Raw genomic sequence first — 105,227 nt, 5'->3', positions numbered from 1 at the left:
ACCGACTAGACGCCAGATATTAGCGACTGAGGACTCAGACTCAGGCCCTGTACTCAAAGCACACGATTGAGAAAAAGCAGATTGGAAACAGAAAGTGGGACCACAAAAAGTTAGAGTCTTGAGAGTATAAATGCTGACGGAGGAGTCCAAGCTAATCCGAACCTCACAACCAGCCAGAGAATGACGAGCGAGCTGGTTGACCAAGCCCACTGACCAGCTTCTGGCCCCCTGGTACCAGAAGGAATGGTTGCAAAGCACCCTGGGTAATCTGTTGGCCAATGGACTACTTTTGATTTTCAAACCTCACACGTGAACGTTCCGAAATCACGCGAGGATACGAAACAACAGGGCTTATGTGGTGAGTACAAGGAAAAGCGGGTAAATGCCAGGAACATCACATAAGTGATTGTTGAATTAACAATCACATAAGTGATTGTTCAATTAATCCTTGGAATACCTTTGTTGTGAAAGGACCTTTCTCATTTTAGTCAACACCTTGGTTTTTACCCCTATTAAAAAATTTCTTCGGGCAGCACACATAATACCACCCGACGTACAATGATTACCAAGCATGAGGCAAATAGCTTCATGTGCAGACAACTACTCAATGAGACAGGTACTATTATTTTCCCCTTTTGGTAGATGAGAAAACTGAGGTCTTAAGAAGTTACTAGAGTAACTTGGTAATGGCAGAGCTGGGATTCAAATTTGGGTCTGACTCAAGAGCCTAGGCTCTTAACGACCATGCTATACTGATTCAGCTTTAATAATTCCCTTGTTACTTTCAAAAACTTTCTTACTAAAAATAGATAATATAAAAACTATGTGCATGCATTACAAAATTTGAATTCCCTTCCATTTACATCTAAGCAAAGCACTCCCTTCCAGCCAAACAGGCTCATAGCTTAGAATCCCTATTCGGAAGAACTGTACTCTCTCCAATGATGTGAAGTCTATGTCTCCAGTGGGGACCTGGTCTTGTCCCTCACATCCAGGTCACCGAACCTTGTAGAATTTAGGCCCCCTCTGTGAGCAAATCACCCAATTTTTCTACAAGACAGCACTTTTGCCTCCTCAGCCACTGCTACCACCAGCTAATCTCACTGATCACCTAGATAAACCTGTTAAAAAGGAACTTTGTTTTCAAATGACTTTTTTTAAAAGTTCTACAATAGATGAATTTAAAATAGCATTTGTAGCACCATTATAAACACATACCACACTTTTATTTAACACATTTGCTATTTGATTGCTTAGTTTATTTTCAACATTTTTCTAAAACATACAAAAGATCTAATCCTCATTATCAAAGTTGGCTATTTTCCTTTTTAATTACCTTCCATTTGTAGTCTCTATCACACAGACCAGTATTTGATTATACTCTGTCTTGTGTTATGCCTGAATTCTGATATCTCCAAGAGATAAAGTATTGAAGAAGATAGAATACTGGAATCTTCAAGTTGGAAGGAGATTTAGAGGTTGCTTCTATAATATTCATTATGAACAGTTATTCAGTCTCTGTTAGAATACTTCCAGTGTAAGTATACATCACAAGTCAGCCATTATACTATTTTTATTCAATGACACAAGACAGTGAAAAGGCAAGGTACAATCTGGGAAAAGAGATTTTTAATCCATATGTCCTACAAAATCTCACATCCATTATAAATAAAGAACTCCTAAAACTCAGCAATAAAAACAGAGACACCTCAGGGCGATTGGGTGGCTCAGTCTGTTAAGCATCTGACTCTTGATTTCAGCTCAAATCATGATTCCAGGATTGTGGAATCAAGCCCCATGCCAGGCTCTGCACTGAGCGTGGAGCCTGCTTAAGATTCTCTCTCTCCCTCTGACCCTCTCCCCGACTCTTGAACATGTGCTCGGTCGCTCTCTCTCTCTCTAAAAAAAATTTTTTTAATAAAAAGAAACACAGGCAACTCAGTGTGTATATAGAATATCATTCAGTCATAGAAAAGAATGTGATCCTGCCATTTGTGACAATATGGATGTATCTAAAGGGTTTTGTGCTAAAACAAGTCAGACAAAGGCCAATACCATATGATTTCAATTATTTTTTTAAGTTTAGTTATTTATTTTAAGAGAGAGAGAGCAGGGAAGGGGCAGAAAGAGGGAGAGAGAATCACAAGCAGGCTCCGCAGAGACCAATGTGGGGCTCAAAACCACAAACCATGAGATCACGACCTGAGCCAAAATCAAGAGTCAAACGCTTAAACGACTGAGCCACCCAAGTGCCCCTGATTCTACTTATATGTGGAATCTAAAAAACAGGGGAGCATGGGTGGAACAGTCCATTAAGTGTCTGACTTCAGCTCAGGTCATGATCTCATGGTTCATGAATTCCAGCCCCAAGTTGGGCTCTGCGCTGACAGCTCGGAGCCTGGAGCCTGCTTCAGATTCTGTGTCTCCCTATCTCTCTGCCCTTCCTCGGCTTGTGTTCTCTCTCTCTCACACAAAAGCAAATAAGTAAGCATTAAAGAAAAAAAAGGAATCTGAAAAACAAACAAAAAAACCCAAAGAGTCATAAACACGGAGAACAAAACCGGTGGTTGCCAGAGGGGAGGGGGATGAGGGAATGGGCAAAATAGGTGAAAGGGATTAACAGGTACAAACTTCCAGTTATGAAATAAATTACTCACACAGATGAAAAGTACAGCATAGGAAATATAGTCAATAACATTGTAATAATGTTGTATAGTGACAGATGTAAGTACACTTACCATGCTGAGCAATGTGTAAACATATACAATTGTCGAATCACTGTTATACACTTGAAACTAATATAACATTGTATGTCAGTTCTACTCCAATAATTAAAATTTTTTTCAGGGCGCCTGGGTGGCTCAGTCGGCTAAGTGTCCGACTTCGGCTCAGGTCATGATCTCACGGTTCATGAGTTCAAGCCCCATGTGCTGTGCTGACAGCTCGGAACCCAGAGCCTGCTTCAGATTCTGTGTCTCCCTCTCTCTGCCCCTCCCCTGCTCATTCTCTCTCTCTCTGAGTAAACACTAAAAAAATAAATAATCTAAAATTTTTTTTCTTAAGTCTGCATACCCGTGAAAAAAAAGACAGGAAACTCAATTTTTTTAATGGGGAAAATACTTGAAACACACTTCATAAAAGAGTACACCCAAATGATCAATAAGCATATGAATAAGTGTTCAGTATTATTAGGCATATAGAAAATTAAAATTAAAATCACAATACAAACCCACCAACATGGCCAAAGTTAGAAGGACTGACAAGAAGGGGGTTGGTGGAAAGCATCTCAAATTCTTTTACACTGCTGGTGTAAGGTTGTATTAGTTTTCTATTGCTGCATAAAAAATACTGCCACAAATTTAGCAGCTTAAAACACCACACATTTATTGTCTTCTGGTTTCTGCAGATTAGGAATCCAGGCACATCTTAATGGGGTCCTGGGCTCTGGGTCTCACAAGGCTGCAATCAAGATGTTTTTATCTCAAGACTTGATTAGGAAAAAATTCACTTCCAAGCTCACTCAGGTTGTTGTGAAATTCACTTCCTTGCAGCTGTAGCACTGAGGGCTTCAGTTTCTTGCTCGATGTTGGCCAGAGGCCACTCTCTGCTCCTGAGGCTGTCCCAGTTTTCTGCAACATGGCCCTTTCCATGGGCAGTTCACAATATGGCCACTAGCTTCTTTCACATCAGCAGAACGAGAGCCTAAGATGAGGTTTTATCAACACAGAATTTAGCGGGACAATTATTTTCCGTGATGAAGTCTACACCTATTTTTCAAAATTACAATAGCTTCTTTTTCAGATTATAAAAAAGTACATAGTCATCATAAAACATTTAAACTGTACACAGAAGTGGAAAGAACGTAAAAAAATCACCCCAAAACCAAATACCCAAAGACTACTACTCTTAACAGTGTGGAGAGCCTCCTTCTAGCCCTCTCTTGGGACATACACACATACTTATGCTATCATTCTTGTGATGTGCATGTTTCTGTCCCATGCTCCTACAGGTTGGCCTTGTGCTGAAGTCAGTGTCTCTGCTACCTCTTACCTATGGTCCTCCCACATTTCCCCAATTTTAAAAGTTATGTATCTTTATAGAGGGAAAGGGAAAATATAAAAATCATAAACAAGAAGATAAAAATCCAAAAGAAGTAAAATAAAACGTAAACATCACCCCCACTACCCAGATAACACCATTAACATTTCTATGTGTTTCCTTCCAGTCCCCTCAACTACCCAGGTAACACCATTAACATTTCTATGTGTCTCCTTCCAGTCTCTCCATCTTTTACATAATTGTATATATACCTCATAAACCTTGTCTTACCTCCTGGCTTCTCACAAATCTCACTCCCTCACTCCTTCCCTTGCATCCTGGACAGCCAACCTCTCCATCCATTTATCCTTCCTAATAGCTTCATGTTCTTCCCAGGGTACCAAAACAAGAAAATCCTCTTCTAATCCTGTGTCACCCTCCAGATACTGCCCAATCACCTTCCATTCATAGCCCTTTAAAATTTTTAAACAATATTTTACTTAACCCAATATATCCAAAGTATCATTTTGGAACATAATCTGTATAAAAACTATTGAGATATTTCACAGTTTATTTATATACTAAGTTTTTGTGTATTTTACACTCACAGTTCATCTCAGTTCAGACTAACTTTCCAAGTGCTCCATAGCCACATGTGGTGAGTTGGCCACCATACTGAGCAGAAGAAATCTAATTCATTGCTCCATCTGATAGATGATTACATACCTCCCCCAACCAAAAATCATCTAGTGCTCTGCTATTCAAATGTAGCCAATTAGTAGCATCAGCATCACCTGGAACTTGCTAGAAATTCAAAAATCTCAGGCCCCACACAGGATCTATCTAAATTAGAATCTGCATTTTAGCACTATCCCCAAGTGATTCATTTGTATTTGAAACTTAAGAAGTCTGGTCTGCCTTCTATTAAACACTTCCAGTAGCAAGGAACCCCCAATTCCATCCCCAACGAAGCCTGCCCCTTCTTTAAATGGTTGTAATTAGTAGAAAAACATTTCTTCTTTATTGAAGATTCCCCGTAAGCCTGGCATTGTGCTAAGAACTTCACATCAATTATCCATCTCATTTAAGCCCAACACTCTATGAGATAGTTGCCAATTTTGACTCCTTTTGTTGTGGTCACTGTTTATTGTGATAAAATATACATAATCATAAAAATTTACCATTTAACCACTTTTAAGTGTACAATTCAGTGGCGTTAGCTACATACGCAATATTGTGCAACCTTCACCTCTCCATTTCCAGAACTTTCATCATCTCAAACTGAAACCTATTAAACAATCACTTCCAAAAAAAAAAAGAGGTTAGAGTGGGAGAGAGCCAAAGCATAAGAGACTCTTAAAAACTGAGAACAAACTGAGGGCCGATGGGGGGTGGGAGGGAGGGGAGGGTGGGTGATGGGTATTGAGAGGGCACCTGTTGGGATGAGCACTGAGTGTTGTATGGAAACCAATTTGACGATAAATTTCATATATTTTTAAAAAATAAATAAATAAACAATCACTTCCACATCTCCTCTCCCCCCAACCCCTGATAACCATCATTCTTTCAGTCTCTATGAGTTTGACTATTCTAGGTACCTCTTATCAATGAACTCATACAATATTTGTCTTTTTGTGTGATTTATTTTACTTAGCATGTTTTCAACATTCATCCATGTTATACACTGTATCAGAATTTCCTTCCTTCTTACAATAATTATTCCATTGTATGTATGTACCACATTTTGTTTATCCATTCATCTACTGATGGACATTTCGGCTGTTTTCACCTTTAGACTATTGTGAATAATGCTGCTATGAACAGTGGTGTACAAGAATCTGAGTCCTCGCTTTGAACTCTTTGGGGTAAATACCTAGGAATGGAATTGATGGATCATATGGTAATTCTATATATTTAACTTTTTAAGGAACCACCAAACTGTTTTCCACAGCAGCTGCACCATTTTATCATAGCCTTTAAAAAAACAGGAGTTATTGTGGCTATTTTTCAGATCAGAAAAAAATTTTTAACCCTTTTATGAAAACTGGAATACAGAGAGAAAAAAGATTTTTTAAAAAATTATAATAATCCCATTATCCAATGAAACTCTTCACATGTTCATACAGATTCTCCCAGGATTTATCTTTATGACAATTGTTCCTTAAAATAAAGGTTTTGAGGGTGACTGGGTGGCTCAGTCGGTTAAGTGTCTGACTCAATTTCGGCTCAGGTCATGATCCTGCAGTTCATGGGATCAAGCCCCACATCAGACTCTGCCCTGTCTTGGTGGAGCCGGCTTGGGATTCTGCCTCTCTCTCTGCCTCCCCCCGCACCCCCAACCTCTTTCTCAAAAGAAATATATAAACTTTTTAAAAGAGAAAGGTTTTGTTACCATGGAATTCTAACATGCTTTCGAAGGAACATTTCAGAAGTGTACTTCCCTTAAAAATATACCATTTTTTGGGGGGCGCCTGGGTGGCGCAGTCGGTTAAGCGTCCGACTTCAGCCAGGTCACGATCTCGCGGTCCGGGAGTTCGAGCCCCGCGTCAGGCTCTGGGCTGATGGCTCAGAGCCTGGAGCCTGTTTCCGATTCTGTGTCTCCCTCTCTCTCTGCCCCTCCCCCGTTCATGCTCTGTCTCTCTCTGTCCCAAAAATAAATAAACGTTGAAAAAAAATTTTTTAAAAATATATATACCATTTTTCAAATAATATGCAGCCATCAGAAATTATGCTTATGAGAAGTATGCAATCATAATGAACTTTATCTTCTATTGAATGCCTCCTTTTTTCCAGAAAGTCACCCATGCTGACTCTAATCCTCACTACAACCTTGTGTAGGCTTTACCACTGGATGGACCAGGTTTTGCCAGCTGTGTGGTCTTGAATAAGTACCCAACCTTCCCGTCCTTAAGTTTCCTCAGCTGTGAAAACAAAGAACCTACTAGCACCAACCTCTGGGGTTACTGAGCATTCAAATGAGACGATCCACATAAGGCATGTGGAACGGAGCCTGGCTCGTCATAAGCACTCAGGAGATGTCTATGTTCATCAAGTAAATTCTGGTTGCCCTGGCAATTTAAACATGAAAAATGAGGTGCAACCATGACAGTACTCGAAGAACGTGTAGCTGAACACTTTGATAATCCTGGGGGTGGAGGAGACCTTCTAAGCATGCTATCAGAGGCAGAGACATCAAACAAAGAATTATTGGAACCAGGGGCACCTGGGTGGCTCAGTCAGTTACGCATCCGACTTGGGCTCTGGTCATGATCTCGCGGTTTGTGAGTTCAAGCCCCGCATCAGGCTCTGTGCTGACCCACAGAAACCTGCTTCAGATTCTATGTCTCCCTCTCTCTCTACCCCTCCCCTGCTCACGCTCTCCTTCTCTCTCTCTCAAAAATAAAGAAGCATTAAAAAAGAAGAATTATTGGGGGCACCTGGGTGGCTCAGTCGGTTGAGCCTCCGACTTCAGCTCAGGTCACGATCTCACAGTTTGTGGGTTTGAGCCCTGCGTCAGGCTCTGTGCTGACAGCTTGGGGCCTGGAGCCTGCCTCGGATTCTGTGTCTCCCTCTCTCTCTGTCCCTCCCCCGCTCGTACTCTGTCTCTAAAAATAAAATGTTTAAAAAAAATTAAAAAGAATTATTGGGACCAACCACACAATAAAAATCATGGCTGAAAACACCAAGAAGTTAGAAGATAAGCAATAATTTGGGGGGGGGGGATGTAACTAATTTGACAGACAAAAAGGTCTTTAATATACAACAAGCTTTACAAATTAAATAAATACAAACACTTAAAGGTATTTTCGTAGAAAAACAGGCAAAGGATAGAAAGAGTCAAGCAAGGGAGTCCAATGTGGCCAATTTCTGCATGGGGACATTTTGATGAGCCCCACCGGCACAGCTGCTGTGACGCAGCCGCCCCGTTCCAGCTGTCTCCATCACAGTGCACTCCCCCACCCGCCCTCTCTCCCCAGCCTGCAGTCCAGAGGACTCTCACTTTGTATTTTAGTGCTTTCTGCACTATTTACATTTTCTTCTACAAAAGTGTTACTTCCAATCATAAAAAATAAAAATAAAAAATCTTTTGTACAGCGTAAACCTCCAAGGAGAAACTAAAATCATCTTTATAAAAGAAGTTTTATGGTATTAAATATAATGTTTGCATACTCTAATCCTGAGAGAAAAGTTGGGAATTCCGTTGAGCATTTCCTCTACAGTCTGGAACTGAGACTAAGGAATCTTTTGTGCTTTAAATACTTTCCTTCCCCTCCATTCAGTGTCAGATAGATAGGTAGGTAGGTAGACAGACAGACAAACAGTTGCAATTTATTCACCCAGTCACTGGATAGGTATTTATGGAACACCTGTCGGGTGCCACGCATCGTGTTAGGCACGGGGACCTAGCAGTGAACTAGAAACAGTCCCTGCCCCCTTGAAATAGACAGTCTGGTTGGGGGAGGGGTGAACAGAAAGGAAGTCGATATTCAGGTGGATGACATATTGTCAGGTGTGAAGAAAAATGAAGCAGGGAAAGGACACAGAGAATGGCAGGGGCTGCTGTTTTGGATTAGTCAGGAAGGCCACATTATCTAATGTGATATTTGTGGAGAGGTGTGAAGGAGGTGAGCGAGTGAGCTATGAGGATTTCATTCCAGGCAAAGAGAACAGTAACAGCAAAGGCCCCAAAGCAGGACTGAGCCTGGCGTGTTTGATGAACCCTGAGGTCACCAGGGTGGCTGGAGCAGGGGGATGAAGGGGGACAGCGGTAGGAGATGAGGTCAGAGAGGTCATCAGTGGAAGGAGATCAGGTAGGGCTGTGTATATCATGGTAAAAACTTTGGATTTTCTTTTTAAGAGTCTGGGAAGGTTGACATAATCAGGAGAAAGCAAACCTACAAAACATAGAGGTGTCTATCCCTTATATTTTCAAATGAAAAAGAGAGTAATTCCCATTAAAACAAATGACTCCTAGTTATATGTGATTATAGACCAAATGGTGCCCAATCCCTAATCATCCTTTACTCCCCCATCTCTGAGGCCTTAACCTCAGATTGGCAGGGTTTAGCAATAGGGATTTGGGTGTTATGAGGAAAGAGTTAACAGAGCAGGTCTGGTGGCTTACTCCTTGTCTGTCTCCAGGAGAACCATGAGAGACCCTTAGGCAACCCATGAGGATCTAAGTGTTGTTTTTAACAACAACAGATTGATGATTTTGTTGTGTACACCTACAGTAATAGGCCATGGCCATGCTATCTTGTTATGATTACTTTGCACAAACATGAAGATTGATGATGTGAACCTGGTTTCATTGTTGGGGTCCTGAATCTCCTGGTCATGGCCACTCGTCAATAAGATGTACATATGTGACCAGCCTTCCCATCTGTGATCCAAAACCTGAGACTCAAAATGGTCTTTACTGGACACAGATATTTCATGTGTATCCCTGAAATTCACTGCTACAAGACACTGAAGGAGAAATTAGAAAGTATTTTGAACTAAATGAAAATGAAAACACAACCTAACAAAAGCTGTGGGCTACAGCTCAAGCAGTATTTAGAAGGAAATTTATTGCACTGAATTCCTATATAAGAAAAGAAGAAACGGCCTCAAATCAATGACTCCAGCTTTGATCTTCAGGAACTAGAAAAATAAGAAGAAATGAAACTCAAAGTAAGCAGAAGAAAGGAATTATTAAAGCAGAGGCAGAAACCAATGAAATAGAAAACAGGAAAAAATAGAGAAAATCAATGAAACCAAAAGCTGGTTATTTCAAAAGATCAACAAAATTTATAAACCTGTATCCAGACTAACCAGGAAAAAAAAAGGGAAGACACAAATTACCATTATCAGAAATAAGAGCAGGGATATCACCATAGATCTTCCAGGCAACAAAATAAGGGAATATTATAAACAACAAACAATATAGGAAATTTAGATAAATTAGACTGCTTCAAAATTTTTAAATTTTTGTGCCTCAAAAAAAATTAAGGAGTGTCAGGGTGGCTCAGTTGGTTAAGCACCTCTTGATTTTAGTTCAGGTCATGATTTCACGGTTCATGAGTTTAAGTCCCTCATCGGGTACCACGCTAACAGCACAGAGCCTGCTTAGGATTCTCTCTCCCTCCCTGTCTCTCTCTGCCCCTCCCCTGTGCTCACTCTCTCGCTCTCTCTGTCTAATTAAATAAATAAACTTAAAAAAGAAAAAAAACTAAAATAAATTAAAAAATAGAAATTTTTGAGCCTTAGAAGACACTACCAAGAAAGTAGAAAAACAATCCACAGAAAGGGAGAAAATATTTGCAAATCATATATCTGATAATAGTTTTAGTATCTAGAATAAAGAACTCTCATAATTCAACAGAAAGAGAAGCAATCCAATTAAAAATGAGTAGAGAGATGGGGTGCCTGGGTGGCTCAGTTGGTTAAGTGTCCAACTTTAGCTCAGGTCATGATCTCACAGCTTTTGAGTTCTAGGCCCACGACAGGCTCTGTGCTGATAGTTCAGAGCTTGGAGCCTGCTTCAGATTGTGTGTCTCCCTCTCTCTCTGTCTCTCCCCCGATCACGTTCTGTCTCTTTCTCTTTCTCTCAAAAATAAATAAACATTAAAAAAATAGAAAAACATGAGTAGAGAGAGAGAAGGACATTATATGATTATAAAGGGGGCGGGGGGAGTGCTTGGGTGGCTCAGTTGGTTAAGTGTCCAAGTCTTGATTTTGGCTCAGGTCATGATCTCACAGTTCATGAGATAGAGCCCCATGTTGGGCTCTGTGCTGACACCATGGAGCCTGCTTGGGATTCCCTTTCCTTCTCTCTCTCTATCCTTCCCCCACTCACTCTCTCTCTCAAAATAATGAAATATTTTATTTTTTAAACATTTTTAAAAATTAAAAAATAAAAGGGTGGGTAAATATTGCAAGAGGACACACAATTCTAAATATTTATACATCTAATAACAGCTTCAAAATATATGAAACAGAAACTGATAGAATAGAAATGAAAGGTGGCATCTGGGTGGCTCAGTCAGTTAAGTGTCCGACTTTGGCTCAGGTCATGAACTCGCGGTTGGTGAGTTGTGGGGCTCTGTGTTGACAGCTCAGAGCCTGGAGCCTGCTTCAGATTCTTTACCTCCCTCTCTCTTTGTTCCTTCTCTGCTCTCTCTCTCTCTCTCTCTCTCTCTCTCTCTCTCAAAAATAAAGATTTAAAAAATTTTTAAAAAAGAAATGAAAAATAAACAAATACACTCTTAGAGATTTCAACATATCTTTCAATAATTGATAGTAAAAGTAGACAGAAAATCAGTAAGGGTATAGAAAACTTAACACTGTCTACCAACTTGACCTAATTGAAATTTATAAAACACTCCAATGAACAACAGAATATACATTCTTTTCACATGGCTAGAGAACGTTTACCAAAATAGACCATATTCTGGGCCACAAAACAATTCACAACACATTTAAAAGTATTAGAATTATAAAACTGTGTGTTCTCTGAACCCAATGAAATTAAATTAGATTTTACTAGATTAGATTAAATTATATCAATAAAACAAAGATTTCTAGAAAATGCCTAAATATTTGGAACCTGAGAAACAAACTTTTAAATAACACAGGGGTCAAGGAAGAAATCAAAAGAGAAATTATAAAGCATCTGAAACTGAATGAATATGAAAACAGCAAAAATTGTGGGATGGAGATAAAGCCATGGTAAGAAGAAATTTTATGGCAGTAAATACTTATATTAGAAAACATTAAGGATCTTGAAACAGTGACCTCAAATTTCACCTTGAGAAACTAGAAGACAAAGGACAAATTAAACCTAAAGTAAGCAAACTTAAACCTAAAGTAAAGGTAGAAATCAAACACTGAAAATTAAAAACAACAACAACAAAGAAAAGCCGGTTCTTTGAGAATGTCAGTAAAATAGATAAACCTCTAGAAAGATTGACCAGGACCCAACTAACCAATATTAGGATTGAGAGAAAGAACAGAAGTTATAGATCCTATAGATACCACAATTAAAGACGTTATAAGAAAACAAAGACCAATACCGCTCATAAACTTAGATGCAAAAATTCTTGGGGTGCTGGGATGGCTCAGTTGGTTAAGCGTCCAACTCTTGATTTTGGCTCAGGTCATGATCCCATAGTTCATTAGTTCAAGCCCCAAGTTGGGCTCTGCACTGACAGTACAGAACCTGCTTAGGGTTCTCTCTCTCCCTCTCTCTGCCCCTCCCCTGCTCGCTTTCTCTCTCTGTCTCAGAAAACAAACTTAAAAAATTCAAAAATTCTGAGCAAAATTTTAGCTAATTGAGTCTATATGTATAAGAGCTACTTCATCATGACCAAATGAGGTTTATCTGAGGAATGCAAAGTAGGTTGAACAATCAAAATCACTGTAATTCACCATATTAACAAAAGAACAAAGGAAGAACATATCATCATCTCATTAGACATAGAGAAAGCAGTTGAAAAAAATGCAACATCTTAGCATAAAATCTCTTAGCAAAGTAGGAATAAAAGGAATCTTCCTTAATGAGAAGAAAGGTAACTACAAAAGACCTACAGCTAAATCACATTTAATGATGACAGAGTGAATTGAATGCTTTCCCCCTAATATCGGGAACAAGGCAAGGCTATCCACTTTTACCATTTCCATTCAATATTATACTGGAGATTCTAGCCAAGCCAGTAAGTCAAGAAAAAAAAATGCATCTAAACTGGAAAACCTTAAGGAAAGGAAAACATTAACTTCTCATTAGTCATGGATGATAAGTTGTCAAAACATAAAATCTTCCAGAATGCATAAACAAACAACAACGACTAATAAGTGAGTTCCACAAGGTTGCAGGAAGTCAATACACAGGAATCAACTGTATTTTTACACATTAGCCACGAACAACTGGAAATTAAATTTTTTAAAGCATCAAAAACATGAAATACTTCAGGATAATTGGGTTAAAAATGTCCAAGCCTTATACATTGAGAACTACAAAAACATTACTAAGAGAAATTAAATAAGAATTAAATAGAAAGATATACTCTACTCATGGATTGGAAGACTCAATATTAGTAAGTTGTCATTCCTCCACAAATTGATAAATAGATTCAACAAATACCAACCAAAATCCTAGGAGATTTTCTTGTAAAAATTGACAAGCTGATTCTAAAATTCATAATTGGTATGGAAAGAACCTAGAATAATAAGCAAAACATCTTTGAAAAATAATGACAAAGTTAAAAGACATACTACCTGGTTTTAAGATTTATTATAAAGGTACAGTAATCAAGACAGTAGTATTGCCAGGATAGAGACACAGACCAATAGAACGGAATAGAGGGTCCAGAATAGAAGGTACAGGTTGCATATATGGCCACCTGATTTTTGACCAAAGTGACAAGGATATTTTCAACAAATGATGCTGTCAAAATTGGATAACCTTATGCAAAAAAATAAAGTTTGACTCATTTTATGTCATATATAAAAATAAACTAACAATCAACTATAGACCTAAAGGTGTTAAAATATTTCTTGAAACTCTTATGTAGCAGTTAAACTTAATCTGATATAGAGGGATATAGAGGGATTCCATCATGTAAAAAAGATGTGAAGAATTATATTCCTTTCCTAAAGATTTGGAATTTAAAATAACCAATTAAAAACTGATAAATTCAACAATAAACAAATCTCTTTAATTTTGTTTAATCCAGTAACACACAAATGTATTTGATCATGGAACTCTTTATTTGCACATTAGTAATATTCTATGAAACACACTTTGGAAATCATGATTTTGTTCAACACTTTTGCTTTACTTGTGAGGAATCTGCTACCCAGAGACAGTAACTCACTTGACCAAGACCACTTGTCTCCAGGCATAAATTATCTGCTCTTTGCATTATGCAACAGATTATCATTTTCACTAGGTATGGGATATGTCTTGAAGGTTTCATAAACAAGTACTGCTTCTGTTTCTGTGCTTCCACTACTCCAAGGGCTGTTCCTATTATATAGCACTTGTCATCATATAGTACAGTAATCTGTCTTCCCCATTAGACTGAGCACTCCCTCTGCCCAGAGAATGTGGACTGATCATTTTTGGTTTGCCCAGGTGATTCCAGTGAGTAGAATATAGTGGAATCTCAGTAAATGTTCCATGGATGAAAGGACTTGGGATGGTTAAAGGACTTCCATGTGAATAGCCCAAAAACAAGAGTACAGACATCCAAGAGAAGAGTAGAGGACTCCAAGTTGGACAAAAAGATACTGAGGAAAAGTGAAGTATGGGAGAGAGGCAGGACTGGAGAAGTATTAGGAACAGTATTCGAACAACAAGGAATCAAGAAAGTGGACCCAATGAGAGGTAGTGGTATCACCAATGGAGAGAAGGTATTTGGCTCAGGACAATTAGTACATTATTGCATCATCTCTAAATACTTATCTATACTAGATGCCAAGAAAATGCTCTGCTCCATGCAAAAAAAAAAAAAGAGAGAAAAGAAAAGAAAAATAGCACATTATGACATAACCACATTAAAATACTTATTTCAGGGACACTTGCCTGACTCAGTAGAGCATGCAACTCTTAATCTCAGGGTTGTGAATTCAAGCCCCACTTTGGGGTGGAGCCTACTTTAAAAAAATAGTTATTTCAGGGTGCCTGGGTGGCTCAGTCAGTTAAGTGTCCACCTTCGGCTCAGGTCACGATCTCACGGTTTATGAGTATGAGCCCCGTGTCAGGCTCTGTGCTGACAGCTCAGAGCCTGGAGCCTGCTTCAGAGTCTGTGTCTCCCTCTCTATCTGCTCCTCCCCTGTTCCCACTCTGTTTCTCTATCTCTGTCAAAAATAAACATTAAAAAATTATTTCAGTTGGATAGCACTGAACATCTATCATAAGTATCAGTTCAATGTGTAGAGGGAAATCATTTCAAGCTGGTTATTCTCAAAATAAAAATAGTAGAATACATGAAAACAAAATTACATCGCAAAAAGAACTAACATTGATCATGACAAGCTCTTGGTATACATAAGCTCATTTAGGTCTCACAACTACGTTGTGAGGTAAACATCTCCCCACTGGTTTCAAAAATATTTGAGGAACTAAAGCATCTTCTAAGAACCTGCATTCTGTCATCAAAATCTGGGTTGCCCCAATTTTTCCAATAATTTCCAAAACCAAACTTGTTTTAATGCGGCGAACTTCTCCAATGCCCCAATTTTTTAAATGTTTATTTATTTTTGAGAGATAAAGTGCAAGCAGGGGAGGGGCAGAGAGAGAGGGAGGCAGAGGATCTGAAGCGGGCTCTGTGCTGACAGCAGAGAGCTTGATGCAGGGCTTGAACTCATGAACCTTGAGATCATGACCTGAGCTGAAATTGGACGCTTAACTGAGCCACCTAGACACCCCTCCAGTGACCCCAATTTTATAAAAAGAGTTTGATTTCCCTGACTTACATAATTTCTTGTTAAGCAGCTAAAAACGATAACACGTGCATCATCTTATTCAGGGCAAACTGTAGGATTTCAAAACAGCTGCCTCTCTAAGGAGCATCCAAGACTTCTTAAGAGTTACTAATATGGGTTTTTTATCAAAATCAATTTGTAACTTTTCATTGGAAGAGAATAAAAAGAGGAATGAATGTTTATAGAGTGCTTAAGAAATTCCAGATATTGTGCTAAACACTTTAAAGTTTCCTGTATATAATTCTCATACCCTCCTTATGAGATCAAATGGACCTTGCTTCTGGAATGCTTATAAAAAACTATGAGTTTTAAAAGTTAGAAAAACAAAGGACAGGGGCATCTGGGTGGCTCAGCCCGTTAAGCCTCCAACTCTTGGTTTCAGGTCAAGTCGCAATCATATATGGGTTTGATGGTTCGAGCCCCACATTGGGAGATGCTCTAGCAGTGCGGAGCCTGCTTGAGATTCTCTCTCTCTCCCTCTCTCTCTGCCCTCCCCCCACTCGCGATGTCTCTGTCTCTCTCAAAATAAATAAACTTTAAAACAAGAAAAACAAAGTACACAAATAGGATAAAAATTTAATAATGGAAATTAGTCATAAATATGCAGAAAGTAAACTTAAAGACAGCACTACTACAAAAATAAAATCTAACTTTACTTTTTATTTATTTTTATTTTTTTAATGTTTATTTTTACTCTTGAGTGAGAGAGAGACAGAACACGAACAGGGGAGGGGCAGAGAGAGAGGGAGACACAGAATCTGAAGCAGGCTCCAGGCTCTGAGATGTCAGCACAAACTCATTAACCGTGAGATTGTGACCTGAGGCGAAGTCAGACGCTTAACCAACTGAGCCACCAGGCACCCCCTAAAATCTAATTTTAAATCTAAATTTCTACTTATTTGTCTCACTTATTTCCTTAACATTTTAAATAACAGTCCACAAATATAAGGCAAATATATTAAGTGATACTATTACCTAACACCACTTGGAAATAACAGTCCACAAATATATGGCAAATATATTAAGTGATACTATTACCTAACACCACTTGGAAATATTAGTTATGTTCTATTCTAGAAAACCACTTATATGAGAGATTCTAAGATTAAGTTTGAATTGTAAAGTTTTGCTTATGATCTCCACTTTGGAAAAAAGTAAATCTCATTACATTTACATTTACATGGATGCAGTCAAAATCGTGTCCAATAACTCTGCCGCAGGAAAGATTCATTATAACACAGTTCTATAGAGCAGGTATTGGTCCTGCCTCCTACCCAGCAGTCAACAACAAAATCCAACCCATTAAAAGTAAGGGCAGGCCCTCTGGTTTCAGCTGATATATTTTTTGTCATTAGTTATTACCCCCCTCCCCCATAAAATTCCAAAGCAGTTTTAAAATAAAAGTGCCCCGCTCAAATGGCTGGAAATTCTAGCTCTGTACTGGCTTTCCTATAACTGACACCTTTCAGGTTATCATCAACTATATTAATATGATCTTGGGAGGGGAATGGAAAGGGATGTTGAAAAAATATTTTTTTCATATAAGACCCCTTCCCTAAATTCCTAACAAATATCAGGATCAGAGGGTGACATATGATTACACTGTTATCCTTTTAAGTGGTTAAATCGAATGACCCCTCTGGCATTCATATTTTAAATCTGCAAGGCTAGACATTACATCATTTAGATGTCAAACTTGGGGAAGCTGGACTCCAGGCCCCCGAACTACTACCCAAAGTAGATGGAGTTCACGCTACCTAGTCTCCACATCGCCTTTTTTCTTTGTTTTGCTCCTTTTGTAAACTCCAAGATGCCGCGGAAAATTCTCCTGCGGCACTGAAGTCGAGCCTATCCCTATTAGCGGCCTTGCGCTGCTGTTGGGATTCATCTTTGGCCACTTCTGGGAGGTCCTAAAGCTGAGAAGAGGGGCTCCGTGGGAGACAGACCAAAGCCCAAAGTGGAGAGTGGGGAGATGGGGCAGGGCATCAGGAAGAGTTTGAAAGTTTGGGGCGCTGGGCTGGTTTCCAATGTCCCCCATTTGTTACCAAAACAGTGTGAGCAGGAGGGGGGAGAGCCCGGGACTGGGCGGCGAGGAAGGACGAGAAGGGACCGGCTTGCCAGGCAAGGACAGAATTGACAAGTTGCAGGGAACACGCCTTCAGCAGCGCTGAATTCGAGCTGTGGCCGTTAAGTCCCCAACCCAGTCTGGGGTCGGAAAGCTCCCCACTGCAGGTCCAAGGCGCGTTGTTAAAAAGGAAACAGAGACACTGACCCCTAATGTCACTCTCGCCGGGCTTTATCCCGGTTTTGATGCCCGGTCCGCGAGTGACCAGCCCTGGACCTGCTGAGCCCACGAAGCTCGCTACGCGCCAAAGCCACGTGCTCTCCCACTTGCCCCAGAACCCCGGCACCCGCCTCAGCCGACCGCGCCGCCCGCGGGCTCGTGACCGTGAGTCGCCGCCCCACTCAGCTGGTCCTCGTGGAGCCGACAGCGAGTTTGGCACCCTGAAGAGGAGCGCGGGCCAGGGGCGCCCCTCTCCCAGCCTGAAACTGCCTGCAGCCTTGTGGCCGCATCCAATCATCTGGACTAAAATTCGCTTTGGCCAGGAGAGCGCCCAGGCTTACTTTGCCCCAGGGGGCTCTGGGTCCCAGCGAGGATGGGGACCCCCTCCCGGGACGAAATGGCCACCCCTCGCCCGGGAATTGAACTGGTGGGCCTCCTCGGGCGGGCAATTGTTCCCTGGGGTGGTCTCAGCCCTAGGGCTTGGCCTCAGCTCCCGCTCTGGCGCCCGCTGCGCCTGAAAAGCCGCTAGTTAACCCCTTAGTCACCTGCGGAGGAAGTAGGGTGGGTGAGGGAACGCGGAAGAGCCGGCGGGAATCGGGAGCGACCGCGGACCTGCTGGAGGACAAAGCCCTCAGTGGGGGGAGGCGGGGTGGGCGGGAGAGGCGCGCAGGCCCCCCCGGGGGAGCGCAGCGCGGCGGGCGCCCGCACATCCTGCCTCCCGCTCTTCTCACTCCTTCCTCCGCCCTGAAGCGGAGCCACAAGGAGAAGCAGCTGCGGACGCATCTGGATCCATTGCCGGTTCCACGGCTGGCTGCCGTCCCCCAGCGAGCCGTGCTGCATGCTGACGACTGAGGCCGGGCGAGGCTGCGCTGCTCTCGGCGCTGAAGATGCGCGCGTGGGGGAAGGGAGGCCAGGCCCCGTCGGCCCTCTCTTCGGAGTATCGTTTTGATTGTTCAGATTCGGTGCGGAGCCCAATGCAGAATAAAGGGCAAAACCTCCCTCGAATTCTGCAAAGCAGTGTGGGCTTCATGTTTCCAAACACTATAGTCACTCAACCCCTCCCCCTTCATGTTCACAATCATTTCCTCCCACCCGAATCCTGTTCGGGGCCACGGAATTGGGCAGTGGAGCCAGTCCTTGGAAATGGATCAGGACAATGCTTTTCGTTTTACAGAGGAGAACCAGACAGGTTTTGTCACATAGCCACTATCTGGCACAAGTTTTGAGCTTGGCTTGAGGAAGAAGTCTCAAAGGTGTAGAAAGAAAATATTACTAAACCTCTATTACGTTCAATTCAGGGATGGAAGTAAGGACTTCTCTTCTGACATCTTTTTGGATCAGTGAATGCAATAAAACCGGTAAGGCCCAAGCAGAAGAGACAGTGCAGAGAAAGAAGATATATTCAGAGTAATAAATTCAAGGAAATAGTCATAGCTGAGGGCAACAACATGGCAAGAAGGAGCCATAGGTACTCTGAGTTGGATGAAAACAGGGAGGTAGATTCAATGGAAAATATATGGATATAATTCCTTACGAAGGCAGGGAAGGCAATTTTGGGGGTGGGGATTTCCAAGGCATCAGTGGCCAAACCAAGACCCTGTGCCAGACAGACCCTGTGGTACCTTCGCCAATATCCACTCCTCCTTATTTTGGTGGCCACCTCCTGTTCCTTACTGTTACATCCCTGCCCTGACTGCCTTCTGATTCCAATTTTAGCAAATTAACATAATGCAAATCTAAATCAACATAATCCCATTCCCTGGCATTGACTGTCTAAAAACATGACCCAATTGGGGCTAGTGAGTGTAGCAATTTCCTGGGGGCTTTGAGAAAAGTTTTTCTTTCATGTTCTGGAAGAGTTTCAGAGGCAACCCCCTCTTCTGCATGTGCTCAAAGAAACAAGGAGCCCCTGATATTCTGAGCAGCCATATATCAACCATAACAAAGAGCCAAATTTATTTTTTTTTCAACGCTTATTTATTTTTGGGACAGAGAGAGACAGAGCATGAACGGGGGAGGGGCAGAGAGAGAGGGAGACACAGAATCAGAAACAGGCTCCAGGCTCTGAGCCATCAGCCCAGAGTCTGATGCAGGGCTCGAACTCACGGACCGCGAGATCGTGACCTGTCTGAAGTCGGATGCTCAACCGACTGCGCCACCCAGGCGCCCCTTAAAGAGCCAAGTTTAAATAATGCAGACATCAAGAAAGTATAGGCGGAAAGAAATCTGACTTTGGTTCCATTTTTTATCTCCGAATAGTGCAATTTTCCATATCTATTATGGCCGGTGATATTTTATTTTATACTTTCTTTTCCCCATTAGATTGCATATTCCATCAGGGTTGGAGCTGTCAGGCCTCTTTCCACAACATATACCTAATGCAATAGACACTTCAAAAATTGGGGCTGGAATCATATCTATCACTCACTTGACATTATAACAGAAATAATTTTTATGCTGCAATACAGTCTTTTCATGTGTCAATTTTAATGATTTTTAATGACACTTTATTCCCACCAGTGGATTTCCTATAATAGCTCTGTCCACTTGGGAAAAAGGGAACAATGTGATATAAAAATTAATAACAAAATGGGGCACCTGGGTGGCTCAGTTGGTTAAGCATCTGCCTCTTGATTTCAGCTCAGGTCATGATCTCGTGGTTCATGAGTTCGAGCCCTGCATCGGGCTCTGTGCTGACAGCCCAGAGTCTGGAGCCTGCTTTAGATTCTGGGTCTCCCTCGCCCTCTGTCCCTCCCCCATTGCACTGTGTTTCTCTCTCTCTCTCTCTCTCTCTCTCTCTCTCTCTCTCTCTCTCAAAAATAATTAAACATTAAAATAAATTTTAATCATATAATATGTGAGTTTTTGTGTCTGGCTTCTCTCAATTAGCATTATGTTTTAGTTTTTTTTTTAAGTTTATTTATGTAAGTAATCTCTACAGCCAATGTGGGGCTCGATCTCATGACTGAGAGAGCAAGAGTCACATGCTCCTCAGACTGGGCCTGCTAGGTGCCCCAGTTAGCATTATGTTTAAAAGGCCCATCAATGGGGGCACCCGGGTGGCTCAGTCGGTTGAACATCCCGCTCTTGATTTTGGCTCAGGTCACGATCTCACTGCTCATGAGATAGAGCCCTGCACTGGGCCTACAGTGTGGAGCCGGCTTGAGATCCACTCTCTCCCTTTCTCTCTCTGTCCCTACCCCACCCCACCCCACCTTTATCTCAAAATAAATAAATAAACATTTAAATTTTTTTTAAAAAATAAAGGTCCATCAATGTTGTAGCATGCATCATTCCTTTTTAGGGCTGAATAATGTTCCATTTATGATTACACCATATTTTGTTTATCCTTTTACCCGCTGACGGACATTTGGTTTGTTTCCACCTTTTGGCTAATATGAATATTGCTGCTGTAAACATTCCTGTACAAATTTTTGTGTGAACATGTTTTGATTTCTCTTGGGAATATACCTAGAACTACTAGATCCCATAGTAAATCTATGTTTAACTATTTGAGGAACTGCCAAACTGTTTTCCACAGCAGCTGCGACATTTTACGTTCCCACCAGGAATGTATGAGAATTCCTACCTCCGTATATCCTCACCAAGATGTTTATTATCCACTTTTTTTTTTTTTACCCCTTCTAGTGTGTACTAAGTGGTATCACAGCGTGGTTTTGAATTACATTTCCTTACGGACATCTCTTCATGTATTTGTTGGCCTTTTGTAACATATCTTTGGAGAAAATTTTATTCAAGTCCTTTGCCAATTTTTCATTGGGTTGCTTGTCTTTCTGTTGTTGAATTGTGAAAGTCACTTACGTATTATGGATGTTAAAAGCTTATCAGAAATATGATTCACAAATATTTTCTACAATTTTCCAAGTCACCTTTTCACATTCTTTTTTTAATGTTTATTTATTTATTTTGAGACAGAGAGACAGAGTATGTGCATGCACGTGCAAGCAGGGGATGAGCAAAAAGAGAGAGAGAGAGAGAGAGAGAGAATCCCAAGCAGGTTCTGTGCTGATAGGGCTCAATCCCACCAACCTGGAGATCATGACTTGAGCCAAAATCCAGAGTCAGACGTTTAACCAACTGAGCCACCCAGGCCCCTGTCTTTTCACATTCTTGATAATGTACTTAGAAGCACAACAGTTTTTGATTTTCATGAAATCCAACTTATTTATTCTTTGGTTGCTTGTGCTTTTGGTGTCAATCGAAGAAACCATTACCAAACCCTTATATAATGCTTGTAAGAATGTAAAATGGTGCAGCCACTGTGGAAGACATTTTGGCCATACCTTACAAAGTTAAACATAGACTTAATGTATGATCTAGCAATTCCATTCCTAGGTATATACCCAAGAGAATTAAAAATATGTGCTCATAAAAAAACTTATACACCAAAGGTCCTAACAGCATTGTATATAATAGTAAAAAATGGAAACACCGAAATATTCATCAATTGATAGATACATAAACAAAATACTTTATATCCATACTGTGGCATACTATACAGCCATAAGAGAGAATAAAGTACTGATATGTGCTGAACCATGGATGAACCTTAAAACATATGTTAAGTGAAGAAGCCAGGCACAAAAGCCACATTTTGTATGGTTAAATTTTATGAAATGCCAAACATAAGCAAATATAGAGAGATAGCAAGTAGATTAAGGGTTTATTAGTGTTAAGGGGTGTTAGTGTTAATATGGCAATACTCCCCCAGGATGCCTGTGTGGCTCAGTCGGTTGAGCATCAGATTCTTGATTTTGGCTCAGGTCATGATCCTAGGGTTGTGGAATCGAGCCCTGTGTCAGGGTCCAAGCTAAGTGTGGAGCCTGCTTAAGATTTTCTCTCTCTCTCTCTCTCTCTCTCGCTCGCTCGCTCACTCACTCTCTCTCTCCCTCCCTCTATCTTCCCCTCTCCCCCACTCATGCTGTCTCTCTAAAAAAATTGGCAATGCTCCCCGAAATTGTACCTCCAGATTGAATGTAAGACTAGTCAAGACATCACCTCCTTTCTTTTTTATTTTTGCAGAAATGGATGAGCTGGTCATAAAATTCATATGAAATTGAAAAGGATCCCAAATAGCCAAAACAAATTTGAAAAAGAAGAACAATGTAGGATTAGTCCCATTTCTCCATTTCATAACATACTACAAAGCTACAGTAATCAAAAGAGTGTGGTTCTAATGTAAGGATAGAAATATAGAGGGGCGCCTGGGTGGCTCAGTCGGTTAAGCATCTGACTTCGGCTCAGGTCATGATCTCGCGGTTTGAGTTTGAGTCCCGCATCAGGCTCTGTGCTGACAGCTCTGAGCCTGGCGCTTGCTTTGGATTCTGTGTCTCCCTTTCTCTTTGCCCTTCCCCCACTTGTGCTCTGTCTCTCAAAAATAAATAAACATTTTTTTAATTAAAAAAAAGAAATGTAGACAAGTGGAAGAGAATGAGAGTCCTGAAGTAAGCCCATACAACTATGGCCAATTGATTTTGACAAGGGTGCCACAACCATTTAATGAGGAAAATTAGTCTTTTCAATGAATGCTTCTGGGACAAGTGATATCCACATACAAAAGAATGATTTTGTACCATGTTTCATACCATATTACAAAAATTAAAATGGGTCAAAGACCTAAAACTATGATATTCTTAGAGTGAACTATATGTATAAATCTTAACTTTGGATTATCCAACTTTCTTAAATATGATACCGAAAACACAATTAGCAAAAGGAAAAAAATAGATAAAGTGCACTTCATCAGAATTAAAAATGTTTGTGCCTCAAAGGAAACTAAATGAGAAGGCAACCCACAGAATTGGAGAAAATATTTGCAAATCATATATCTCATACAGGTCTAGTTCAGAGTACAGAAATAACTTTCCAAACTCAACAACAAAAAGATAAACAATCAAGTTAAAAATTGGGCAAAGGACTTGAACAGACATTTCTCCCAAATGGCTAACAAACACATGAAAAGATGTTCAACATCATTCCAACGCAAATAAAAATTACAATGAGGGACGCTTGGGTGGCTCAGTCAGTTAAGCATCTGACTTCAGCTCAGTTCATGATCTCATGGTTCATGGATTTGAGCCCTACATTGGGCTCTTGGAGCCTGGAGCCTGCTTTGAAGTCTATGTCTCCCTCTCTCTCTGCCCCTCCCCCACTCGCTCACACACACTCTCTCAAAAAAAGAAAAACTACAGTGAGATACCATTTCAGACCCACCATTATAAGTATTCAAAAAAAGAGAAAGTAACAAATGTTGGTGAGAATATAGAGGAATTGGAACCCTTGTGTATTGCTGGTGGGAAAGTAAAGTGGTGCACCCCATAGAAAACAATTTGGCAGTTCCTCAAAAGGTAGACATATAATTATTGTCTCAGTCTGCATGGGTGGCTTAAACAACAGATAATTATTTTTCATAGTTCTTGAGTCTAGGAAGCCCAAGATCAAGGTGCTGGCCAATTCTATTCCTAGTAAGAGCCCTCTTCCTGGCTTACACATGGCTGCCTTCCTGCTGTATCTTCACATAGCTCTATTTCTCTCCTGTCTCTTCTTTTTTTTTTTTATAATAATACCCACTATTTTTTAAGTTTATTTATCTTGAAGGAGGAGGAGCAGAGAATGAGAGAGAGAGAGAGAGAGAGAGAGAGAGAGAGAGAGAGAGAGAGAATCCCAAGCAGGCTCCACACTCTTAGCACAGAAATTGACAGAGGGGCTCGATCTCACAAACCATGAGATCATGACATGAGCTGAAATCAATAGTAGGACGCTTAACCAACTGAGACACACAGGCGCTTCTCTCTCCTGTCTCTTCTTATAAGGACACCAATCCCATCATGAGGATATACACTTATCACCTCATCTAAACATAATTACCTCTCAAAGGCCCCAACTTCTAATACCATCACATTGGGGGTTAGGACTTCTAAATATGAATTTAAGGGGGACACACAAACATTTAGTCCATAACAATACCATATGACCTATCAATTCCACTTCTAGATATACACACAAAAGAGTTGATAGCAGGGACTCAAATAGGTATTTGTACACCCATGTTCATAACAGCATTATTCACAATAGCTAAAAGGTGGAAGTAACCCTAGTGTCCATTGACAGATAAATAGATAAACAAAATGTGGTATATGTGTATAGTGAAATATTATTTAGCTTTAAAAAGGAATGATTTGTGACACATGCCACAACATGGATGAAACTTGATAACATTATGCCAAGTGAAAGAAGCCAGACACAAAGGAGACATTATATTATTCCAATTATATTAAATGTTCAGAATAGGCAAATATAAAGAGAGAGCAAGTAGATTACTTGTTTATTATGGTAAAGGTTTTGCAAGCTAGGGAAACGATTGCTAAAGACTATGAGATTTTTATTGAGGTGACAAAAATATGTTAATAATAATTGGCTGTGGTGATGTTGCACATATCTATGACTATACTATACTAAAAATCATTGAATTGTACAGTTTAAATGGGTGAATTGTATATTCACAAATTATATGTCAATAAAGCTGTTTTTTAAGATTTTATTTTTTATCCTAAATATTCTCCCTTTCTTTTTTCTTTTTTATTTTTATGAATATAATTTATTGTCAAATTGGCTTACATACAACACCCAGTGCTCATCCCAACAAGTGCCCTCCTCAATGCCCATCACCCATTTTTCCCTCTCCCCCACCCCTCCATCCACCCTCAGTTTGTTCTTTGTATTTAAGAGTCTCTTATGATTTGCCTCCCTCCCTCTCTGTTTGTAACTACTTTTTCCCCTTCCCTTCCCCCATGGCCTTCTGTTAAATTTCTCGAGGTCCACATATGAGTGAAAACATATGATATCTGTCCTTCTCTGACTGACTTATTTCACTCAGCATAATACCTTCCAGTTCTATACACGTTGCTGCAAATGGCAGGATTTCATTCTTTCTCATTTCCAAGTAGATGTGGTTTATATATACAATGGAGTAAAGATTTTATTTTGAAATAATCTCTACACCCAATGTGGAGTTCGAACTCACAACCCTGAGGTCAAACGTCACACACTCCACCAACTGAGCGATCCAGATGCCCCTGGGTTTTTTTAAATTGTATTACTATATACTTGCATGGAACAATTGAAAGCAAATAAGAAAATAATTGCATTTAAAATACAGTCAATACTGATTTAAAAAATACTTAGGAATATTATTAACTAAAGAGGTAAAAGACTTATTATAAACTGAAAACTACAAAATATTGTCAAAATAAACTAAAGAAGACATAGATAATGGGAAAGTCATTCCAGTTTCATGGACTAAAGTACATAATATCGTTAAGATAGCAAATTCCCCAAATTGATTAAAAGATTGAATGAAAAGCCTACCCAAACCTGCCTTTTTGGGGCCCCTGGGTGGTTCAGTCAGTTAAGCATCTGACCTTGGCTCACGTCATGATCTCATAGTACGTGAGTTTAAGCCCCGCATCAGGCTCTGCGCTGACAGCTCGGAGCCTGGAGCCTGCTTCAGATTCTGTGTGTGTCTCTCTCTCTCTACCCTGCCCCCGCTCGCACTCTGCCCGTGTCTCTCAAAAAACGAAAATGTTTTAAAAAAATTTTTTTAAAAACCTGCCTCTTTTTTGCAGTTATGGACAAATAAATCCTAGAATTCATATGGAATTGAAAAGTACCCTGAAGAACAAACATCATATTGAAAACATAGAGGAGTGAAATAAAATGAAAGTACAGAAGTAACCTCACACATCTATAATCAATTGATTTTCAATGAGGATGCCACAACCTTTCAATGAGAAAACAATAATCTTTTCAACCAATTGAAAAGATTAGATTGGAGAATTGGATATCCACATGCAAAAGGATTTTGTCACCTACCTCATACCATAATCCAAAATTATCTCAAAAGAGATCAAGACCTAAATGTAGGAGTTGAAAATCTAAAATTCTTGCAAGGAAACATAGGTGCAGATCCTTGTGTTCCTGGATTAGGCCATTTGCTCCCACTCCTAATTCTATACCTAATGAACTGAAAACATATGTTCATACAATAACTTGTCCATGAATGTTCATAGCAGCCTTACATTTTTAAACTTTTAATTTATACTCTGCTTTTTAGGGTGATGAAAATGTTCTGACATTAGATTGGTGATAATTGCACAATATTTTGAATATACTAAAAACACTGAATCGCACACTTTAAAATGTACATTTTAATTTTAATTTTTATACTTCAATTTTAATTTTATGGTATGTGAACTACAACTCAATTAAAACTCTGCTTTCTATACATGAACAATATAGAAACAAATTAAATTATATTTCACTTCTAATCCCGCCAAACAGCTAATAAGAACTTTTTGGTATGTTTCTTTCTCTTCTAGTCTGTGTGTGTGTGTGTGTGTGTGTGTGTGTGTGTACATATATAACATATATTTCAAAATTAAAAGTGAGATCATATTCAAATATAATTTTACAATCTAACTATATTTTATAAAAAATTCATACCCTTGGGGCGCCTGACTGGCTCAGTCGGGGGAGCACGGGACTCTTGATCTCAGGGTCGTGAGTTGGAGCCCCACATTGGGTGTAGAGATTACTTACATAAATAAAACTTAAACTTTAAAAAAAATTACTTTTTGGGGCGCCTGGGTGGCTCAGTCGGTTGAGCATCCGACTTTGGCTCAGGTCATGATCTGGCGGTCCCATCCGTGAGTTCAAGCCCCGCGTCAGGCTCTGTGCTGACCGCTCAGAGCCTGGAGCCTGTTTCGGATTCTGTGTCTCCCTCTCTCTCTGACCCTCCCCCGTTCATGCTCTGTCTCTCTCTGTCTCAAAAATAAATAAATGTTAAAAAAATTACTTTTTATTTATTTATTTTTACTTAAAACCTTTAAATTAAAAAAAAACCCTAAGTTTATTTATTTATTTTGAGAGAGAGAGAGATTGCACGCATAAGCAGGGGAGGTCCAGAGAGAAGGAGAGACAGAATCCCAAGCAGGCTCTGCACCATCAGCACAGAGCCCAATGCGGGCTCGAACTCACGAATCGTGAGATCATGACCGACTGCACCACCCAGGCACCCCAATAAATAAAACTTAAAAAAAATCATTTCCTTACAATATGAATAGAACAGTATAATTAACCCCCATGAATCCACTACCTGGATCAACAAATATTAAACTCATGGCCAATTTTCCTTCATCCTCACTTCCTGAGTAATTCAAAGCAAATCCCAGACATCAATTCATATTATCCATAAATATTTCAGCATACATATATAAAAGGTAAGGATACTTCTTTTTTTAAATTCTTTTAAAGTTTATTCATTTTTGACAGAGAGAGAGAGAGAGAGAGAGAGAGAGAATGTGAGCAGGGGAGGGGAAGAGAGAGAGAGGGAGACACAGAATCTGAAGGAAGCTCCAGACTCTGAGCTGTCAGCCCAGAGCCTGACGTGGGGCCTGAATTCACAAACCCGTGAGATCATGACCTGAGCTGAAGTCGGACACTTAACCTACTGAGCTACCCAGGCACCCCAAAGGTAAGGATACTTCTTAAAACCGTAACAAGAATGTCAATATTATAATTTTATAATTATTTTATTTTATTTATTTGAGAGAGAGAGAGAGAGAGAGAGAATGAGGCGGGGGGGGGGGGGGGAGGGGAGCGGCAGAGAGAGAGGAAGACAGAGGATCTGAAGCAAGTTTCATGACCTGAGATGAAATCAAGAGTCAGACACTTAGCCACCCAAGGACCCCTGGATTGTCTGTTCTGTACAGTTTTCCATAGTCTGGGTTTTTGCACCATGTCATTTGGTGTGGTTTTTATCCTCCATGTTTTCTGTGAACTATTATTTAGATTTAGAGGCTTAATAGACTTTAGTGTGATTTTTCTTTTTAAAAAATTTTTTTAACACTTTTTCATTTTTGAGAGACAGAGTGCAAACAGAGGAGGAGCAGAGAGAGAGGGAGACACGGAATCTGAAGCAGGCTCCAGGCTCTGAGCTGTCAGCACAGAGCCCGACATGGGGCTTGAATTCAGAAAGGCAAGATCATGACCTGAGCCAAAGTTGGATACTTAACAGACTGAGCCACCAAGGTGCCTAGTGTGATTTTTCACAAAAATACTTCATATGTGGTGCTGTATACATGCCATCAGGAGGCAAATAATGTCTGCTTGTCTGTTCTGGGGGAAGTTAACAGCCACTCAAGATCCTGTCCTAGCTGTAATTTTTCATTAAAGATAATAAAATTATGACATTCTATCATTTCTTCTCCATTTATTAACTGGAATACTTCTGTTAAAAAATATCCCCTTATTAACTCCATGGATACCCTTAGGTACCATATGGAAATGAAAGGCGAGATAAAATACTTCATTCTTTTTTATATTCCAGTTTTTAAAATTATGAGTTGGTTCCCTAGCATTGTTTTTAGAGTATCAGTCAGATCTAATGCATTGAAATAGATTTGATATGTTTCAATCCATTAGAGTTATTCTTCTCATTGCTACTCTAATTGTCCCCTCTTTGAGCAGCAGGAGGATCTTCAAGGTGGCTCCTGAGTCCTTTTTAGCATGAGCCAGCATGAGCCAGCCATACTTCTGATATGACAACATGTTCCAGGATCATCTTGTAATTTTCTGCTCCAATCCTAAAGTCAGCTATATCTCCAAGGATAACTGGACAAGATTGCTTTTAATGCCTGCAAGTTATGGATGTGCTATTATTTATTTAACCAGTCCACTATTTGCAGGGAAAGAGCTTTAGATAGTTTCTAATTGTTCTGCATTATGAATTAAACACTGAGCTATTTTATAGAAATAGTATATATAAGATGACTGATGGCATGCTTATATTTTTCTTTATTATTTAATATTTAATGAAAGCCTAGTCAGTTGACTCATTTATGGCCTGACTCATAAACTAGTGTGCATCATTAACCTATTAAAAACACCTGCCCTCGGGGCGCCTGGGTGGCGCAGTCGGTTGAGCGTCCGACTTCAGCCAGGTCACGATCTCGCGGTCCAGGAGTTCGAGCCCCGTGTCAGGCTCTGGGCTGATGGCTCAGAGCCTGGAGCCTGTTTCCGATTCTGTGTCTCCCTCTCTCTCTGCCCCTCCCCCCGTTCATGCTCTGTCTCTCTGTGTCCCAAAAATAAATAAACGTTGAAAAAAAAAAAAACACCTGCCCTCTAGAGCAGGGCTTGCAAACAATGAATTAAAATGTGGCAGCAAAAAAAATTAATTAAAAAAATAAAAAGTGGCACCAAACATGAAATAAAATCTCCGGAGGGAAAAGTATATATATTTAGTCCCTAATACTCATTAGCCCTTAACGATACTCTGCTTCCTGGAACTATAATCCCTCTGAGAGTTCCTAGACATTTCATCACCAGCCAGGAAGATAAGACTTGGTGGGAATAAGTTAACTGAAAGGTTTTTATTGTTAAGCTTCATTGGAGGTGGCTCACTTCTTGTGCACCTCTCCAAGAAGTTCTTATCTAGAAAACTACTCACTTACTCCTAAGAATTATAAATGGAAAGTCACTGACTCCCAACCACTCAAAATTCCCTATTTGTTTGCTTGGCAATTTTTGTATTGGCTGAAATGTTAGAGTGAATTAAGCCATCTCATACTTTACACACACACACACACACACACACACACACACCAAGGCAATTGGTATATATTTTGGAGTACTAAAAGTTTTCTTCAATTTTTGAACATGATGCCTCTGATTCCTATTGATACATTATAGAATTTCTCTTTTTCTCAGACAGAATGTTTGAAAACTATTTTTCTAAGACTCCCAGACATGGGCAACAACCTTTAAGAAGAAAACAAAAGCATTCTCCAGAGATGCCAGTACATACTTTCACATTTTTTAATTTGTTGCATATTTTATTTTCTTTAAATTTTTAAAAAATGTTTATTTATTTTTGAGAGTGAGAGAGAGTGCAAGCAGAGGAGGGGACAGAGAGAGAGGGAGACACAGAATCCGAAGCAGGCTCCAGGTTTGAGCTGTCAGCATAGAGCCCGCCACAGGGCTTGAACCCACGAACCATGAGGATTAACTGACTGAGCCACTCAGCTTCCCCTACTGTGTATTTTCTTTACTTACTTTAAGACTCATTTCATCTGTATTTTGAAAGAAATGTAAGTCAGTTTCTATGAGATAAAGGTGCTTTCGGTCAAATTTCATTAAGTAAAAGCAGTTGCAACTCATTGTGTACTTTGGCGTGGGGAAGACTTCATTCTATGGGATAGTTAATAGGAGAAGCCACTCTTCCCTCAAATTATAGAGACCCCAGATATGGAATGCTTACAACAGAACCCACTGTTCTTGAGACTGGGTGGAGTGTACATGTCCTGCTGTCATGCCGTCTATAATCTTGCCAAAACAACAACAACAACAAAACTGGTTTGCATGCATTCGTGTAGGCTATGTCAATTTTTATGTTTGTTCATTTTGTTAATTGTGGGGAAAGGGGTATATGGTTAAGTAGAGTCGTCAGATAAAATACAGGCCATACTTACACTAACAATTATTTCTTGTTTATCTTGAAATTCAAATTTAACTGGGAATCTTGTATTTTTATTAGCTAAATCTGACAAGCCTACTTATGAGTAGACAGTAATAGTGATTGATCTTTGGAAATTAAAAAGGACTACATATTGTATAATGCAGAGGGGCACTTCTAAAGTTTAATGTACATACAAAATTATCTGGCGTGCTTGTTAAAAAACCAGATTCTGATTCTGCAGATCTGGAGGCGGGCCAGAGGTTCTGCATTTCTTTTGTTTCTTAATGTTCATTTATTTATCTTTGAGAGAGACACAGAGCAAGCAGGGGAGGGGCAGAGGGACAGAGATCATTACAGATCCTGCAGACACCAAAATGATAAAAAAAGGAATATTACAAACAATTCTACACACATGTATTTTAGAATTTAGAAGAAGTAGACCAATTGCTTGAAAATCACAAACTAATAAATCTCACTAAAGACAAAAGAGATACTTTGCTCCTTCTTATAACTATTAAATAATATTAATTCATAATTTAAAACCTTCTTAAAAAGAAATCTCCAGGCTCATATAGTTTTACTGAATAATTATACCAAATATTTAAATAGAAATAACACAATTCTACCCAACCTCTTACGAAAATAGAATAAGAGGTAACACAGTGCAAAAAAAAAAAAAAAAAAAAAAAAAAAAAAAACCAAAACAACAACTTCAGATCAGTATCTGCCATGAACTTACACACAAAAGTCCTCAGCAAAATACCAGTTAACAGGATCTAGCAGTTTATTAAAAGGAATTATACACAATGACCATGCGGGATTGATTGCAGGTACGGAAAGCTGGTTCAACATTTAAAAATCACTCAAAGCGGAGCAGATTCTAGCTGAGTGGCGGCGGGCGCGCAGCTCACTGCAGCCCCCCCCACCCCCATCCCGGCCTCGGCCAGGCCCCAAAGGCAAGGAAAAAGAGGCTGTCACAGAGGCTCCGCCCGAGCCAGGCTTACCTGCGGTTTCGGGAACCGCCGGCTCCAAGATGGTGTGAGGGGGGCTTCTCGTGTTCCAAGAACTGCTTGTGCGGCGCTCAAGCTGCTGTACACAGGTCAGCTTTTAGAAAAGTTGGTCGGAACAATACAGCAAGTGCTCGAAATGAAATCCAGAGAAATTTAGACTGCTGTGGGTTTCGAACCTTTAACCCACATGACACCTGTCTGGCTAGCTGTGTCAAAAGCAGCCACTCATGCTCACCATACGCTCCAATAATAGGAAAATATGAAAAAAAAAAAAAGGAAATTTGCCGGGGGGAGGTTTTGAGATTTGTCGATGGCATTGGCCTCTTCTTGAGCTTTACAGAGATTCTGGGTGTTTGGCTGACCTACAGATGCAGGAACCAGAAAGATCCTCGTGCTAATCCTAGTTCATTTCTTTGATGCAAAAACAAGGAACATCTTTCATATTCTGATCTTTTTCACTTTCCCTAACTTAAATTTCTGCTAATTTGCCTGTTTAAGAAAGCAGTGTCTGAAAAGTCACATTATTGACAGTGGAATTATATATTTTTACTCTTATGTTTCTCTAAATGTTTTCTTTTTTCCATTGCTAAAAAAAAAAAATTAGAAACTTGTGGTCTCCTCTGAATCTCAGTGGTACCTGTAATCTACTGTATTCTCGGTGTCTGACACTGTCCACTGTGGCCTTTCTTAGCATTTTTACCTGCAGAAAAACTTTTTATGGCACTATTGTGCTGATCATATTGTAAATCTAAATATACGTCTCACTGGAATAGTTGTTTGTAGTACTGTCCTGTGTAGATAGTTCCTACTGGAAAAAAGAGTTGAAGTTTATTAAAGCCAGAAAGTATCAGATTCTATTATGTTAAATTCAGTAAGGGAAATCCAAATTCTCAATTTTTTTTGTCTTTTTAGGAAAGCTGTATTGTGAAAGTTGTTAACGTAAAAGTGATAATTTAGTTCCAGTAGTCTTTTCTGATTAAACTAATATAGCCTAGAAATAGCTATGTCTTTAGGAAAGTGTGGTTTCGTTTTTGATTTTTATAGTTAAGTACAAAAGAGAAATGAATGGTCTCATGAATGTTCTGATATGTAACATTTGCCTTCAGCCTTCGAGATGGAATGAACTTGAGAAATTTAGAAAGTATCACTATATAATATTCATATTCTTTTATAATAATTTGAAGTCCAAAAAACTGCATTTTTAAAAAAGTTACTATTAATGCATTCGCCCACATAGCAAAGAGATACTTGATTATCTTACAAACTGTTAAATACCTTTTTCATGAATTTTCCCAGTATTGTAATCCAAGCATATCTGAATGTGAGCTCCCATAATTTGAAATTGAAATAGTATTGTGGTTCTGTATATTATGTTAAAAAATTAAAGAATGGAAACCTTAAAAAAAGAAAAAAAAAGAAAAATCATTCAACACAACAAACCATATCAACAGCTTAAAGAAGAAAAATCCTCTGATTGTATCAATTGACACTGAAAAGTATTTGTCAAAATCCAAACTCCATTCAGAATAAAATCTCCCAGTAAACTAGAAATAGAGGGGAACATCCTTAACTTGATAATGTACATATATAAAACCCTACAGCTAACATTACACTCAACAATGATTGAGCATCAGACTTAACTATAGAAACTGAATGCTTTGCCCAGGGAAGTACATCCATCCATGTGGCCCCAGGAGTGGAACTGCGGTCCAGTCCACTCACCTCCCTCTGGCCCAGCCTCTGGGCAGTGGAGCAGCCAGAGAGAGAAATTTGTCCTTCTGCAGCAGGGGTCCAAGGATCTGAGGCCCCAGTGCCCTTGTCTGCTCGTCTGGCCAGTTGAGTGGCAGGAGATTAGCCTAAGGCTAATGCAGAATCTCTTCACTCTGGATAGAGCAGCCTCCACCCACAGCCTTGCTCCCCTTCGTCCTGGGCATTCTTTCTTCCACACCCACACCATTTCTCCTTTGAGCCTTCTCCAGGTCGGGACCCTGTCTTCTAAACACCTTGATATTTCTCTCTACAGTGAAAATGAATGATGAGTGAGCAAAGAGAGTGTTTGTTAGAATAGTAATTAGCATTTCTGTCAATGTTTATACCAAACGTTCCACTGCCATCCAGGCTTTCTTAACAGACTACATGTAAAGTTATGCAATGGAGACTTCTCAGTGAGGAGGAGTAAAGAATGCATCCCTTCTGATTCTTTAGTGACTCAGTGATGAACCCTTTCAACATTCTTGAGTGTTCTCTATTAAGAGAATCTTGAACTGGTGAATTTCTCACTTGGTTTTCAGCTGTGGTCCAATCAGAGCATTTGCTATATCTTTTACTCATTACACCTGAGGGGGGAAAACAGCACCACTCCCTCCTGCACACATTTTCAGACTTATGGGCCACAATTGATACGTTTGAAAGAGGAAAATACTAATATTGTACCTTGTTTTCTCTCTTGCATTACATCCTCCTGAGACTGTGGCTTGACCTGTAGCCTATGGTGTTCCTGAATATGATTGGCATGGGTAATTAGCAAGCGACTAAGAAAGAACAAAGAAAGTGATATCAAACAAGTATATGCAGGGACATCGGAACAATGGCTTCAGAGCCTGAGGACTTAGTGGATCACTCTAGCTCTGCACACAACTCCATGTACCTTCACTTCTTCTTGGTAAATTAAATTAAATTAAATTAAACTGTTCTTACCTTCCCTATATCATAAGTATGTTACAAAAATGAACTTAGCTAATTAAGGTGAAAATACTGAAGGTTTTGTTTGAGGAGGGAAGTAGTGGGTGAAAGGAGCTCTCTAAATGGAACATTCAGTAGAATAAAGCCATTTGACCTTTAGTTTAGAAACCATTCATTTAATTAAATTCAATGCACATCTTTTGAGCACTAACTCTGTATATGTGGCATTCTGGGTTGTGTGCTATGTGGTCTTCATAGAAGTTATGACCCAGGGGAGCAATGCTAATTCCTATGTACTCTGACCTTCTCTTATACCTGTGCCAGTTCCCAGCCCTGAGTCTGGTCCATTTTCATCTCTTTCTGTTTGTGCTCAAAGGCAGCACAGCATTCTAGATACAGGCCAAAACAATGGTGTTGAAGTTGGGGCCCCCCACTTGAGCCTAAGTTGTGGGTTGAGATTTAGACATGTCTGATTACCCCAGTGACTGAGGAGCCTCCTGGGAGAGAACGTGTCCTCAAGGAAGAAGAAACCAGACACAATAAGCTTGAACCAAAAACAAAGACTAGGTCATCAGAAGGGAGAGATTCTCTGAGCCCAGTTCTGTGTCTCCTGGCCCTTGTCCAAGTCCAAAGGGCGGTGGGGTGGGATGGAGTGAAGGGAAGAAGAGGGAGTGGGGCTATAGATAAAAGCTGAAATATCTGTTTCAAACCTTTCAAATCCCAAATTTTGTATGTATCACACATGCTCTTATTTCTTACTTTACTCCGAAAGGATGAAGGCATCAATACAAGTGCAAGCAATAGAATACCTGATTGGAGGTGACTTTTTAAAAATAAGAAATGTGTTACCTCATAAAATAAGTTTGGAGGAAGATGATTCCAAGGTTAGTTAATTTAATAGCTCAAGTACGTCATCAAAGGCCCAAGTAGATTTCTTTCTGCTCTGCCATCTCCAGCATGATGGTAATATTTCCTGTCATCTGTCAGGGCTATACCATGGCTTCAGCATTCTTTGGCATCAGATGCAAATAGAGGCATCCAGCAAAGAGGGATGATGCCTCCCAGACCTGTGATTCATTCCCTACACCCTCCCTCTAAACAAAGGAAGGAAAAATCTTTCAGGAGGCCTCTAGCCGAATTTCCCTTGGGTCTCATTAGGCAAAACTGTGTCATGTACCCATCTTAAACTAACTCCTTATAAAGACAATGAGACTAATCATAATCTACTCCTCATACTGAGAAGAGAAATCACCTTTCCAGAACATGCAACAGAGTAGGCTCCAACAACAATCATATTTTTCCAGAAATAAGGATAGGTGGCTATGGCTTGGGCCTCAATGAGTTCCTTCACCTTCCCTCTCCACCACTTCAAAGGTTTGTACATACTCCTATCTACTGTAAAATGTTTCTATATCTATCCCTCTTCATCACCTCTAAATTGTCCTGTCTTTACCTAGATTCTGTACTATCTCAATCTGAGAAGTAATACCCCTCCACTTCAAGACCTGGCCCTCTATCTGTGTACTTGGTGTATCCTTGACATTGCTCTTGTCCTAGAACCTCACTCTATTCCTGAACCACACCTATAGGCTGCTCCAACTGGCACTCCATAACTGAGAATCAGAAGAGATCTGAAGCCCTTTTCTTTGTCCCAGGAGAATACAGATTTAAAGATTTGAGAACACTTTCAAACCCTATGAGATGGGGCAGGAGTGGTGGTGGAGAGGCAAAGACCAAGAACGTGCTTTATTGTGTCCTACCAGAATTCTATACCCAAAGATTCTCCGTCCCACTCTGGTATGGAGGACTGCCATGTGGCATCCACAGCCACTTGACTGGGGTCTTTTGGGGGCCACTTCCATTCCCCACCAGCCACAATCCCTTGGAAATTGAGTTTCACTCTAATTTTCTAATTTATCCTGGAGGAAATCCGAGAATGACTGAGAATGACTTGGTTTGAACTCAAAACTTGTTCCCTTTTCTTACATGCCATTGAGGCATTTATTCATTCAACAAATATTAAACTCTGTTCCAAGAACAATATGCTAGGGAGACATTGGTGAATGAATCAGGGTTCCCAACCTTCATGGATCTTACATTCTGGTGAGAAAAACTATTTTTCCCACAAGACTTGGCTTGAAATTCATGTCTCTCTGGCAGGGACCAGAATGGAAACAAAACCTGGCAGCAATGTAGAGTTATTAACTCTATACAGTACAACCCATGTTTTAATCCTTCACACACAACTACTATTATTAGTATAAAGTATTTTGATCTTTATACAACTCATCACATTTTCCACTGAGGGCATTGTTTCAGTCACTGTTTCCAATGAGATAAACACTGTAGGATATACTTGTGGTACAATATACCTTATTAACAGTATGTTTGTCATCTGAGTGGAATAGGCCAAGGATACAGATTACAGCAAACATGGAGCCAGTATCTGATCCAAATTTATGTACCATCAGCGTTGTTACCCTTTCTCTGCTCATAGTCAGGAATTGATCTGACTATTCAACAGAATAGCTTATAGATGTATTTTCAGGAGATAAAATATTTACTGTTACCTGCCCTCCTTTGGTTCTACTTACTGGGGAATATATGGTAAAATAGAATTTTATTTTCTATTTTAATGTTTCAAAATTCACCCAAGTTAATCATTCCTATATTTTCTCAGAAAAAAACAATTTTTCACAAAAAGTGCTACATTGTATGGGAATACAATACTGCTTTTTTATATGCCTTATAAATGCCCTCTATTCATTTGAGGAAGTCCTTAATTGTTTCTAATTTTCTAAAAATTTTTACCAGGAATAGATACTGGATTTTGTCATATGTGCTCTGAATCTATTGGAATGATTGTATGGGTATTCTCCTTTATCCTGCTATTATAGTGAGTTACATTGATTGATTTTTGGATGTTAAATTAACATTGAATTATCCCAGAGGGTAAATCCTCCTTAGTCTGGAAGCATAATTCTTTTTATATGCTGTTTATTTTATTTGGCAATGTTTTGATAAGGAAATTTGCCTCTATATTCATGAAGGATATTGACCTGCAATTTTTTTAAATGTTTTTTTATTTTTGAGGGAGAGACAGAGCGTGCAAGTGGGGGAGGTCCCCTACTATTATTATATCGCTACTATTATTGTATTATTTTTTTTTAATTTTTTTTCAACGTTTATTTATTTTTGGGACAGAGAGAGACAGAGCATGAACGGGGGAGGGGCAGAGAGAGAGAGGGAGACACAGAATCGGAAACAGGCTCCAGGCTCTGAGCCATCAGCCCAGAGCCTGACGCGGGGCTCGAACTCACAGACCGCGAGATCGTGACCTGGCTGAAGTCGGACACTTAACCGACTGCGCCACCCAGGCGCCCCTACTATTATTGTATTATTATCAATGAGATTCTTTATGTTCATTAGTAATTGATTTATATATTTGTGTGTCTCAAGTTGGGAGCATAAATATTTACAATTGTTAGATATTCTTGATGGATAAATCCCTCTACCAAACACTTAAAGAAAAATTGATACCAATGTTTCACAAATGCTTCCAGAAAATAGGATGAGATGCTTCGCAACGCATTCTATGAGGTCAGTGTTACCCTAATACCGTGACTAGAGAGAGACATGACAAAAAAAGAAGAAAAAGAAATGAAAATTGTAGACCATTATCCCTATGGATATAGACTCAAAAAAATCCCCCAAATTTCCCACTTTCCAAAAGTGGAAACAACCCAAATATCCATCACCTGAATAATGGATAAACAAAAATATGGTATAATCTATATAATGGAATATTATACAGCCATAAAAAGGAATGAACTACTGATACATGCTACCACATAGATGAACCTACCTCAAAAACATCATGATAGGTGAAAGAAGACAGACAAAAAAGCTTTATATTGTATGATTCCATTTATATGCAATGTCCAGAATAGGCATATCTGTACAGACACAAAGGTGATTAAAGGTTTCCAGCGTATGTGGGTAGAAGGGAATTGGGAGTGGCTATTAACAAGTATGAGGTTTCTTTTTTGGGAAGAAGTAAATGTTCTGAAATAAGATAGTGATGGTTACACAGTATTGTGAATATATTAGAAGCTACTTTAAAACGGTGAGTTTTTTTATGCAAGTACCTCAATTTTAAAAATTGCCCCCCCAAAGGCTATATAGGAGTAAATCCTCATTTAATGGCAGTCCTGGGGGAAAAAAAAAACACCAGTGGCCAGTTCATCAAAAGTACTAACAGAATGGTTTTATAGAAGCTCGGGGAGGGGTTTTAAGCAGAGTCAATCATTCACATAATTTCCCATGTGTTAAGTACATTCTCACTTTGTATTATAGTTGGGCTTCTTGAGTACATTTCCTTTTGAGAGAAAATTTGCCAACCAGGTTTCTGGTCTTCTTGGTTGTTATATTTTCCACGAAAACAGAATAACTTGCATTGGAATTTTGATTTGGTTTATAAATGTTTTCTAATCATCCCATTGAGGAGAAATTGACTCTCCCCTCTACTAATTTTAGTTTGGATGTGGAGCCTCATGACACTTTATACACTAGGAGAATTAGAAAGAAATTTTATTACTCAAGGAAACTCCCTGGAGAGCAGGAGGGCCAAACAGGACTGGCGTGGCTTGAGAGAGACAGAGAGAGTGCACTGGACCTTTATAGTGTCTAAGGTATGGAGCTGGGGAAAAGCTTCCCCTCATGGGCTGTAGACTTACAAGTTTTAAATTTCACACCTGTGCCAAAGGATATGGCAGGCAAGCTGCAGTTAGTTGCCAGGTTTTTTTTTTTAATGTTTATTTATTTATTTTGAGAGAGAAAGGGAGGAAGGGAGAAGGGAAGAGAGAGAGAGAGAGGGAGGGAGAGATTCCCAAGCAAGCTCCACACTGTCAGAGCCTGATGCAGGGCTCAATCCCACTAACCATGAGATCATGACCCGAGCTGAAACCAAGAGTCAGACACTTAACTGACTGAACCACCCAGGCGCCCCAGTTGCCAGTTTTAAATGTTCCATCAGCACCAAAGGAAGAGGCTGGCTGGAGAGTTGCAAGTTTTAAATTCCCCACCAGCACCAAGGGCAGGGGTGCCAGGGCTGTAAATTTGCTAGTTTAAATTTCCCACTAACAACAAATGAGAAGGCACTGGGCTTTTCTATCAGCATCTCTAGAAGTGGGGAGCAATCTCTGAATGCCTCAAGATTTTGGAACTTTTAACTTTCCATATTTGTTACTTTATTCTGTCCTTTTCTGTAAAGCTTATTTTCAGTACCAATAGCAAAGGACAGTATAGATGAGAAAGAAGAAACTAATTTAAATAGAAGAATTGGTAGGATTCAGTGACTGACTGAACTTATGTAAGGAACTAGCGAAACAAGATTCTAAGTCTGGGTAACTCTTGAGAACAGTACCACTAGTGCCACAGACTTTCTGAAGTTCTATTGGTAGAGGAAACTTTCTTAACTGTTCAGAACACACATATTTAGAAAATGTTCAAGCAGTATCTTGGCAAATGTTTTTCTTGTAAATGTATCTTTTTCTTAACATTTTAATAACTATTATAGATATCTATATGACAGGAATAACAAAGAGTTGAAAGCAAAGTTATATGGTTTAAAACAAATTTACTGGCAAAATTAACCAATAATTTAAATAATCTAACTTTTATTCCTTTTATACATCTGGTTTATGTCTTTGCCTCTAAGGCACAGTATTTTTTTTTTTTTAATTGGTGTTCCTAACTCTTATACACAAGGAGCACATTTTCAGGGTGTGCAGTCCAAATTTCAAGAATGCAACTCAGGATGAAGAGTAGATTCCCTGAGGACGTTGGCATCAGCCTAGGACCCTCACCCTGTCCCTCTGCCTTCGAGAATGTGTAAGTCCGGGCACATGTCCGTGCCGCCCTCCCCGATCGGTTAGAAAAGAAACCCGGATGTGCATGGGCGGGGAGGAGCTGGCGTCTACCCATGAGTCAGTGCGCGTAGTTATACATTTCTGCCTTGGTCTGAGGCGCTCATTCCGCGCTGGGAGTCGTCGCGGCTGCCGCTGTTTCGGCGGCGGCCGCCTAGTGTTTTCGCGCTCCTCCCTTTCCTCCTCCTCTTTCTCCTCCTCCTTCCAGTCCCAGTCAGGGCGACCTGCACTGCTCGCGGTAAGTGTCCCCCGCCCCCGCCTGCTTAGGCAGCGGCTCTGCCACACGGCTGTGGCCGCATTTCTCCGAGGGTGGCCGCATTGCTCTGAGGGTGGCGGCAGCGGCCCGGCTCTGAGGAGAACAGGTTGAGGGTCCGGTTGCCGGCGTGTGTTGCTGGGATTGCCCAGGAGCGGGGGAGGGGACGAATTTGGCGGCGCGGTGGCGGGTGGGCCACCATCTTGCCGCCAGCCCTGGCGGGGGAGGGATCGCGGAAAGGTAGCTGCTCGGCGGCCGGCCGGGTTCAGAGGCCCGCTCACGCCATGGCCGGCCGGCCGGCCGGGCCGCCGCCGCTGCCTCCTCACCACCCAGGGCCTGTGCGTCTGTCAGCGCTCAGCCTGGTTTTCGCTTTTCTTTCTGGTGGCAACTCCCTTTGGTCTTTTGTATATTTGATACAAATGTTTGGCGAAACCACAGAAGGTTCCGAACTTTCTGGCTTCAGGGCCCCTCGGGCTCCTCCTTTCAGCCCTTATTCCCCCCATCCAGGTTACCGTTCATTCAGTGCTGATACCCTTGTTCTTGCCAAAGGAACTGTGCTCCTCGTCATAGAAATCGTGCTCCATTCAGTTATTGTCTAGAAGAGCCCTAAGGAGAAACGTGGAGTTAGGTACCTAGTTTTTAACAGTACAGTTTGTACCTTTTGCTGAGAAGAAAACAAATGTTTCATTTTGCGGTCTTATCCTTCTCTAGACACAGAGGGAATACCTCTTAACTTCTCTCAAGTTTTAATGCTTTTTAAAAGGAGAAATCAGAGAAGAAAATGTCAAGTGAACCAGCTTCTGCAAGAACGGGGGATGTTCATCCAGGGGATTCTCTTTGTTTGCAAAGATTTTTTAGTTTTTTAAAAAAATCTGTGAACTTAAAATTTGCTTTTATTGTCTTCAGATTTGAACTGTGAATTTAAATATCTTTTAGTGTCATTAGACATAAAATGTAAACCAGAAATAGAATTTCAAACTACAAAAGTCTTCTAGCATTTGTGAGATGCCCTGTTTGGGGGGTTACTGTAAAAACTCAAGCTGCCTCCTTAAGCAGAAACTTTACTGAGCTTATGAGGGAACTGGTTTGCTTATAAAATTAAGTTAGGGCTGTGTGCCCTTGGTGCTTTAACATCTGTGCAAGTTCTGTCATTGCATCTTGCATTTGTATATTTCATTGACAGTCCTTTTAAGATGAGCTGTGGAGTGTTGGTAGAACTGTTTAGAAAGTGAGAAAATAGCCTCAAGGAGAGGACTTTCCCTGAGGTCACTTTGGATAGGAAGTGATAGAACCTAGGTCTTCTGACTCCTCCAATGCTCAATTCACTATAACATGCCCCACTTTTCATGGGAATGAGGTGGTCAAGGAGAATAAGCAAGGACACTCACTTAAAAAAATATAGGAGACATTTTTCAATTCCCCTTTCCTTTATATTTTCATTTTAAGACTTCGTATCGTTTCAACTTTGTAGTATTTAAATAATAAATAATATCATTGTTTCCAAGCATGTTGAAAAGTTGAAAAACAGCTCATTCTTCCAATAACCCATTTTTCCATCAGAAAAAGTTCTGATGTTGAAGGGTTCCAAATTTCAGCTTCTCTGTTCAACCCATTTTCCTCACTTGTTTTCTAGTCCAATGTGATTTCTTCAGCCCAGTGTTTTACTACCCAGCACCAGCTTTTTAAATAGAAAAGCAGAGTAAGCAGAAAGAGTATATAATTCTGTACCCCTGCTTCTCTCCAATTTGTTTTCTTTATTCAAGAGGACATTTAGAACCATACCAAAGAATTTTTTGTTATATTAATTGGACAGGAAAATTACTTAAATGAAAAGCAATTGTTATAAATAGAAAGTAATCCATAGTTTTAGTGACCGGATATAGGAACTTAAATTGAGAAAACCTGTTTTGTTATTCCAAAAGTAAATTTTCAAAGAACAGAAATATTTATGATACATTCAGTAATTAATATAGCCCTGAATATTTTTTTCTGTACTCCTGCTTCAGAGAAGGACTTAAAAATGTTTGGTTTTCAGTCAGGTTTTAAATAATGACTCAGGGAGATGTGGTTTACTCATTTGTATCAAAAATGTGTTTTTGATTCATTCTCTGCAAAGCAGTTTTCTTTTAAGGAGTGGTTGTATTAACCCTCAGTATGTCAAGAAAAATAGTTATCAATGTGTATCATCTGGATAAAATGGACCATTTATTTTTTATGTTTTCTTTTTAGTGCTTATATGCATCAACAAGTAGTATGACTTTCAGTACAGAAGGAAAAGTTTAGTAAAATAATGTGAAGTACTGTACAATAATTTTTCACATGCTTTATTTAGTCTTCCCAATAGTGCTTCAAGGAAGGTATTACTGTTTTTTATTTTACAGGTAGAATAACTAAGCTCAGAGAGGTTGATTAAAAATCCTATAGGTTTGGGGTGCCTGGGTGGCTCAGTTGGTTAAGTGTCCAACTTCAGCTCAGGTCATGATCTCGTGGTTTGTGAGTTCGAGCCCTGCATTGGGCTCTGTGCTGACAGCTCAGAGCCTGGGGCCTGCTTTGGATTCTGTGTCTCCCTCTCTCTCTGTCCCTCCCATGCTCATGATCTGTCTCTGTCTGTCTCTCAATAATAAATAAACATTAAAAAAATCCTATAGGTTTGGTGATCATAAAGTGGTAGATTCAAGAATCCCAGTTATTCAACCCCTATTTCAAGTTTTTTCATCATTGTACTCTACTTTTTTTCTTGATATTTTCCCTAGTGGATAAGTTTTACTCCTATAAAATGTGCATTAATTAATAAGCATATTTCCTGAGGTTACTTTAGTAATTAGTGATTATAGAATATTTTATGAAGCTTATATAAAATATTTATCATATAATTTGGCTTTGAAAAGCCAATTAGTCTTTTTCTAGGTTATACCTTTTACATATGCACTACAATAAAAACACATTCTTATAGGTAAAATATTTACCCTGAGTATGATATACAAATTACTTTGCAGAAAGTAAATTTTATTCTTGTGTCCCATCCCAAAAACTAACATAAAAGAAAATGTTTTAAAATATAAGCAATCCTTGCAAAGTATTATGTTAATGAACTTTAATCTTAGTGTCAACTACGTGTTTTCTACAAATAGCTGAAATATGAAAATCAACAGACAGAAAAATTTAAAACTTAAATAAAATTAGGGAGAAAATAGTAAAGTTATTAAAGAAATGTCTTCTCAAAATGTGCCTGGACTAAATGGGTTCAGACTTTCAAAAAATAACTCCCATAATATGAAAATTTCTTAAATAAGAAAAAAGGTGAGCCTATGTTTTTCTTCTAAATAATATGTTATTTGTTCCCCAAACCTGGTTTGAGAGTTTGAATTGTTTAGATGCCAATGAAATTGTCTAAGGAACTAAGGTATAATCCATTGTTTCTTGCATGTGAGTACTGTACCAATTAATTTCTATTATAAGAAAACATTTTCACAGACCTCTTCCTACTAAAAATGTTTAAAATATCTCTAGAGCTCTTACACGATCATAAAATAGTCCTATAAAACTACAAAATCAATACTATTTGAGTCAACTTTAATACATTGATTGGATAATACATTTTGATGAAACAGAGTCACTGCCTGCTTATTATTGAGTTTTTCATACCTATCTTAAACAATAGCAAGATTTTTCTATTTGAATCTTTTCAATACCATCATTTCTGTAGCTAACTATACTGTCATTTGCCCTTCATTTGGTGCAAATTCGTCACTTAGATATTTTCTTCCTATGTTCTTGAGTTTGTTACTAACCAGCAGCATTAAAAGTGGTAGTACTTGATGAACATGCTGTAGTAAAGACAGACAAAAACATGAGTATTAATATGCTCCAACAATTCCACTTCTGGGTGTTTATCCGAAGGAAATGAAAACAATAACTCAAAATGATATTTGCATCCCCATGTTCACTGCGGCTTTATTTACAATAGCCAAGACATAGAAACAACCTAAGTGCTAATCCATTGGGTGAATGGATAAAGAAAATATGGTGTATAAATATAAAATGGACTATTAAAAAGGAAAGAAATCCTACCATTTGTGACGTGGATGGACCTTGAGGGTTTTAATCTAAGTGAAAAATCAGAGAAAGACAAATACTATATGATCTCACTTATATGTGGAATTTTAAAACAAAGGAACTTATAGAGAGCAGATTGGTGGTTGGGGGTGTGGGATGGGCAAATTGGATGAAGATGGCCAAAAAATCTTGGGGATGTAACGTATAGTATTGTGACTACAGTAATAAGACTATGTTGTATATTTGAAAGTTTTTAGATAGAACAAAAATTTATTTTATTTTATTTTTTTAATGTTCATTTATTTTTGAGAGAGAGAGAAACAAGCACTAGCAGGGGATGGGCAGAGAGAGAGGGAGACACAGAATCCGAAGCAGGCTCCAGGCTCTGAGCTGTCAGCACAGAGGTGGACATGGGGCTTGAACTCATGAACCACAAGATCATGACCTGAGCTGAAGTCGGATGCCTAACCAACGGAACGACCCAGGTGCCCCAGAACAATATATTGTTTTAGAGCTCTCTTGCACCATCTTCTATATATCTATTTTCCCCAGAGGTCTATTAGTTTGAAAAATATTGGGGTATAAGCCATTGGTAAGTGTATTATTACTCTTGAATGCAAGTACCAGAAACCTAGCTCAAAGTAGATTAAACCATAAGTGAACAATTATTCCCTTTTTTAACTGAAAAGGCTTAATAATTTACTTCAAGCATGGCTAGCTTCAGGTGTTTAAATGGTGTCATCAGAACTTGAATATCTCCCTACCCTACCCTCTTTCTCTACCGCCAGAATCTTAAGGCTTTGCTATTTTTTTTCTTGGTTTCTTTCTTAGACATTCTCTGTCCACACAGTGACTCCATTACTCCCAGGCTTATATCCTTCCAGCTTATTATTTTCTTAACAGCTTTATTGAGATAAAATTAATATAACATAAACTTCACCCATTTGAAGTGTATAATTCAATGGTTTTAGTATATTTACAGTGTCATGTAACCATCACTACAATCAATTTAGAACATTTTCATCACCCCTGAAAGAAAACCCATATCCATTGGGAGTCACTCCACATTTCCCTCCAATCCTTCCAGCCCTAAGATGTACTTTCTCTCCTTATGACTTTGCCATTTCTGGACATTTCATATAATGAAGTCATACAATACATGGTCTTTTTGCTGTCTTCTTTCACTTAATATGTTCCCAAGGTTCATCCATATCATAGTATGTGTCAGTGTTTAATTTCTTTTATGACTGAATATTATTCCATTGTATAGGTATATCACATTTTATTTATTGGTTGGGCATATGGGTTGTTTCTACTTTTGGGCTATTATAAATAATGCCGCTACACACATTCCCATGTATAAGTTTTTGCATGGGCATATGCTTTCAATTCTCTCTCACTTGGAGTGGAATTGCTGTGTCATATGGTAACTATTTTTAACTTTGTGAGTGACTGCCAAGTATTTTCCATAGTGTCTGCACCATTTCATATTCCCACCAGCAGTGTATGAGGGTTCCAATTTCTCCATATCCTTGCCAACACTTGTTATTATCTGTCTTTTTGATTACAGCCATCCTACTAGGCGTGAAATGCACATAACATACAGTTTACCATTTTAACTAATCTATTAATGTTTTTTTTGAAAATATCATAGACTTGAACTCTTAAAAGTGAATCTTAAATATGTAGAAGCTGAAACCATAAAATATCTAAATAGTAAGTATTTATACAGGCAGTCTCCAAAAACGATCGTATTCCAAGAGGTCTTTCATTAGTTACTTGGAATTCACTTTTGCCCCATAGGAACAGTGTATTATGGGCATAGTAACTCTGAGTTAATAGCTGAAGTGGAGACTTCTGTTCTGCCTGTTTTGGTGCCAGTTCTGAGTTGCAGAACGTAGAGACCCTCTGGAGTTGCTATTATGGGAGCTCTAAGATCCTCATTGCATGTTTTGCTGGGTATTTCATTTCTCTAACAGATTAATCTCCCACAGAATTCCCCGCCAAAACTCTGATGAGAATTTTTTGTGGTGATAGTTTTGGAGGGCTTGATTACCTTACTGTATAGCACAACTTTAGATGAAGTTATGATTCTAATGGCATCTGGGGATTTTTGACTTGTTTTGAGTGTTTATGAATGTACCAATTGAAGCTCCTTGGTGATGGTTATGGGCCTCAAAATTCATCTCTGTAGATATAGGCAGTGTATATGACTTGTTTATATAAACTACTTGTACATTTAGTACTAATTTTAGGCTATTTGTGCCAATAGACATTTTATTTGAGCATTTAATAAAAGTGTTATACATGAGTCTCCATAGGCTATGTGGTTATGACTCTTAAAAAAATCCGTATTCCTGGTAGCCATAGGTCTTTAATGCTGAGCAAGAATTGACATGGATTTATCTACGTGACATATGCATTACCTTAATTCTAGTTTAGGGAGAAATGGTAACTATTCAAGTAATTGAGTTAAAGAGATTTCGGTAGTCAAACTTCAACAAGGGAAATTTACTTAAGTTCAGAATTCACTTGAGATCTTTGTGATAGTAATTCAAACATTTATACCAATAACAACTTCTGGAGTGAAAGTAGGTTTTTTTCCCTTTGGTCTAATTCAGTGTAAATAATTTGGAATTGGAAAAAGCAGGAAAGTTTGCTTTTGCCAGTCTGAAAATAAAGACACATGTGAAGACTCAGCTCTGTTCATCCTAATACTTTAGGTATCTGATGACTATTTTTAACTTTTTTTGTTTTATAACTGAAATAGTTTTTTACAACATTTATTTTGTCTGCAAAAAAAAAGTGTGTGTGTGTGAATTCAGAACACAAATACCTGCTTTAAAGAAAACAATTCAAAAATTTTTGATAATGTTTACTATAACAGCTTTTTTTTAAAAGCTCAAAGAACTGTAGATATATTAAGTTGTAATCTTCTGAAGGCAAGGACTATGCCTTATTCATCTTAACTTTTTCCCGAGAATTGAGCACATCATTTTGAACACAGAAGGCAATGAGTAATTATTTTTAATGAGTTTATCTATGATGAAGTATATACAACTAATTTTTTGTTTCTTGTAGTTAGTGTGAATAAGAAATAAAAATATATAAACTAAACATTTTTAATGTGTTTTGTAATAATTACATTTATTTCTGAAATATGAAGAATAAGTAATGGTTAAAGATTGTCACTTAGCATTTCAAAATTCGGATTTACTAAAGCATATATATTACATGTATTAACTAAAATATGTATTTACTAAAACATGTGTTAGTCATATTTACAAAAAGGTATCTTTCACAATTTATTTGCAACTTAACAATCGTCAGATTTCTTCAAGTAGTAAATGCTTAATACATTCAGCATTTTATTTATTAAATTTTCATTCATTCAGGAATGAGCCAATCATGGAAAGTGAGTAGCATATGTATATCAAACATAATAAATTCAAAAGGTAAACTTTTTGTAGAACAAGATTAAATGTGTGTACATTTAACAAATCCACCCTAATAGTAGTTATCCTTATTTTTTTATAGGGCAGAAAACTAAGACCTAACTTGCTATCTTGTCTGGAGTCATATGGTGAGTTTGCTGGAGATCAAGATTAGACCCAAAAATTTCTGAATCCCAAGTCTCATGTTTCAATATTTGGTGTTAAAGTAACTCATAAAATTGATTGATGTCATGTGTTGGTGTCTTAGGTGACTCTGCAACTTGATGGATGACGACAACCCTTTTCCATCAAAAAGTAAGTATTTCTGTTGCAAGTGATACCAATGTGCATGGCTTTTATACTGATAACTTTGCTTTATAATAAAAGGTGAGAGAAGCAGTGATAGGCATGTTTTTTAAAAAAATACCAAAACACTTAAATTGATTGAAGTAATACATGTGCATAGTAAAAAAGAACAATATACAATAAGAATGTCAGTAAAGTAGAAATGAAGTGTGTCTTCTTCATCTCCAGAAATAATTACTATTACTGGTTTGGTATACATTATCACAAACTTTTTTCTATGCATAGACAAAAAATAAATTATTTCTAAATAAGATCATACTATTTATGCTATTATGTGGCTTTACATTTTTTTTACTTGGGGCGCCTGGGTGGCTCTGTTGGTTGAGTGTCTGACTCTTGATTTCAGCTCAGGTCATGATCCCAGGGTCGTGGGATCAAGCCCCATGTCAGCGTCTGTGCTGAGCATTGATCCTGCTTAAGATTCTCTCTCCTTCTGCCCCTCTTCCCCACTCGCACTCTCTCTCTCTCTCTCTCTCTCTCTCTTTCTCTAAAATTAAAAATAATAATAATTTTTTTTTACTTTTTTACTTTACAATCTATCTTGAATATATTGACAATGGTAGTACCCAGTTAAAAAGAATGAGGAGGGGCGCCTGGGTGGCGCAGTCGGTTAAGCGTCCGACTTCAGCCAGGTCACGATCTCGCGGTCCGTGAGTTCGAGCCCCGCGTCAGGCTCTGGGCTGATGGCTCGGAGCCTGGAGCCTGTTTCCGATTCTGTGTCTCCCTCTCTCTCTGCCCCTCCCCCATTCATGCTCTGTCTCTCTCTGTCCCAAAAATAAATAAACGTTGAAAAAAAATTAAAAAAAAAAAAAGAATGAGGAAGATCTATGTGTTAGACATGGTATCAAGACCATGGTATCAACATAGATATAAATGATTTTTTAATTATCTGCATACATGAGTGTCCCTCTTTTTTTTTTTAATTTGGCATTGCCTGACTGCCTAGTTTCTTAGCTTGTTGATTATCATGTTAAGTGTCAGTGCTTATTCAGTAGACTTCTGTGTATAGGAGGAGATACAAAGGAAGAAGAAAATATGTTTTTCATTCTCACTTTGGATCTTACTTTGGAGTTAGATGCATACAGTTAAGAAATCCACATTAAGGGGGCACCTGGGTGGCTCAGTTGGTTAAGTGTCCAGCTCTTGGTTTTGGCTCAGGTCATGATCTCACAGTTTGTGGGTTTGAGCCCCACATCAGGCTCTGTGCTGACAGTGCAGAGCCTACTTGGGATTCTCTCTCTCCTTATCTCTGCCCCTCCCCTGCTCACTCTTTCCCTTTCTCTCAAAATAAATACACATTTTTTTTTATTTTTTTAGATAAAGAAATATTAAGAAATAGTGAGCAGTTTGAGATCATATATAGTAAGTCTGGAACTGCATGGCATAGAATGTCAATGTAGTAAAAGATGGAAGAAAAACAGGTCTACTGGTTTACTAAGGAGGTTGTAACTGAACCAAGAGTTGGGAATTAAGGTACTGTTGAGTATCTGCTTGAGGTTAGGTTAGGTACTTTATATGGCATTTTCCTCAATCTACATTACCACTTCCATTAGGTAGATATTGTACACATATTAGAGGTAAGAAAACAGATTCAAGTAATTTCTCCAGAGTCACATCATTAGAAATGGTGCAATGAAGATTTGAACTATTCAATTTTATGTGAAGTCCATGCTCCTACTATACTCAACGTGGACAGTATAAGGTAAGGAGGGAAGATATTTTAGGTAGAAGAAACAATACAAATGAGAGGTCCAGGAGACACAATGAAGATGGTGTTTTCAAGTATTCAGGATATGTAAATGATAAACTATGAATTACTCTTTATTTGACTTAGAGCATTCTGTACATATGTTTTTAAAGTAAAGTTAGAAAAGACAGTTTGTAAAATTGGTTACATTTGGAAGGGTGGGATGGTTTTTGTTTTGTTTTGTTTTGTTTTGTTTTATAGTAAGTAAATCACCAAACATTAAACATTATGCAAGAAATGATTTTGGCATACCTATATAGAAGAGCAAATTAAGTTTAAATAATTTTAAAAGAATAGTGCCAATTGATTTGTTAAGGTGTTTCTTTTGTATGCCATCCCCACATCATTGTTTTCACACACTAATTCTGAGTCAAAATTAGAAATGACATTTAATCTAGCAAAATTATGTTTAGAAATTATTGCATTTAAAAGGTAAAGATATCATTGTCTTAAAAAACAGATGATCATTGTCTAAGCCAGATCCTGGAGTTATTGTTTTGTTACTTTTTAGTTGTCCCCCCATTGGCAGGCATCTCACTCCACATACCTAGTACCACTTATATCCATCCTCCTTGCTATTATATTAAGTTAGGTGCTTCCTCAATACCTTTTTAAAACCATAACAATACATGCATAGTTTTAAGAAACAAATAATCTGAAAGTTATAAATTGCATAACCACAGTTTTTGAAGGGTAAGAATGAGAGGTGTGTGTGTGATCTGGATGTATGTATTCCCTATTTTTTCAGGCATTCCCTTTCAATAGGTTAGCTTTTTTCTCATAATTATTTCCATATTTCCAAATTTTTAACACATATGTGTACTGCTGTCTCTTCAATCGATTTTTTTGCCATTATCTAATAATTTTTTTTTATCTAACATGAGGATTTTAGTTTTCTTACACTTAGCCCTCCCTCCAAGCATCTTTCACTGCAGTTATAGCTCAAATTTTGGTTAAATCATTAAATGTTTTTATTACGATGACCGTAATATTGTTCACTGATGAGCATAGTACTATGGTATTAATATGCTATGCATACATTGCCTTTTTGTCTTTTTTATATACTCAGAAATCTTTTTGTTTAATTTTTTAAAATTTGCTAAAAGTTATATTGTTTATTATAGTTGACTAAATTTGCTAAATTTCATTAAAGTCTATAGCCAAGTCTTCTCACACCCTTCTGTAGCTTCTTAATTCAATTTTCTATATGGTAAAACTCATCAGGTAGTCTAACACTTTGTGTGTGTGTGTGTGTGTGTGTGTGTGTGTGTGTGTGTGTGGTCTCCTGGAGACATTCCTCCTGGGAGTAATGTTCTCTTGTTCTACTCTGGCTGGTTGTTATCTAGACCCATTGAACAGCTATTATCCTGGGACTTTCCTTTGTCTTGGTATTGTGCTGAATGCTATGATTTCTGCATTCTGTATCTTCCTCCTTCCTAAGTCCCATATTTTGGTGGATTCTTCCTAAGAAAGGAAGAGTGAATAGGGGGTAATTTTCTGTGATCTTGGTGATCTTTATTTTTGATGAAAGAATATGTACCTCATGCTTGATGAAAATCTTGGCAGGGCACAGAATTCTAAATTGAAAATTATTTTTACTAATACTCCTGAAAACATTATTCTAACTTTCTTTCTGATTATAGGATAGTTTCTATGTCTAGCATTCACAAATCTCGTGATATATTCCTATAGTGTAGATTTTTTTCTTTTCAATCTGGACATTTATGTCCTTTAGAACTAAGAATTTCTTTTGTATTTTTCCTTTGATTACATCCCCTCCCCTTTTTTTCTATTAATTTTTTTGAAACTTCTTTTAGGTGACATTGATTAGTATATATATTTTTTATCTTTTAAGTCCACTTATGGGACATTTATTCAACTTTGGCATTTGGGTTTTGGGGCTTTTCTTTTACTGAATTTTGGCTGTCTTTTTAATCTTTTTGTTTTCTGCATGTTATTTTTTATAATCTTATTTCTCTGAAAATGCTAATTACATTCTAATAACTTTTTTTTGAATTCTGTACGATCTCTTTTTTTTTTTTTTTTTTAAGATCTTTTAACCTGCGGGGCACCTGGGTGGCTCAGGAGATTAAGTGTCCGATTTCAGCTAAGATCAAGATCTCACGGTTCATTAGTTCAAGGCCCACATCAGGCTCTCTGCTGTCAGCGTGAAGCCTGTTTCAGACCCTCTGTCCCGCTCTCTCTCTCTCTCTCAAAAAGATTTTAAAACATCTTTTAATCTGTTTTATTGTTTTGGTTTTTCACGTTGGAGGTTTAGTCCTATTTCTGGTGCTCATTGGCGTGTCCATATTTAACAATGAGGCACTAAAATGTTTCCTCGGAACTCTGAGTGCTTGGTCAGCACTTGTAGGCTGGTGGTACTAACAGTATGTTCTTTGGTTAGTTTCTCCAGGTGAGAAATGTCTAATCTTCCCTGGGATGGAATAAACCTCACCTTAAGTCCCCTGTTTTCATTCTAGCACCTCATTGCTGCTTTGCTGTGTGCCTAGTGTTTCTGAAGCTGGTTCGGTTTTTCTGGTAAAAATCTAACCTATTGCCTCTTGTTTTTAGTTTATCTCCGTTTTGTTAATGTAAAAGTTTATGAGTTTTTTTTTCAGATATAGTTAGGTAGTTAATAGGTATAATCATATTTTGTTAATAAAACTGAAACTCATTTTGATTGTTTTTGACTATTCTTTAAGTTTTTATTTAAATTCTAGTTAGTTAACATACAGTGTAATATTAGTTTCTGGTATACAACTTAGTGATTCAATACTTGAATACAACACCTAGTGCTCATCACAAGTGCCTTCCTTAATTCCCATTTCTTATTTCACCCATGTCCCCACCCACTTTCCCTCTGGTAGCTGTTTGTTTTCTATAGTTGAGAATCTGTTTCTTGGTTTGCGTCTCTCTCATTTTTCCCCTATGTTCATTGCTTTTGTTTCTGACATTCCACATCTAATTGAATCATATGGCATTTGTCTTTCTCTGACTTATTTTGTTTAGCATAATACTCTCTAGCTCCATCCATGCCATTGAAAATGGCAAGATTTCATTCATTTCATAGCTGAGTAATATTCCATTGTATCTATATATACCACCTCTTTTTTATCCATTCATCAGTCGATGGACATTTGGGCTGTTTCCCATAATTTTGTTATTGTAGAAAATGCTGCTATAAGCATAGGGGTGTATGTATCCCTTTGAATTAGTATTTTTGTATTCTTTGAATAAATACCTAGTAATGCAATTGCTGGCCCATTGGGTAGTTCTGTTTCCAACTTTCTGAGGAACCTCCATACTGTTTTCCAGAGTGGCTGCACCAGTTTGCATTCCCACCAGCAGTGCAAGAAGGTTCCCGTTTCTCCACATCCTCATCAACACCTATTGTTTCTTATTGTTGATTTTAGCCATTCTGACAAGTGTGATATCCCTTTGTAGTTTTCATTTGTATTTCCCTGATGATGAGGGATGTTGAGCATTTTTTCATGTGTCTGTTAGCCATCTGTAGATCTTCTTTGGAAAAGTGTCTATTCATGTCTTCTGCCCAGTTTTTAATTGGATTGTTTTTTGGGTGTCTAGTTTGATAAGTTCTTTATAGATTTCTGATACTAACCCTTTATCAGTTATGTTGTTTGCAAATATCTTCTCTCATTCCATAGGTTGCCTCTTAGTTTTGTTGTTTCCTTCACACTACAGAAGCTTTTATTTTGGTGAAGTCCCATAGTTTATTTTTGCTTTTGTGTCCCTTGCCTCAGGAGACATACCTAGTAAGAAGTCGTGACAGCTGATGTCAGAGAGGTTACTGCCTGTGTTCTCCTCTAGGATATTGATGGTTTCCTGTCTTACATTTAGGTCTTTAATCCATTTTGAATTTGTTTCTGTGTATGGTGTAAGAAAGTGGTCCAATTTCATTCCTTTGCATATTGCTGTCCAGTTTTCTCAACACCACTTGTTGAAGAGACTCTCTTTCATTGGATATTTTTCCCTGGATTTGATTACTGAAACTTTGATGTTTCAAGTTTTTCTTGGATTTGATTATTCTTTTTAAAAATATTTATTTATTTTTGAGAGAGAGAGAGAGAGAGAGATCAGGAGAGGGGCAGAGAGAGAGAGAGAGACAGAGGATCCAAACTAGGCTCTGTGCTGTCAGCACAGTGCCTGATGCGGGGCTTGAACTCACAAACCTGAGCCAAAGTCTGAAACTTAACCCACTGAGCCATCCAGGCAACCCTTGTATTTGATTATTCTTAACATTTATTGGCCACTACTGATGACTAATGTTACCTGTTACTTAGCCAGCTAGCTTAATTTTACTACTATAGATCTTAGAGATTGAACTGAGTTTCTTTTGCTATCATGTACTGACTGCAAATATCAATTCAGTAACTAATATTAGGATTACTAAAGTAGATCTTAAATATCATGCTATGCGTTGCAAAAAAAAGTTACTCAAAACTATGTTTCTCTCCTTTTGACATTTAGATAATTCAAAAATGGCAGAACTCTTTATGGAATGTGAAGAAGAAGAGCTAGAACCATGGCAGAAGAAAGTAGAAGAAATTCTGGATGAAGACGATGATGAGCTGATCTTTGTTGGAGAGATATCAAGTTCAAAACCAGCCATTTCAAGTAAGCATTTATTTCAGTGAAGTAAAGTTTTATAGAAGATGCAATTTCTATTAGAAAAACCTGTGGGCTGTCTTATCTGTCCTTGTTATTCTGTAAGGAGTTGGAGCACACAGGTCAGTAAGAATTGGTAAGAATCAGAGGGAAGATGTGGTTGAGGACTTGAGTAAGGAAGAGAGAGGTTAAAATATCATTTGAAAAAAGTGAAATGTTAACTAAGTTAACTAAAGGTTAAGATTACCTAACAGCATTGTAAGCCTTCTAAAGTTGGAAATCGTAAGTTTTAGTGGAGCTGAGTAGCCTATTCACCGGTTTTCTTTTTCTCCCTTAAGCCCAAATACATCTAGAAAAGAAAGCGTTGGAATGTTTTGCTTGAAATATCAGAATACTGGGTGGCTGGGTGGCTCAGTCGGTTAAGCATCCAACTTCAGCTCAGGTCATGACCTCATGGTTCATGAGTTTGAGCCTTGCATCGAGCTCTCTGCCGTCAGCACAGAGCCCTCTTTGGCCTCTGTCCCCTCTCTGCCCCTTCTCTGCTCGTGCACTTTGTCTCTCAAAAATAAGTAAAACATTAAAAAATAAGGGTGCATGAGTGGCTCAGCTGGTTAAGCATCTGACTTTGGCTCAGGTCATGATCTCGTAGCTTGTGAGTTCAAGCTCCGCGATGGACTCTGTGCTGACAGCTCAGAGCCTGGAGCCTGCTATGGATTCTGTGTTTTTTGTCTCTCTCTGCCCCTCCCCGGCTCATGCTGTCTGTCTGTGTCTGTCTGTCTGTCTGTCTCTCTCTTTCAAAATAAATAAATAAATAAATAACATTTAATAAAATATCAGAATGTTAAATACGTTTGTGTTAGTCTCTGGGATGCTCACATACAGGCAACTGCCTTAACACAGTGTCATCTTGATTCACAGCTACAAAATGAACAGGCACTGCATGATTCTCCAGTCTCTTGTTTGTGTACCAACATGGGCTATAGTTTTTGGCCACACCCATCTTCTAGCAACTCTTGATTATATTCATGAAGGAAGGAGGGTCTGGTCTTTAGCCACTGTGCTTGGACAATGCAGGCAGTTAGCTTACTTAATTATCATGGCTTTTTAGTAGAACATGTCCAGTAATTTTGTGGATTGTTAGATTTCAGTTAGAATAATTAGTCTTGACGCTGTGATAATGTTATAGTGAAGTTGTTGATCACACTTGTTAAAATGTCCAATCAACAATGTGTAAAGTGCAGAGGAGCAACATAGAGAATTTCAAGGGAGAAAGAGGAAATAGATTCTTTTCCTTTATATTTACTTTTTTTAAGCCAGGAGAATTTTGCAAAGAATATAGCCAGCATACCAGTGTTCTCTTATTTACCATGGCAGTACATTATATTGTGGTTAAGACATGAGTTTTTAATTTTTTTTAAAGCCCAGTTCTTGCTTTTCTTGACTCCAAACTTGGTATAGCACTTCTATTCAGTTTTATCAGAGATAGAATAATTTAATTTAATTCTCAATATAATTTCCTGTAGCAAATTGAGAAGTGCCAAGTGGAATGCCACTTCAGTTATAAACTGAAGTAAGTATGTTGGCATGTTGGTTGCTGACAGTGGAACAGAATATTAGAATTATTTCCTAGTTGTTGTGATTATTTTTATCCTGAACTATTACGATATTTCAAAATTATTATTCAAATAATTCTATTGAAATCATGGTAGTTCAAGTCGGATTTATATCAATTGTAGATAACTTAACAGTACTCAACTAAAATAGTATGTATTAGTTTTAAGTAATTCTATCTAGAATAATGTGTATTAGTTTTTAAAAAAAATTTTTTTTCAACGTTTATTTATTTTTGGGACAGAGAGAGACAGAGCATGAACGGGGGAGGGGCAGAGAGAGAGGGAGACACAGAATCGGAAACAGGCTCCAGGCTCTGAGTCATCAGCCCAGAGCCCGACGCGGGGCTCGAACTCACGGACCGCGAGATCGTGACCTGGCTGAAGTCGGACGCTTAACCCACTGCGCCACCCAGGCGCCCCAATGTGTATTAGTTTTAAGTAATTCTATCAAAAAGAAAGTTGACCTCAGTGAAATTTCTCTTCTAAATGAACTCGGAATTTAAATGAATTTATTGATGTTTAATTTTTGAGCCAAAAAATATTTTTGGCATATGGACCATGAGCTAAATATTGATATAGAACCATCATAAAGTTAGGGGTAGCGGTAAAAAGTTGTGTTTGATAGATTACAGTCACCAAAAAGTACTGTAGGATTGACTCTTTAATGGTTTGAGTAAATACCTACCTTAATTTATGAATGAAAAACAGTATCAAGTTGTTTGAGCAGATTTTTCTCCCAGAAGACTTCTGTGGTGCCTAGTCTTAGAGAACTGAATTTCCATTTTCTTAAAACAACCCTACTTTTGTGTGACCCTTTACTTTACAGAATTATTCTATGAAATCTAGCTCTTTTCCCCTAGGAGGGGAAAAAGGAAATATTTTGAGGTTTTATGTGATTTTTAAAATTTTTTGTACCTTTTCCTGATTAGCAATTTTAAGCAAATGTCTGCTCTTCCAAAATTGTATTTGATTCAATAACCTAGAAGTTATGGGTTTGCACGGGTATAGGAGTGAACAATCTTTAAAAAAATTTTTTTTACCTTTTATTTATTTTTGAGAGAGAGAGAGAGAGAGAGAGAGAGAGAGAGAGAGAGAGCAAGTAGGGAAGAGGCAGAGAGAGAGGGAGACACAGAATCCGAAGCAGGCTCCAGGCTCTGAGCTGTCAGCACAGAGCCCAATGCGGGGCTCAAACCCACAAACTGTGAGATCATGACCTGAGCCAAAGTCAGACACTTAACCCACTGAGCCACCCAGGCGCCCCAGGAGTGAACAGTCTTAAACTGATTCAGAGGGTCATGTCAGGCTCAGATTGACTTTTGGTATAATAGTAGGTTTAAGACACTCTGGTAAATTCTAGGTTAAGTTTAGTCTGTGGTCTTCAGTAGTGTCCCCTTCAGAACTCAAGAGCAGTGGCACAGATAATCTAATCAGCTTGCCCATAATGAAACTTTCAGGCTTTGGGGTATATACTTAAATTATTAGTTGTATATGGATATATTGGGAAATTTTTTTCTGTTATCTTAATATATATTTAATTCTACTTGTAGATATTTTGAACAGAGGTAACCCCGGCTCATCTTCAAAGGGAATAAAGAATGAGACAGTCACTCAAGGTATGGTATTATTGTACTGATTTTAACTCTAAAGTGAAATATTTTGATAAAATTGGTTGTGTGGAACAATATTCAATATACTGTGTAATTTTAAAATGCAGGTGTTACTGATACATTCAAGCCTACAAATCAACACTACAAAGATCCAACATCAAATCCAGTGGCTGCCTTGCCTAGATTTCATCCTGAATCTAAATCTTCACAAAGCCCTGTTATTGTTCAGAACGTGTCTAAACCTGTAAGTGTTTCTGAAACTACACAATTAGCTCAGGGACACATTGGATAGTATAATATCCAATTAGAATTGTGGACTATCATAGCTAGTCACCATTCCATTAGAAGCATAATCGCAATCAGAGAATGTCAATATCTTTATGATAGCTCAATCAGTACCCAAAGTGATAACTGTAGGAACTAGCCAACTTGTCAATATCAGGTAATATGCTTAAATAGGTAGAATATTGAAAACTATGCTATCTAAAGGTGAGTAAAAAAGATCAGTAATGATTGTTGCATACTGGCAAAATTCTTAAGACTAATTGAACCAAGTATTCTTATTTGGGAAATTGTTCTGAGGTCATTGTTCCTGTTTATTCTGAAAACATACTTTTATGGCTTAGCTTTTATTTTTTTAAAGTTTATTTATTTTGAGAGAGAGTGCATGTGTATGCAGGGAAGGGAGAGGGAGAGGGAGAATCCCAAGCAGGCTCCACACTCAACGGAGAGCCTGACATGGGGCTCAATCTCAAGACCACGAGCTGATATCAAGAGTTGGATGCTTAACAGACTGAACCACCCAGGTGCCCCTTTGTGGCTTAGCTTTTAAAACTTTTAACAGATATAATAGTTAATGGTAATATTTAAGGTTTGTTATTATGGGTCCTTATTCTAAATGCTGTATGTAAATTAATTTCATTTAATTCTTATGATTTCTCTATGAAGTAGGCATGATTATTATCCCCATGTTATACTTGAGGAAACTGAGACTCAGGCTAAATAATTCACTCAAGGCCATATAGCTGGTAAATAGATTATGGATATGGGATTTCAATCCAGGTTAACCCAGAGGTGTTTTGGTTTTGTTTCTTGTTTTTTGGGTTTTTTTTTTTAAAGCTTAAAAAAATTTTTTTTTCATGTTTATTTATTTTGAGAGAGAGAGAGAGAGAGAGAGAGAGAGAGAGAGAATCCCAAGCAGGTTCTGTGCCATCAGCACAGGGCCTAATGCGGTGCTCGATCCCACGAACCATGAGATCATGACCTGAGCTGACATCAAGAGTCGGATGCTTAGCCTACTCAGCCACCCGGGATCCCCTAGCCCAGAGGTTTTAAAATATGCACGTACACACATCCATCCATACATTTAGCATTGCTATACATAGAAACTATGCTTTAGAGCAGTGTTATAGTCCGCATACCATTGGCATTCCCCGAGACCCTTTCAGGGGTTTGTGAAGTTAAAACTGTTGTGATAATTACACTGAGACGTTTCCTCTTTTCACTGTCAGCATTTGTACTGATGATGCAAAAGCAATGGAGGATAAAACTGTTGGTGCCTTACTATGAGTCAAGGCAGTGGCACCAATTGGGTGCTAGTAGTTTTTGTATTAGTGACCACCAAACACTCACAGAAAAATTTCACTTTCACTTAAGAATAACCTTGAAGATGTAATAAATTACTAATTTTATTTTTTTAATTAAAAAAAAGTTTTTAACGCTTATTTATTTTTTTGAGACAGAGAGAGACAGACCATGAATGGGGGAGGGTCAGAGAGAGAGGGAGACACAGAATCCAAAACAGGCTCCAGGCTCCGAGCTGTTGGCACAGAGCCTGATGCGGAGCTCAAACTCACAGACTGTGAGATCACGACCTGGGCCGGAGTTGGACGCTCAACTGACTGAGCCACCCAGGTGCCCCTTAAATTACTAATTTTATTAACTCTCAGTCCTTGAATACACTTCTTTTGAAATACTGTGTGTGATGAAATAGGTAGTATGCATAAATGATTTCTGTATCTACAGTATAAAGGTTTTCTTGAGGAAAACCACTTGAATTGTAAGTTGAACTAGCTGCTTTTTTTTTTTTAATCCAAAGACATTTTTGTTTGAAAGGATGATCGGCAAAGGACCATGTATTAATTATTGCTGCATAACAATAGGATCACAAACTTAGCAGTTTAAAGCAATATGCAGTTATTATCTCATGGTTTCTGTTAGGAGTCAAGGCATGGCTTTGCTGGGTCCTCTGCTTCAAGGTCTCACAAGGCTGCAGTCAAGGTCAGCCAGAGCTACCATACCATTTAATATTGCTTCCAAACTCACATGGTCATTGGCAGTATCCAGTTCTTTGTGGGTCATCAGACTGAAGGCATCTGTTTCTTGCTGCTGTTGGCCAGAGACTGCCCTCGGTTGCTTGCTATGTAAGCCTTCCTAACATGATTGGTTGCTACCTCAAAGACAGCAAGGGAAAGTGAGTCCTTAGCAAGACGAGCTATATACCATAATCATGTACATTCTATCACATTTGCCATACTCTGTTGGTTAGAAACAATCACAGGCCCAATCCACACTCAAGGGGAGATAACACAGGGTGTAAATATTAGGAGGGAGTCATGGGGGCCACCTTTAGAATTGCTGACACAGTTTTTCAGTCCTCAAAAATGTACAAAGTGTGCCTGTCACAGAAAAAAAAAAAACCTGATAGTATTCTTGCCAATGATAAGATTTGAGCTTTCAAGCAAAAATTAGATTTTTGTGGGGGCATCTGGCTGACTCAGTCAGAGGAGCATCTGACTCTTGATTTCAGAGTTGTGAGTTCAAGACCCATGTTGGGGGCTTTAAATAAAACTTCTTTAAAAAATAGATTTTGGGGGCACCTGAGTGGCTCGGTTGGTTAAGGGTCCGACTCTTGATTTCGGCTCAGGTCATGATCTCACAGTTAGTGAGATTGAGCCCCATGTTGGGCTTCGTGCTGACAGCGCAGGGTCTGCTTGGGATTTTCTCTCTCCCTCTTTCTCTCTCTCCTTCTTTCTCTGCCCCTCCCCTGCTTGTGTGCACACATACACACTCTCTCTCTTAAAAAATTAAATTTTAAAAGATAGATTTTTGGAAAACTTGTCTCTGCATTCTGAAACAATTATCAATAATAATATGAGTTCTGGAGTAGTAGTTCAAAAAACCTGAATTGAAAATGAGAGAGACTTGGGGCGCCTGGCTGGCTTAGTCAGGGTAGTGAATTTTAGCCCCACTTGGGGTATAGAGCTTACTTAAATCAAACTGTATAAGAAAAACAAAGAAAAGAAAATGAGGGGCTTGAGTGCTAATTCTAGCTAGAGCATTGTCACAACCTCAGTGGCCCTCATTTTCTTCATTTCTAAAATAAGAATATTTACCCAAACTACTGGCTCTCAAACTTGGATCCTCTAAGCATCCACAGGATGTTTTTCTTTTTAATTAAAAAAATTTTTTTTAATTTACATCCAAATTAGGTAGCATATAGTGCAACAATGATTTCAGGAGTAGATTTCTTAATGCCCCTTACCCATTTAGCCCATACCCCCTCCCACCAACCCCTCCAGTAACCCTCTGTTTGTTCTCCATATTTAAGAGTCTCTTATGTTTTGTCCCCCTCCCTGTTTTAATATTATTTTGCTTCCCTTCCCTTATGTTCATCTGTTCTGTGTCTTAAAGTCCTCATATGAGTGAAGTCATGATATTTGTCTTTTTCTCTGACTAATTTCGCTTAGCATAATACCGTCTAGTTCCATCCACATAGTTGCAAATGGCAAGATTTCATTCATTTTGATTGCCGAGTAACACTCCATTGTATATATATACCACATCTTTTTTATCACAGGCTGTTTTTAATAAAAAGTTAATAGGTGTTCTTGATAATGGTAGGCTGCCAAAAATGTAAAAATTATTTTAGCTGGAATCAGACTAATTCAGTGGTTTCTCATGCTATCATAAGCTGTTTGGCATTTAGGGGAAAAAAAGCAAAAAGGAATATAATCATTTATGTGGAGATAGATGAAAATCATTCCTACCTTTGACCTAGGGAAAAAGAATAATGGAGTGGGTGGTATCTTTCATATTAAAAAAATTAGAAACTAGAGCTTACTCAGATTCAGAATTTTTTGTTTCTGTGGGTATGGTTGTTTAATCAAAGTTCCTCAGTTTCCCAATCCTAAGGAGCTTTTAGAAAACAGTTTTGTTTTTTTTTTGTCATTTGATCTGGGGTGAGGCCTGGGCATGATAGATTTTTTTTTTTAACTCTCCAGGTGATTCTAATGTGAGCAAGGATGGAGAATGACAGATATATATTTTCAAATCAATTGAGAATCCTATGTAAGGGAATTTTCTCTGAAAACGTTAAGCTTCATTCTTCTCTTACCACAACAGCTCTTTAGGGCAGTCTAGAAGATAATTTTATGTGTGTGTGTGTGTGTGTGTGTGTGTGTGTGTGTGTGTGTGTGTTTCATAAAAGTTTATGAAACAAAATAATTATAACTTTTTACAGGATTTTACAAAGAATTTATCACAAGTTGAATCGGATGATTCTTCAGATTTACTGTTTGACTTGACCCAGGATACAATTCCACTGTCCCAGGAGGGATCAACAATTTATATAGAAGGTTTGGCTTAGCACATTTTATGAATATAATAAAAAGAAACTTCGTGAATATACATGTGGACTGAATTTCTATTTTGAAACCCATACCTTCATGTTAAGTTTTTCATATACCATAAGATAGAAGCTAATAATCCCTGACTGCCTTTCTTGTGTGATTTCTTGTGTATAAATTTGAATTTAATAGTAGAATATTGTATTTCTTTCTATTAAGTTAGCTAACATGTATTTTTTTTAGCTCATTCTCACTTGGAACCAGCCATGGCCTGAAAAATCTTAATATAATTTCTGTGAGTCAAGAAAGTACCCTGATGTCCTAATACTATCATTTAAAAAAAAAAAGTATTAATCATTTGGAAGGCCATTAGTATGAGAAAAAGCACATGGTTATAGTTGATTTTTTAAATAGGCTAGTGTCTTTCTTTCCAAATAAATCATGTTGATGTGATAGTTAAATATGATTATAGAGTATTATTATAAAAAGGCAGTCTTTAAAAAAATGGTTATTTGCACATAGTAAGTACCTAGTAAATATCCATTGAAGGAATAATGAAAATTTTCAATTGAAGTATTACAGTTCTTTGATTGTGTACCATAACAAGTTCTTCATTAACTTGAAATAAATTAGTATGCCATGAATTTTATTTAGTTAAAAATTCCCTTATAATCATAGCAATTGCTATTTGTATATTAGTAAATTTGTTATATTTCACTAAATGGAGGTATGTAAAGATTTTTTTAATATTTAAATTGTTTCCTAACAAATTCATGCACATTTATCAAACCAAAATAGAAAAAAACTTCTATAGTAATATGTGTGCAAAAATATTTTTCCCATTTTGATAATACTTGGTTTATTTACCAATCTAGGGTCACTTATCTAAGTTAGTAAAATAACCAAGAACCAAAATAAATGAGAAGGTAAAATAGTTGTCTGAAGTCTGATTTTATAAAGCACATGGTCTTTATTCATAGAAAATGTCTGAAATCTTGAAGCTTCTAGGGGGTAACAACAGTGACACCTAATCCTCTTGTAAATTGTTATACTATAGGGAGTGGAACTTTGCCTTGATGGTAAATGGGGTTATAGTTGATTAGCAAAGTATAGGTTTGAGCCTGTATTCTAAAGGTTTTTGTGGCCTTTATCATGTCACATCTTTATGTTTCAGATTTCTCATTTCATTGAAATATATACTTTTATTTTTGTCAGATAATACATTCATTCTCCAGACCTGAAGTCAGCCATTTGGAGATATAACTTTAATTCTTGCTCTACTTATCTCAGAGCTTTTTTGAGGCTCAAATGAGATAAGTGAGAAATGATAAATGCATTAAAGCTTTAAAGGACTTGACAGTAAACAGTTGTTAGAATGATAATTGCTAATGATAATATGTATTATGTGTTCAGAAGCCTGATTAATGGACTCCTGTCTAGAATAATCATAGAAAGTCCTTGGAGAAGGTTGGATTTAACTTGATTTTGGAAGAATGAGAATAGGATTTTTATTGGCACTGTTGAAGATAGTGAATGGCACAAGCCAAAGACAGTAGAAATAAACAGGTTAAGGGGTTAGAATTTAAAACTATTGAGCTCAGAGTGATTTTATTTAACTTGGGAATTTACTCATGCTTTAAAAAATTATATATGAAACAGTCTATATTTATTGTACAGCCTGCTAGGTAATCAGTTGCCAAAATAACAGCCATCATTGGTTGTTCAAGTAACCTAAGTATCTGAGAAGAATGTTAGTGATTACACAGAAATTGATCCCAAGTGCCTGCAGTATAGCTGTCAGTAAGCATGTGCTTGAAGATGGAAAAAATCATTTCTATGTTATCTTAAAGAATGAAGCACATATTTGACAGTGGAGCCCACTAATACAATACTCTCATTTTCCTGTTATTTGTCTGTTCTACTGCTTCTCCTATTACTGTACAGTTGGGAGCATTAAAATAGGATGTGCAGTTTTAGAATCTTTATCACAAAGTACAATTGTGTGTTATTTTCTAGAGGACTTCTGCTGGGTCTGGTTATAGCCTAAATAGCCCCACTTCTCTTGAAAATACCCTGAATTACATGATTCTTTGGCCTTTAAGGTGATGGTTTTCAAACTCAAAACTGTCTTTAGTAATGAAATCTCCTCTCAAACAAAATTTTATGTAAAAGTCTAATTTCTTTAAAAAGGTAAAAGGAGAGTTTTTCTAAATGATTTGCCTACTATATTCCCTAAGACAAAACCATTAGCCTCAGGGGAATACAGTTTGAAAGCCATCATACTTTTTTAAGTTTTTCCATATGAATGTGTGAGGTATTATCATTCAGGATTAGTTGTTCGCACTTTGTTCATGGGTTTAAATTACTTGCTTATTCCCTATCAGGTTGTTAATAAGTAGAAAAAGAACTTTTTATGAGTATCTTAAAGGTTTTCTCTAAATTTTTAAAATAAAAGTTGTTTTTGTTTACAAGCCCAAAGGTATTTAAGCATCTGAAGGTAAATCTGTTTATGGGAACTGAGCTTAGAATGTTCCCTGTGCTTCAACTTTTTTTTTTTTTTTTTTTTTTGGCTGGGGATTTTTTTGGTCTGCCTTCTTTTATGTTACCTATTTATATATATTTCTTTATGTGGAAGTATTTTTAGAATTTTCTTGCATACAAAGTTTATTTCATGAATTGTTCAAATGTATGTAGTTCATAATAACTATTTGTACAATTTCTATCTTGATCATATAAGTTTTGATCATTCTGTATTGTCATTTGTATGCTATAATTCATTTATATTATCTTTAATTTAGCTTCAAAGTATTTTTACTTAAATTTAAATGTAAAGCCATTTTAGTAGCATTTGTAAGCAATGGTCTATATTAAAGTATTTACACATATTTTCCCCACTACTTAAATCATTGTAGGTATAGATGAAACTCTGCCTATAATAAAACGTTCTTCTACTTCTAAAGTAAACAGTGTTAATCCAAAAAAGCCAAAGACCAGTGAAAGTGGTTCTGACATAAGTCCTTGTGCTTCGTTGTCCTTAACTAACTCTCCTTCAGTGGCATCTTCCCATGTTATGATATCAAAAGGTAAATATGAATCTAGCATGTGAAATAGAAATTATATTACTTATACATAAATTTTAGACATTCTAATGAATTTTTAAACTTTTATTACTGGTTGTTTCACGTTTAAAAAAGAATTTGAGTCACAATAGTCCTTAATCTATTTTAGGTACAAATACCTCATCACCTCACTATAAAACTGGAGCGCCTTTTCTAAGATCTTGTCCGAGGTGCAATGTAAAGTTTAATCTTTTGGATCCCTTGAAATATCACATGAAGGTAAAATTTTTTCAAAATTTGAATTTTAAAAATACTGGCAAATCTCTGAAAACATTAAGGATCAGTCCATTGTAAATGCTCATTTGTCCGGGTATTTAGATAAGGAATCTTCTCATTGATATTTTCATATAACTTAAGTAAAAATTGATATTCATGATGATTGTCTTTATACAAGATTTAAGAATCTTTCCCAATCATGAAATTTTAAATTTAGCTTATGTGTACTATAGTATATGCATATTGTATTTTACAGGGGGCATTAGAGGATACCAAGTAATCCTTCATTAATTTTATTAAATGTGATAATAGCTTTATCAGCCATAAAATTATCAATAAAAATATCCATTTTCTGGAGCTGGATGATGAAGTAAGGTGAAATTGACAGTGTTTGGGAATTGCTTTAAAACTAAGGATGCTAGGGGCGCCTGGGTGGCGCAGTCGGTTAAGCGGTCAACTTCAGCCAGGTCACGATCTCGTGGTCCGTGAGTTCGAGCCCCGCGTCGGGCTCTGGGCTGATGGCTCAGAGCCTGGAGCCTGTTTCCGATTCTGTGTCTCCCTCTCTCTCTGCCCCTCCCCCGTTCATGCTCTGTCTCTCTCTGTCCCAAAAATAAATAAACGTTGAAAAAAAAAAAAAGAGTAAAAAAAAAAAAACTAAGGATGCTAGACCAAAGCTTTAGATGTTGCTTTTTCTAAGAGATGTGATTGTCATTGATCTCTCTCTGAGGCTTTAGAATATATGAATACATTAAACACAGTGTGTAGTACTTTAAGAAATAGAATAGTCCCAAGTGAGGAGGAGATCTTCCCTACCTCTGACCCCTTTATTATTTTTTTAATGTTTATTTTTGAGAGAGAGAGAGAGCTGGGGAGGGGCAGAGAGTGAGACAGAGGATCTGAAGCAGGCTCTGCAGTGTTAACGCAGAGCTGGATGTGGGTGGGACTTGAAATCATGAACCGTGAGATCATGACCTGAGCTGAAGTCGGATGCTTAACCGACTGAGCCATCCAGGCACCCTCCTCCAATCTTTTTAAAGTATTATATCTAGAAGACTGTAAAAAGTCCAGTGTTTCTTTTAGCGACAGCCCTTAGAATGTTTGCAGGTATTGGAGCTTTCCCAGGTGAATCATTTATTTCTCAGATCTTAACATTTCTTTCTCTTCATTTCTGGCATTTTTTTTTTAATTTAAAAGTTTTTTAAGATTTATTTGTTTTTGAGAGAGTGCAAGCGGGAAAGAGACAGGGGGACAGACGATCTGAAGTGGGCTCTGAGCTGACAGCAGCGAGCTCAATGCAGGGCTCGAACTCACGAGCTGTGAGATCATGACCTAAGCCAAAGTTGGATGCACAACTGACTGAGCAACCCAGGTGCCCCTCGTTTCTAGCATTTTACCACTTGCAGGACAAATGTCTATGGCAAATCTCATTTGCAAAACCATTTGCCCCTACCTATGAAATGGTTCATGGGTGGAGGAATCCTCTCCTGCTCCTGGATGGCCTCCAATCGAATTGCTTTATTCAATCCCATTGCTTTATTCAATCCCAAATGGTTCCCAGATAAGTTAGTCCCATGCGCCACAGCTACCAAGTCACGCAGGGGCTGCAGCCTTTGTCTGACAGGGCCCGCCGGGCCCTGGGCCGAGGCACCCTTAGCCAGCACTCACACATGGTGCTTGAATCTCTGTACATACTGTATTTTAACTTCTAATGAAAATAATGTATTGATCAGAATATTTTATAGACTAGGTCATGCCATTCTTCAAACCTCTTGTAAAGCAGACATTTTGTTAGGTGCTTGATCTTTCATGGTACTTGAAAATTCTTTTCTTTAACGTTATTTTCTTTGGTGATATACGTGTGTCACGTTACTCAATGAAAATCTTAGTCTTGCATTTTAGTGTTTATTCATCGGGCAGAAACTAATGGTAGAACATTTCATAAGTAATGCATGTTACTAATTGTTACAGGTTAATTCTAGCTTTATGTTGGTGTAGGAAGCTCTTGAAATTAGGTTTTAGGTAATTTTCTTTTTAAAAAAATGTTCATGTATTTTGAGAAGGAGAAAGAGAGAGTGGAGGAGGGTCAGAGAGATGGGGTGGGGGTGGGGAGAAAGAATCCCAAGTAGGCTCTATGCCCAATGTGAAGCCCGTCCCAGGGCTTAGTCTCATGACCATGAGACCATGACCTGAGCTGAAATCAAGAGTCAGATGCTTAACCGACTGAGCCGCCTATATTGCAGTGTTCTGTGTTGTCTGTGGAAAGAGAGTCTGTAGTCTTGTATGCCCAATATAAATGGCAGGCAGGGGGAAAGGAGGCAAGAAAAAAGGCCATGTAGATTATATTTAGGAAAGACGGGATGAGAAGAGTGCAAGGCAAAGAAGCAACTTAGGAAAAGTTATTGCTTGCTGTTTCAAAGATTGGCAAATTTTTCACTGAAATTCAACATTTTATAAAAAATGTAGGAAGAAGTGTCCTAAAATTCCAAGTACAATCTTTTTTTTTAAATTTTTTAACGTTTATTTATTTTTGAGAGACAGAGAGTAGGGGAGGGGCAGAGAAAGAGGGAGACACAGAATCTGAAACAGGTTCTAGGCTCTGAGCTGTCAGCAGAGCCCAGTGCAGGGCTTGAACTCATGAACCATGAATCATGACCTGAGCCGAAGTCAGATGCTCAACCTACTGAGCCACCCAGGTGCCACTCCAAGTGCAATCTTTATTCTTGGGCAAAACTGTATTTGAATATTGAATATTTGAATATTGGAAATATGATTATTTCCACTTCCCTGAGTGTGATTCCCGTTAACTGAACTTTGGGTTTTGGTTTTATATAAGAAGTAGCTTTTACCAGCATTTTCAATTTTCCTATCTATGTAATATAGAGATACACTTTTTTAGTTATCCTTGGTTTATTTAATTGGGGGTGGGTGGGTAATATAGTCACGTGATTCAAAAAGTGTAAGAAGGTAGATAGTCATCATCCCTTACCATCAAGGAAATGCAAATTAGAACTAGAGTGAGATATAACCTCACACCTGCCAGAATGGCTAAAGTCAGCAACAGGTGTTGGCAAGGATGTGGAGAAAAGGGAACTCTCTTGCACTGTTGGTAGGAATGAAAACTGATGCAGCCTCTGTGGTAAATAGTATGGAGGTTCCTCAGAAAGTTAAAAATAGAAGTACCCTATGATCCAGCAATCACACTACTGGGTATTTACCCAAAGAATACAAAAATACTAATTCAGAGAGGCACATGCACCTCTATGTTTATAACAGTATTATTTACAGTAGCCAAGATATGGAAGCAGCCCAAGTGTCTATTAATAGATGAATGGGTAAAGAAGATGTGGTATATATACACAATGGAATATTATTCAGTCATAAAAAATGAAATCTTGCCATTTGCAGTGACATGGATGGAGCTAGAGAGTATAATGCTAAGCAAAATAAGTCAGAGAAAGACAAATTCCATATAGTTTCACTTATATGTGGTATTTAAAAAACAAAACAAATGAGCAAAGGGAAAAAAAGAGAGAGGCAAACCAAGAAACAGACTCTTAATTATAGAGAACAAACTGATACCTACCAGAGGTGAGGATGGGTGAAATAGGTGATGGAGATTAAGGAATGCACTTGTTCTGAGGAGTACCAGGTGTTGTATGTAAGTGTTGAATCACTGTATTTTACCCTGAAACTAATATAACACTGTATGTTAACTAACTTGGATTAAAATAAAAACTTAAATAAAAAAGAACGTATACAGTGAAGAATCCCATCCTGTCTCCTATTTGCCTGGTTCCCAGTATGAGTTGCAAACGAAATAATTTTTTTAATGTTTTGTTTACTTTTGAGGGGTGGGAGGGGCAGAGAGAGAGAGAGAGAGAGAGAGAGAGAGAGAGGGAGGGAGGGAGGGAGGGAGACCAACAATCCGAAGCAGATCTGAGCTGAGAGCTCAGAGTCCCATGAGGAGCTCAAACTCAGAACCTTGAGATTATGACCTGAGCCCAAGTCGGACGCTTAACCAACTGAGCCACCCAGGAGCCCCAAAATATTTTTTTATTAATTTTTTATATACTCTTTGACATTCTTTCTGAATGTATAGGCACACGTGAATGTTCTTATTTTTCATATATTTTATACACAAATCATAGCATATTACATATATTTCTTCACTTGAAGAAAGTGGCACACACGTTCTCTAAAATGTAGCTTTTATTCATTGTAGTATTGTTTGTGATTAAAACTATGTGAGGGTTTTACATTTTAGCTTTACATTTTTATATATCAGTTAAATTTTTATAATATTATAATAAGGATTTCCATTTTGAAAAAATGTGAATTTTAGATTATTTGTGGATAATCTTTTGCTGTTATTATACATATGTAGATTGGAATACCACAAAGATAATATTTTCTTCCAAAGGAAGTATTTTAGAGTGTAAATGAAACATCCTATTTATCTAAGGCACATTACTAAGCTTTAAAGTATTATTTCATTTAATCCATAGAAAATTCTTCAGGCTAGATCTTTTTCTCCTTGTTTTATAGCCAATTAATTGGTATAGCTGGGATTCAAACCTCAGTCTCTTTGATGGCAAAGTCCAGGTTCCCACATTTTTCTCTCCGTTTTGAAAATTGTATGGGCTCTTTTCTTGGATGTTACATAGAAACTTGAAAATAAGGGTTGTTATTTGTTTTTAAGAGTATGGAATTTGATAGTTACCAGTCAGTTCTAACATACAAATATGTTATTTAGATTCCTGTATCTTCATTTATATTTATCTACCTGCTCTGTCATTTTTTTAAGTTTCAAATTAACACTATTTTCTTTGATGTCTTCCAATTCTGTTTTATGGCTGCTGCTATTTAGGATATAGATGGATCTATCTCTTTTAACTTCATTGTGAATGTATCCTATATCATTTTTATAAAGTGTTCCCATTTTGGCCTGGATTCTATTTTGTTTGACATTTATATTCTTTATCTTTTTATTTTCACCCCTTCCAAATCACTTTGTTTTTGGTACGTTTCTTGCTTCCACAGAGTTGTTTTTTCTTTTGTGATCCTGTGTGAAGTTTCTTTTTTCAGTAGTTGAATTAAACCCACCCATTTGTATTAATTGACAGGATAGATTTAAATTGATCTGGTAGGTTTAATTGGTCTTGATTCTGTCACAATTTTTTTGTTGTGTTTTATTTTTCTAAGCTTTTCATTTTGTGGTTGCATTGTGAGTATGTAGTTTGAGTTTTTAGAAAAGTTTATATTTTTGATCTCTAGTTATTCTTAAAGAATTCTTCTAGAGAAACTCCGCAACTGCAAATTGTGTATAATAAATGAATTAGTTTTATCTAATTGAAAATTAAAAGTTTATGTATGTAAGTATTCCACATTAGGGTCAGTTTATATGAGGTCTTGGGTTGTTTTTTTTTTAAGTTTATTTATTTATTTTGAGGGATGCCTGGGTGGCTCAGTTGGTTGAGTGTCCAACTTCTGCTCAGGTCATGATCTTACAGTTTGTAAGTTCCAGCCCCACATCAGGCTCTGTGCTGACAGCTCAGAGCCTGGAGCTTGCTTCAGATTCTGTGTCTCCCTCTCTCTCTGCCCCTCCCCCACTCACACTCTCTTTCTCTCAAAAATAAAATAAACATTAAAAAATTTTTTTAACTTTATTTACTTATTTTTGAGAGAGAGAGAGAGACAGAGAGAGAAAGAGCATGCACACTAGTAGGGGAGGGGCAGAGAGAGAATCCCAAGCAGGCAGTGCGGAGCCCGTTGTGGAGCTCAAACCCACAAACTGTGAGATCATGACCTGACTCGAAATCAAGGGTCAGACACTTAACCCACTGAGCCACCCAGGCACTTCTAAGCTATATCATGACAAATATGAAATGAATGACTTTAGGCCAAGGATCAAATTATTATTAAATATTTATATCTGAAAATTTTACTTACAAGGAAAATGGTATTAGATATAAAGCTATCCCTGGTCTTAAGGTTTTTAATTTGTTTTTGAAATTATTAAGATATGAGTGTTTATTGTTTGAATTTTTTAGATTACATAAAGAAAGAAGCAAACATTTTGGTGACTCTCTCTCCAGATATATTGCCAAGCATATTTTTACCTAAGCTGGCCCTAGTTATAAACACAGAATCATTTTATGGCACCTAACTTTTTAGAGAGATGTAAATAAAACATACATATATTTTTTTCTCTTTCAGCGTTGTTGTCCAGACATGGTAAATAAATTCTTGGAAATGATTAAAGCAGAACTTATAAATACTGAAAATAAAAATAAGACTGGTGCAGAAAAAGGAAAATTAATTATGTTAGTTAGTGACTTTTACTATGGAAGACACGAGGGAGCTGTTGATGATGAACAGAAGACTTACACAACTTTTAAATGCTTCAGTTGCTTGAAAGTTCTTAAAAATAATATTAGGTATGTAAATATTTGTTACTGTTTCTGTTTGAAAATTGGTATGCTACTGATGTAAATATCATATCTTTATTTTCCTGTGCTATCCTAGGTAAGCAATTTTAACACTTTCTACTAAGAATAAAGGCAGATTATTGTGTCGAAAATCTTTTGTTTCTTATTGTATTTTAGGTGTTTGACACTTAGATCCACTTTGTTGTATTTTTTTAATAAAGCTTAAGAAAGGAAAAAATTTGTTTTAACTTAGAGAAAAATCACATTTGTCTGTTTTTATCATTGAACTAGGAATTTTCAAGGAGATATTTTTATCATTTAGCTACTTTTGAATCTACTTTTCCTATCACAAGAACTACTTCATCCAGTTTGACCTCCTCCATATTAGTCTTATTTAATGCTCTAGTTTTCAATTCATATGTATCATTTTTACCACATTTACCTTGCAGAGAAAGTGATATTTTAAAAATACTTTTTAATTTTTTTTTTTATTTTTGAGAGAGAGAGTGCACAAGAGGGGAAGGTGCAGAGAGAGGGGGGGGACAGAGGTTCCAAAATGGGCTCCACACTGACAGCAGAGAGCCCGATGTGAGCCCAAACTCACAATCTGTGAGACCATGACCTGAGCTGAAGTCAGACACTCAACCGCCCCTAGAAAGTGATATTTTTTGATGATCTTCTTTTTTTTTTATTTAAAAAAAAAACTTTTTTTAACATTTATTTATTTTTGAGACAGAGAGAGACAGAGCATGAACAGGGGAGGGTCAGAGAGAGGGAGACACAGAATCTGAAACAGGTTCCAGGCTCTGAGCTGTCAGCACAGAGCCCAACGCGGGGTTCGAACTCACAGACCGCGAGATCATGACCTGAGCCGAAGTCGGCCGCTTAACCAACTGAGCCACCCAGGTGCTCCTGATGATCTTCTTTAGAGAAGTTCCAGTTTATGAAACTTGTCTGCTTTTATTTTATAATTTAACATATTTTAAAAGTAGAGATATAATTCTTGATTTTGAAGATTTATACATGGATGGTTTAAATTTTAGGAACTTCTACTTTGCAGTCTTTGAGTAATATGGCATATTACTGTCATCCTAAGTAAGATAGTAATGAACAAAGTAACAGGCAAGACACACTGACTGGTATTTTTCATTGGGTATATAGTCTGACATTGTTTTTTTCAACATTTTATTATAAAACTTTTCAAATACTCAGCAAAGTTGAAAGTATTTTACAGTGGACATCTGTATATTTACCTCCTCGATTCTACCATTAGCATTTTACCTCACTTGTGTTGCCACGTACCTATTCATCCATAGGCTCCATTTGATGTTTTGGTTTTTTTTGTTTTTTTACTTTTCAGAGTAAATTGCAGGTATCAGTGCACTTCCTTTAGATGTGATACTGATATATATATATGTGTATATTGTCACACACACGTATTTGTAAACTTTTAAAAATATTTACCCTTGATAGCTATGCTTTGTAATTAGCATTCTTAAGTATCCTGCAGGTCATTTCTAAGCCTAGTATTTATTTTATTTTCTGATGAATTCTTGGGTCCAAAATGAAGTACCTGGAAAACCCCTGAAATGTACTGTAAACCTAAAACAATTATGAATGCTACATTTGTGGCAGTGCTTTCTATTCAAAGACCTTTCACATATATGATTCATATGAGTTTTTACATTTCTTTACCTCCTTTTATTAAGCCCTAACAGCCATCAATAGCTAATGGCCAGTAGCTTAACAGAAGAGAATTGTGCTTTGAGATGTAACACTGAAACAGTGTTATGATTAGAATTCTGTGACTTTCTTCCATATCTTTACCATTTTTACAATAAAATACATCAGAAAATAATAGTAAGTTTGGTCAAATGCATAGGAAAGCGGCTCACTGTTTAAGTATTTAACTTATTATAGTTAAATGTTAGGCATGTGATACTGGAAGTTCTTTCAGCAATAGCCTTTTGGTTTTTCCTTTAAGATTGGCCTGTTTAATATTAAACATGAAATTTCCTTTTTTGTTTCATTTCAAAAGACTGGTTATAGATTTCTAGATTATCAGAATATCTAGAAATTTTAAGCTAACCATATTTTATAACACTTAGAAATCTTGTAGGATTTTTGTCATATTGTTTAGTAAATAAAACCTGAAAAGTTAACCAAAGATGTTGTAGATGTTAAATAACATTTTACCTTAACGGTAAATCTAGGATGGCAAATTGATGGTTTTAGAGGGTGATAGAAGTGAATAGGTCAAGATTTCTACTCTCTGCCCTGTCAAGATATTGTAGGATTTTTTTTCTACATTAAGTGTTACCAAAACCAGTTAGGGCTATTTTATTCTGAGAATGGCTTTGTGAGGTGGTTATTTTTTTCCACATCTCCATCTCCTGGCTTGAGAAATGTGCACTGCAGATGGGGGCAGTATAATAATTGAGAGATAGCTAGTTAACAGATCACTTTATACAGGTAGATTGTATTACTTAAAAGTTATGAGCTGAAAGTTTAATGCCTCATGACCTTTATATGTAAATATTTAGGCAAAACTTGGATTTTTAAAAATAGATTTTAATAAAGATGATGTTAAAATTAAAGAAGGGGGAAGAGGGGCTGCTGGCTGGCTCAGTTGGCAGAGTATGTGATTCTTGATCTCAGGGTCATGAGTTCAAGCCTCACATTGGGCATAGAGCCTACTTAAAAAAAGGAGGAAAAAATATGTCAAGGTATACTGTAAGCAGGACGTGTCAGAAGATAAATGTTAAAACCTCCATATTATGGTTGCTATCTAGGCTGATGACATCATCACTTCAAGATTGTATCCTTTGGGGACTCATAATGTGTAACTGTTAATATTTGACTTTGTATTAAAATTGTTAATGTGATTGAATAGCTTTACTTTGAAATTCAGTAAAAAGTTTCATTGAGCCTTCTGAAATAGATCTGCCTTTTTATATTGTACTCCCTGCCATTGAAGGTCATAGTTTCCTTCTCATAAGAAACCTATTAGGGAACCTGACATAGCAGAATGTAAAAAATGAACTGCGCTACAGGGGGCATGGCCTGCGGGTCAAAATGAAGTGTTTGTGCTAATAGTAAACCACTATCATGAAATAAAACAAGATGTTCTTGTAATTAAGAAAAGCTCTTGTAATTATAGGTATTAAAATTGCTACTACATGCATTTACAAACCAAAACACAAATAAAAATACTAATTTGTCTTTTAAGCAGCTGAAACCTATTGTATGTCTTTAAGACCTTTAAAAGACTTCTCTCTGGCTCCGTAGCTGCTTTTGGTGATAGGGTTTTCTCTCTTTATGTATTTAATGTATTTAAAATGGAAATAGTATTTCATGTGTGGAAAAGAAGCCTGTTGTTTTTCTTTACAAACTTTTTAAAATCTGAATGAACGATGAAGGCTTGTAGCAAATTAGTGGTATTTCATATGAACTACATTAATGGATGATTCTCAAACAAAGATGCAGAGAGAAATGTTTACTGGGCCACCTAATGAAAGTGATTATTTAAAGTGCACACTTTTCTAGAAGACTTTAAGGCTTTGGAGATACTATTCTGAGTAACATAACTATATTTTTAACATTTAAGTTCAAATACTTATCTGTGAGTTTTTTCCTTGGTTATAAATCTGAATATTTGCATCTATTGACAATCATTTATAGGTTTATGAACCACATGAAACACCATCTGGAACTTGAGAAGCAGAACAGCGAGAGCTGGGAAAACCATACTACCTGCCAGCACTGCTACCGTCAGTATCCCACACCGTTCCAGTTGCAGTGTCACATCGAGAGCACACACACTCCGCATGAGTTTTCTAGTAAGTCACCATTTTGCCGAAGTCGTGAACATCCATGACTTCGGTTATCTAAGCTCTGAGGACTCCTTACGATTTCTGATGAGAAACGTAAGAAAAAGAAATAGACTTTGGATTGTGGGCACAGTTGAAAATCAAGTTTTAACATGTATAAACTCTTCGCTAGAATTGCTCTCTAAAACTGAAGTCTTGTAAATAGAAACTTCCTTTGCATAATTCGTGCATCGTACATAGGGGGCTAATGTTAGAAAACTCGGATGCCCCAGTTTGCAATTATGGAATCAATGGCCTTGATTTACACCCTAATAAGAAAAGTAACTGCGATGATAGTTAAAAATCATGGAGTCTGGAGTTAGCTAGGATTTAAATTCCAGTTCTGCATCTTAGTATAGCTATTAAGACCTCCGGCAAGTTATTTAATCTTTCTGTGCCTCAGGTTCCTCATCTGGAAAATGGGGATAAAAATAGCAGTACCTCTCTCAGTGATGGCATATAAGTAAAGTCCATAGAACAGTGTTACAGAGTTAACAACTCTAGAACCGTTGGAACCACCATCACTATTACTATTACTGTTATTATTGCCATTGTTATGGGTATACAAAATGCATCTTTTATTTCTATACATCCTTAAAATGGTGTAATTGTTTTTTCCACTTTCAGCTATTTGCAAAATCTGTGAATTATCATTTGAAACCGAACATGCTCTTTTGCAACATATGAAGGACACTCATAAACCCGGTGAAATGCCATATATTTGCCAGGTACACATTTTATCATGTACTTAGGTTTTTGTTTTACTTTCACATGCCACAAAATCATATTCTGTTGCTCTTTTTAACTGTTTGAATAAAATGAGTTACTAAAATTGAAGACACTCTTCAATAATGGAAACTCCATTGATGTAACTCATATACATGGGCAATGGTGGCTTGGACTTTGTAGGCCATAGTTTATTGATCCCTGGACTAGACAAACAAAATGCCCTGCTGCAGAAAGACACATGTATGGATTTTCTTACCATGTAGAGAAGAATATATATGACAGAGAAATAAGAAATGCTATTAGTTATGGGGAACTCAACTAAATGCTTTGAGACCAGTATTTTTCCAGAATTTGAAATGGTTCCCAATCAGATAGCAAGATAAATTGCCTCTGTCATAGCCTGGGTGCCATTTAAAATCCAAAGAAGAGAATACTCTATTTTATATAGCAGGAAAAACTTTCTAGGACAAAAGGTGTCAAAATTTGGAAATTCAAACAAGATAGGGGGGCAGTAGGTCTGAAAAAAAAGAAGAAAATCTGGTTATATTTAGGAATATATCCCTAAACTTTGAAAGATAATTTTTGTTTCAAAGATTATACTTATTATTTTCAGTAATAGAATTCTTGGTTGTATACGCAGCAGAGCTGAATTAGCGTTACATAATATTCCTCTAAATAAATGACTCATCATTACTACTTTGATGTAACTGCATGTCCGTTATAAACTTTCAAGTTAAATTAAACCTTCTTTATATTTCTAGGTTTGCCAGTTTAGATCTTCAACATTTTCTGATGTAGAGAATCATTTTAGAGCATCCCATGAAAACACTAAGAACTTGCTGTGTCCATTTTGCCTCAAAGTTAGTAAAATGGCAACTCCCTACATGAATCATTACATGAAGCATCAGGTGAGATTTAGCAGTTATTTGTTCATTTTGTCTTAGTAAAAAGGCGTGTGTGTACATATATGTATGTGCACATATACATATGCATATGTGTATATACGTATATATGTATACACACACACACACACACACACACACACACACACCTTAGAGCATTGGTTAGATTTGTTCTAAAAGGAAAGTTAAGTGGTTACAAATGACATGATTAATTTACAATTTATGCTGAATTACTTGTGAAATTTCCACTCCTTATCTTTGTCCACTTCCTATTGGTGGTGCGGCTCTTGAATAGAGAGAGTTCTGAGGTAGAAATGGGAGGCCTAGAGCAGAGGGGAAGAGGGAAGATGAGGGAAATATTGAAGTTGAATATTTCAGGGGTCTACAAGTGGTGAAAACAGGAATGATTTTAAAGGTAGTGAATCAAGAGTAGGGAAAAGGGTATTTTTGAACTGAGAAAGATAAGCTTGAGGACTCCATCTTTTTTTCTCCTTCTCCAAACTTCATTTCTACTTTCTAGCTCAGTTTTTATTATGAAAAGACATGTGGTTGTCTTAGCAACCTAGAATGGTCTTTTGTAGCAGCCAGTGACAAAGGAAATAGCAATGACACTTGTTTCTAGATATGTGAACTCTTCCAGAGGACTATATTTAGGTTAGAACTTGTTTCCTAGATGACTTTTGCCAGTTTAGCTATGTCATTTCTGGGATACCAGTGTTAGTGCTGGCACCTTTCCCTTGAATTCTCAGTTTATTCTTGCTGGGTCTTTTCCTGACACAATTAGACCATCCTTTATTTAGGCTGAAAACTTTGATGAGACAGTAAACCTATTCTTTTTTTTTTAATGTTTATTGATTTATTTTTGAGAGTGGGGGGAGGGGCAGAGAGAGGGAATGAGAATCCCAAGCACGCTTTGTCAGCTGTCAGCACAGAGCCCAGTGCGGGTCCTGAACTCATGAACTACGAGATCATGACCTGAGCCGAAATTAAGAGTCAGACACTTAACTCGACTGAGCCACCCAGTCACCTTTAAACAGTAAGTCTATTCTTGAGTGTTTGAAAGAGCAGTGGTACCTTTGCCAAAATTAGAAGTCAACGAGTTTACCAAATGCAATTATGCAATCGAGTTTTGTCTCCTCACTCATAAGCTCATTACATTGTCTTATTATTGATTGCATTGTCATGGCCAATTTGCTCAGCACTGGTTTTCTCAGCATTGTTTACTCAGTATTGTTTTCAGTTCCACTCATTAAATGACCATGAAATCAACTTGTACTTGTTAATTGAAAAAAATTATAAAAAGAATACCCAAATACCTTCAGGATCACCTGTGTCATGACTGGGATGGTTCCAACATGCTGGGTACGCCATCTCACCCTTAAGAACCTCTGGCAAAATCTTTCTTTTTTAAAAAAAAATTTACATTTTTTAAACTTATTTTTGACAGAGACAGAGACAGAGCACAAGTAGGGGAGGGGCAGAGAGAGAGGGAGACACAGAATCCAAAGCAGGCTCCAGGCTCTGAGCCCGATGTGGGGCTCGAACTCACAAACTGAGATCATGACCTGAGCTGAAGTCAGACGCTTAACCGACTAAGCCACCCAGGTGCCCCCCTGGCAAAATCTTTCTATTCTAGAGTTTCCCAGGAGTGTTCCATCAGATGTTAATAGATGTTCCACTCTAAAATTGCTCCTGGAAAAAGAAGTTCCGTAATTGGCTGGATTTACAAAATTAACAATTTTTTGTTTATGTTTAAAAATAGAGCTTTTAATATGCTAGAAAACCTTATAAATCTCCAAGGAAGGGATATTGTCTATATTGTTCCCAAAGTTTATTTAATCCTTTGTTTGCGCAATGCCTACTAACATTTCTTGAGGAATAGTTTGGAAAACACTGGTCTTGGTGCTTTATTTCATGTTTTGAACTTTGATTTTGAAAGGAAGAATGAGATGTAAAACAGTAGCTCTAACTATTTCATTATGAAGCTTTTAACATAATTCTTCCTACCATGCTTTACTAATCTCCAGAGTGAGGTACAGATGCAGAGGGAGTAACAATGTCCTTAGAAAGGTAAAGAGATGGATGGGCCTGCCATGTGGACCGTGTCTCTTAAGTGGTTTACCTGGTCTACAGTCACTCTTCATACCCTAAATTGTATGCCTTATCTTGCCATGTATATAGGAAAGATAGGAAAGAATTGACCCAGCAGGTCTGCGTTGTTCAAATCATGTACATTTTCAGAAGGGTCTGTTTGCATATTGGCATAATTAGCCCTTGGCTAACTCCTGGAAATTGAGCCTTTGTTATTAATTGATGAGTGTTTTACATGCCTAGGACCTTGAGCCACATTGTGCCAGCTTTTCTAGATCATTTGTACAAAGATATGATTATGGTAAACACCTGCTTTTCTTCTGGGAGCCTGAAGATTTGGTGACTGAACCCTTTAAAAAAAAATAAACCTGGCTTCTGGTGACTGAACCCTGTGAAAAGAACAAACCTTGCTTCTTAGACTCAAGAGAGCTTTCCTCGTAAAAAGCACTTCATACGTATTGCTGCAGTTAGTTGCCGGGGGATTGATTAAACGTGTCCTATGCAGCTTGTTGGGAGAGTGCACTTGGAAACTGGTGCCAATATCCTCCAAACTCCACCCAATGCATTTTTCTTCCTTTATTAATCCTGTTCTGTATCCTTTCACTGTAATAATTGTGTCTATGAGTATAACAGTTTCTAAATCCTGTAAGTTCTTCTGCATCATCAAGCCTGGGAGTAGTCTTAAGGACTTGGTGCCCAATATTTGTGAGTTTGGAGTACCTAAGAGGTAGCCAGTGAGCAGTCAACAGAGGAAAGAGTCTAATAATAGGATCATTAAGAGTTTTTCAAAGTACTTTCAGTTTATGCAGTTGTCCACAAAAGACTCAAAAACCATAGCTGAGCAGGATTATAAACTTGTAATTGAGCTAACATTAGTGTGATTTTAGATAATAGGAATTATTTAATCTGTGGCTCATTTTATTCTTTTTGAAGACTTTGGTTGTAACCTTTTCCTAAAGAGAATATATTAGTATGTCTTAAGTGATTTTAAGGGCTATCGATATGGTTTGTACAACTTTTAAGAAAGGATGAAGGATTTTATATGTTAGATATTCTTATTAAATCTTTATAGAAATAACAAGTAGCTAATATATACTAATCACTTGTATGACAGTCACAGTGTTTTTACTTGCATTATTTTGTTTAATCCTCACAAACATCCTACAAAGCAGGTATGATCATTTTCATTTCATAAATGAGGAAATAAAGCTTTATAGACAGTAAGTTACTTTGCCCAGTGCCACATTCCCTAATAAATGGCAGAGCCAAAAATTGACTTAGAGCCCAAGGTTTTACCATAGAGTCATATCCTTTACCAACATTAGGTCTAAAAGCAGATATTACAGGTAGTCAGAATTAGCCTTGAAAATTCCTCAAATCACCCAAACAATATAGTATGTTTGTCAGAAAGTTCATTGCAGACGGGTAATTCTCTATCCTTGGAATAGATCACCAATTTTTTGGTTGAACATCATATTATTTAAAACTGTACTGTATTATCCTTTTTTTTTTTTTTTTTTAAGTAGGCTTCATGCCCAGCGCGGAGCCCAATGCGGGGCTTGAACTCACGACCCTGAGATCAAGACCTGAGCTGAGATCAAGAGTCAGACGGTTAACCGACTGAGCCACCCAGGCGTCCCTCTGTATTATTCTCCTTACCACATCTCAAGCATATATGCATAAGAGAGATATGCAAGACTCGAGTCCAACTAAGGGAATAGTAGATTAATGTCTCCCATCCCAGGGCTCTGGGCAAATGCTCATTGAATGGCATGGCAGACATTTTGAACTAGTTAAATTGTGCCTGCTTCTCATATGCATGCTCCTTCAGTCTCTTGCTGTCTTCCTCGTTATTTATTTAACAAATACTTATTGAGTGCTTAATATATGCCAGGGACTGTTTAACAGAAGTGAACAAAACAGTTTGTGCTCTCTGGAATTTGCATGGTAGTGGAGAAAGTGTATGTGTATTATGTCTGAATGTAAATGTATGCCAGCTGGTGATAAGTACCATGGGAAGAAAACGTGAGGTTAGGGAGTGCCAGGGCTTAGGAGGTGAAGGAAGCCATTTCTGTTTTTATATGGGATGGTCAAAGAGGGCCTCTCCAAAGGAAATAAGAGAGTTAGCTATGTGGATATCTGAGAGAGGATATTTCAAGGAGAGGGAATAGTAAGTAGGCAGTGAGGTGAGCACCTATCTAGATGTCCAAGGAACAGCAAGGGGCCCGTGTGGCTGGAGCATGGCAAACAAGTGGGAGGGAGAGTAGGTTGAAATGAGACTGTAGCAACAGAATGCAGAGTAAATGGCGTAGGGTCTTGTGAGCCAGAGTTAGGATTTTGATGTGGTGTGGAAAACCATTGGAAGCTTTAAGCATGTGACAGATCACTCTGGCAGCTATAGAGAGAATAGACTGTTAGGAGGAAAGGGTGGGAACAAGGAGAAGGTAGGAGGCTATTGGAAAAGTCCAGGTGAGTGGCTTGGACTGACATGGTGGCTGAACAGGTGATAAAAAGTGGAAAGATTGTTTTTGAAGGTAGAGCTGACAGGTTTTATTAATGGGTTGGTGGATGTGGGGTGTGAAAGAAAGGCATGAATTAAGTGTAACTGAGTTCTTTTGTCCTGAGCCACTGCAAGAATGGTGTTCCCATACACTGAGATATTGAGAAGACTAGGGAAGGAACAGATTTTTTTTTTTTTTGCAGGGTGGATGGGGGAAAATCTAGAGTTCAGTTTTGTTTATGTTGATTTGAAATGACTGTTAAATATCAAGTAGTGATGTCAAGTAGGCAGTTGGATGGATGCTATTTAAAATCATGAAACTGGATGAGGTGTATGCACAGGTAGAGAAAAGATTTTAGGAATTGTACTCTGGGGAATTTTCTACCTGCCCTGTAACCTTGCTATCTGGTTCTTGACTGGGATCTTTTTCCCTCTTTCCTTCTTTCTCTTGAACACATGTTAGGTGAATCTGTTTACATTGCCTATACCTAGGATATGATCCAATGCACCATACTTCTAAAATTGTCTTAAAAATGAAACTCAAATAGTAATACAAACATTATATTTATATATTGCTTTGAAGCTTTTTCAGAACTTTTATTTATCAAATGCCTGCTGTACACCAGTAACCACTAGCTACTTACACATGTTAACTCATTTGCTTTTCCTAAATAATTATGCTTTACATGAAAATAGTGATGGGCCTGTGGAGATACAGCTTTGGAGAAAACATTCTTTTGCATTTGTATGTTGTTCTAAATTTACCTATAAATATAGAATATATTTTTTAATTAATGAAAGCATATACATAAAGATTGCAGTTGATAATGTGTAATAGAAAGAACATCACCTAGCTATGAGCAAATGACTTAGATCTCTCTTGGGTCCTATTTCCCATTGATAAAAAAATAATAGGCCTAAGTTTGAGAAGGGATGTAGTCAAGGGGTTCTCTGACGATAGATTGGGATCAATTGTTCTCATTTGTACTTCTGTAGCCATACTGGCCAGTATCACAGCCACTAGCCATCTGTGCCTGCTTAAATTAATTAAAATTAAGTAAAATTGAAAAATCAGTTCCTGTGTTGAACTTTTTTTTTTTTTAATTTTTTTTCAACGTTTATTTATTTTTGGGACATAGAGAGAGCATGAACGGGGCAGGGGCAGAGAGAGAGGGAGACACAGAATCGGAAACAGGCTCCAGGCTCTGAGCCATCAGCCCAGAGCCTGACACGGGGCTCGAACTCACGAACCGTGAGATCGTGACCTGGCTGAAGTCGGACGTTTAACCGACTGCGCCACCCAGGCGCCCCCTGTGTTGAACTTTTTACAGTTCAGGTGGTCAATAACAACATGTGGCTGGTGAATACCATATTGGACAGTGCAACTATGTAATGTTATCAGACACTGTAGAAAGTTCTGCTGGACAACACTGCTTTATACAATCATTTCTGTAACAGAACTTTTGGAGGGGATGTCTGGTTAAATTTGTTTTGGTTTTAGGAAGTTCAAATCTTTTAAAATGTTTACTTATTTTGAGAGAGAGAGAGAGAAAACATGAGTGGGGGAGGGGCACAGAGAGAGGGAGACAGAATCCCAAACAGGCTCCTCCACACTGTCAGCACAGAACCCGATGCAGGGCTTGATCTCACAAACCACGAGATCGTGACCTGAGCTGAAATCAAGAGTCGGACCCTTAACTGACTGAGTCACCCAGGTGCTCATAGAAAGCTCAATTGTTTTTGTGAAACAAATAGAAATTTAAAAAATTGGGACGCCTGAGGGGTTCAACTGGTTAAGTGTCTGACTCTTGATTTCGGCTCAGGTCTTGATCTCGAGGTTCGTGAGATCAAACCCCACATGGGGCTCTGCACTGACAGCACGGAGCCTGCTTGGGATTCCCTGACCACCCCACCCCCCATCCCCACCTTCTGTCTCTCAAAAAAATAAATGACATTAAAAAAAGAAATTTTAAAAATTAAAAATAACTTCACCTTTTCTAGGATAAAAATATAGTATAACTCATTTTCACTGTAACGTGTGCTTGAATGGTTTATACTTAAATTTATAATTAAAAAAGCTTTCACACTACAAAGGTATAGGACTTGTCACATTTGAACCTAACTGATACAACTCTTGTTTTGATTGTCTATATGGCAATAAATACTTACTTTAAATATTTCATTTTTAAGTAATCTCTACACCCAGTGTGGGGCTCAAACTTTTAAACCCTGAAATCAAGAGTTGCCATGTGTTACCAACTGAGCAGCCAGGTGCCCCACAAATACTTTTGAAATACAAATACTAATGCAAGCAGTGTTCTTGAAAAAAAATGAAAGAATATTCTGGCATTGTTTATGATGGGATATAGTAAAATACTGGTTTTTTAAAATTATTTAGCTATTACAATTAAGAGCAATTTCAGATTCCAGGATTTGTGGTGATAGAAGTTGTTATTTCTCATAGTATTTTTAATGTTTCTTATAAACAGAAAAAAGGAGTTCATCGTTGTACCAAGTGCAGACTACAATTTTTGACCTGCAAAGAGAAACTGGATCACAAGACCCAGCATCGGACATTTATAAAGCCTAAAGAGCTAGAAGGATTGCCTCCTGGTACAAAAGTGAGTTTTAAATATGTTTTATTTTAACATTTTGTGTGATAGTAGAAGTAAATTCCTGCCTGGTTTTGTTTTAAATGTCTATTTATTTATTTTGAGAGAGAGAGCACAAGCAGGGGAGAGGGGCAGAGAGAGGGGGAGAGAAAGAGAATCCCAAGCACGCTCCACGCAGCATGGAGCCCAACGCGGGGCTTGATCTCACAACCACGAGATCACGACGTGAGCCGATATTGAGTCAGTGACTGAGCCACCTGGGCACCCCAGATTTTATTTTCAAGTAATCTCTATACCCAATGTGGGGCTCAAACTTACAACCCTGAGATCAAGAGTCACATGCTCTACTGACTGAGCCAACCAGGTGCCCCCTGCCTGGGTTTATCTATTGACTATAATATTAAAAATTAACTTCTGCTTGTCATTAAGATTTAAATTTAGGTTTTACCATTGTTTTGCTTAGAAAGAAACCTATCCTTTTTTTTTTTTTTTTTTACTTAATTGACATGTGCTATGTTGGAGCATATTCCTATGTAGTGAGTCCAACTAGATTAACCATAGGCTGTGTCAGTGAGTTGTTTCAATATTTTATAGGCTGTTTCTGAGTTCTTCCAGTTGGCAGCGTATATGTCTGCTTCAGCTGCTAGACTGTAAGCAGTACAGTCCTTTCCCATATCTTCTCTTATTAATAATAATGTGTATCATCATCATCATCATCATCATCATAGTAATAGGTGTCTTGTAACACTTTAGAATTAAGCTTTCTGTGTGATTTTTCATACATTCTATTATTTAATAACAATTTAGTGAGGTAGACAAGACAGGTATTATTTCCATTTTATAAATGAGGAGGCTTAAAGAGGATAAATTACTTACTCAAGGTCAAATGGCTAGCAAGAGGTAGTATTGAGATTTAACCTGGGTCTTTTGACCCCTAATCCAGTGCTTTTTGTATGATACCAGGTCACATGTATTTCAAAGGACTTCCTCATTGGCTGGTCCTCAAGTACATGGGAGTAGTATAGTCAAGTGATTAAAGAGAATGTTAATAGGCAACTGTGTTTTCCATTATTAATCAGTGGGTATAACCGAACATCACCTTTTTTGAATACTAAATGATAAATGTTATGTTAGTTCCCTTTAGGGAAATTCTGAATATTTTCAAACTCTTCATTCTGTATAATTAATTGATGTAACCTCCACAATAACCTTTGGAATTATAAATCCTGACCAATGAGCCTCCAGATAGAGCAGGTCACATTTACTGGAGATCTGTTTTATAGTTACCAAAGAGTAATGCAGGACTTTCCAAGGTTATTATTTCTGGTTTTGAGATTTAAATTTTGACTTCTGTGTTTGTGAAAGCTACTTAGTTATATCAGAGAATAAAAAAGACATGGAATGTGCTTTTTTTGATATTCATATAATTTGCACTAACTCCTAATTATCCGTTAATATCTGTTAACATAGAAACGCTATCAATACAAAACTGCAATTTACAACAGTAAATAAATAATGAGGTAAATGTCATTTAATTGGTATGACCATTTAGAATAAATGGGATACTTAACTGATTGTAGTTTATATTTACCATTTTCAAAATAATGATATTTAAATTTTGAACTGCAGTGATTTTTTGGTAAAACAGCTTTATTGAGATATAATTCAGTGGTTTTTAGCATATTCACAGAGTTGTGCAAACATCACTACAACCCATTTTTGAACATTTTTGTCACCCCCAAAAGAAACCCTATACCTGTTAGGAGTCACTCCCTATTTCCCCTCCACCAGCCCTAGGCAAACTTTACTTTCTGTTCCTATGGATTTTCCTATTCTGGACATTTCATAAAAATGGAATCATATAGGGGCCCCTGGGTGGCTCAGTCAGTTTAAGCATCCGACCTTGGCTCAGGTCATGATCTCATGATTTGTGGGTTCAAGCCTTGCCTCGGGCTCTGTGCTGACAGCTCAGACCCTTGAGCCTGCTTCGGATTCTGTGTCTCCCTCTCTCTCTGCCCCTCCCCTACTCGTGCTCTGTCTCTCTCTCAAAAATAAACATGGAAACAAAAATTTTTAATGGAATCCTACAATATGTGGTCTTTTATGATTGGCTTCCTTCACTTAGCGTAACATTTGTGAGATCCATCAATATTAAAGCTTGTATCAGTAATTTATTCTTTTTTATTTGATTTATCCATTCATTATTTGATGAGCATTTGGGTTGTTTGCACTTTTTAGCTGTTGTAAATAATGCTCTTATGAAAGCTCATGTACAAGTTTTTGTGTGGACTTACTTTTTCATGTCCCTTAGGTGGAATTGCTTAGGAGTGGAACACTAAGGAGTGGAATTGCTGGGTTATATGAGAACTCTCTTTTTTTAAGTTTTTATTTTTATATTTTTGAGGGAGAGAGAATCCCCAGGCAGGCTCCATGCTGTCAGTGTGGGGCCAAATGTGGGGCTTGAACCCACAAACCATGAAATGATGACCTGAGCTGAAATCGAGTCAGACACTTAACCAGCTGAGCCACCCAGGCGCCTCATATGATAACTCTTAAGTTTAACATTTTGAAGAACTACCAACTGTTTTCCAAAGCCACTGCACCCTTGTACATTCCTACCAGAAATATATGAGCTGAGCATTGCAGTTTCTCTACATCTTGTTAATACTTGTTATTAATCTGTTTTTTACTGTAGACATTTTAGTTGGTCTAAAGTGATACCTCACTGGAGTTTTGATTTGCATTTTCTTGATGACTAATGATTGTTGAGTATGTTTTCAAGTGTTTATTGGCCGTTTGTATATCTTTAAAGAAATGCTTGTTCATTCAGATCATTTGCCCATATTTAAATTCAGTTATTTGTCTTTTTGCTGAGTTGTAAGCGTTCTTTATATCTTGTGTACACAAGTCCCTTATTAGAAATATGATTTGCAAATATTTTCTCTGATTCTGTGGGGTGTCTTGTCACTTTCTTAACAGTGTCCTTTGAAGCACGAAAGTTTAAAATTTTTATGAAGTCCAGTTAATGTTTTTCTTTGGTTGCTTGTGCTTTTGTTGTCATATTTAAAAAGTCATCATCTAACCCCAAATCATGGAGATTTACTCCTATGCTTTTTTCTAAGAGTTTTCCAGTTTTAGCTCTTACAATTTGATTCTTGATACACTTTGAGTTAATTTTTGCATCTAGTATGAGATAAGGATCCAGGTTCGTTCTTTGCATCTATTTATCCTGTGTTCCAACACCATTTGTTTGATGACTATTGTTTCCTCCACTGAGTTGTTTTGGTACCCTTTTCAAAAACCAATTGACCATAATGTCAAGGTATGAAGTAATCTTTTTAATATTAATGCGATGATTAATTTTCTAAAATATGTATATATTGTCTTCATTATTATAGGTTACTATTCGAGCCTCAGTTGGACCTCTTCATTCAAAACCAGTAACTACATCTCCCAGTAGCAGTGTTCCAAGCACTTCTTCTTTTCAAATCTCACCTCCAAGGTCTAAAAGTACAACTGCTAAAAATATAAAATCTACTACAAGTAAATCTAAGACAAGTAGGCCTCATGCAGCTGTATCCAGTGCAAGTAAACCTCATGCCAAAAGGCAAGGTAGAGTTGCATCTAAATATAAGACCAAAAAAACCTCTTGTAAACAAAAGAAACAACGCAACAGAAAGAATAAAATCAGCATAGCTTTGAAGAACTTAAGGTAATATCTTTTATTCCTGATATGTAATATTTATTGAATATTAAATATTAAAGGTTTATTTTAATATAATTTACCATATCACAGAGCTCCCTTGTACATTGACATGATGATCATTTGTCTGGCCTAAAGGCCTAGAAGATAATAAAAAGGTACTTTTTACAACTGCAGAGCAGAACTAGAATTAGCGTTCATTGTACAGTTGTCATCATTTACACTAGTCTTCTATTTTGTGCTTATATCTTGTAATAATTGAATTGATTAATGCAGTCGTTTTATTCCAGGGAACATTAACTGGTGTTTGATTTTTGACACTTATTCTAGCTTATTGTTTCCAATCAAATTTTCAAATTATGTCTCTATTTAAAGATGCTAATTTAAACATCTTAGCTTTGATTAATAAAATGTTAAGGCTTTACCTTATTATTTTTGTTTTATGAGAAATTTTCATTATTTTTTTTTCTGTCTCCATAAGGTGCCGTCGGGGAATTCACAAGTGCATTGAGTGTCATTCCAAAATAAAAGATTTTGCAAGCCACTTTTCAATATATATCCACTGTAATTTTTGCAAATACAACACTAACTGTAACAAAGCCTTTATAAATCATATGGTGAGGTAAGTTAAACATGTACACCACCAATCAAAATTGCTATTTAACAATTTTGTTTTTTAAAAATAAAGTTGTTTTTTTAGAAGCCAGTTTGTCACATAAGGGGCTAAAAGGATCTAGCAATAGGGAACATCTAGGATATTACTTAATATCATTTTCCAATGTAATACCTAATGAAATTAAGGGGACAAAAGTTTTAAGAGCAGTTAGACCAATGAAATTAGAATAGGTTTGTTAGGAAATTTGTTTTTCTAAGTCTTTTAAGAAGTGGTATTTTCAAACATAAAATTTTTAATGTTTTTAAAATATTTGTCAAATAAATACATGTAACCACAAGAGTGTTAGCCTCTTCAAAGGAGTCACTTTGAGAGACTCCAGGTTTGTCAAAGATGCTAAGAACAATATTGGCACTCTCATGAATGGACTCTCTTCCTCCCTTCTCCCTCCCTTCTGCCCCTTCCCTTTCATCCATCTTTCTGTCCATTAGCCTTTCAAGCCATTTATCTTTGTATTCATTCAATGAAATGTGAAGTGAGAGACTATAGGTATATTTTAGTCATGATGCTGCTGTTAGAATTCCTTTTCAGACAAAAGTTCAGTTTGAGCACCTACCATGTACTCTGTGCTAGAGAAAAACTTCAGAGACCACACTACTTCACTACTTTCATTTGAACCTCATTAGTAGTAGCTTACTTTATTCTTTCAGGAAGGATTTTTTAAAAATATGTAAGAATTGTTCAGATATAAATATGCTAAGTTGATTTTTCAAACTGAGGTTGTTCCATGTATTTTCAGTCAGAAATAAAGTGGTTTTCTTGCAGATAGATCATAACAAGACCTCTGTTACCTGTTACCCCCCTTCCTTACCACTGTCCCAATGTACTTCATCATATACAATATTTATTCATTTTGAGTTCTCATTACCTGATGATTTTGAGTCTTGACCCTTCTTTCCAGTGCAGCAGCACCAAACTTGATATCAACCTCACCCTTAAGGTCATCTGTTTTGAATGTTGCTTGCTTTTTGTCCTAGAATCTTTTATATCTTCAGTCATGTTTAACCTTACTATCCTTGAATCTCTTACCCTTTTTGATCTTTCTCTCTGCTGCTTTCCAAACTACCAAACTGTGTTTGATTTAATTATCTCTGAATCCATGATTTTTTTTTTAAAAATGTTTATTTTTTTGGGGGCGCCTGGGTGGCGCAGTCGGTTAAGCGTCCGACTTCAGCCAGGTCACGATCTCGCGGTCCGTGAGTTCGAGCCCCGCGTCAGGCTCTGGGCTGGTGGCTCGGAGCCTGGAGCCTGTTTCCGATTCTGTGTCTCCCTCTCTCTCTGCCCCTCCCCCGTTCATGCTCTGTCTCTCTCTGTCCCAAAAATAAATAAAAAACGTTGAAAAAAAATTTTAAAAAAAATGTTTATTTTTGAGAGAGAGTGAGAGAGTGCAAGCAGGGGAGGGAGGGGGGGTGGGGGACATTTCAGGGTATCCGAAGCAGGCCCTGAGCTGACAGCAGAGAGCCCAATGCAGGGCTCGAGCCCGGGAACCACAAGATCATGACCTGAGCTGAAGTCTAACACTTAACCAACTGAACCACTCAGGCAACCCTCTGAATTCATGATTTTTAACTTTAATTTGGTTGTGCGTTTTTAAAAAGACCTCTTTATTTTTTTCTGCAGCACCTGTTTAAATCCTTTTCAATACCCTCAAGGTTTTATTTTAGTCTCTTAGTTGTTAGTCTCTTTCCTAGTAACTACCCAGAGGTCATCCTTCTCATTTTTCCCAAGATTAACTTTTTTCTATCGCAAGTTTTTCCCCCTTTATCCAGGTATCTCAGAAAAAGACATTTCTCACTTTTCGAAAGCTAATCCTGCTTTCATTTGCATTCATCTCTTCCATTTGCTCCACAACCTTACTCCTTTATTTTGTGCCTTCATTTCATCTCTTTCTACCACATTCCTTCTGCCTGCTAATACTTTCAGGTATTTTTCTAGAATGAAGGAGATTTGCGTTTTCTTTGTGTATTTTCTTGTCTTCCTTTTATTGTCAACATTTTCAAGAGTTTCTTTACTATCTTATTTGCTATTTCTTTACCCTTTGTAATTTGAGTATCGCCCCCACCTATCAGTTAAAGCTTCCCCTTTAAAGGTTATCAGTCATATCCTAATCATTAAACGTATTCATTATTTTTTATTCTTACTTTTCCGTGACTTCTTTAGAATATTTGATACTTTTCATCACTCACTTTTGAAAATCTTCTTGTCAACTTAAACTGTTACCATCACTTTTTTTCTTCCCTTTTGGCTACTTCTCTATTTCATTACCTTTTCTTTTTTTTGCCTCAGACTATTTTTTAGTTTTTAAGTTTTTAATTTTAGTTCCAGTATAGTTAACATACAGTGTTATATTAGTTTCAGGTGTACAAGATGATGATTCAGCAATTCCATATATTACTGGGTCCTCGTCATGACAAGTGCACTTCTTAATCCACATCACCTATTTCACCCATCCCTTCCACCTCCCCTCTGGTAACCATCAATTTGTTCTCTGCAGCTAAGCATCTGTTTCTTGGTTTCTCTCTCTCTCTCTCTCTCTCTCTGCTGATTTGTTTTGTTTCTTAAATTACACATACGAGTGAGATTATCTGGTATCTATCTTTTCTGATTGACTTATTTCACTTAGCATAATACTCTCTAGCTCTACCACATTGTTGTGAATGGCAAGATTTCATACTTTTTTGTGGCTGAATAATATTCCATTTGTGTGTGTGTGTGTGTGTGTACATATATATACCACATCTTCTCTATCTGTTCATCTGTTAATGGATACTTGGGCTGCTTCCATAGTTTGGCTATTTTAAATAATGCTACAATAAACATAGGGATGCATGTATGTATCCCTTTGAGTTTTTGCATTTGCGGGGGGGGGGGGGAGTAGAAAACCAGTAGTGTGGTTACTGGATCCTAGGGTAATTCTATTTTTAACTTTTTGAGGGATCTCCATACTGTTTTCCACAGTGGCTGCATCAGTTTGCATTCCCACTAACAGTGCATGAGGGTTCCTTTTCCTGCACATCCTTGCCAACACCTGTTGTTTCTTGTGTTTTTGATCTTAGCCATTTTGACAGGTGTAAGGTGACATCTCATTGTGGTTTTGATTTGTATTTCCCTGATGATGAGTGATGTTGAGCATCTTTTCATGTGTCTGTTGGCCATCTGGGTATCTTCTTTGGAGAAATGTCTGTTTATGTCTTCTGCCCATTTTTAATTAGATTGTTTGGTTTTTTTTGGTGTGACTTGTATCAGTTCCTTATATATTTTAGATGCTAACCCTTTATTGGATATGTCATTTGCAAATATCTTCTTCCATCCAGTAGGTTACCTTTATTTCATTACTTTTTCTTTTTTTCAATCCTTCTTGCCTCTTTACTTTCCCTTTCTTGGTACCTTAATCACTCTCAGAATGTTATTTTACTTTTCTACTGTAAATCCTCCAATTTCAGTGCTGAGTTTTCCTCAGATCCATCTCTTCATCAGCTTGACAGATACTTTTATCTTTGACCCACTGGCATCTATGAAGAACAAAAATAAGTCAAACATTATTGTCTGTCTAGGATCCAAACTACTATCACCCCCAATACTCTTTAAGCTCAGTTTGTCTCAAGGTATCGTTTGCAGAAGTGTGGAGCATCAGCAAAATATAATACCCTTTAAGTTTCTGAAGCCTGTGGTGCTCTCTTGATCTGCCACCATTCATAATGACTTCCTGAATGTCTACCTGCTGCAGTTTACAACTCTGCCTCCCATCTACTGCAGGGGTTTCCGTTCCGTGGTTGCCCTAAACCAGGCCCCAGCCAGTCTCTCTCAGTATACTGCTGGGAGGAATGCTGGTGTTTTCATTAATTGACGTATAATTAACATAGATTAGTTTCAGGCGTACAATATAATGATTCTACAGTTCTATATATTGCTCAGTGCTCGTCAAGATAAGTGTGCTCTTAATCCACTTTATTTTGCCCATCCCCCTCCCCCCTCCTCTCTATCAACCACCAGTTTATTCTCTGTATTTAAGAGTTTAGGGGGTTTTTTGCCTCTTTTTTTGTTTCTTTATTTGTTTTGTTTCTTAATTTGCACATATCAGTGAAATCATAATGGTATATTTCTTTCTCTGGCTGACTTACTCTGCTTAGGATTATACCCTCTAGGTCTGTCCATGTTGTTGCGAATGGCAAGATTTCATTCTCTTTTGTGGCTGAGTAATATTCCATTTTATATAGATAGATAGACACACCACATCTTTATCCATTCATCTGTCAGTGGACATAAGTTGAGTTGCTTCCGTATCTTGGCTATTATAAATATAATGGTGCAGTAAACATAGGGGTCGTTATCTTGGCGTAAATACTCAGTAATGGAATTACTGGATTATATGGTAATTCTATTTTTGTTTTTTTGAGGAACCTTCATACTTTTTTCCACAGTGGCTGCATCAGTTTGCATTCCCACCAATAGTACATGAGGGTTCCTTTTTCTCCACATCCTTGCCAACACTTATTTCTCATGGTTTTTATTTTAGCCATTCTGACAGATGTTAATGTGATATCTCACTGAGGTTTTACTTTGCATTTCCCCAGGCGTGCCTGGTTGGCTTAGATTGATTCCAGGGTCTTGAGTTCAAGCCTCATATTGGGCATAGAGCTTTTTAAAAAAATTAATTTGCATTTCCTTGATGATTAGTGATATTAAGCATCTTTTCATGTTATCGGTCATCTGCATGTCTTCTTTGGAAAAATGTCTCTGGACTATTTTGTTGTAGTCCCAGTAGTTTAATTTTGCTTTGGTTTCCCTTACCTGAGGAGACATACCTAGAAAAATGTTTCTACATCTGGTGTCAAAGAAATTACTGCCTATGTTGTCTTCTAGGATTTTTATTGTTTCAGGTGTCACATTTAGGTCTTTAATCCATTTGGAGTTTATTTTTGTGTGTGGTGTAGAAAAGTGGTCCGGTTTCATTTCTTTGCATGTGGCTGTGCAGCTTTCCCAGCACCATTCATCAAAGATACTGTCTTTGTCAGTATCTTGCATCCTTTGTCATAGATTAATTGGCCATGTAAGTGTGGGTTGATTTCTGGGTTCTCTATTCTGTTCCATTGATCTATGTGTCTGTTTTTGTGCCAGTACTATACTGTTCTGAACACTACAGCTTTGTAGTATATCTTGAAATCTGGAATTGTGATGCCTCCAGTTTTTTTCTTCTTTTTCAAGATTGCTTTCGCTATTCGGGGCCTTTTGTGGTTCCATGCATATTTTAGGATTATTTTTTCTAGTTCTGTGAAAAATGTTGTTGGTATTTTGAAAGCGATTAAGAATGCTGGTCTTTTATTCTGTGCCAAACACACGACTGCCCCAGTGGAGCTTTAATTCTACCCATAATTTATAGGAGATTAAATTGGAAAATATTTTTAGTGTTTCTTAAACCCATGGTCATTCCGTCCTCCTGTCTCCCATTTTCCATAGGTTCCTTGGCTGTCTTGTAGGACCTCCCATATCAGTTCTGTCCCCACATATTTCCAGTTGGCCTCAGGCTTCCTTTGTAACCTTCTCCTATTTTCCAGTGAGCCCCAACCCTACATTGCATTGTCATCACACACACAGAGCACTTATTATTAGCCTCATATAGAACCGAAAGCTTCCACTTCTACTTTTCTAAGGGCCTTTGCATTTCCCCTAATTCAGCGATGCCTTGCTTCCTTTGTTGCCTCAGGTACCCTCCCCCTGAATGGTACACCCTGACCCAGTGTGGACTTCTGTCATAGATTTGAGCTCTGCATCCACAGAAGCCTCATTTTCTTAGAGGTTGAGTACCTTTATTCCCAGCCCATACTAACTCTATAACCACAAATCAGGCCCCCCAAATTAATTAATCTTCCCCAACATATAGTTTGTTTCATATTCAGTATCTAAAGTGTCTTTCCTTATTTGTTATTCCTTGGAATCCCCCTCTCCTTCCCTTTCAGTTTACCTTCTTTTGTGAGGAATCTGATCCCCACAGCCACTTAATAGGAATCATTCCTTCCTTTGAGTTCTGTACAATTCAGCTATTCTGCCTCGTATTAAATATGTGCCTGTCTTATCTACTTGAGAAACAGTTCTTTGCATTCATCATGGCACCTATTCTGCAGCTGTTTTCACAGGATTATAACTAGCCAGAATCTTCCTTTTCCCATGCATAGGTGGTATGCTGGTGATAGTTACCTTGTGTCTCAGCATAATCATTGATCTGTTGTGTTGGCTGGTTTGGGTCTGTCAGTGCAAGCTAGGGCCAGTGTTTCTCAAACTGTAGCTTGCATAGAATCACCTGAAAAACTTGAACTGATTTCTGGGCCTCACTGCCAGCGATGAATTCAGTAGGTCTAGAATGGGACCTGAGACTTTGTATTTCTGATGATTTCCCAGGGGGTATGGATGCTGCTGGTCCATGAACCACACTTTTGGATACTGTTGTATGCTAGTCCTTGTTAATCCTGTCTGGTTTTCTAATACAGGAAAGCTTTCCTTCTCAGTTTAGAAGGGGATATAAAAGCTATTACCATTTGTTGCAAAATTTGGTTAGTGTTTTTTTTGTTCTGTGCATAGAGCTCTGTTTTCTTTAATTCGCTTTCCCTAAAGGCTCTCCTAATAATTGCAAAAGATTCTTTAAATGTTTCATTTTACTGATGGCAAGTAATGTAATTTATCCCAAGTAGCATTTACCTCAAGGATCATTCAGATTCTCTCCCCTTGCTAATAAGTATAAGAAAGTGATAATTATTATTCATAACAATTTATATTATAGCAAAATACGTTATTAGCAAATACCTTTTAAACTGTTTTCAACTCTTAGGGCACCTGGGTGGCTCAGTCGGTTGAGCGTCTGACTCTTGGTTTTGGCTTCGCTCATGATTTCATGGTTTGTGGGTTTGAGCCCCACATTAGGCTCCACGCTGACAGTGCAGAGTCTGCTTGGAATTCTCTCTCTAAAAATGAATAAATAAATAGTTTTCAACTCTTAATAGTTGAAAAAATTTAATTTTATGCTCTTTGCATTTTTAGCTTTGAGGGTTTTTTAAATAATGGTGAGGGTACTGATCATTTAAGAATATTCTCAGGAAGGGGCACCTGGGTGGCTCAGTCAGTTGAGCATCCAACTGTTGATTTCAGCTCTGGTCGTGATCCCAAGGTTGTAGGATCGAGCCTCGCATTGGGTTCTGTGCTAAGCATTGAGCCTCCTTGAGAATATCTCTCTTCTTCTGCCCCTCTCTCCTGCTCATGCATGCACACACTCTCTCTCAATATAATTAATTAATTAATTAATTAATTAATTAACATTAAAAAAGAAAATACAAAATAAAAGTCTTGAATTAGGGACACTTATGTACCTCGGTCAGTTAAGCATCTGACTCTTGGTTTCAGCTTGGGCCATGATCTCATGGTTCGTAGGTTCAAGCCCCGCATCAGACTCTGCACTGCCAGCACTGAGCCTGCTTAGGATTCTCTCTCCCTCTCTCTCTGCCCCTCCCTCGCTTGTACACTGTCTCTCTCTCTCTCTCAAAATAAATAAACATTTTTTTAATCTTGAATTAAACAGATGAATAATAGAATTTTAATAATTTAGCTCATGATCTTTTATTCAAAGCTAAGAAACTAAACATGTGCTTGAAATATGTTCATAAAATTAATATGAATTACTGTATAATAACATCTCATCTGTCTGTTCTTTTTCCAGCTCTCATAGCAACCATCCAAGTAAACGGTTTTATATTTTTAAGAAGCATTCCGGAATTCTCAGGTAACTAGTTGATCTTTTTCCATTTTCTCTATTGAAAAATTCTAGTAACTTTTTTTTTTTCTAGTAACTTTTTTAACCTGATTCTTGAGTACCTTGTTTGGAAAATGAAGTGATTACTACCAGACATAATACAGTTCTCTTCATTATAGCATAGAACAAAGCAGAAATAGCCTATATTCTCTGGCTAAACTTTGTTTCAGTGGTGTTAGGCAATAAGGCGAAACTTTCATGGATTTACATTATAAAATAAAAAATATTTGAAGATTAAAAAGAGGTTTATTTTTTTTTAATTTTTTTTTCAACGTTTTTTATTTATTTTTGGGACAGAGAGAGACAGAGCATGAACGGGGGAGGGGCAGAGAGAGAGGGAGACACAGAATCGGAAACAGGCTCCAGGCTCTGAGCCATCAGCCCAGAGCCTGACGCGGGGCTCGAACTCATGGACCGCGAGATCGTGACCTGGCTGAAGTCGGACGCCTAACCGACTGCGCCACCCAGGCGCCCCTAAAAAGAGGTTTAAAATAATCTAGTAAATTGACTAACACATTTTGATTTTGAGCAATATATAGCCTTCATAATTCTTGGAATTTTTTTTTTCATTTTTAAATAAAGTACACAACCTATTTACTCTACAAAAGGAATTGCTGATGAACATTTTGAAAGGCACTGATAATTAACCCTAATTATACCACACACGCTTAGCTCAGAATCCACTATGCATCATTTTTCCACATTCTTCTGCTTTCTTTTTACTTCATCTTCTTTTGTTTATTTTGTTCATGTTGTCATTGCTATTTGAAATATCAGTGCCAAGATTTTGGTAGCATCAAGATGTCTTATGGCTAAGACGTAGACTTAAGTTTAGCCAGTACTTGTTTTGATGCTTTGGATTAATGGAAAAGCGGAATGGGAGATGATACATCTCAGGACCTTTGTATTCATTATTCCTTCTGCCTTGTTCACTCTTCCCCAGATATCTGCATGGCCAGTTCCTTCCTTTAAATCTCTAGTCTAGTGAGTGAGACTTTCTTTGACCACTCCATTTAAAATAGCATCCTTTCCCCTAGGCCCCATCCCCACCACTACCTATCTCCATTTATTTTATTTTTCTTCACTTTTTGCTTTCCACCATATTGTATACTTCACTCTTTTGTTTATTATCTGTGTCTTCTCACTAGAATGTGTGTGGTTTGGATATTTGTCTATGCCATATGTTTACTGAGCATTGAATAGTGCCTGACACATGGTAGGCATTCTGTAAATATTTGAGTAAATTAATGTACATGTTGAAAATTACATATGTGGATGATGTTGGACCAACAGTTCATAGGCAGAGGAAAGTTTGATTCTATTTTAAAAATATGTTCATGCTATTTTAAAAGTATTACTAAATTTAAGGAAATAGAATTTTTAAGAATGAAAAAGGACTTTTTAATTCTAAAGATGAGCGTTTATTTTATTTTTACATCATTGTTATCAAGCTCAGTTGTGTGGTTGATTCTTAAATTGATTCTATGACTTTAAAGATCTGAGACTTTTTTTCTCAATTTGGATGGGCCTCAGATTTAAATATAAAATTGATTAGTTTCTGTGTATGAGACTGAGCATATTTACAATTCTATAGAACAATAAATTTTGTAATTATTATTTTGTTAAAATGCAATGTTCATTTTTTTAATTTATTGTGTACCTATTATGTATAACACATCGTAGCAGTTCCCATAAAGATGACAGTGATGAGGAAGGCTTGTCCAACCTTCAAGGAATGTACAATATATGTTAAGGTGTGAATATAAGTAACTACAGTAACATAAGAAGGTTTGCAGGGGCGCGTGGGTGGCTCAGTTGAGCATCTGACTTCAGCTCAGGTCATGATCTCGCAGTTCGCAATTGCAGGAGGCACATGGACTGTTTAAGATTATTATGGTAGTTAACATTGACTTAATAAGAATCTGGGTTAAGGTGGTGAAGTGGTATTACACTGTTTAAGAACATGGGCTCTGAAATCAAAGGGCTCACTTTCAAATCTAATTTTGGCCTTGATAGGTTTTTAAACCTGACCCTGTCCTCTATAAAAAAGTAATAATTATAACACCTACGTCTTTGGTTTGTTATAGGATTCAGATAAGATAATATATCTAAAACCCTCAGCATGGCACAGAGTTAAGTGCTCAATAAATTGTTAATAATATAAAATATTTGAAATATTGACTATTTTAAGAAAAAAAAGAGTCAGAGATAATTTTGAGCCATTGTGTTGGGAGCATGACATCATAAGAGAGATTGGTTAGGGGGAATGGTTTTTGGCACTGGGGAGGAAAGCACAATTTCAGTGTATGAAGATCATTTTTGATGTTCCGGCGTGACACCCAGGTATAAATGTATAGCAGGCTGTTAAGACTAGAACCACAGGGGAGCAGTCAGTCTAAGGTATGCTACTGGTTTTTATTCCTTGACACGTCGAAGTACTTAAATTTAAAGCATCCAGTGAACTATAAAACTATGTTTACGCTCGTTAATTGGTAATAACAATAATTAAATTATATGATTTACTTTTAAAGCCTTCCCATTTCTTTTCTAATTTTATCACCTCTAAAATAAGATACTAGATTATAGGCTCCACAGAGTTTGCCCTCTTTTGTTCACTCTTGTATCCGTCACATCTAGCAGTAGAGTGTGTGGAAAGAAGGTCCTCAGAAATGGGCCAAAGCACGGAAAGAATGTGACTTGCACAAGCTACACAAATTGTTAGTGGAGCCACGATTAAGCTTTAGGTCTCTTGACTCTTGTCCTTTAGCAACCAGTATGAGAGAAAGTGGTTTATAAAGCAGTAAATGTTAGCATAACTTAAATGTGGCTATGTCATTTTCTAGGTACCATTTCAGATAAATCAGGCTTATAGAACAAAATTGGCAATTGATGGTCATAACACATAAAAAGCAAATCAAGAGTTATTACATGGAAAAATAATTATTGAACGTGCCTATGGACTTGGATAAAAGATGAAAACCTTTGCTTTTCTTTCTTCTTCATAGGGGCATTACTCTAGTGTGCCTTAAATGTGACTTCCTAACTGATTCTTCTGGCTTAGATCGTATGGCTAAACACCTAAGTCAGCGTAAAACTCATACTTGCCAAGTTGTAATAGAGAATGGTATGTATTTATAATTGTGTTACTTTGAATTTCTGATACTTATTCCAGTACTTTTGATCAGCCACAATATGGGCTCTTACGTACTAAACTGATGGTGTCACTCATCACCTATACTACTGTAAATGTAAACCTCTTCTTCTAATTTCAGTTCCTGAAAGTACCTCAACTTCTGAACCCTCGTCTGAGTAAGTTTAATTTCCATTTCGTGCATTTTTCTTTGATGGATTTTAGCACTGTTGCATTTTTAAATGTACCATTAATAGAAATGAAAAATATTAAAGTATTTTGTTTTTGTTTTTGTTTTTAAAGCGCTTGTTGAAATAGATTCCTGCTCTATGGAGCTCGTGCAACCTGGTGCAAGACAAGTTGGAATTTCCTAAGTTCAAAGTTCTGAAGTGTTTTCTTACACAAAGGCAGTTTCCTAAGTTCAAACTTCTGAAGTGTTTTCTCACACGAAGGCGGTTAAGCAGTTCATGACACTAGTTCTGATTCAGCTCTTTTCAGCTTTCAGATGGCACTAGATTCTTATTCCACCTTATCTTTGTGTCAGGTTAACATATCTTAACATAAGCTTTTTTCTCCAGTTGGCTCTCTCCAAAAATAGCTTTTGTTGCCATGGTCGTTTTTGCTTTGCTTAAAATAGTTTGTGTTTTTCTCTGCTGTACTTGCCTTCAGAATATTGCATTCCAAATGATATGGCTATTCATTTTCTTTGTCTGTTTTGTCTGGTTTCTTAGTTAATTTCTTATAAGTCTTACATTTTTAGGTCAGATAGCTGTCTTTTTCCTCTTTCCTTGTCTGTCATTGTTCTATTTTTCATATTTTTCAGATGCAGAAGCAACACAGAAATTTCAAAAAATGTCCAGGATACTCCTGGTCAGTGTCCCCCTTCGATGGACACAACTGATGCCTGTTCTCTCTTTCCAAGGAATGTGAATTATTTGACTGTGAGACCTCCTCTAGATTGTGGCCTTAAGAAATCAGATCTTGGGGAGAGTCCCTTCCTTCATGACTGGCCTCCCATAAGGCTGATGCTAATTTGGCCAGAGATGACCTCAAGGCCCACCAAATTGAGCACAACTTCCCACTGGGGGCTTTGGTTCTTGATCTTACGCTTATGGGTTCATTCTGACCAAGAAAGGCCCATCAAATCAATGCTTCAACGTCCAAGTTGGAGTTTAATCATTTTGGCTGCTGCCCTTTAATCTTCGTCTAGTATGCATGCAGTCCAAGGAATATAAAAACTGGTTGTGTAGGGAACCAAGGTTACTTTCATGTTCTTGGAAAATAAGTTTCTAAAATTACAGTTCCAAAGTTATAGTTATTTGTACTGTCATTTAAAGTTTTATCCAGTATTAATCCTAGGAGTTTTCAGCAATACTAATATTCAATTTTTTTAAGTTTAATTTTATCTTGATTTTATGTTGTTCTTCACCAAATTTATTGATGTGTGTTTGTTATGTCCACTTTTATCTCTTTTCTTTAAAACTTTTGTTTTGTGTTTGTTTTGTTTTGTTAAGAACTCCAAGAAATTCTTTAGAATTCTCTACAAATTTCACGTACCTACCTATTGATAGCTTCTAGATTTGGTAGTTGTTCAGACCACTAGACAGGATTACATCTTCTGTCTGTCTTGGGACTATCATTAACATTATCTTAGTGATTAGGAGCTCAAAGACATAAAGAATTGGCAAAAAACACTTCCTACAACCCTTAAAACAAATTTTAAAGTTATGTTTCTGTACATCTAATACATAATATCTTCTTAGCCATTAATGTAATTCCTTTGGATAAAGATAATATATTCAGAAAATATTGGGACCAAAAAATGCACTTGTTTCTTGCCCATATATATATAGATGTATATTTTTTTTAATTTGGTGTTTGTTTATTTTGGTTACATTGAATATAGATTTGCTGAACAGTTTTGATGTTATTACTTATTTTTTTAATAAAATTTGTATTGGTAAAGTGCCTCAGGAATTATTTTCTCATAAATAACGTCATATAAAAGCTGTAGATTTTACCGTGTAACTAGGAGCATTGCTTTGCTTCTTACATGGAAGCCTGATTCCTTGGCCTACAGACTGAGAGCTTCACCAAATGCATCTTGCAGTTTTTCCTCCAGCACGGTTAAAAGTTCACTATTTATACTTTACTAATTTCTTGGACTTTGGAGGCTGACAAAGCCCCTTTGTGATCTTAATAACTATTAAGGTGGTCAGGCTTTGAAGTTGTTTGATTCCATCATGAGTGGTTTTTTCATCTTAACATAAGAACTTCTTATACTTTTTACTTGCACTTTGAAACTGTCTTAGTCCCTTTGGGCTGCCATAACAGTATCATTGACTAGGTAACTTATGAGCAACAGAGATGTATTTCTCATAGTTCTGGAGGCTGGAAAGTCCATGATCAAGGCACGGGCAGATTGAGTATCTGGCGAGGACCCACTTCCTGGTGCATAGAAGGTCATGTTATTGCTGCATCCTCCTGGCAGAAGTGGGGAGAAAGTTCTGTTGTATCTAATTTATAGGGACATTGGGGCGCCTGGGTGGCTCAGTCGGTGAGGCGTCCAACTCTTGAGTTTGGCTCAGGTCATGATATCATGGTTCGTGAGGTCAAGCCCCGTGTCAGGCTCCATGCTGTCAGAGCTTGGGATTCTCTCTTTGCCTCTGTCTCTGCCCCTCCCCTCTGCGCAGCTGGCTTGCAGGTGCCCTCTCTCTCTTTCAAAGTAAATTAACATTTTAATTTATAAGGTTACTAATCCCATTCATGAGGGCTCCACCCTCATGATGCAGTCATCTCCCAAAGGCACACCTCCTAATGCCATCACATTCAAACATTCAGCTTATAGCAGAGACATATTGAAAGTCAATTTCAATGACCACCTGTTATGTAATCTATTTGTAATTCAGTGAAAAATGTGGAATCTATTAGTTTTAATTTTCCAGACATTTTTTTTATTTTAATGTTTGTTTGTTTATTTATTTATTTATTTATTTATTTTGAGAGAGGGAACGTGAGCAGGAGAGGGGCAGAGAGAGGGGGAGAGAGAGAATCCCAAGCAGGCTCTGCATTGCCAGTGCAGAGCCCAACGGGAGGCTCAAACTCATGAACCATGAGATCATGACCTGAGCCAAAATCAAGAGTCAGACGTTTAACCGACTGAGCCACCCAGGCACCCCCAGACTGATTTCTGCTGTAAATGATTTTCCAAAATCTCTAAAAGTGTGGTTTGTTAGTAGTGTTTCTACTACTACTTGTTTCTTAGTAGTAGACTTGACAATATTCGAGTCTTTATTTCCATATCTGTCCCTCTAGAATGTTTTTTCATTCACCATCTTTTTTTTTACTTTTCAAAAATTGTAATGAAAACATATAAATTTTTGCCATATTAACCATCTTCAAGTGAAAAATTAAGCACCAATTACACCAAGTTTTAAGCTTTTACCCAGAAATAACTTCTTTGTGGTTTCAACATAGATTCTCTTTTTATATACAGATATTTTCTCTGGATCTGTTATAGTTCAAGAATATGATAAACCAAAACACATTGTTGCTATAGCAATATTTTAGATAGGGGTACAGCTTTTTGTTCTTCCAATAAGATTCTGTTTCTTACAGTTTGTATTAGGTTCATTTTCTCAAAGTATAATACTCTTAAAGTTCTGTATCCTGTAGCACCATTTTTTTTGCTTTGTTTCAATAAAACATTTCAGTCACTACTAAGCTTCTTATTATAGGCAGTTAGTTGAGTGTTAATTGGTGCAAATGAGTATTAGCTCTACATTTTGATCCCATTACCCTCAGGGTATTCTAAATAGTTCTTTCACTTGATTTAGAAATAGCCATCTCTCACATGTGTGCTTTTTAAAAGGTTACAGCTGAATAAAGGTGTGATTGGCTCAGTTTCAATCCATCACCATTATTAGAAAAATAACCTCCGAACTACAGAGACTTAGCTTCTTGTCCTTTTTTGTCACACTTTGCCAAAACATCTCTTTGGGCTTCACTTCCTTGTTCAGCAAGTACTTATTGAGCACTTACTATGTGCCTAACACTATTCCAGGTTCTGGAAAAACAGACTGAAATCTCTTCCCTGGTGGAGCTTATATTTCAGTGGCGGAAGACAAGACAATAAAAAATAAGAAATTTATATAGTATGTTAGATGATGATCAATGCAACGGAGCA

General features: G+C 37.6%; 1 protein-coding gene across 2 annotated transcripts; it reads left to right on the top strand.

Moving 5' to 3' along the window:
* The first annotated feature begins 41,028 nt into the window (after window positions 1-41,028).
* ZNF280C (zinc finger protein 280C) lies at window positions 41,029-103,006 on the top strand. Of its 2 annotated transcripts, XM_043571647.1 has the most exons (20): window positions 41,029-41,179; window positions 48,788-48,833; window positions 48,953-48,999; window positions 55,286-55,432; window positions 58,584-58,649; window positions 58,751-58,887; window positions 63,166-63,280; window positions 66,184-66,354; window positions 66,500-66,609; window positions 72,823-73,043; window positions 76,716-76,873; window positions 77,531-77,631; window positions 78,394-78,540; window positions 85,615-85,746; window positions 89,136-89,449; window positions 89,922-90,062; window positions 97,819-97,881; window positions 100,917-101,035; window positions 101,184-101,220; window positions 101,345-103,006. In XM_043571647.1, exons 3-20 carry the CDS (start codon window positions 48,969-48,971, stop codon window positions 101,352-101,354), a joined length of 2,220 nt encoding a protein of 739 aa, XP_043427582.1. In that variant the 5' UTR covers window positions 41,029-41,179; window positions 48,788-48,833; window positions 48,953-48,968; the 3' UTR covers window positions 101,355-103,006. The 2 variants fall into 2 exon arrangements, 1 of the variants encoding a protein (XP_043427582.1); XR_006295811.1 differs by lacking the exons at window positions 100,917-101,035; window positions 101,184-101,220; window positions 101,345-103,006 and adding an exon at window positions 98,396-98,509 and having other exon boundaries at window positions 97,819-98,155.
* The last annotated feature ends 2,221 nt before the right edge of the window (window positions 103,007-105,227 follow it).

Source organism: Prionailurus bengalensis, chromosome X (assembly GCF_016509475.1).
Source record: "Prionailurus bengalensis isolate Pbe53 chromosome X, Fcat_Pben_1.1_paternal_pri, whole genome shotgun sequence".
Classification (NCBI taxonomy): domain Eukaryota; kingdom Metazoa; phylum Chordata; class Mammalia; order Carnivora; family Felidae; genus Prionailurus; species Prionailurus bengalensis.
This window is presented reverse-complemented; position numbering and strand designations above follow the sequence as displayed.

What these genes read in the sequence shown, in the direction of transcription:
- ZNF280C (XM_043571647.1), top strand. Translation starts at nt 48,969, where the DNA reads ATGGATGACGACAACCCTTTTCCATCAAAAA. An exon ending in ATCATTACATGAAGCATCAG is followed by an intron (nt 78,541 to 85,614) that starts GTGAGATTTAGC and finishes TCTTATAAACAG; the next exon opens with AAAAAAGGAGTTCATCGTTG. An exon ending in CCAAGTTGTAATAGAGAATG is followed by an intron (nt 101,036 to 101,183) that starts GTATGTATTTAT and finishes TTCTAATTTCAG; the next exon opens with TTCCTGAAAGTACCTCAACT.